Raw genomic sequence first — 141,740 nt, 5'->3', positions numbered from 1 at the left:
CTTTTTTTGTTTTGTTTTCTTTGCTTGTTTTCTTTTTTTTCCAGAAATCACTCTAGAGGTCTCAGGGGGAGACCACATGGGGTGCTGGGGCTCACACCTGGGTCAGCCACTGCTAGGCTAGTGCTCTACTCCCTGTGCTATTTCTCTGCTCCCTATTTTACATTCTGAAGGGAAGTCTGTCTTCCCAGGCTGGGCTCACCTCCAAAACCCAAGACCAGAAGAAGCAAATCCCACTATGCTCCCCCAATCCATTCAGGCTGGGGCAGGTGTGGGGGGGAGAGGAGGGGAAGAGGCAAAGGTTCTCCCCATTTTGTCCAAGAACAGAGAGGTGGAGCAAACATCCAGGGTAGCCCAGCCTCAGGGGGCAACCTCCCAGCCCCACTGTTCCTCCCAGCCCCACCATCCCGGAGTTTAAATCCTAGATGGTGGTGAATTGGGGTGAGTTTTGAACCTCGCTGTCCCCCAGCTTCTGAGAGGGTTAAATGGAGTGCAGGGTGGGAAAGTCTGAGAGACGCAGGCCTCCTGGGGGCAGGGTGGAGGGAACCAAGCAGAGAACCCCCCCCCCGCCCCTGACAACAGGTTGAAACCCCCTAACAGCTTCCCCATGGCCCTTAGGGTAAGGCCTTGGCAGAGCTCTGGGTACACAGAGCAAGGAGATCTAGTGAGCCGCTGGTGGCTGGGATGCTGGGCCTCCCCAAGAACTCAGCTGAACCTCTTTGAGCCTTCCTGTTCTCATCTGGTGGAAGCAGGATCAGACAGGCACCCCAGCATTCCAGGAACGGGAGGCTCTGAGCCCCGACAGACAGCAGCTGAGCCCACAGAAAAGAATTCTGCTTCTTCCCAAGGGACCCAGGACTCACAGCACCCCACCATCACACTCCCTCCCGCATACGAAGCGCCAGATGATGCCAGGTTTGGAGGGGGTTGGCAGCCCCCAGGAGGGGGGCCGTGAAGCAGCCCAGCCTGCTGTTTTTCTGATGCCAGGTGGCTCAGACTATTTGATCTTCCCAGGGCCCTTGGCCCTACTTCCCTGCCTGCCTGAAAACAGCCGCGTTTGTGGGCGCCCCCAGGGAGAGCATACTTACGGTGGTGGCTGGTTCTCTGTCCTGGGCTGGGCTGACCACTGAGGTTGCAGAGACAGAGCCCCGTCCACGTCCTGTATTTAAGCAGCGTGTCTGGAAGGGGGGCAGGAGAGGCTGCTGGTGAATATTAACCACGGTCACCCCAGTTATCAGAGGAGCAAACAGGGACTAAGTCCATTGGCCGGACCCCGAGCCTCCTGCCCACGCAGCCCGGATGTTGTCCGTGGGCACACGCAAGCCTGTCCCGTACCCACAGGGAGTCATTGTCAGGCTCATCCCGGTCTGCTTTGCCTCCAAGGTGGGGTGTCTGACTCATGCGACTTGGATGGCTCTGCTCCTCAGGGGAGCTCGCCAGGACGCCTGGCTGGCAGCAAGTGTGGCCAGACCCTGGGTTCCCTGGGAAGATGCGCTGTGGCTGGGGGTTGGGCCTAGGAGACACTGGACATTTGGGGAAACTGATGCTCATGATCATGCTCATAGGAAGTCTCACCCTAGTCAGCTGGCCAGCCTGAGCTAGAACCCCATGCCCCCCACTGCCCTTGACCTCCTGGAGGAGAAAAGAGATGCAGTCCAGTCTCCTGTAACCAATTTGGCTGGAATGGGTGGGCCTGGGCCAGGAGCAGGCAGGGGCCAGAGACAGGGAGAAAGTTTGCCTTCACCCAAATGAAGTTGGGAGTAGAGGGACCCTGCCAGGAAGAGCATCAGGACACTGCGGGATGTGGGCACGGTGCCCACACTGGGCCCTCTGAGGAGCCTGGCCAGTGTGGCCCGGCCGGCTCTGCAACCTGAGTGTCGGCAGCTCCTGGCCTGCCTGGCCGGTTTCTGTTTCCACTGGACTCCCTGTCAGGACGACGCCATACGCCCTGGCTAGGATTTTCCCAGGAATGCACTGGCATGGGGTTCTGACAGGACAGGGGCATTGTGTCAACTGGCAGTGGTGGAGTGGGTGGGAACCAGTAAAGTCCCACATGCCTATTGTCTTTCAATCTTTTTTATTGTGGTTATTTTGGGTTTAGTGCCACACCCAGAAGTGCTCAGGACTTACTCCCAGCTCTGCGCTCAGGGATTATTCCTAGCAGTGTTTAAAGGACCCTACACAGAGCCAGGAATCAACCCAGGTCAGCCATTTGCAAGGAAGAGCCCTCCCCACTGTACTGTCTCTGGCCCCTGTTATGTTAAGCCTTAAGGCTGGTCTCCTTCTCCTCTGATACACCCAGACTTCCTGGCTCTTGCTGGTATCTGGGTGAGGGCATTTTTGTTTTCCTGTTCCAAGAATGCTGCCAGCTGAGTGGCCTGTGGGTTCCCCTGAACATGGGTTTAGACCAAGTAACTCAGCCTCCCTTTCTGGGCAACATGGGTCTGGTGTGCAGAAAGCTGCAACAATTTGGGTCTGCTCAGAGCCCAAAACCAGCTGCCACCCTCCCCTAAGCCTTGGTGAGGGGGCAAGCTTTCCTCACACCATGACCCTAGTTATCCCGGGGTGGAGGCCACCCTTCCTAGTTTTTCCAGCTGCACCATTTCAGCCTCCTCCTCCTCCTTGTGCTTCCCCTCCTACCGTTCCCTCTGGGTTTGAAGCCAAGTTCTTCCCTCTCTGTGCGTGGGCTGGGGGATTGGTGGAAGGACAGCACCCGCCTTATGCAGTCCAGGACTGGCTACCATGCCTCCTCACCTCCTGCAGGGTCAGCGGAGGTTTCTATGCTGGTTTTTAGGGGTTCCCAGGCTTCAGCCTTGAGCCTCTGTCTTCCCAGCGAAAGGTTCCCCAGTAGTCAGCTGACTGGGGGAGGGGCAGGCCTCAGAACAGGAAGTGGCTTTGGCAGGAGTTACACTTAACAGGTAGACCAGATGGTCCTGTGGCTCTGTGCGTCTACTGCCATTCCTACTTGTTCCAATCTGTGTAATTTAGGATTAAAAACCCAGTTCTCTGCTCTGCAATTCCCCTGCTCCCTTGATACTCCAGCTCGACAGAAAGTTCCTCTGGAAAACCCTCTTTGAAAAGGAGGTGACCTGGGAAACCTAACAAGGAAAATGCCTGTGTCCCTTCTAGGTTCCAGGGATCACTAAGCATGAGGGGGAGTCTTGTCCATGCAGCTTGTTCTGGAATGAAATTAGGGGCTTTTCTGAGAGGTCCCCACATTCTACCCGGCCTTGTCTAGAGACTGAAGCCAGGGATGGGATGGAGGCTTGATCAGCACTGAAAGTCATGAAGGGAGGATATCCCTGAGCTATGAGGCACAGAGCAGTCAGGCCTCCACTGGCAGAGTGCCCAGAGTGGAAACCAGGCTAGTCTTACTGTCCTGTGCTCACACCCACGCTCTGTCTCAGGCCCCTGCTTTAGTGGCATTGTGAGTGGATTTGGGGACTGAACATTAAGCCTTCAATCTGCTGTGACCACCATGAACACCTCTGTGGCTCAGTTTCCTCACCTGTGGAGGAGGCCTGGGAGGAGGAAGGAAATGACATCTAAGAATTAAGACATCCTGGGGTACACTTGGGCCTCATGTCCTTGTGACTTTGTGGAAATGCCTGGGTCTGAGAAATCTTTCAGATGTGGGGAGCAGTGTTTTCTGTCTATAGATTCCTGTCCCATTCAAATCCCTCCCGGGGACCATGCTCATTCTGGGCATCTCTGGGAACACCTGTGAGCAGAGGGTGGGAGCAGAACCCAAGTGGATTCGGGATGGGATTGTGTTGTCTCTTCTTTGGACTCAGTTTTCTTACCTGTGTAATAGGGACAACAGGGTCTTCTCCTGTAGTTGTGAGAGTGGTTGTGTGGGGAAGGGGAACTGTGAGCACGGGGGACCCTGGTTCTTATGGCTCCATCACGTTGACTGGGGAGTCAGATGTTGCAGAATTTGTCTTCCAGAGCGGCTGAGTTTGCACCCCAAGTCCTCCTGATCTCACCTCCTGTGATCCTACCTATTGGGGGGGAATTTTTATAGCACTCCCAGGTTGCTTCCTGTGCAAGACTATCTTTACTTCTTTTATTTTTCTTAACTGTAATTTGATTTACATGGTTACAGTAGTATTTATTAACACTTGTGCTCTTGATGTACAAGTTTACTGCAACTTCACCACCACCAAAGTGCCCAGACCCTAAATCACTGTTCTTGTATTACTTCTAGTTCCTCCCTCCCCATTGCTTGGTATTCTCAGTTCTGTGATCCAACACCGGTGGTCTGACATTATATGATGCTGCCTACATCTTTGTTTTGTTGTCCTATGTACCATAGATGAGTGAGATAATCTGTTATTTGTTTTCCCTCCGACTTATTTATCTTAACCTAACATCTTCCAGCTCCATCCAAATTGCAGCAAACCACAAGCTTTCATCTTTTCTTATAGCTGTTATGCATTGTGTATAACACACCACAACTTCTCCATTCATTCATCTGTTGTTTGACATTTGGACTGTTTCCATATCCTAGCTATTGTATTGAGCACTGCAATGAACATAGGTGTGTATGTATCTTTTTGAGTTATTGTTTCAGTGCTCTTTAGTAAAGGCCTAGAAGTGGAATCACTGAGTCATCTGAGTCATATGGAAGTCCTATTCTTACTTTTTGAAGGTTCCCATATTGTTTTCCATAGAGGTTGAACGAGACAACAGTCCCACCAACAGTAAATTAAGGTTTCTTTTTCACCACATCTCCACCAGCACAGGTGGTTTCCAGTCTCTTTGATGCATGTCATTCTAACTGATATTAGATAATCTCTCGTCATTTTGATTTACAAGTTACGACAACTGATAACAGGTGATGATTAATGTTGTGGGGTTTTTCTTTTCATATGCCTACTGGGCATCTTTATATTCTTTTCAAGGAGGTATCTTTTCAACTTTCCCACATTTTTTGGATGGGGTTATTGGTTATTTTGCTCTTGAACTTTGTGATATATATTTTGGCTAATAGCCCTGGGTCGGATGTGTCATGTGTACATACCAGCTCCCATTCAGTAGGTGTTTTTAAAAGTTAACAGTTTTGTTTTCTATGCAAAAATTTTTTTAGCACGATGGACTTCTATTTGTTTATTTTTTAAATCTTTATCAATGTAGTCAAATGATTAATGACACCTCTAGGTCCATATCCTAAAGAGTTCTGTCTAGGTGTTTTCCTCAATGTACTCTATGAATCCTGGTATAATATTGAGGTTTTAATGAACTTTGAAAGAAATTTTGTGAATAGTGTGACATAACAGTTCTAGTTTCAATTTTTTTTTGCATGTGGCTATCCAGTTTCCCCAACACTATGTAATGAAGAAGTTTTCCTTGCTCCACTTCATGTCCCCAGATCCTTTGTCATAAATTACTTTTCCACATTTCTGAGAACTTATCTCTGGGCTCTCAATTCTGTTCCACTAGTCCATGAGCTTCTTCATTCTGTCTTTATTCCTGTACCACATAGTTTTGATTACTATAACTCTATAGTTATTATTTGAAATGGGGGAATGCATTTTCTTTTCTTTTCATCATAAGTGCTTTGTCTATTCAGGGAGTTTAATGATTCCGTGTAAATTTTAGCAGCTTTGTTAAGTCTTTAAAGAATGTCATTGGTATTTTGATGATGATTACAATAAATCTATAAGTTTTGAATGGGATTTGAATCAATAGAATTTGAATAGGATTTGAATTTGAATTAATACCATATTGATTCGTCTAACCAGTGAACAAGAAATATTTTTATTTCCTGTTTCTTCCATTTATTTAAATAGTTTTTGATGTATAAGTCTTTCACATCCTTTGTTGATTCCTATATACTTGACGTTTTAGGACATGCTTTTGTTGTATTTTATTTTATTTATTTATTAATTTTTTAATTGAATCACCATGAGATACAGTTACAAGTTTTCATGTTTGAGTTTCAATCATACAATGATCAAACACCCATCCCTCCACCAGTGCACATTCTCCACCACTAATGTCCCCAGTATACCCCCCTTTCCAATCCTCCCCCTGCCTCCATGGCAGACAATTTCCCCCATACTCTCTCTCTCCCTCTCTCTCTCTTTCTCTCTCTCTCTCTTTCTCTCTCTCTCTCTCTCTCTCTCTCTCTCTCTCTCTCTCTCTCTCCTTTTGGGTGTCGTGGTTTGCAATACAGATACTGAGAGGTTATCATGTGTGGTCCTTTATCTACTTTCAGCATATGTCTCTACCATCCTGAACAATTCCTCCAACCATCATGGTCTTAGTGATCCCTTCTCTATTCCAGTTGCCTTCTCTCCCAGCTCATGAGACAGACTTCCAACTATGGGACAATATTCCTGGCCCTGTATCTACTGTCCTTGGTTGTCAGTCTCATATTGTGTTATTTTATATTTGACAAATGAGTGCAGTCCTTCTATGTCTCTCCCCCTTTTTTCTGACTCATTTTCCTTTGCATGATACTCTCCATGTCCATCCACTTATAAGCAAATATCATGACATCATCTCTCCTAACAGCTGCATAGTATTCCATTGTGTATATGTACCAAAGTTTCTTTAACCAGTTGCCAATTCTCGGGCTCTCAGATTGTTTCCAGATTCTGGCTATTGAAGGATGCAATTTTAAATGAGATTGTCTATTTTATTTCTTTTTTTTTCCTAGTTCATTGTTTGCATATTCAGCAGATTTTAATGTATTGATTTTGTTGTCAGGAATACTTAGCTATTTTTATTGTTTGCAAAAGTTTAGTGGAATCGTTAGGATTTTCTATGTATATTACTATGATGTCTATGGATATAGTTTCACATCTTTTCCAACTTGTTTACCATTGATTTTTAGATTTTATTTATTTACTGCCTAATTTCTGTGGTGAAGCCTTCCAAAACTATCTTGAATAATAGTGGAGAAAGTGGTCATCTTTGCCTTTTTCATAATCTCAGAGGGAAAGCTGTCAGATTTTCACCATTGAGTGTGATGTTAGATGTGTGTTTGTTATACTTGACTTATTATGTTAAGTATGCTCCTTCTTGACCCTGATTTGTTGAGGGGTTATTTTTTTAATCACAAAATGCCCATTAATTTGGATTTTTTTAGAATAATTCAATATACAGTTTCTTGTTTTTCACTCTTTATTCTAACTCGGAAGCAAAAAATAATGCAAATCTGTGCTTTGAAAGAAACTGTTGAGTTAATATGTAGAATGAAGCCTCTTTGTTAAACTTAATGAAATTTCTTTTCCTTGAAAGTAGCCATTTCTATACTATTTCAACTTGACCTTTTGAGACTCCGGCTCATTGCAACCATTATGCAGCTTTTAGGTGATGCAAATTGACCTCTAAATCAAACTCTAATTTCTATTTTCTTTGATATGATTAGATTGTAGCATTTGGGCGCAATGGAGTCCCCTGGAGGTTAAGGGTTCAGAAACACTGCACCACGACCCTGGCACCCTTACTTTCTCCTACTCCTGTCCTGTGTCACCAGCAGGGGTGGCAAGGGTCCCTGGGGCCAAGAGGAGGGTCGATGTGCAGGACTCTCCCCTTAGGACTTTGGGACTTGGTGTTTAGAATCACTGTGTGGGTGGTTCAGCTAACAGAAAGCAAGAGACTCTTTGCACTTGCCTAATGGGGCTCGATGTTGAAATGGTTCCCTGCACCCCCACACCTTCTTTCCTGCTGACTGTTGGCATTTATATTGGATGTCTGTTCTGAGAATCCTTCAAGCTAGTTTTGCTCCAGCACGTGCTGACTGCCAGGCTGCTACAGTGGGCACAGTGCCATTTGTGGGTAGTACTGATAGCACCTTCGTCAGGTGAAGAACCAGAGACCCATTGCCAGAAGGCTGAAAATGCAGGGACAAGTTTCCCCCTTTTCTTCTCCCTCCCTCCTTCCTCCCCTCCTCCCACCCTTCTCCTTTTCTTCCACCCCTCTCCCCTTCCTTTCTTTTATCCTCCTATCCCTGTCCCCTCATTCCTTCCTTCCTTCCCTTCTTTTCTTCTCCCCTCACTCCTTCCTCCCCTCCTCCCATCCCTGTCCCCTTCTTCCTTTCGCCCCTTCATCCTTCTTTCCCCTCCTTCCTTCTTCCCCTCCTTCCATCCCTCTCCCCTTCTTCCTTCCTCCCCTCCTCCCATCCCTGTCACTTTCTTCCTTCCTCTCCTCCTCCCTTCCTCTCATCCTTCCTTCTTCCATATTCCTTCCTCTTCTCCTTCCTTCTTCTCTCTTTCTTAACTCTCCTCCTTCCCTCTTCCTCTAGCTTTAACCAGCTTGGGGAAGGGAGGGTCCTCTTCCCTAAGCTTCCCAGTCAATGTTTGAATATATCTGTTGTTTGTTCATTCTCTCACCAAACATCACATATTTGATCACTAGTAATGCAATTTGCAAATTGTAAAGGTTAGGGGTCAAGCCTTGATGCCACAGAGGCCCTTTCAGAGGCCCAGGAAAAGTGAGGCAGAGGGGTAGGGAGGAGGGCTCGTGGAAGAGCTGAGCAGACATGGTAGGGACAGGCGTGCCAGGAAGCCACAGGACCAAACCTGGCTCCCAGAAGTGGTACTAGACGCCTCCATCAGACCTGTTGCTCACTTCCATTCCCCTCCAGCTCTCCCAACAGAGACCCAAAGGCAGGCTTGTAGCCCTGAGATGCAGGGCACAATTCCCCAATTCTCACTCATCCACCCCTTCTTATCTCTGGGATTCAGGTCTCTACCCTTCTGCCAACTGCCCTCTTCTTCCTCTCTCATGAATCAGAAAGCTGAGGGCAACTTTCTCAGAGATCTTGCTTAAGACTTCTGCATGTGGGTGTGGGTGTGGGGAAGGGGGTACTGACACAATGTCACTAACTCTGGGACCAGGAGAATGTGGGGTTCTCCTGACCATACCACACACACACACACACACACACACACACACACACACACACTGCCTCCAGCCACTCCTCCAGCTAGTGTGCAGCCACCACCTCTCTGAACGGTTCCACCACCTTCTGCCTCCTGGCACCGAAGATCAGCAAGTGCAGGGAACATCTTGCGTCCAAGAAGAGCTATCTGTGGACTTGGTCCAGTTATCTGTGTCTCTCACATGCACGTGGGGCCACCTTCTGAGACCCTAACCCTCCCCTTCTACTCCTATCTGCCTCTTCTCCAGAAACAGTCTCCTTCGCCTTCCCCCACAGTGACCTTGCCTGTGCAGGAACATGATGTGAGGCCTGAGATTCTCTATAGTGGTCCTTCACCCCCCTTCTGTGCCTTGGTCCTCATGGTGCTGCCAGTATGGACAGAGGGAGATGGCATGGCCACTCTTCCTTTGTGGTCAGTGGCACAGTGCCTCCAGAATGTCCTTGGCTGGCCCAATCCCTGCTTCTTGGTAGGTCCCATGGATTCCTGAGATCCTTCTAAAGGGGCACAGAAAGATCAGGGTGAGAGAAAGGAATTGTAGGTTGGGGCATCAAGGGAGGGTCCATGGCTTAGGCATGTGGGGGTTCTAGTATTTGGGGAAAGCACAGGAGAAAACTCCTGAGAGTATTGGAAGACCTTATGACATTCACATCAACATCTGATGCTGTCTCTGTGTTCATCTGGCTGGCTGTCCATCTGTGCTGGAGGTGACTGAGTGTGGATGTATTTCTGCAGTAACAGCACCCACAGCCCCAAGATTTATCCCGTGCCCACTGACAACATCCTCTCTCAGTCAATCTCATCATGCTTTGCCCCCCACCTTCCCAGATAGCAAGGGAACCCTGCAGAAAACGTATGTGGGACCCCTCAGCAAAAAAAACAGACCTTCCCCCTTAGTTGACCCCCAAAGCTGGGAGAGCTGTGGCCACTCCTGCCAGTGCTGGTGTCCGTGCAAGCATTTACAAAGGTAGACACACAGTATACCCCACATGTGCTGCTTTGAGCCCCATCTAGGAAATTCACATGTCAGGGTCACATCATACTTCATTTGGATGGGGCCAGACTGAAAGAACAGAACTACATCTGCCTGACAAAATCTTATAATATGAATGATCTGTCCTTCCTAGAACAGATTTGTGGGTTTCCTGATCCCACCCAGAGCCATGGGCATATTTAAGCTCCTTTGATTCTCTGTGCCATGACTCTTTGCATAGCTGGATCCTGGTTCCAGGTCTGGACTCTCTCTCTCTCTCTCTCTCTCTCTCTCTCTCTCTCTCTCTCTCTCTGTCTCTGTCTCTCTCTCTCGTTCTGTCTCTTTCTCTGTTTCTCTGTCTCTCGTTGTCTCTGTCTCTCCACCCACCCCACCCCCCACCACACTCCCAGGCCAACAGAAGATGTCTCTCTCACCTCCAGGTTAGAGGCAATCCTTTGATAAGCCCTTCTGACCCGCTCATACCTCCCACCTATACCTCATTGGCCCTTCCTGACAATTACTGGGCTAACCCAGCAGTGCTCAAGCCTTACTCCTGGCTCTGTGCTCAGGATCACTCCTGGTGGTGCTCAGGAAGTCATATGCTATACTGGGAAGTGAACTGGCATCGGTCACATACAAGCCAAGTGACTTAACCTCTGGACCATCTCTCCATCCCCTTGAAGGTTGTGTTTTTGTCAGTCCCATCTCATCATGAGAAAACTGAGGCCCAGAGAAATACTTGCTAGTGTTGAGTTAGGGACTGGGGAATGGCACTCCAGTGCTGTGCCCATAAGGCCAGTCACATCACCCCAGCACACAGATCTGCTTCCTGACTCTAATTTCAGCTATAGGGCAGGGTCGAGTTTTCTTTCTCTCTGCTTCTGCTGAGCAAGGCTCCAAGGAAAGGAAAGAGGAGCAAAAGGGCATTTCTTTGATTTGGGGGTGGGGGGGGATGGTGTGGCTGGGTGAAAGTGTGCAAATGCAACTTGTGGGGTTAGAAAACACACCCTTGTTTTGTGATCTTGAGCTGGGATCGCCTCCCCAGTAGGGAAAAAGAAGAGGTGCGGGGTGCCTCTGTTAGCCAACCCCTCAATCCCCATTTTCTTGTTCTTTGGGGTTGCCTGCAACTGCTTCCTCTGTGGTCCCCACCAGAAAAGGGGAACTTGAAAGGAGAACTGTTGACATGCGGATGCAGAGCATAGTGCTGAGTTGTGGGAGGCTGCACCCCCTAACCCTTCCACACCTGGGGCTCTGCCTAGTCAGAGCAGGGTCTTATCTCCTCAGTCATCCTGCCCAGAACTGACTTGTGCCTCCCTGTCCTCAGAGCTACCCCTTGCATCTTCATGGCTTGCTACTGGGTGCCTGGCACCAGTGACATTGATGACTCCCAAATCTGCTTCCCAAAGTTGGGCTAATTCTGTTCAGCTGGCAGGTGAGGTAAAAGTGAGGCTCCAAATAAAGGGGACAGCCCTATGGACCCTGTCTGGGGCCCTCCTGATATCTCTGCAGCCAGCATCCGTGCATCACATCCGCTCATTGAGTGTCAGACGATTACAAAGCTGATGAAAGCCAGTCAGGTGATGACTGGCCAAAGTGACATTCTTTGAGGGAGGACCGGCTTTTCTGGCAGATATGGTTACTTAAAGTGCTGTTTCCAAGAACCCAGGGGCCCCTGACTTCCTGTCTGCCAGTACCTTTCTTCTTACATTTTTATTGCTCCCAGTTGCTACTTAAAGCAGTAAAACAGTAACTCCAACCTGCTCATGTGTATGTACATCCTCTAACCTCTGCTCTGAGTAGAGTTAATGCACCATTCTAGAAAGTTCCTTTCCAAAGTGAACCTCCCAGTGTCCCACCAAAGTAAAATTCTGCCTTGACTTTTTTTTAAATGTATTTGTAGATTTTGGGGCTTCCAGAGATGCTCAGCAGGGGAAACTCCTGATGATTTTTGACCAACTGAGGGTCTCTAGTTCTGTACCTGGTGATTTGGGGGCAACTACATGGTGCCAGGGATTGAATTAGGCTTGGTTGCATGCAAGGTATGCCTTAACACATGCACCCTTTCTTCAGGTCCATCCTGACTTCTGTCTCCATAGATTCCTGTTCCTCTTCTGGAAGGACAGGTATATAGCTCTTGTGAGCCTAGTTTCTTTGGCTTAGCATCATAAGATTCAGCTAAATCGTCATGACTATAGCAGCAATTTGCTCCTGCTTCTGGCCAAGCACATTCCCTCAACTGGAGATCTGCTGAGAGACGTTGTGCTTCTGTTTTGACTGCTACAAGGGAAGCTTCTTGGAATTCACCTACAAGTTTCTGCGTGAATGTGTTTTTGTTTCTCTTGGGTGGCCTAGTTCTTTAGGGGATAATACATGCCAACCTTCCTAAGAATGTGCCCTCTCTTTTCTCCTTCTCTTTCCTGATGGCTATGGAAGTTTCCAGAACTGGAGATGGGGTAGCAATTCAAGTACAGACATGTACCACTCAGTGATGAGGATCACTGAAGGTGACCACCTTGACATCTGGGGACTCCCAAAAGGGTCACAGAAGAGGCCTGTCAGGAAATGCCTTGCCTAGTGACTAACAGTTCCTCTTCTTTTCACGGGGGCTGGGGGATATTACTATTTTAACACTGGGCAGATGGAAATGAATTAATTCAGTGAAATGGCAGCAAACAACAAACATGCCCTCAGGACACTGGTGAAAAACCAATGATTCCCTTTCTCTCTACACAGGCCCATGGCCTGTTTTCAATTTTCCACCCTGTGGGGAATTGGGTAAGCCAGGTAAACACAACAAGGTCCATGGTGCCTTTTGGGAAAGTGTGCAGAGCAAACAGGAGGGCCTGTGGACGAACCCCTACCCCACCCCAACTTTCCTCTCCTGCTGGCCTCCAGTGGTCTAATTGATTGACAGCAGGGAGGGAAGGTTCTGGAAGGTGTGGGAATGATGTTTGAAGAGAAAAACCCTCCTCTGTGGGGCTGCTGCCCCTGGTTTCTCTGGGAAGGTGGGGCTAGCATTTTGCATGCACACGTGTTGCTTCCACACGTAGAGACCTGTGCTGAAAGACAGCTCATTAGCCTTGCGGCAGATCGTGGGGCTCTCCTTTCTTGTATGAAGTCCCTGGAACAGGGATAGGCCTGACATTGCCAAGCCATGTGAACTTTGGCCAGAACATGAGATGTGGGGGCAGTGGCCACTGACCTTCAGTCACTGTGGATGAGCTTTGAACTCTCCTGACGTCACTGTCATTTTCTATATATGGAGATGATAATGCTAGCAGCATGAGTTGTTGGGGAAGTTAAAGGGACACCGTCAGAACTCGTCTAGAGCTGACTGTCACTGTCTGTCACTGTCCTCCCATTGTTCATCTATTTGCTCGAGCTGGTCTAGTAACGTCTCCATCGTGAGACTTATTGTTACTGTGTTTGGTATATCGAATAAGTCATGGGTAGCTTGCCAGGCTTTGCCTTGCAGGCGAGATACTCTCGGTAGCTTGCCAAGCTCTCCGAGAGGGGTGGAGGAATTGAACTTGGGTCGGCCATGTTAGCTGCGTGCAAGGCAAACGCCCTACCCGCTGTGCTATCGCTCCAGCCCACTGAGTAAAAATTGATTTCCTGCCTCTCTCTTTCTCTCCTCTCTCCTAATCTTTTGGTTGGTAAGAGATGCCTTTCACAATCCGCTGTATAGGGTAGGAGTCTATGATTAGAAAATAAAAGGCAAACAGGATATCTGGAAGAGACAAAGAAGGGATCCTAGCTGGAGTGTTACCTTATTCTTGCTATGAAAAGCACATCTTTAACTTAACAGAGATTCAGGAAACTCCACATTCAGATGGGACCATTTGGTATGGTATTTTGAAAAGGCCACTTCCTGAATTTCTCCTTCCTTCCAGCATTCTACCTGGCTCTTAGCAATGACCCCCAAACAAAACATCCAGAATTTTCACCTCTAAAGTGCTGAGGGATACAATGTGTGGTCTGGACACATAGAAGTTTCAAGAAGTCGTCGTTCCTCCAGATCAAGATCTCCGTGAGTGTTTCTCTCTCGGGTCCCCTGAGCCTGCCAGGAACAATCTGAGCCCAGATCCAGGAGTAAACTCTGACCACTTCAGGGTGTGGCTCAAAAAAACAAAAACAAACTGTTCCTCCGATATATATTTTCTTCTCTTATTTATACCCTTATACTTTAAATATAGTGCCATTATCCTCATGCATTGGGCTGGAGCGATAGCACAGCAGTAGGGCGTTTGCCTTGTGCACAGCCAGCCCGGCTGAGCCGGGTTCGATTCCTCCGCACCTCTCCGAGAGCCCAGCAAGCTACCGAGAGTATCTCGCCCACAAAGCCTGGCAAGCCACCTGTGATGTATTCAATATGCCAAACACAATAACAAGTCTCAAAATGGAGACGTTACTGGGCCCGCTCGAGCAAATTGATGAACAACGGGAGGGCAGTGACAGTGACAGATCCTCATGCATTATTTGACTTAATAAAACAAAAATTGTTTTTTTTTAAAAAAATAGATGAAAATATTAGCCTAAATTTGTATCTTCCCATTGAAATACAGGGAAGATACACCCTTGATCATTCTGGCTACCTGGGATTGGACAGGGAAATCTATGTGAAAATGTGGGAGTCAAGACAATTACTGAACATTCATGCAGATATGAAGGTTGACAAGGAGAAAGGGAAGGTCAATAAGCTTGATTTTATGAAACATGGCTAGGCACAGCTCAGAATCATAGCATATCTTGGCCAAATCCAGAGGAGATTATTTTCCAGAAATACAAGTTTCCATCCCGATCAGAGCCCCAGCAGCTGAAGACCTCTGGAACCAGCCACAGCTATGCTTAATAACACTCTCCACATGTTCGGAGGAACCTCATGCATGAAGAAACTGGCAGAGGAACTCAGGCATGCAGGACCCTGGGCTGAGATCTCCAAGCCTGCTTGGGTTGGGACTGGGCCTCGTCCACCCAGATTCCCCATCTTCCAATAGGTACGTGTTACACCCACCAACTGCCCCCAGTGCTGTGTTATCCCATCAACAGCCAAGACTCAGGCTATAAAACCCAGCTCCCAGAAGCAAATGCAGCCACGTGACATCTTGTTATCTAATTCTTACTCTTGGAGAACCGAGAGTATCCAGTCCGCACAGCAGAGTCTGGCAAACTCCCCATGGTGTATTCGACATGCCAAAACCCAGTAACAATGACGGGTCTCATTCTCTGACTGTGAAAGAGCTTCGAATGTGGCACTTTCTAAAATCTCAGGGCTAGGATGAAGGAGACGTTACTGGTGCCTGCTCGAGGAAATCGATGAACAACAGGATGACAGTGATACAGTGATGAGTTTCCAGAAATATCCCATCCTCACTAGTTTCCTTACAAGGGTGTACCTAGCCATCTCCCAACGTTCAGGAACAGAGAACTTCTGGGGTCAGTATTTTCCTTTGGTACCTTTGGTACCCTGTGCCTGACTGTCTCCACCAGGGCCCAACAGCCGAAGACCTCTGGGCCCCAGCCAAGGCCATGCTGGGACCACGCTTCACACACTTGGATGAGCCTCACGCATAAAAAAACTGGCAGAGGAACCCAGGTGTGTGGGACCCGGGGCTGAGATCTCCAAGCCTGCACGGTTTGGGACTGGACCTGCCAGTAGCTAGACAGTTACACCCACCAACTGCTGTGTAACCCCAACAACGGCCAGGATCCAGAGATTATCACACTCAGCTCCTGGAAGCGTGCAGCCACACGGGGCCGCGCGACATCTTATCATCTCATTCCTACTTTGGACAAACTGGCAGGCTACCGAATGTAACCTGCCCACACAGCAGAGTCTGGCAAACTCCCCGTGGTATACCCAATATGCCAAATATCAGTAACAATGATGGGTCTCATTCTCCTAACCCTGAAAGAGCCTTGAATATGGCACTTAAAAAAAAATCTCAGGGCTAGGACGAAGGAGACGTTACTGGGGCCTGCTCGAGACAATCGACGAACAACAGGATGGTCGTGACCTTTGACAGGCCCCTTCTTCCTCTGTCCTCATGGTTGGTCCTCCATGACAATTGGGTGGAGTCCCGGTGGGCGTGGACATTCAGCTGAAATACCAGGGCACTGCAATTGCCTTGACCTGCCTTCTTTTCCTTCCTGCACAGCCAGACATTGTACTGCAGAGCTCTATTGATTGAATTATTTATTTTATTTTTAATATTTTGCTTTTTACTGAATCACTGTGAACTACAAAGTTATTTATGATTCAGTTTCAGGCATACATTGTTTCAAGACCAGCTCCCTCACCAGTGTCCATTTCCTTCCACCAATGCATTCCCACCCCAGGATCCCTTCCACACCTCCCATCCCAGATTGCCTCTATGGAAGGCAAGTATTTATTTAGACACTTCTCCTCCTTTTAGGAACCACATTTTACAATAGTATTATTGATAGTGTATCATGTGTATCACCTTACTTCTTTCCAACAAATAGTCCTGGTCCAGAGTGACCATGTCCCTCTCTCTTGTCATCATGGTCCCTTCCCTGACTTATCCTATCTCCCTCCACCCCAACTTCAAGTTTCCTACCAAGGACCAGTTTTCCTGCTCATTCATATTACCTTTAGGTACTAACTGATTAATTGTTTAATGTGTTATATTTGTATTTGTTTATATATGTATCTCCCTTCTAGGTCTCCCAAGAGCAGACGCATCAGTAGTGCCCACCACGGTGTCCTGGAATAATAACTGATACAGAGAATAGATTGAAACATATTTACTGGTGATCATGTGTGGCTCTGTGAGTTACAGGGCAATGGATGCTTTTCCGGAGAAAATCAGAGGCATATTACATTTGGGATTAGGTGGCTTTCATGAATCATGTAGGTGCTATTTGAACAACTTCCCAACTGGGTCTAGATGCAATGCACCCCAATTATGATGAGATATTTGGAGATAGTATAAGAATGTGAGTGAGAAAAGGGCTGACTAGAAAAAAAATCAAGGTACTGATTTCTGATTAACACCCAAGAGGAGTTGCTTTTCCATCCCCTCCTTGAGGACTATCTCTTTCTGTCTTCTTTGGACAATATCTTCTTTTGTCAAGGAAAGACAGTGTCACAATGATCCCAACAGTCATCTACTCACCCTTAAGTTCTTGTGATTCTTCCCCTAGTGAGTTGCTATCCAATTTGCTGTCTGACTAGCAGGGCTCCAGGAACTCTGGTCTTAGCCTGGTCCAGAAAACATATCACATATAGATCCCAGTTAACTGATGGGTAAGTAACCAATATTGGTTCCTCAATGATCATCATCAAATGATGTTTGAGGTGTGAGGAGTATTGTAAATTTTAATGTGCACCACCTGGGTGTTCCTTCCCGGAGTCCCTTGGAGGGGAGCGGGTTGAGCTTTCCTCCCCGCCCCGACCAGGGCTACGGCAGCCGAAGACCTCCAGGACCAGCCACCACCATGCTGAGACCACTCTCCGCACACATGAAGGTACTGGCAGAGGGACAAAGCCACACGGGTTCCGGGGCCGAGACCTCCAAGCCTACTCGAATTGGAGTCGAGCATCTTCCACCCAGATCCTCCAAATTCCAGTAGGCGGGGGTCACACCCACCACCTGGCCCCCTGGCGCCGTGTAATCCCATCAGTGGCCAAGACTCAGAGACTATAAAATCCAGATCCCGGAACTGCGCGGCCGCAAATGCGGCCACGTGACATCTTATCAAAACTTTTTTTTATGACATCTTATTGTCTCATTACTACTTTGGACAAACTTGCAGGCTATCGAATGTAGCCTGCCCACAGGGCAGAGTCTGGCAAACTCCCCGTGGCGTACCAAATATGCCAAACACCAGTAACAATGATGGGTCTCATTCTCCTAAAGAGCCGTGAATATAATCTCAGGGCTAGGATGAAAGAGACGTTACTGGGGCCTGCTCGAGGCAATCGACGATTAACAGGATGATGAAATGAAAAAAAAATGAAATGTGCACCACAGAGGACTCACACAATGACTCCAGGAAGCAATTACTATGGAAGTAAATGCAAGCAGTATTTAACTCTAAGACGCGCCCTGAGAAATGGATGGGTCACCCAGTCACTAAACGCCATAGCTGGCCTTTTCTGCCCATTCATGCCAAGCAGTGCTCCCAGAGGTAGGCATGTTGTCATGGGAACCATTTGTCCCCTCCATTCAATTCAGTGCCTCCCTCTATAGCCTCCAAACACAGAGATCATCCTTAAGACCCTCTCATGCCCAGGTCTAGTGCTAACTCCTCCACATGTCCTTGTACCAGTCTCTCAAATCTTAGCAATCCCTTTTCAGCCATGCTTATGAATCTGAGTTTAGAGAGAAGATAGGGCTTCAACCCCCTGGAAAATGATCTGCTTTAGCAGCCCCCTCTTCCAGTGGCTTGGGCCTGTGTGTGTGTGTGTTCACATTCAGTATTCTTAGATGCTCATGTCCCTCCCTATGGATGAGATTGGTGCCCCCTTTAGATAACGAGCGTCCTCTTCCTGTGAGAAGCTTCTCATTCCCAAGAGGACAGTTACCAGGAGATTGAAATTGCACAGGTTTTTTCTTCTCTGACTCAGTGTCTCTATACGTATTTTTGCGATATGTATCATTGTATCTACCTCCTGTCACCTCATAGAAAGAACAGGTATTTCCTTTGTCTCCTGTCTCCCATCTCATTTTCAGTGTGCTTGGGGGAGATGGAAACTTCTGCAAATAGCTGGTTCATCTTTGTGTGCTGAGAGCAGTTGACACATAGTTTGGTGGGAACATACTTGCTAGCAGAGGAAAATGATCTCAGGGAAAGGAAAACAATGGTTGTGCAGGAGGGAGAGGAGAGTATTGCGGTGCCTCATACTTGTGTGGGTGAAAGAGTTGATCTCAGCACAAGGGGAGGTGTTGGCCTTGGCTGGAAAAGTGGATATTTCTATCGTAATACAAAAGAGAAGGAAGAGGAAAACAGCAATATGTGTAGGAAAGTAAAAGAACATTTAGAGCATCTCGTACAAACTTCTTTTGATTGCTTCCATTTTCCTTTCAGAGCATCAAAAACTGTATTAATCAGCTAAGGATAAGAATTGGAAGATTTTGTGGATAGAGCAAGAGTACATCAGATAGGGAGCTTACCTTACAAGCAACCAACCTAGGGAGAAAAGGGCTGGCACCCCATATGGTCTCCAAAATACTTCCAGGAGTGATCACTGAGTGCATATTCAGGAGAAGACCCTGAGCACTGGGCCTTCTGGATGTGGCTCCAAAACCAAATAATAGGAAAAATTTTTAAAAATTTTTCCCAAAGATATTTATTTATTCTTAAATATTTTTTAATTTATTGAATCATCATGAGAATAGTTACAAAGCTTTCGAGTTTAAGTCTCGGTCAATGATCAAACACTCATCCCTTCACCAGTGCACCTTTTATACCACCAAGGACCCCAGTATAAGAACCCCAAATACCTCCCATCCCACCTCTCCCCTCGCCTGTGTGGCAGAAGATTTGCACTTTACTCTCTCTTCACTTTGATCATATTCAATATTACGACAAAAGACCTACCATTATTATTTGGAATTTTCCCCCCAAATCAGACCTGCCGAAAAGGAATCATTAGATAATTTGTTTTCTATTGCTGATTATGAAGAGCATAGGATGTCGCATGACTGCAATAGCGGCCACGTGATTTTGGATTTCTCATATTTTAGTCTGGAGGAATTTCTGTCAAAAGTCACTGGGTTCCGAGATTGGTTTGTGTGCTTCTGGGATCATGGCCGTTCAGGAGCCACAAAGATATTTATTCTTAATTTCTAAAACAAATAAAAAAATTCAGTCACTGTGATTTATAGTACTACTAACAATAGGGGTCCATGCATACAATCTTCTGATCCTACACCTTTCAGGGTGCCCACTTTCCCCCCAACATTATCAGGATATCCCCAGTGAAAGCCTCCTCTACCTGCTACCTCCATCACCTTCCTGTCATGGTGAGCTCAGTGCTGTAGAAAAGTTCTTAGGTTCTGTTGCCTCCAGCCCCCTTAACAAGCTTCTTCATATCCCATATATGAAAGAGGTTATCATGTATCTGTTCCTATCATTTAGACTGATATCGCTCAGTATGATACTCTCCAATCTCATCCACATAGTGACACATTGCATGATTTCAACTTCTCTTAAAGCCAAGTAGTATTCCATGATATTGGTGCCACAAATCCACATTTCCGTAGAGTGTAACTAATCAGATAGCAGAAACAGCTAAGGGGTGGGGACAGTGACACAGATAAGCTCAGGTATTATAGGGGGATGCTGTTGCTGCTGTTTCACTTAGACTGCAGAGGTGTCCTTATGTGCCCCATCAACCAAAGGCTGGTTTGGTGAAGACACCTGGTGCTCCATTTGCTAATCTCACTGGCTGTCCACAAGAATCTGAAGTTAAACCTGCTGCAATAATGTGTCTAATGTGGCATTTGGGTCAGTGGTAGGTCACATATGACAGTGGTCCCAAGGTTCCTATAAACTAGTGATGTAACATCTAGTGTTTACTACACCTCTGAATGTTCCATTTGTGTAATATGTTGTTTGTCTCAGTCTAGCCTTACAAAATCCACTGCTTATTCTGCACTTGTATGAGGAAGTTGCCCAATGCCATGCTCCTTACTATGTGTCCCTTCGGTGAAGACACAAGACAGGCAACCTTCACTTCAGCAGAACTGCAGCTGGGAAACCAGATGGCTTTGCCTTTTCCCTCCAAGTCAGTCTTCGTGGAAGGGCACCCTCTGCTGGAGAGGTTAGGGGAACAGGAAGTTAAAATTAAGCCCCTGCTGGGCCAGACTAAGGAGGGTTAATATTCAAAACATATATAGAAATAAATAACCCAAAAGAAAAAAATGTTAAAGAGTACATTCCAATGGTCATGGGCATAGGACAATGTGTTCATTAGTAAATAATATTCTAATGTTCAATAAAGTACAAATCAAAATCAAAATGAGATACTGCCACATGCCTCCGAGAATGACTATTATCTAAATGGGAAAAAAATAAGCAAATAAATCAGAGCAAGGATGTGGAAAGAATAAAACTTGTTTTGTTGGAAAGAATACAAAACACTGTACATTTCACTTTATGGAAAAGGTTGGAAGTGTTCTCAAAAACTTGATATAGAAAGGCATTGCTAATAGAATAAGAATTGGTGAGTATGTTCTTTTGCCATTATAAAACACACACACACACTCTCTCTCTCTCTTTCTCTCTCTCTCTATATATATATCACTGTATCACTGTATCACTGTCATCCCATTGTTCATCGATTTGCTAGAATGGTCACTAGTAACATCTCCATTCATCCCACCCTGAGATTTTAGCAGCTTCTCCTTATTCATCCTTCCCAGCGTTGCTGTATTGGAGGCTCTTTCAGGATCAGGGGAATGAGACCTGTTATTGCTACTGTTTGGGGCATATCGAATACACCACGGGGAGCTTGGGTCTGCCATTTGGGCAGGATACTCTCAGTAACCTGCCAGGCTCTCCGTATACATATATATATATATGTATATATATATATATATACATATATATAGTCTGGAAGAAAAGATATGAGAGGTGAAAGCACAAGATGGGAAGGTTCTGGAAAGATTAGAAACTGTACCAAGAATGGGGAGGGGTGTGCGGGCTAAGGCACATGTCATAGGTTATGGAGCAAGTTGAAGAGGGTGATGAGTCACCAGTCAGCATGAGGCCCGAGGAGAAACGTCACTCTGGGGCTCAGCCCTTTCTTCCACAGCCATTGCCACAACTGGCTGATGCCCTTGGCTCTTGGGATGGAAAGCTCCATTATGAGAACCACGGGCAAGGGCAGAGCCAAAGCAAACAGGTAGAGAGAAAGAACGGGGCCTCTCGTGGACAGTATGCCAGTACATCCACTGTAATGACCAGCCGGCTCTGGAGACACCCATGCCCCCCGCACTCCCTGCCCAGAGCGGCAAGGGTTCTGAGAGTAAAATAAATGTTTGGAAAGTTTCTGGGAATATGGGATGACTCCGAGTTGTATCTCCTCGCCTGGTCAGATTTAACACCTAGAACTTGATAATCTGAGATGCTGAGGTCTTTGGCAAGAAAACTCAGGGAGAGGCTCCTGAGTTTTGATGGCATGGGGTTGCCGTGGGTTATTCTAACTCTGACAGAAGAGTTAGATGTCAACTGTTTTGAAGTTTTCACTGCGTCCTATGCCACCAATATTTCACCTTCATTTTGTCTTTCCTGCTGTGGCAAACTCTTTGAGTTTTACTCATCTAAAACCATTGAGTTTCATGGGGCCACACCAATAGTATAGTGGGCAAGCATTTGTCTTGCATGCAGCCAACCCAGGTTCGAGCTCCAGAATCCCATGGTCCCCCGAGCAATGCTAGGAGTAATTTCTGAGTGCAGAGCCAAGACTTACCCTTAAGCATCTCTGGATATGACCCCAAAGGCAAAAAAAAAAAGATGAATAAATAAAATCAGTGGATTCCCTCTTCAGTATTTTTGCTGGTCATAGAGACCTCTATATGAGTTGTTTCACTTCTTTTTATTTTTCTGAGCTCAGTGCCTTCGACTTGGCACTGCTCTCCTAGAAAAATCAGAGGTCAGGGTCTTGCCCTTTCGGGATGCTCCTATCTTCACCACCTGGGCTGCTTGGAAAATGAAACTCAGTCCCTATATTCCCTGAAATTAGAACTAGACTATGCCTCTGTGCTTCTTTTCCAAAAGAGGTTTGTGAAGCGCTTTCATTTGGAAAGTGAAGCCTTTAATTATTTCTGGAAAATATTAGTCATTATTCAACAAGTCCCTGCTGTCCGCCTTTCCTGGGACCCCAGCTGTGCGTGTCTTTGACTTTCTTCCAATCCTGAGCACTCTTCGTGAGATTTGCTCCTTTCCATCTCACCATGTTTCTTCTGGCCTATTTCCAGTTATCCTTATTCTGTCTCTTCCCGCTCCCCGCACCAATGCCATAAAATATAATTTTTAGTATATCCCAATGCATAGCAAGATGGGAATAATGTATTACTGAGTTCTGGGAAGTATTCTTTTCCAGACTGTCCATTTCTGCCTAGTTCCTTGCTCAGCAGAAAGATGGAGAGAGCTCCCTGAGGTCCCCTTAATTAGGACACCAATCCCACTCTTGGGGGCTCCACCCTCATGACCTAGTCTGGTCCCAAAGACCCAACTTTGTATATTCTCTCTCTTGAGGGCTAGGATTTCCACATATAAATTTTGGGAGAACACAAACATTCCCCTAAAGATGGCAAAGGCTCCCAGTGACACAAAACCTTGGAATCCTGCCTGTAACAGTTTCAGGGACCATAAATGCTTTCATCGTGCAATTTCCTACTTCTCTTTCTCTTGCTATGTTGTAATTTGAGGCTGAAAGAAGCTTGATTTTGTTATCCACTGTGTGCCTGGAATGCATCAAGTGCCCAGAAAGGATTTCTCCTAGATAATAAAAGAAATATTGGGTGATTATGGGCCATGCTTCTGCTATTAAACGCATCCATTTACTTCTTCATTTAGTTTCAGTTCTAGAATCTGTTTCCCCCAAATTTGCAGTATCACCTATACATCTGCTAATCACTCAGTGAAGTTTGAAAGGATAATTCTATTGTAATAAATAAAATTGATCTATCGTTTTTTTGCTCATATCAGATCCACTTTTTTTTGTCCGTGATTAATATTACTTCTGACCCAGGAAATCCCAGGATAGTTCTCTTATTGTGTGCCAGACACTGTATATCGTGTGCCAGACACTGTATGATATTACTTCTGACCCAGGAAATCCTAGGAAATCCCGCATAGTTCTCTTTCATCGCGTGCCAGAGACTGTATTTGAAAAAACACTGTGTATAATATCTCCAAGGAGTGACCAGGGAGAGGCCCCGACAGTTTTTCCCCTATCTGCTCGCATTCGGGTGGGCCCCAAGCCACTCCCCCTGCTGGGATGGGCCCAATCATGGGGCACACGGAAGGAGGAAATGAGAGTTAAGATGGTTGGTTGATCAGATGCCGTTTATTTCATTCTCTCCACGCTCCTGCCCCAGTATCTCTGAGCTTCCCATTCTAGTCTCACACTGCCCCTCATTCCTGTCTCCTTCTGTCTATCCAGCTCATCTCTCCGTGCTCTATCGCACAGCCTGGGTTCTCTCTCTCTCCACATGCCTACTCCTGTATTCTTCTTCTATATCCTTCCCTCTCTGTTCTTCTTGCTAATCTCTTCGCACTCCATCTTGCTGCCCTGCAATCTCTCATTTCTTCAACTCTCTTGTCTCTCCTACTCTCTCCCTCCCCAGCACTGCTGGGCTGACACTGCATCCAATCAGGTAGCCAAATCAGTATAAGAAAGTCCTTCCTGACTGTTAGGCTCAAGAGCTGAAACATCACCTAGGGGTATTCCAAAGCCCTTCCTGACTGCCCAGGGGCAAAATACCTCTTAAGGTGTTTTTATTCTTTCCTCAGTCCAATAACTCAATCAAAATCTTAATACTAGTTATTTTTGTATGGACACAGTAAGAGATACATTGAGGCTTGTAGGGCAGCTCTCCTGGGAACATCTTGCCACAGACTCAGACTACAGTGCTCAGGCCAGATTAATCATTTCTAACCCTAGCAGAGTCCGAATCTAGTTATTGCTTTTTAGATCATGACAGCATTTGCCCATACCAAGCTCTTAACTTATAGTTAAGCATTAGACACTTTGGCCAGGCCCATGTCAATGCCAGGGTAGGACATAGCTTACCTCTTGCCCTGGTTCCATTCAGTCCCTGAATTAGTAAGGGCAGCTGAGGCTTAGGTTGAGAGAACAGATGCCCAGGAGGAAAATAACACTGAGAGTCACATTACAAAAGCATAGCATATTTTCTTCATGTCACTTTCTTCTCTTTCACTATTTGCGTATAGGAAAGCCATGGACTTTTGGGTATTGCCACTCAATGCCTCTTTTGCAAACCACAACACCCAAAAGGAGAGAGAACAAAAGGGAATGCCCTGCCACAGAGGCAGGGTGGGACAGGGGGGTTGGGGGGGTGGGAGGGATACTGGGATCCATGGTGGTGGGAAATGGGCACTGATGGAGGGATGGGTATTTGATCATTGTATAATTGAAACCCAAGCACAAAAATTTGTAAGTCTAAAAAAAATTATGCTTATACTTGCAAAAATAATAAAAATTTAAAAAATTAAAATAAATAAATAAATAACTCAAAAGCATAGCATATACTGTCTTGTGTCCAGGCGAAAAAGACATTGCTCTGAATAAACTATGCAAAGGACTTAGGGAGAAGAGAAAAACAATATTTACAAGTCAACAGAGCACAAAGAAGTTACAAGTAAACACAGAGGAATGGGAGCACTGTGATGGGAGCAACCCAATAAACCTAAACTACCTGAGGCTATGCAGGAAGGACAAAACAATGTTATCCTACAGCACTGGAAAGCATAGAGTCAGTTCTTGGTGAATGGAATCTTCCTCTAGATAGGATTTGTTTGTTCTACCAGGTGTCTGGGAAACCAGTACCCTAGTGTCATCTTAATGCAATTTAGGTCTTGACATTACATCTGGTTTACCCCACATCCCAGGTGGATCAGATCCCTCAGCAGTTTCACATCAGGTCCCCTGGTGTACCAGCTCTCCAATTTTAGCAGAGTCTGAGCTGAAACTTCCTCTATCACCATTATTCTATCCATGTGCTGAGGTTGTCCAGGCTGAGGTTGTCCAAACCGCCGCTCAGCCTTTCAACAACCTCTACTAAATCAGCATTCTCTGTTAGCTTAGCCAGTGACTCCCCCTAGTCTACCTCTGGTATTTTCATCTTTCCAGAAACTTAGCTCTCTCTCTCTCTCTCTCTCTCTCTCTCTCTCTCTCTCTCTCTATATATATATATATATATATATATATTTCCTTGTCAACAAAAGCTTGTTGACAAGAAATATTTTTCAAAAACAGCACCGTTGTAGGATGTTTGCCTTGCACGCAGCCGACTCAACCAACCGGGTTTGATTCCTCTGCCCCTCTTGGAGAGCCTGACAAGCTACCAAGAGTATCTCGTTGCACAGCAAAGCCTGGCAAGCTACCCATGATGTATTCAATATGCCAAATACAGTAACAATAAGTCTCACAATGGAGACGTTACTGGGCCCACTCGAGCAAATCAATGAACAACGAAGAACAGTGTGACAGTGTGACAGATTTAATCTAGTTCCTTTTCATTGTTTTTAGTGGAATGAGTCTTTCAAGTTATTTGTTCTGTCATGGGCTGGAGCGATAGCACAGTGGTAGGGCATTTGCCTTGCACGCAACCAGCCTGGCCGAGCCAGGTTCGATTCCTCCGCCCCTCTCAGAGAGCCTGACAAGCTACCGAGAGTATCTCGCCCGCACGGCAAAGCCTGGCAAGCTACCAGTGGCGTATTCAATATGCCAAACACAGTAACAACAAGTCTCAAAAAAATGGAGACGTTACTGGGCCTGCTTGAGCAAATCAATGAACAACGGGAGGACAGTGTTTGGTTTGGTAGTGTTAGTGTTCTGTCATGGTTAAAAGGAAAAAAAAAGTTTGTTTGGCTGGCTGGTTTGGGGCTTGATTCTTTTAATCAGTAACTATTAATACAGATTGTTCCTAGTAGGGTTGGAGCAATAGCACACCGGGTAAGGCATTTGCCTTGCACGCGGCCAACTTGGCTGACCTAGATTAGATTCCTCCACCCCTTTCGGAGAGCCCAGCAAGCTACCGAGAGTATCTAGCCTGCATGGCAAGGCCTGGCAAGCTACCCATGACATACTTGATATGCCAAACACAGTAACAAGTGTCACAATGGAGATGTTACTGGGCCCGCTCGAGCAAATCGATGAACAACGGGAGGACAGTGACAATGACAGCTCCTAGTAGGTGGCATTATAGGAGAAAGTATTTTTTATGCTATTTTCATAGTTACCGAGATATCTCACCAGCACAGCAGAGCCTGGCAAATTACCTGTGACATATTTGATATGCCAAACACAGTAATAACAAGTCTCACAATGGAGACGTTACTGGGCCCCCTCGAGCAACTCGATGAACAACGGGAGGACAGTACTACAGTTCTAATTAAAAAACTCTAATTCCAGAAAGGAGAGAGAAATAGTCGGAAAGCACAAAATTGTTCAAAATGTGATCTCTTCATTTGGTTTCCTTTTCTCCTGCACTCTCCACCATCACCACCAGGGCGGCGCCCTGCCTTCTTTATCTTGTTACTACAGCACACCCAACATCAAGTGTCCATACGTCATCACTTCCTATCCACTTCTATACACCTTCTCTAACCCGTTCTTCTCAGTGTCTAAGGATTTGCTTTATCCCTCACGGTTCCCTTGCTTTGCTTCTCACATACCTTACACAAATGAGATCACCTAGTATTTGTCTTTCTCCTAACTTACTTCTCTTAACCTTTTATCTTGCATTTTGTTGCTGTTGTTTTTATTGGGTGGGGAGGAGTTACTCGTGGCAGTATTGAGGGGACCCTATGTGGTCCTGGGAATCAAACTGGGGTTGACCACATGTAAAGCAAGTGCCTTACCTCCTGTACTATAACTCCAGCCCTGATTTCATCGTTTCTTATAGCTGAGTAGTGATTTATTGTTTATATATGCCACTATTTCTCTGTTTTTAATCGAGACCACATGTAGTAGTGTTCAGAGACCACCAATATCACATCCAGAGATTATGAAGACCACCAAGACTATCCCTAATGCTATTCAGTGGTTGGGGGGGAGTAGTAATGTCATGCCAGGAATAAAATTCTGGTCCTTTTGCGCATATTAGGCATGTGTTCTGCCACTTGAACTAGTTATTGACCTCTATATCACTGCATCACTGTCATCCCATTGTTTGTCGATTTACTCGAGCAGAGGCCAGTAACATCTCTATTCCTCCCAGCCCTGAGATTTTAGCAGCCTCTAAGGAGGCTCATCTTTCCCAATGATTGGAGGCTCTTTCAGGGTCAGGGGAATGAGACCTGTTATCATTACTGTTTTGGGCATATCGAATACACCACGGGGAGCTCGCCAGGCTCTGCCTGTGTGGGTGGGATACTCTGGTAGCTTGCCGGGATCTCCAAGATATATATATATATATATATATTTATATATATATATGATTTGTTGCCTACTGTAGGAAACTGACCTTTATATCATAACTTATTTATTGACTCTTCTGTTGTGGGACCTTGGAGAGTTTCCAGAGATTGGCTATTATAAATAACACTGCAATGAACACAGATGTGCTTGTCTGTTTCTGAACTGGTGTTTTTGTGTTCTTGGAATAGATATCTAGGGGTGGAGAGGCTGGATGATATGAAAGATTCCTTTTCAATTTGTGGGTACCACTTTATTTCTGAAAGAGTCAAAGGAACAAGATCTCAAGGGTAAACCTTTCCACCATCTGGAGAGATATATGTGGGATCTCTCAGTGTTTGAAATCACTTCTGGGGCACATGGTAGAACTGCTGTGTTCTCCTTAAATGCCTCACCAAGCAGCATCTGGAGTTTCCTCCTCAGATTTCCAACCAGTTTCAAGTTTCATTCTAGCTGATATTTATTTTCAGATTGAAAAAAGATACAAACCTAGTTTGGAGGCTGCAGTGAAAATAAACTAAGCGTCACAGAGAGGGAGTGAGGGTGCCGTCATGGGGGTGCTGTCACACCAGGGTGCTTGGCAGCTTCCCAGCCTTGGAGACGCCACAACGCCCCAGCACTGAGGAGACTCGGTTTTATTTAAACACTAACCAGACACTTAGTGCATGCCTGGCACTTTAGCTGCATGATTCATTCCTCCATGGGCTTACTGAGTCAGAGAGAGATTGGAGGGACCGTCCAGGGTAACAGGTCTCATTCCCCTGACCCTGAGAGAACCTCCAATCGTGGGGAAAGACGAGTAAGGAGATGTTACTAAAATCTCAGGGCTGGGAGAAATAGAGATGTTATTGGGGCCTGCTCGAGTAAATCGACAAACATCGGTATGACAGTGATACAGTGATAAAGAGGTCAGTAAAATATTTCAAGTGGCAGAGCACGTGCCTAAAAACAAATCCAGGCCAACTCCTCCAAAAGCAAAATGGAGCAGGTAGAAGATGTGTTGCCATTCACAGTACAGAGTTGAGTGCCAGGGCTGTGGAATGAGGCCAAAGTTCTGGTGTCAGCTATGGTGACAGTGAAGGACTTGCAGGACTAGGATAGAAACAACTTAGTAGGGAAACATCCTACTTACCGGTGGGGTTCTGGGCATGGACTGGCACTGTGGACACTAAGGACATTCAGGTCCAGCTCAAACACTCAATCATGGCAGCCAAGAGGCTTAGGATCAAGGCAGTATTAAAGGGAGAGGTAGGTGAGGGCTGGATGATAGCACAGTGGGTAGGTTGCTTTGCTTGCACATGGGTAGCCCAGGTTTGATTTCCATCACCCCTTATGGTTCCCTGACCCCACCAGGAGTGATCCCTGAGTGTGAAACCAGAAGTAATCCCTGAGTATCACCAAGTGTGGTACAAGAATAGGGAGAGGTGTAGAGGTAGGAGTTGAACCCCTCAGGAAAACGATTCTCAGACTTGGCTCAGTAGGACCCCAACTATTATTTGGGGTGCAAATGCTGCTGGTAATTTTTAGTATTCTATGAACCACACTGCATTTAGCCCCTGGGGGGCACTAATTTAGCAGAAGGCTAAATATCTTAGAATGAAACATTGAATGTAAAGAAAAATAACCTAGTGTCTGTCTATGCTGGGACAGGAAGTGTTGAGCCATCAGTGCTGACTGAGTGCTTGAGGTCCATTTCCCCTTCCTCCTGGGTTTGACAGGGGTCCTGCTGATTCCTTGGCAGCAGGAGGAAGAAAGCCAGGAGCAGCAACAACTCAGGCCTTGCTCTAATTTCCCAGGGAACTTAAAGCAATTACCGGGGCAATTCCGCCTGCCACCCAGACCAGGACCAGGCCCCTCTGACAACCTTGGCTTTTGCATTTTCCCTGACTCACTGGCTCCCTGGAGACTTCCCTTCTCTCACTGCCAATAAGCCTGTCTCCAGAAAGACAAGCCAGACAGGTTTTAATTTTATTTAATTTATTTTAAGGCACCATTCAATGGCTTCTCAGATTTCACTCCCAGGGAAAACAGGTAAGTTGGTAGGTGACCAGTAGCTGGAGGAGCAGCTATAAATCATGAAAACATGATAAGAGTGACCTCATTTTGCCTGATTGGCAGGTTTTGCTTTGACTTTAGTCATCGTTTGCACATGGAGAGTTTCATGCTCCTCCGTTGCACACAGAAGTTCATTATAATAAGTGAGTTTGCCCAGGTGTATTCACTGGCCTGGGCTGCCCACAATAAAACACCACAGTCTGGAGGTTTCATCAGCGGCCATTTACTCCTCACAACTCTGGAGGCTGCAAGTTCTAGGCCCAGGTGCCAGCGGAGCCAGAATGCCCCAGTATCTTCTCTTTGGTGTGCAGATAGCTGTCTTCCTGAGGCATCTTCATGGTTGCCCCTCTGTGCATGTTCCATGCTGGGGTCTCTGTGCATGTCTACATTTCCTCTTGCAAGCTGGGGAAAAATCCTATGTGCCTAGTCCTCATTTTCACTTAATTCCTGTCTTAAAGGCTACACTCAGGAAGCTCAGGGGTTACTCCTGGCTCTGCACTTAGGAATCACTTATCTTTTCCTATGAGATGCCAGGGATCAAACCACAATTGGCCACAAGCAAATCAAGCACCTATCCACTGTACCGTGACTCTGGCCTCTGCATTACTCTTCTTGCTTTTCCTCCGTGTAAGCTGTCATGGGACTTCTGTCACCCGATTGCACTCAGGCTGACATGGCTGTTCATGTTGGAGTCGCCCTTTCTAGATGGGTGAGGTTCCCAGACTTGCTCCCTTCACGCAAAGATGTGTGTGGGAACTGGAGAGCACCGTGAGCGTAGCAGGCAGGCAGCCGGGGCGGCAACTCCCAAGCTTTGTGCCATCCTTGATGGCACCAACAGGCAGCCCGGTGAGTCTCGGGTCCAGGAGACTGTGATCCCCAGATGTAGCCGCAACACTGAGCTGCCCACCCATTCTGCCAGCAGCAGGGTTGACCAGACTGTCCCAGACCTGCGTGGCTTTGAACATTGTTTTCTATAGAAGGAAGCGAGGAAGCGGCCAGACCCATGGTGGGGAGTAATCCACACGCTGGCCGGGGGAGGAGATAGGAGGACAGACCTGGGTGGGCCCTGCCTCGTTGGCCCCTCTAAGGGCTCCAGAGCTCTCTTGTGGCTGCCGTGATGGAGCGATTCTCCTGCTACTGGGACCTGCTTTTCTTGTCCTTCTCAGAGAGTGCTCCCAAGAGCACTCCACATGCAAACCTCTCCCGGTGTGTTTCTAGGAAACGGAATCCCAGCATTAAGTTACTTAACTGCTTTGCACTTCTGTCACCTATAAAAGTGACAAAAATTACTTCCATGTGTGGATTAAGTGAGATTATGCCGGCAGATTATAAGCCAAGTAAGTGCTTTGTGTGCACTGGGTATTCAGAGGCATTTGCTATTTAGACAATTCACAATCTGGAGACATTTCGATTTCTATGTACACTTTTCAAAGTCACATCAGAAAGAATGGAACTGGTATTGGAGCATCTATGCGCATCTAGACATAGACAGTACGGTCACACAGAGCAGACCATGTAGCATATATCCATGTGCTTTTTCTTCTGCTACTATTTTTATTGCCTCTCGATCATTGGAGCAAATGTGTCAGCTCTAACTAGTTTTTATTAGAACAGAAAGTTCATGGGGGAGGTTGGGAGGAGCAGGGAGAAGCTCATCTTCAGGGCTTGTGAAAAGCATGTGTAAATCCAGTCAGGGAATAGGTCTGTGGCAAAGACCCCTCTGGGAATCAAGCAAAATCAAGCTTTACTGACCTGAGAAAGCATTGGGATTTAAAAAATTCTGGTGGAGGGATGGGTGTCTGGTGGCAGGATGGGTGTTGGCATATTGTGCAACTGAAATCCAATCATGAACAGCTTTGTAATGGTCTATCTCACAGTGATTCAATTGGAAAATTTTTTTTTAAATGTTGGAGTACTGCTATTTATTCAGCCATTGATTAAGCTGAATGAATTGGGCATGAACTCCACATTACTTTAAAAAATTTTTTTTAAATTGGAAATCCATGAGATAATCCATTACAAAGCTGTTCATAACTGAATTTCAGTCATACAATGATCCAGCACCCGTCTCTCCACTTATGTACATTTCCCACCACCCATGTCCCCCATTTCCCTACCATTATCCCCCCACCCCCAGCCTCCCTCTATGGGAGGCACTTCTCTTTTTGCTCTCTCTCCCCTTTTCCTTTTGTGCATTATGGTTTGGAATACAGGTGCTAAGAGATCATGGTGTTTGTTCAGGTAAAGGTAAAGGTAAAGGCCCTCCCGTTGATCGTCGATTTGCTCGAGCGGGCCCAGTAACGTCTCCATTGGAGACTTGTTGTTACTGTGTCTGGCATATCGAATACTCTCGGTAGCTTGCCAGGCTCTCTGAGAGGGGCGGAGGAATCGAACTCAGGTCGGCCATGTTGGCCGCTTGTAAGGCGAACGCCCTACCTGCTGTGCTATCGCTCTACCCGTTTGTTCTGGGCATTCGGTATTTTTATCAGGACGGTAAGGCTGGAGTAGCTTTTCAATTGGGTGGCCACTTTAGGGTGTGGATGTCACTGGCGAAGCTTCTGGAAGTACAGGGATCAGGCAACTGATTTACTCACCCCGCAGGTACAGATTGACCTGCTAGGGGCACCATACCCCGAATAAAAAGGTTTAAAAAATTCCTGTGCCCCCCTCCACTCCCAGACATCGCTACACATATTCACCCACCAGGTGGCCTGGAAGAGTTAAAGCATCTTGTTTCCAGTAGAGCTCCCAGGGGTGGGGTGATTTTAACTATCTGTAGACTCTGAACAGGAGGGAGAAACCTTTGAGCGCATGCTCCCCCTCCACACACAGTCGACAGCCAGCTGGGTTTCCTCCTTTGCCCAATCCAGGTGAATGAGAACAGTGGTCCATGCCCATGTCTTAGGTAAACTGGGGATGCCCTGGAAGATGGGCCTTCACCTGTCAGCTTTCCTACTGCACCCTCTGAATCTTCCAGAATGCTGGACCCATGAATGATGTTAGATTTAAGAACTCCTCCTCAAACCTCTCTGAAGTCAGGGTCTCAGGAAAAACAGTCTGGTCATGCCCAGTTGATTGGTGGGACTGTCTTTAACTGCCTGAGAAGAGCTCTTACTCAATTCTTCCCTTTTAGCCCTAGGAAAGGATTGCAGAGCAGATTGTCTAGGATATGCATAAGCCTTCTGGGCCCCTTTATTGCTGCCAGGAATGGTGTCCACCGACCTATAGGTAGACAGGCAGGGTGGGAAGGGCCCCAGGGTCTGGCAGGGAACTTGTATGCTGGCGGTTGGTGGGGAGGGAGGTGGGGCGAGCCAGTACAAGACCTGTGCTTGGGGTGGAGTTAGAGAGTACATCACATAAAGCCTTTCGTGCCAGCCCTTCATCCTGGCTTCACCCCACCTGGTCTCATCAGCGTCCACTGTCAGTGATTTCCCTTCTCTCCATTTTGTCCACTTATACAACTACATACAGATTGTAGATCCTCCTGCTGCTGACAGGACAAATTTCACCCACCCACCTCTTGCTACCAGCAGCCTCCAGCTTTCCCTTTCTGTACCCCACACCCTCTCTTCCACCATGTTCCTCTGGCATCTTGATTCTGCTCTTGAATTGGTTTCATCTTGTTTCTTAGACATTCCTTTTCCTCCTTCTCTCCCATCTTTCCCTGTGACCCCAAGTTCCATACCCATAACCAGACATCCCCTGTCTTACACTCCAAGTTCTTAGTTCCCTTCCTTTAACTGAGGCTTACCTGCTTTTCCAGACCAAGTTCAACTCTTATCTGGGTGGGGTGGGGTGGGATGCTTTGGGGATTGCTTCTTCCTACACCTGCATGGTTTATTGTTACCCTCTGGGTGTCAGCATGGGTGTGGGATGGGTGTCCCACACATGCCCATACAGGGGATGGGACTTATTTATACATGGTACATTCAGTGAATGGGTGTTACACCCGTGGTACACAAAGCAGATGGTTGTTACACACGTGGTACACTCAGGGGATGATTGTTACACAGGCAGTACACTCAGAGAATGCTTGTTACACGTGTGCTACACTAAGAGGATGCTTGTTACATGAGTGGTACACTCAGGGGATGGTTTTTACAAGTGTGGTATTTGTGGTATGCTCAGGGGATGGGTGGTACACATGTTACATTTAGTTTTTGTTGTTCACGCAAAGTGCACTCAAGAATAAGGAATGTCCTTCCATGCCAGCATCTTCTGTGTCCCCATAGTTTTTGACAGGTGGCCCTTTAAAACTCTAGGGACACACTTCTGGGAGGGGGACTTCCAAGCTCTAAAGTGTATTCCTCTTCAAGTGTACACTGACCCCAAATCTCTCTCTGGCCCTGTTTCTGCTCTGGACCCAGTGTCCCACCTGGCCACATGGACCTTCTTATTTTCTTTCACTTTGAGTTACCCCTTGGGCATCTGACTCACCCGGCTGGAGTGAACCATTCTGTGCCCTGATCTTTTCATGGCGCTGCTCTGACTCCAAGGTGACCTAATCTCTGAGGCCTGGTCATGACATTTTGGGGTCACCTCATTTTGCTGCATGGATGGGATAGGCCTCTAAAGTGAAAGACTGCCTTTATCCTCCCAATTTCCTTGAGTCCTAGGAGGACACTTGAGAGAGGTTTTGGGGTGACAGGGAATAGTGGACATCACCTGGGAGACTATAGTATAAAACTCTCTTCGTGGTCCACATTAGAACCACCACTGACACCAGAATCAGGGTGAGTGTAGATAGAGTGAGCCTGCAGCTCCACTGTAGTTTTATTAGAACACTGACCCACCCACCCCAAGCTTCCAGCTGCCCATGCAGGACGGTGCAACCTTCTGTCTGGAGCAGGAATCAGCCCTGTGTCCTGCCACCATCCCCCTAGGCTGGGTCAACCACCTTCCCCATGAAGAGCAAGCTCTGGGTAGTGACCTCCCAGAGGAGCAGCAGGAAAGGCCTGTTGAAATGGGAATGGGGGGTCCATGTTGTGTTCTGAGACTGGGACTGGGAGAGGAGCCCCGAGGCTGCTCCTGCCTCAGTTCCCCGCTCATTCATGTCCACAGTCGCTTTGTGCAACACCTAAGAGGAGAGAAGGAGAGCAGAGGTTACATGAGTTCATGTGTCTTGAAGGGGATTGTTGCTTTGTGTGGCTCTGGGGATGTGAGGGCAGAGTACCCATTCAAGCCCCCTGGGTCCTGTCTTCTGAGGAACAGGAAATCTTGACTTACTTCCTGTTCTCCTCCATGCACTTCCCTCTATCCTATCCTGGGGACCTGCCCAGTGATCCACAGAACATAACTACGCTCATGTGCTTCAAGCCAGGACACATTTCCTCTTTCCTTTCCACCATGATCTAAGAATGACATGTTCCAAGAGGAGGCCTTCTTTACTGACATGCTGGAAGTAAGAGGGATGAGCTGTAGCCAGATGACAGACAGATCTCTGAGATGTCAAGGGAACCACAGGAACCTGACTTTAACTAAAATAAGGAACTGTATGGGGGCTGCTTGTTATGGCAGCAGAGCTGCCACACTCGCGTCCTGCTTCCACCTGCCCCAACTCTGACAGCTGCGGGGAAGACAGATGAAATTCACCTGGGATCAAGGATAAGGAATAAAAGCAAAGCTATTCTCAAGGCTGTGGGATTTTCCGCTGGGTGTCCTTGAATGCAAATCTCCTTAATTCAGGACTGTATTTCTGCCCCAAATGTAGCGGGAATGTAGTGTGTTGAAAGGGAGTTGCCCCACAGAACAAAGAAAGGGAAGCTTGACTTGAAAATTCACCACAGATCAAAGGAGGAAGACGCCCCCCTAAAAGCCCCAACTCCTCCCCTTACCCTGGAGATGGTTTTCTTGAGCTGCCCTGTGATTCCCGATAAGTCAGTTTCTGTGTTGAATACATTGGTGAAACCAATGTGGGGAAGTATCTCTTCCAGGTTATATGCTCCAGAGATGGCAAACCTTGGTAGGTGCAAGTCCAGAAGGCTGCAGAGACAAGCAGACAGGGGTGAGCGGTACCATCTGATCACATGGGGGAACTTTGGGAGGGATGGGTGTTCCACAGAGTGTGGGGGCCGATGTTTCCACAATACTACCCCACACATCAAAACATTCTATGATTCAGAACTTTTTAATCTTGAGACCCCCCAGATATGTGGGTCTGAGGAGACTCCTGGTGTGGTCATGCTTTGTCACAATTATAGAGACTTTCTAGCCTTCACTGAAAGACGCTATGCACTGGCTCAGTTGGCAAATGCCCAAATCTCCTGCCTTTGTATTTATTTTGTTGGAAAATTCTGCTAACTCAGCTTCTGATCTGCCCCCTGCAATTTCCTCCTGGCAGCCTCCAAAGCCAGCCACTGTCCCCTCCCAGTGGTCTGAGCTTTCAGACTGTGAGAACCCAGTGAAAGTTGGGGTGTATGAGGTGTGGGGTCAATAGGATACCTCTCCTCCTCCTCCTGGCCTCTGTGTCTGCCATCCAATCATCACACCTTCTGGGATAAGCCCCTCAGGCTTCTTTTTCCTTCCTGGGTTTCTCCTTGATGTTTGTTTCACCACTGTTAGACCATGGTTGTTTGACCATTACCAAGACATGGCTGGCATGGCTGACAAATGGGTGGCTGAGAAAGCCCTATCCCTGCTGATACTTTAGAGAACTAGGGTAGCTAGGGAAAGTAGGGGTTCTGGGGGAACTAGGGTGTAAGAGCATTACTAGTTTTGCTCTGGGTCTAATGTGAGATTCTGCCCCTCCCTGAGATGGCAGTTGGAAGTCAGAGATTGGACAATGAAAGGGAGACATAGGGTGTAGAGAAGAGAAATAAGCCACCTTGGTCTGCTTGGCAAGTTTCCACAAGCAGCACTTGGAGGGCAGGTCCCACCCACAGAGGGGTGTGGGTGGACAGTTCACTGCAGAATTCTACTCATCAATACAAATGAAGGATAATGACCAGGTAGAGCTCCCAGACAAGCCAACCCTTCCTCAGCTCAAGTATTCATGTTTGAAAACCCATTTATGTGCTGCTATGTTATATGGCAATTACACCTCAATAAGGGCATGAAATACTAAATGCAAGGAAAGTGCCTTACCTGCTCTATTTTGCTGGCCCCAAGCTTATTTTCCTTTAAAAAATATTTGACAGTGGTGGGGGTTTGCACTCACAACTAGTGGAGTTGGGGGTTATCTGATTCTGTGGTCATGGAGACACAGAGTACTGGGAATTATAGTGGGCTTGGTCATAGATAAGGCAAGTGCCTTAAGCACTGTATTATCTCTCTAGCTCCATAATTATTCTTAATCATTGTACTTGATCTGAATTTTTTGCCACATGTGACTGCCTACTGGAAATAAATGATGATCTGGAAGAAGAAGAAAGATTGAAGAAAGAAGTTTGAGGCATAGAGGCTACAGAGATAGTACAGAAGGTAAAGCACTTGCCTTGCATGCAGCTGACCCAGGTTTGATCCCAGCATCCCATATGATCTCCTGAGAACCCCCAGGAGTAATTCCTGAGTGCAGAGTCAGAAGCAAGCCCTGAGCACAGCTGATTGTGTCCTCTTCCCCCCACCCCACACACACAAAACAAAAGATGATGTTTGAGGCAGAAAGAGACTTGGAAAGGAGTAGAATGATTAACAACCAGTCAGCACTTACACTTAAAAAGCTGCAGGTATTAACCGATTGCCTGCTCTAATCAGCATAGGTGTCAATTACTATGGCCACGTTTGTATCTGAATCTCGAATTCTCAAGGTTCATAAGATAAGAAAATACGGGATAGTGAACATAACCAAGGGACAGGGCTCTTTTGGTTAATGTAGACCAAAACCTACTCAGGATTTTGAACAAAGTCTAGGAAAGTCCTCCTGTTGTAATATTTACCTGGGCAGGAGAAACTTGTTCCACTTTTTCAGGGTCTCTGGTTGCAAAGCTGCCTCCACTTGGCCCATCTTCCCAGGGTCAGGGAGGATGAGCAGGGCCAGTGCGTTGCCACTGTACTCTATCTGTAGAACTGTGCAAGCCAACTCTTGGTCATAGAGAAACCGGTGCATCACCTTTTGGTGCATCATGGGGGTATGGGTAGACATCTTCTCATCCATTGACAATCTGCCTTGTTTCTGGGTCTGGTAGGAATGGAAATGTTGCTTCCACTTGGCTGAGAATATGAGACCCACAAAACCATGAGAACATACTCTGAGAGTGCAACCCTGGGCATATGATCATGAAGCCAGAGTTTGGTGTCTTCTGCTTTGGTATTTATGTATTTATTGATTTATTTACAACTTACGTAGGACTCTGAGCTCTATGTGGAGGGATATTTGTGCATTTCCAAAGAGGCTAGCAATATCCCTGGCTTGTAATTACCACTTGATATGTATTTCAGAATAAATGAATTATTAAATAGCAATCATAGAGTAGTTTGACATTACCTACGTTTAACTTGAGATCATTGATTCAACAAATATTTAAAATATGCTTGACTTGGAAGGAATACTTGAGAGGGAACCTAGAGTCAGTGGAGAAATGCTGATATACTGATGATTGGTGTGGCATAGCAATGTTATTTGCTTTAAACATTTATATTAACAGAATTATAAACCAGGATACAAAAATAAAACAAAAAATTTAATTTTGTGTTCAACTCTGGAGAAGAGATGATAATTAAGATGTAGACAGTTAAGATTTCTACTGAGTCATAAGAGAAAAATATTATTTTTTCTGCTTAAACATTTCATTCAAATGGATAAAATAATGAGAAAGTTGCTGAACAAATAACTAACAACCAAGTTTCAAGACAAGAATCAAGTCTTCCAGAAAGAAACCAGAAATTCCTTTTTTCAAACTTGGAATTGATTTCATCAGGCACATGGGTTAGCAGAATCAGGTTCTGTTCCAAGAAGGTGGGATTTTATGTCTTCTCAGAAAAACAAATGACTCTCAGGCCAGTCCTGAAAACTGGACCTCTGCCCAGTGTCTAGAACCAGGAAACGTAATCCCATCCATGTCTTGGAAGTCTGATGGAAGATTTTTTCTCAGCAGCCAAGAGATGAAACAGGACATCTCACATCTCCAAGACCACTGGAAAGACTTCCCTCCACTACGTTCTTTGTGATTATTGCTCATTGGTTCAGAAACTCCCAACCTAGGAACTCCCTAATCAGGGAGATCCAGAGGACGAGCACACAGGTAAGTAGAAAACTGTTCCTTAGACACACTAGTCATGCCAGTCACTGGTACTTTTCACCCAGCATAATGAGAATGCACTTTGTCTCAGTGTGTGCAAACTTCAGAAGTTTCAGAAACCAAGTATCCCCCAGGGAGAGATCTCACACAAGCCCTAACAGTCTACAAATATATGGCCAGTACCCCGAAAATTACTGAGGACACTAAAAACAAATTAACACAATGACTACATGTAGGATGATGTTTTGGATAGAATAAAAAAAATAAATAGACAAAAATAAAATTGGAATGTACTTGAGGTGTGTATTTCTTTTTAATGATAGGGGAGCTTGTATTCTTAGTAGCAGAAGTGTGTGTGTGTGTGTGTGTGTGTGTGTGTGTGTGTGTGTGTAGTCTATAAATTTGAAATAACTGAAGTAAAAAGAAATGGATCCTAGAACTAGTCAATGTTAAGCAGGCAAAACGAGCCCGTTAGAGCAGTAAAGACATGGGGTGATAGTGAATCCCAATTGGAAAATAATATAGATAGCATGATCCTATTGATGCAAAAATGTAAAACACCTGAGCTATATTGCATATGACAACATTCATTAATGGTATGGGTCGGGCACAAGGACACATGCCAATCCTAGGATAGTAGCAGCCTCTGGGGAGGGCTGGAAGAAGGCAAGCAGGCCTAGGGAAGGGAAGAATTTCAAAGGAATTGAGCTGTATCTACAATATGACCATCTACATTTGTTTGGTTTTTGGTCCACCTTTGGCAGTGGTTAGGGCCCACACCCATATGTGGTGCTAGGATTTAAACCAAAATCATGGGTACAGTCACATGCTAGGCAAATGTCTTCACCTTTGTACTATCTCTCTGGCCCCTGAGATATTATTAGGTTAAAAAAAAGAAGCAAGTGGTAAAATGTTAATATGTTACCTCTTGGTCTATTAGTGTCTGGTACTTTTGACATTATTTTCTTATTTCATTATTTCTTAAAATAACATTATTTCCTTATTTTTTATGTTTAGGATAACATAAAGTACAATTTTTCTAAAAACAAATTTCTGAAAAGTGAACATAACTATCAACAAAAATATCAATGAATAAAAATACATAAGAAAACATGAAAATGAATATTTAAAGCAAAAATATCATCAAAAATTCAACAATATTGAACTCTGTGGTGGTAGCTACCAAGAGGAAGAATGTCACTTCTAGGCAGGTGATGTTAGAGACAGGGCTGGGGCTGCCCAAAGGAGAGATTAAAAAGCCTTGTTCTGATTTCTGTCTTATAACAACATAATAATGCTAATAAAATAGAAATAAGGGAAATGGGGAGGAGGAAATGAAGGAAGGAAATGAAGGAGGAAGGAAGGGAGGAAGGGATGAAAGAAGGAAAAAGGAAAGAAATAAAGGAAGGAAAAGGGGAAGGAGGAAGTAATGAAGAGAGAGGAGAAAGGAAAGGAAGGAAGGAAGGAGTGAAGGAAGGCAGGAAAGAAAATGAGAAGGAATAAAGAAACCCAAGCACTGGTCAAGAGTTGTAATCAACCACAAGCGTGTGTGGGATGGAGGGTGGGTAAGGTAGAAAAGGAACTAGGATGACAATAATAGCTGGGAATGATCATGCTGGACAATAACTGAGTGTTAAAAGTAGGTAAAAGGATATACCAGATAACCTTTCAGTATCTGTATTGCAAATTACTATGCCCAAAAGGAGAGAGAGAGAGAGAGAGAGAGAGAGAGAGAGAGAGAGAAAGAGAGAGAGAATGGAGAACAAGAAAGAAAGAGAGAAAGCAAGCAAGCAAGCAAGCTCCTACCACAGAGGCAGACAGGGGTTGGGGTTGATGGGAGGGAACCTGGGGACACTGGTGCTGGAAAATGCACACTGATGGAGGGATCAGTATTGGAACACTGCATGACTGAAACCTAGTCATGAACAGCTTTGTAAGTGTCTATCTCACAGTGATTCAATAATAAAATCTTTTAAAGTAATAAATAATATTATTTATTGTCATTAAAATAATTCACTGTCACTGTCATCCCATTGTTCATCATTTTACTCGAGTGATCACCAGAAACGTCTCCATTCATCCCAGCCCTGAGATTTCAGCAGTCTTACTTTATTCGTCTTTCCCTACGCTGCCATATTAGAGGCTCTTTCAGGGTCAGGGGAATGAGACCCATTATTGTTACTGTTTTTGGCATATCGAATGCGCCATGGGTAGCTTGCCAGGCTCTGCCGTGAGGGCAGGATACTCTCGGTAGCTTGTTGGGCATTTATATATATTTACCTCTATGGGCAAACAATAAACCAGGTAATGCGGAACTTTGTGACCTTGGACTCTGGGCCCAATGGGAACCTAGGTAATGCAGAACTTTGTGACCTCCAGAACTCATGGCTGCTTCTCCTTTAAGGGAGAATAAAATAAGGCTCCCATAATCATGACACCAGACTCCGTGCCAGGCTGTTTTCACTTGGGGCACCCCAGAGCAGGGCAGGTGAGAGCCCTCCCCGCCCCAAGGGACCCAGAACCGGCAGCTGAGCTCCACTACCCAATCGCCACCACACTCCAGGTCGCTTTCTGAACCACGTGGCCACTTTGCGGCCATGTGACACATCATAAGACACTTCCTACCAATTTTCCATAATTACCACACCATTTTTGATGGGGTTCAGACAGTAGGTGACAAATCATAGAGAGAAACATGTATATATAAATATATATATGCTATATATATAGATAGATATAGATATCGGGTTGGCCATGTTGGCTGCATGCAAGGCAAACACCCTACTGCTGTGCTATCGCTCCAGCGCCGCATGGCAGAGCCTGGCAAGCTCCCCGTGATGTATTTGATATGCCAGACACAGTAACAACAAAGTCTCACACTGGAGACGTTACTGGGCCCACTCGAGAAAACTGATGAACAATGGGAGGACTGATATATATATATATATATATATATATATATATATATATATATATATATCGGAGAGCCTGGCAACCTATCGAGAGTATCACACCTGAACGGGCAGAGCCTGGCAAGCTCCCTGTGGTGTTCAATATGACAAAAACAGTAACTATATCAGGTCTTATTCCCCTGACCCTGAAAAAGCCTCCAATCTTTGGGAAATACAAGTAAGGAGGGGCTGCTAAAATCTCAGGGCTGGAATATCATCCAACAAATGGTTGATATCAAGGATATACAAAGCACTGGTTGAATTCCACAAGAAGAAAACATCCAACCCTATCAAAAACTGGGGCGATGAAATGAACAGAAACTTTCTCAAAGAAGAAATCCGAATGGCAAAAAGGCACATGAGAAAATGCTCTACATCACTAATCGTCAGGGGGATGCAAATCAAACAACAATGAGATATCATCTTACACCACAGAGACTGGCCTACATCCAAAATAACAAAAGCAACTGGTGTTGGCATGGATGTGGCAAAAAAGGCACCGTCCTTCACTGCTGGTGGGAATGCTGACTGGTTCAGCCCTTTTGGAAAACAGTAAGGACGATTCTCAAAAAATTAGAAATTGAGATCCCATTTGACCCAGTAATACCACTCCCGGGAATATAACCCAGAGAGGCAAAAAAGTACGGTCGAAATGGCACTTCTGTGTTCATTGCTGCACTTTATGTTCATTGCTGCATTGTTCACAATAGGCAAAATTTGGAAAAACCCCGAGTGCCTGAGAACAGATGACTGGTTAAAGAAACTTTGGTATATCTACACAATGAAATACTATGCAGCTGTTAGAAAAGATGAAGTAATGAAATTTACATACAAGTGGTTCTACATGGAAAGTGCCATGATAAGTGAAATGGGCTGGAGCGATAGCACAGCGGGTAGGGCGTTCGCCTTACAAGCGGCCAACATGGCCGACCCGAGTTCGATTCCTCCGCCCCTCTTGGAGAGCCTGGCAAGCTACTGAGAGTATTCGATATGCCAGACACAGTAACAACAAAGTCTCCAATGGAGACGTTACTGGGCCCGCTCGAGCAAATCGACGATCAACGGGAGGGCCTTTACTTACTTTTACTTAAGTGAAATGAGTCAGAAAGAGAGGGACAGACATAGAAAGCCGGCACTCATCTGAGGAATATAAAGTAACAGAATGGGAGTCTAACAGCCAAGGTTAGTTGAGATAAGTACCAGGAGGTCTTCTCCACGTTTTGGAAGCCAGCAGCACATGCTGGGGGAAAACACAGCTCAGATAGAGAAGGGAACACCAAGTAAAGGATGTTTGGAGTATTTGCTTGGGGTGCGAGATGCATGCTTAAAGTAGACTATGGACTGAATATGATGGCCACTCAATACCTCTATGCAAACTACAGAACCCTAAAGGAAAGAGAGAGCAAAAGGGAATTCCATGCCACAGAGGCTGGATGGGGTGGGGGGGATGAGGGGGTGGGAGGGCTACTGGGATCATTGGTAGTGGAGAAAGGCAAATGGTGGAGGGATGGGTACTCGTTCATTGTATAATTGAAACCCAAGCACAAAAGTCTGTAAGCCTAAAACTGTACCCATGGTGTTTCACTAATAAAAAAAAGTAAACAAAAAATAAAATATCAGGGCTGTGATGAACAGAGACATTATTGACACCTGCTTGAGTAAATTGACACACAGCGGGATGACAGTGACAGTGATATTATTAAAATAATAATAAGTAAAAGAACCCAAACTCCTTTTGAACCAGGGTCAGGAGTGGATGGGCACGTTCACCTGCAGAGGTGGGTGTAGGAAGGTGGTCCTCACCTTTGAAGAAGACATAATTCAGGAGGAGCAGTCGGGTGTCTGGGCTGAGCTCCTGGAGGCAGTCCACCACCTGCCCATACGTCTGCTTCTTCACATAGTGGTTGATCTGCCTCCCGGTGGCAGCAGCGTCTGTGAAGTTGGCAGCAAAGGCGAGTGCCCCGTACAGCTCCCTGATGCGGTCCACAGCATGCTTCTGGGGCTGCAATTTCTTGTCCAGGAACAGAGAGGTGCCCACCTTGAGCTCCAGTTTGGGGCTGGGCAGGACAAGGGTGTGCAGGAGGCTCTGGAAGCCCCAGTGGATGTCCGCTTCCGGGATCTCTGTGAGGTTGAAGCCGAGGCCCTCCAGGATCTGAGTGGAGATGTTGGCCTGGGCGCCAAGAGCCATCAGGGCCAAGGTGCAGGAGATGCTCACGGGGGAGAAGACGATGTTTCCGGGGCTTTCTGAAGCCAGGTGCTTGTACAAGCGCAGGGCAAAGCTGGTGATGGTGGGTGTGATCTTGTGGTAGGCAGGGATGGCCTCTGACAGCTGATTGTTTGGGGCTGGAGCCACTTCCACAAGCTTGTCCACGAGTGCGGAATGGGGCTGGCCGTGGACAAAAGCCAGGACCCCTGCTCCCAGCAGCCACAGCCACACGGCTCCCATCTTCTGGAGACAAGATGTTGGATAGGCTACTCCTCTTCCTAAATAACCTTCAGGACCCTCTCTACCCCCAACTGGCAACCTTGGGTCCCAACTGCATCCATAAAAGTTTGTAGGGGGCTGCTGCAGAGGGCAGGTTGTAAGTGAGTAAGCAGTGTCCCCAGATACCCCCACTCTAGACTTTACTCAGAAATCAGTCCATATTGACCCACTTTTGTTTGGGCAGGTCTAAAAAGTTTGGTTGATGGGTATTTGATCATTGTATAATTGAAACCCAAGCACGAAAATTTGTAAGTCTACAACTGTACCTCATGGTGTCTCACTAATAAAAATTTTTTTTAAAGTTTGGTTGAGTAAAGAACTCTCATCTCTGCACTTCCTTTTCCTCCCTTCTTACCTCTTCTATCTCTTTTTCTTTCCTTTCCTTTCCTTCCCATTCTCTTTCCCTTTTCTCTTCTTCCTCCTTCCCTCCCTTCCTCCCTTCCTCACACCTCCATCTCTCCCTCCCTCCCTCCCTCCCTCCCTCCCTCCCTCCCTCTTTTCCTTCCTTCCTTCCTTCCTTCCTTCCTTCCTTCCTTCCTTCCTTCCTTCCCTCTCTCTCACTTTCCTCCCTCCTTACCTCTTTCCCTTCCTTCTTTCCAGCTTTCTTCATTCTTGTTTCTGACCAATCTTTCATTTAATACCTTTCAAAAATTAGGGTGACACTTATTGTGTGGATGACAAAGGCACCATATAGCTAGAGCCCGGTGGTGAATCCAAAAAGAGTGACCCATCTGTCATACCCTTGGCCCCTCAGGTTTCTCTCGTTACACCAGTACTGCCTCTCCATTATGGTCATTGTAGAGACTGGCAGGAAGTATCTTTAATGGACTGAGTTAGGTTCCGTCCACAATCCAGGAACTTAAGTCCTAGCCCTCTTTGTACTGCAGGATGTGATCTTACCTGGATATGGGGCACTGCTGATGTGAAGAATGAAACAATGTCACTAGATGGACCATAATTTGATAGTGTCCTTATAGAAAGGACTTGTTTGGACACAGACAAGCATACAGGGAGAACAAAACTGGAGGTGAAGACAGAGATGAGGGCAGGGGACTGCCAGTCTAGGGGAGCCCGAAACTACCTGCCACCTGGGGAAAAGGAGAGAGCAGGAGGTCCCCACTAGTTCTGAGCAGGACCCTCCATGTCTGCACCTTCGTCTTGAACTTCCTGCCTCGTGAGCATGAGATCAGGGCTCAACTGTCAATTAAGCAGCCCAGAATATGGTTTTGTATGGTGGTAGGCTAGGAAACAAACACAGTGTATCCTGTATTAAGTTCTAAATATGCTGATCATCTCTAGGGGGCTTGGGGTGTTTGGGGAGCAGGAAACCCCTTGCTGTGGGCAGGGAACATAGACATAGCTCCAGCCCCAGCCTGAGACACTGTGTAGACCATGCCCCCTGCACACTCCACCCAGCCTGGTGCCCTCATTTCCCTTCCAGATGCTATACACACATGCACACGTGCACACACACATACTCACATACATGCATGCTCACACACACACACACACACACACCAGCTGAACTCATAGAGCACACCCCCACATTGCCAGGAGGACACCTCTCCCATGCCTTAATGTCCTTGGCAGGGAGAGCAGCTCCATCTCCCTTCAAACCTGCTCCTTCCAGCCACCTGAACTCACCCTCCATCACCTATAGTGATACCATTGTCTTCCTCAGAAGCTGAAATGCTTAGGACACAACCAATTTCCTCTGGGTAAATGATGAATGTGGTCAGTGAGGGATATGGCCAATGGATGTGGTCAATGGATGAGTGTAGCCACTGAATGCAGTCAATGATGGATGTGGTCAATGATGAATGTGGCCAGTGGATGTGGTCAGCGATGGGTGTAGCCAATGAATGTGGTACATAATGCGTGTAGTCAATGGATGTGGGAAATGATGGATGTGGCGAAATCATATTTTAGCAGATGATCTATCACACAGTTTATCTCTAACCCCCTCTCTCCCACCAAACCCCACAGGACGGTTGTCCAGGGGAAAGAATGTAACTTGGTCTGGGCCATGTTGAAATTGTTTGCTGATCAAAGTACTGTGGACAGTTTCCCAAGGCTACCACCACCACCTCCTCCTCCTCCTCCTCCTCCTCCACACAGCTCCAAAGGGCTCACTTTTTGCCTTTTATACATGTTGGATTTTGTTTAAGGGGAGAATTGCAGATGCAAAATTTCAGATTTGGTATGACTCTGGGAGAGATAATAGATGCCAGGCAACAGACCGCTACCTCCAGTTTGCCTTTTTCATCCAGTGGAACTCATCACCTTGTCGTCTACCTTATTGCACTCCCAAAGGCCCCAGTTGTCCATAAGGGTCTGTTTATCTCAAGAGAACTGAGGGTCTGGGGTTGGCATAAAAATTCTAAAAGATCTCGCTGTGGGGTCTGTACTCCACTGTTCTCCTCCACAAAATCAATGAGCACATCTGAGTCCTAGTGGGTGGTTGAGTTTACAAGGATTACAAGGTATATAATGCATGAGACACTGCAAGGACAGAAAGAGGTAGGATTAGTAGTTCCACCTTCCCACTGAAACTGGGCGTCATAAGACCTAATGCACTTCTTCGCTCCTTTTCCAGAAAAGCTCCAGAAGGAAATTAAGAGCCCCCAAACTAGAAACTTCAGGGAGATTTTTCAATATTTGCCAGTGCAATGGGGGAAGAGAAACAAAGATAGATATTCTATATTCTATATTCTTTCAAAGAACTAGAGGCAAGGAGCACTGCTGAGTTCATAGGGTGAGGGTCTGGCATGGTGAAAACTTCAAATATGCCAGGACAGTGATGGGCAGTGAAGGTTGGTGGTGCCCAGCACCACCCAGGTTGAGGATAACTGTCATCTAACTGGATTCTTTTGGGAATCCTAAAACATCAGTATGAGTTATACATCCAGGGAAACTGAGGTTCAGGACCAGGACTCAGGGCTGTGAGGCAGTAGGAACAAGGTTCAAGTTCCAGGTCAAAAGTCATGTGCGTTTTGGGCTATATCCAACTGTGCTCAGGACTTACTCCTAGCTCTGTGCTCAGGAGTCATTTCTGGCAGTGTTTAGGGAGCCCCTCTGGTGTTAGGTATCAAATTCTAGGTCAAAATTTACCAGCTGCTGGTAAATTTTCGGACACCACATTGTCAGTTTTCTGGGAGAGAGTTTTACTCCCTGTTTTCTTCTCTATTTGCCAGGAACATGGGCGTTTTCTCTTCCAGTGGGTGGGGGAGGGGTCAGTTCTCCATAAGGGACTATTGAAAACCTGAAGTTTCAAGGTCAAGTCTTAGAAGCAGGATATTAGTGTATCTTTTTTTTTGAGGGCATTTCTGTCCCACCTCTACCATCAGAACTGGGGGTGGATGGTGGCCGGCTCCCAGCCTTCCTTCCCTCTGGGGCAAGCAGGTACTCACCACAGGTCCTGGGCTCAGGCTGCTGGTTTTCTGCCCACAGGAAAGTGGTGTTTACAGCTCTCAGCCTCCTAGTCAATATTTTTCAGTGCAGTAGCCGGAACCGGTATTTGGGCAGTGCACCAAAAGCAGGAAGGGACATTTTTGTTTATTTTTAAGTATCTGTCTAGGTTGTCTGAGCAAACAAATGAATTGAATCATGATCCATCTCCAGCTGAGTTGGGGAATGTTCTGATACTACAGGTGGCAGCCCTTGAGGTGGGTGCTGCCTGTCCATTGTCGGAGTTCTTGTGTGTTGCAGGAGATTTTCCCCTGGATCCTGCCCCCAGGAAGCATGGCAGAGGCATAGTCCGTCCTACTGAATGTGGGCTCAGACCTGTAGCTTTCTTAGCAGTTTCTGTGGTCAAATAAATGACTCTCTCTCCCCAGTCAGGTTGTCACTGCCTGCCACACTATTTCAGCATTTCATTGCCACATTATTTACTTTTATTTATTTTTCTTATTTTTAATATTTTTATTTTATCAATGTACCATGGTTTACAAAGCTGTTCATAGACACACAGTGTTCCAGCACCAACCCCACCACCAGTGTTCCCTTCCCTCCACAAGTGTCCTCAGGTTCCCTCCCCAAAAACTCCTCAACTTGCCTCTCTGATGGGCCCATTTGGCTGTTAAAATCTGCATCTCATGTTTCCAGTGTTGTTGACTCTTTGATTTGGATATGTATTATATATTTTATATAATAGCTACACCACTCCTTATTTTTATTTGTGTGTGCGTTTTGGGCTATATCCAACTGTGCTCAAGACTTACTCCTAGCTCTGTGCTCAGGGATCATTTCTGACAGTGTTTAGGGACCCCCTATCGTGTTAGGTATCAAACTGGGCTGGCCATACACAAGGCAAGCACCTTAACTCCTGTACTTTCTCTTCAGCCTCTTCACTGCTACTTTAAAGATATGTAGTACATGCAAAGAAAATAAATGATGAGAGGAAATTCAGTAAGGAGTGCATGATCCCTCCTGCCATAAGAAAGGTCCTTCCCAGATATCATTCCCTCCATTTCATACATGTTTTACCCAAGAATGAAGCATGGAGTTAAATGAACATTTATTTATGAGAAAATCTCTAGGGCACAGAGTTCAGATGGCTTGTAAATTCTACTCTGTGGGTGCTGCATTCTCCTATTTGGCTGCAAAGAGTGTGTGCCTCTGTATAAAAGCATCAACTAAGCAATGTTGGCAGAATTATTTAATCTCATGCATAAAATAGTCAAAACTTTCCTGGGGGTCTCTAAAACATTTTAAAGTCCCCACCCAAGGATTGGATCTGATTCACCAACAGAGTGAGACTAAGGTGCAGTCAGATAATACAAGATGGCTGGGGGGGGGGGTCTGTGAGGCTGGAGTAAACCTCTCTGTGGGGAACCTGGGGGAGATGCTTTCCTTGGGACTCAACCAGTGTGAACTGGAAAAGGCCAAGGTCAGGGACTTTGGTGTCAAGCTCTGCTGGGCTCTGAGTACCCATCAATCCTGGGGCTAGAATGGCTAGAACCTTTTGGGTGTTTACAAAGACACATAAGCAAGAGTATCGAAGTAGATGGCCAGATACTCTTTTTCACCTAAGAGCAATCCAGATCACTCTTGGCTTGTGCAAATCAAATGTTTCCCTCTTGCAATTGACATATTCCACACCTGGGAAAATGAACAACTCTCAAGACACACATTTTGGATTCTATTCAAAATCTGGCACACTGAGAGTCCACTTTATAGTGCTGCACGAGCTTCAGTGGGAGGTGTCTGAGCCCTAGTCTCTCTGACACACTGACATCATGCAAGATCTTGCTCCTGTCGCTTCTCTTTTCAGTCCTACTTCCGCTCACATTGGGGCAATCAAAACCCCCGCATAGAGATCTCTTCCCAGCTCCTTCTTTTCCCCTTAGAGCTGGGAGACACACAGGAGTCCAGAGCAGTGTTTGCAGGCATCAAAACTAGTTTGTCATACTCCTTTCTATGGAAGGGTCCTTGCCTCTATCCCAACTTCCTAATAGGGTGACCTGGGTAGTCAGGATGGTGGCTGTGATCTATGTCCAGTTAAGGGGACTGGCTGCTGGATGGACAGGAAGAAGGCCTGGGACCATCACAGACTGAAATGCCCTCTGTACCCTGTTGCACAGACATGCTCAGAATTGCCTCTCTGTGACTGTCAACCATGTCCCAGGTTAGAAAACATACCCACCCAAGTCCTTACCATTGCACCCCCAACCCTCTTCTTGATCACGCCCCCCTCCATTTCTGAATGAAAGACACAATTCTCATACTCCTCATGTTATGCTTCACTACATGGACTTTATTTTCTTCACTCAGGGCATGTTAAGGACCAACGGTAGGCCACCTGGCCAGGCCTCTACTCATCAGTGGGGTTGAAGACTCGGGCCACCATTATCTCTGTTTCGTTCTTACAATCCATCACAAACAGAAAGAAGGGCCTGTTGACTTTCACAACTGTAGCTTCAATTGAGTCTCTTTCCTGGATGTCTCGCTTCTTCCTGTCCCTGGCCAAGTCCCTGGGAGTCATCGTGTTATTTTGGTTCATTTCTATTGAAGCTGCATGTGTGCCCTGGGATGGAAGCAAGAATATGTCAGATTTGGTCAAGCACTTTGTGTTAGGCTCAACTGACCCCACGTGGCCAAGGTTGGAGAAGCAGACCCTTCCATGGCTGAGGGTAGGTGAAGGGGAAGTTGGTTCCCAACTCACAAAATCCTCTAGGACCACAGCAATGGTGCAGAGGGTGGGGAACTTGCCTTACATGTGGCCCACCTGGATTTAATCCCCAACATTCTATATGGTGCCTGAGTCCACCAGAAGTGATCCCTGAATGGAGAGCCAGGAGTAAGCCCTGAGCACTGCTGGGTGCAGCTTAGTCCCAGGCCCTCTAAAGAAGAAGGAGAATAAAAACCCTTCAGAGTCCCTACAGTGGCTGCCACTAAAGGCCACTCTCCAGGAAGGTGTGACTCGTGGTTGGATCAGACTCTCCCAGGGCTTGACCGGCTGGCAACTTCAGGAGTTTGGGCATTGACAAGAAAGGAAAGGTTCATAGCACACACAGAAGTGCAGGGTCTGCCAGCTCAGGAGTAGAAGGCTATACAATTACTGAGGAGGCCCTTTGAGACACTTTATCAGATGGATGTAGCGAAAAAATGATAAGGGAGAGGGGGTGCTCAGTCTTCTCCACAGACCACTTTCCCTCTAAATGCGCTGTTCCTGTCTGAGTCTGTATGTCCGTCCCTTGGATCAGCAGGAAGCAAATGCTGGGAAGCAAGAGGACATGTGGGGATGGGGCAGCTCCCACACTCAACGCGAATGCCCTGGCCCGAGGCCTCTGTTCAGCCTAAAGGAAGGAGAGTTTACATCCCCCAGGGTGGTGTCTGGTGTCTGGTTCCTACCTTGGGAATTCCATCCCTGCCCCTGAGCCAGCTCTTTCCCCCTCTCAGTCCCTTCTCCCCAGTTCCATGGCTGAGTTGGGGGAGAAACTCAGAAGTGGGGGTGAGGAAGGTGGTAAATGATGGCTATGCAGGCCCTGGGCTCGGGGTTTCAGAACAGCCCCAGGAGCTGCGAGAGGATTAATCAGCAGGCAGCCCCATATACCCTCTGGAGAGGAAACTTCATCTGTACCCCAGGGCAGCTGGAACTCTGAGTGAGCTCTCTGCACCCAGGCCCTCTTCCTCTGCCCTTCCTATCTCCCCCAACCTTCTCTCTCACACAGACACCTTCTGTCTCACACCTTCTTAGGCTTCCTCCAAAACCTCATGTTCTTTCCCACCTCATGATACACTTATGGCTCCCCTTGGCCTGAACATTCATTCCCCAGAGATGCTCTCTTGGAGTGTGTATCCCCAGAAACGCACTCACCAGCCCTTTCTTTCTCTTCACACAAACTCTGAGTAAGGTCATCCCACCCCAAGGCCTTGCCTGGCCTGAGACATCCCATACCATCGTAATCACTGTTCATGTTTCTCTGCTTTATTTTCTTTCCAGAACCTAAGCCAGGTTGATAAGAACTGTCTTTGTTGTCATGTTCTTTACCTTCCCCTGTCATATTTAAGGAATTTCTGAGAGGAAGATTTTGGCTTTCTCATAGACATCTTCCCAATGGGGCAATACTATAGTGGGTAGGGTGCTTGCCTTGCAGGTGGGCCTAATTTGATCTCCAGCATCCCATATGGTCCCCTGAGGGCACCAGGAATGATCCCTGAGCACAGAGCTAGGAGTAAACCCCGAGTAGGGCTGGATATAATCCCAAAACAACAATAACAACAAACCCATGTTTCAAGCACCTTCAAAAGAATCTGATGCAAATACATTAAAAGGAATGCATGACTAAAAAAACCCCAAAAGTCAATGGATTAGGACATATGGGAGTTATAAGTGCTGTTTTTTATAGTGACTTTCGATCAAGACTTCTGTAGGTTAGACACTCACCTCAAAATACACTGGGAAAACATCTTTTGTGATGTAGGAGAAGTTTGCTGTTGTAGAAAACATATCTTTGATGCCCAGTTTGGGAAGCAGATGTCTAAGATTGATCTTGTAGGAGACCTTGAACTTGGGAATCATTAAGCTCACCAGTCTGTGAAGAGTGAAAACCACAAGGAAGCTGTCAGACAGGCCCTTCTCCTTGGGCCGAGGACACCTTGCTCAGGACTAATGTTCTTTCTCCAAGAGAAAGACAAAGGGCAGGAATTGATATTAGAACTTGGTTGGGAAGGAAGGAAAGGCGGTAAAGTATGAGCTGCAATTTTTGAATTTCTAAACAAACCATTGGCTCACAATGCATTATATACTCACATAATTCTCTCCTTTTGGTCTTGTTACCCAAAGATAAGGATGAGAACTGGGAATCCATCCCTGAGTCCAACTGACCCACCTTTTACAAGAGGAAAGTTTATTTGGGCAAGACCCTAAACATGGTAAGGGAGACTGAGGTGTGAGGTCATCGGACTCGAGGAGATGTCAAAGGAGTTGACTGTCCTTTCCCTCTCTGGAGAGAGGAGTACCAGTCCAAAAGGGTGGGGAGAGGTGGGGCTGCAGGGACAGCTCCTCTTTCTGCTATCAACTCTCCTGGTGCCAGAGTGAAATGTAGTATGTCATGTAGTGTCAGAATGCATTGCTATTCATCCGGCCCACTAACCAATGCCTTTTCGCCTGCGACAGTGTGGGGTTGAGCTTCTGATTGGGCTGTGACCAGCTCACTTGGATTGATTCTTCATTGGTTCCTCCCCTCTGCCCAGGGAAGAACTTCTTGGGAGGTACTTTCACTCTGGGTCAGATTTCACTCTGCTGGGTGCCTCACACAAGGCAGAGACGGACTGGATCATGTTTCTGCTGCTATGAGATGTGGGAAGACACCTTTGGGATATTTCTTCCCTATTTAAACATTTATTCCCTGAAGACTCTTCCAACCCCTGCCCACTGCCAATATCAGAGAGCCACTGAAGACTATGTCTCTGCTATGTAATGTGTCTACATTTGATTGGATCTTCACGAAAACCACAGTGAAGCTGAACCAATCCATCACTTTCCTCCAGGAATCAGTGACCGGAACTGAAAGTTACTAAGTTAAGTCTGGCATGGAGCATTTGGTTGAGAGCAAGGAAGTCCTACCTGTCAATCCTGGTCTCAGCTACGGTCCACGTTGGTTTCCACTTGACATTTATTTTCCTTATTAGGATCCTTCCCTAACCATCATAACTCACTAAGATCTCTATAATTAAAATCCATAATTATTGCTCTATCACTGGATTCTCTATTTTATCACCTATTTATTTTCTCCATAATTTTTATTGTAATTTGGAATGAGATGTTCGTGATTTGGCCTTATGCTTCTCCCTCCATTGTGAAAATTCTATAATTTAAGAGGTGAGCTTGGCTAACCAAGTAGTTTCTGACCTAGGACACGTGTTCAGGAATTTGTGCAGGGGAGTGGTTCACGTGTAAAAGTGGTAGAATCTAATTTGATCCACTAGAAAAATAGAAGAAAGGATGAAGTTTTTTCTAATAGATTAGAAGGAAGGACAAATGATCATAAGAGAGTGGCATGAATCCCTGGGGTGGTGTTGGCCCTTTTCTGATTTCTCTTAGGACTCAACTGGGTTTATTTCCTTGGGGTTCATGGAGTACCACTCTCTGTTTCCAGCATATTCCTCTCTTTACTATCTGAAGTTTGCACTCAATAGCTTTTTGATCCCATACTTCTAACCTAAGAACCATCATTAGGAGAGGGTAAGGCACTTCTGGTTGGTGATCCATTGCAGGCCGCCATTATTGGCATGCCCTTTGCTTCCTATAAACATAATCGAAAATATACAGATGTTCAGGTAGGTCCCCCACAAATAAGACATACAGAAGTGATATCTGAGCAAAACTTCAGTGACTGTCCCTCTAGATACCATACCTTGTGTCCCTGTGGTGGGAAAGTCTATCTCGCTTAAAATCCATCCTACTTTGAGTAGCAGAGAATTCCCCTTCATCTGGGAGCACGAGAACTAGAGACAGATGCTCATTATAAGGCAACTCAACCGTTGTGGCCAACAGCTCATCCCATCTGCTGTAAATCATTCGATCTGTCTTCATCATCATCTCCACATGCACGCTCTTGAACTTGTTCACAAAGAAGGTCTCTTTCTGCGTGATGTCAGTGTGGAAATTTCCATTACAACTGCCTGGGGGAATCAGTAAGGAGAAAGTGCAAGTAGAATCTGAGAAAACATTCTCCTCATGCCTTTGTCTTGTTAACCTGGAGGTTCTCAACACCAGAAGAAAGTAAATACTATACAATAAGACCCCGACAGTCTTGCCTATCTAAAAATGCAAAATCCAGGAACTTTTCTGTTCCCTGGCTTTTCTCACAGCCCCCTAAGGAGTGATGTGAACAAAGTCCAAGGCAAATTCCCCTGGAGCATCAAAGAAGCCGTGCAGTAATGTCTGCTTTGGAACCCTGGTTCCAAAGAGCGATGAGAGACCTCCTATAGCCTCAGAAAGTGTCGGGAGCATTGCTTTCTGGAAATTTTTCCTACTTATCGTGCAAAGAACAGCCAACCTTTACATCCTGGCAGAACACTGGGTACGCCATGATCGGATGCCCTCCATTTATTCATCCCAAACCTAATGTCTCTCTAGTATCAGCAACATGCCAGCATTCTGAAGAAGCAAGCACTGATTTAACCTTAGAAAATGAACAGATTTGCTGAAGTGCATGCCTCTAACAAAAGATTTTCTTTTCCTTATTTTTTTCAACCTGTGAGTCACTTCATTTTACTTAAGTTAAAAGATTATCTTAAATGTAAAAAAAAAAGACATGATTTGGAAAACTTGGAAGGAGGAAAACAAGCTACACCTCAGAACATATCTAAAGAAAATGGCAAAGTCTAGGCTACATTGATCTATAGGTAATTACAAACGCATACCTTCTTTCTGAAACTCATTGAGGAAATGCGGAGATGAAGAAGATCCAAAATGGGAACTATTGCAAAAATTTCTGTGTCTGAAGAAAATGTAATTTACAAGCAACATGAATGTTTTAGGGTCCACAGGGGTGATTATGTCGTGGAATCTCTCCTTGATTTTTTCAGGCACAACCTCCTTCATGTCCACTGTGGCCTTTCCTGTGTCTTGGAAGTCAATTTTGTGGACCTTTGCATTATAGGTATACATGTCCTTCATAAATGCTGGCTCGATTGTCCTGTGGCTGTTGATAAAGAGGAAGTTTCTGTGTCTCAGAAATTTCTTTTTCTGCATCCCATTCAGCTTCTGGAGGACACCCAGGAGGAACTTCTCTACAATGTCAGGGTCTGCAACTTTGAGATCATAGCCGAGGGCATCCAACAGGTTGAAGAATGTGTTGGATCTGGTCCCCCTGGCAATCAAGATCAGAGCAGTGGAGATGCTTATGGGGGAGAAGACAAAATTACTTTCTGGGTTCTCTTCTAACATAATCCTCAACATTTCCTGAGAAAACACCTCGTGGAAATGGGTCAGGTCAGCACTCATGGGCAAGATTGAGGAGTTGCTGGAGTTGGGCCCTGCATGCTGTTCACAGGGCATGGGATGGAAGAGGCCAAGGAGGATGAAGGCCAGAGAGAGTGGCGCCATTTTCCTGGAAGACATTGCTGCAACACAGAGAGATATTATTGTGGGTAAGAGATGCATGGGTGAAAATGACAGAATCATGCTCTGGAAGCTGAACTTCTTTAAATAAAACCATTAAAGTATGGGTGCCACCACCTGCCAAGCGGGACACCTATGGGTCCTTCATGGGAGCTGGAGGATACAAAAAAAAGCCTGATGAACACAAGATCAACTTCAGACAGGGATCTGGAATGTGATGGAGGAGAGGACCAATTCATGTGGGGCAAGTGGGGTACTTATTCCTATGATTTTCTCAGACTTCAATGAGAAGTTCTACACTGAGGTTTATCTTCGATTCCTTTCACACCCTTTTTATATGGGGCTTATGAAAAAGTCCTGACAGGTATGGAAAGGGAAGAACCAAGAAGAAACATGGGGGTGATACAATAGCTCAGTGAAGGGTGTGAATCTCATGTGAGAGATTGGGGTTTGATATACAGCACCGCATGGTCTTCTGAGGACCACCTTGAGCACCGAGCTAAGAGTGGCCCCCAAGCAGTACCAGGTTTGATCACAAAACAAAACAAAGAGATCTGACTAGATCTCTATAGGGAGAGAGATCTATTGCAAAAATGGGAACTATTTTATCTCTCTATAGGGAGATCTGGTCAGAAACACCTGTGTACAGCTCTCGGAAGTAATCAATAGGGAACAGTGGTACTGAGGCCGTTGGAGGGGGTGCCTAGGCAGAAGGGAGAAAAGACCTTTCTTCGCATCCAAGGAATACCAGGTGTTGGGGAGCTGAGAAGACCTATCATTCCTGCTTCCTGCCAACTAGGGTCTTGGTCCTGAGAGGTCAGGCCTTCCTTACATTGACCACCACCTCCACCATGCTCACCTGAGCACTGAGCATCTTCAGGTACAATCCCTACTGCAATCCAGAATTGCAGAGTACAATCCCTACAGCCTCCTCCTGCTTCTCTGAAAGGTTCTTCTAGCCCCTTCTATACTGCCACATTTGTCTACCTCATCTGAGCTGGTGAAATGGGCAGAAAGAGGGTGGAAGAACATTGTGGTTGAGGAATCAGTGACTGGAAGTGAGCCAGTGCGGTAGGGTAGGGGAAGTGCCCATAGGAATAAGAAGAACCATGGGGTGGTGGATGGGAGGAGCATAGGGTGGAGGATGGGAGGGGTATGTGATGGTTGATGGGAGGGACATGGGAGTGTTGATGGAAGGAACATAGTGTAATGGATAGGAGGGGCATGTTAGGCAGGAAATGCGAGGGGAGCAGGGAGTAGGGATTGGAGGGGATTGGGCTCGGAATGGGAAGAGCATGGGATAGAAAGAGGGAGGGGCAATGGGGTAAGGTACGAGAGAGGGTCAGGGGCAGGGACTGGGAGGCCAGCATCTTCCCTACAACAGATATGGCTGAAAGCAGGTCGAAGAGCAGTGAGGTATGAGCTGGGGAACCAGCCCACCCAGTAGAGCACATGTACTGTGCAGGTAAGGCTGAGGTGGATCCCTGCTATAGCAGATACTACCTGCCCCCACTCCCTAGCAGTGCCAGGTGGGACCATAGAAGCCCCTGAGCACTGAGCATCTTCAGGTACAATCCCTACTGCAAGAAAAGCAAAAACACAGCAATTCAGAAGACCCCTAGTCTTCCCCAGAGGAGAAAGGTGACTTACCTTTCCAAGGAGCTGCTGCTGCCTTTGGTTCAGTGCCTCTGCTGGGGTCTTATTTATACTCCCACTAGACTCATGAGGCAGACAAATATGAGTTAATATTAACTTGGCCAATAGTCACATTCAAATATTGCCCCAAGCCAATAGCAGCCAAGTCATTCCTTACGTTATTTCCCCTATGCCTCCATCTCCAGCCAAACAACAAGCAACCCCCAACTGTGGCTGGTGGCTCACACTCAGCTTCATCTCACCACACATGCAGTTCCTCCTAAGAGCCATGCCTGGGCCATGTTTCCAGGAAACTGAATGTATGAGGCCTGTGCCCTACTCTATGGTTGCCCCATAACCTAAAGGTTCTTCATTGAGAGGGAAAGTTATGCTACAAAAAGGATGAGGTGGGTGTGGGGGTGCCATTAGGGCCAGCAGACTGGGAAAGTGAAGATTTAGGAATCTGAGACCACTGGGGGAGGTAAGCACCATTCCTCCAAATTGTGCACACCCATCAAGGAAGTCTGGACTGAAATTTGAGTGACCAGGGTGCTGTAAGGGGCTCTAGGGGAGGGTCAAGGCCATGCGAGTGCAGTTTTTCCAGGTCCATAAGGATTTGCTTCCAGCAGTATGGTGTAAAGTAATTGATTGATCTCCTGATACTAACTGATGTCCTAGACAAAAGTATACAACAAAACTATTTCAGCCTCTGAAAGCCACCCAAGGCTTAAGATGAAGACAGAACCATTCATTCCTGAAACAACTTGAACATGCTGATCATAGAATGAGACTGGGACATCTTTGCCAGGGCTGCTCTCACCCACTTCTGCTCTGCCCACAGCAGGTTGTGGCCACCAGAGCCAATTCACTGAATTTGGAGGATTGCTGTTGAGAATGAAGATTTAACAGGAAGTGAAGAGTGTGTGTGCATGTGTACATGTGCATTCTTGTATCTGGGGGCAGGGATTCTCCTCAGCTGAAGCTGTGTGCACGGAAGTAAAGGACCAGAGGGTACACAGGGATTAAACAGAAGATGTGGTTGTTAAGGGGTGAGATTGGGTCTTTTCTCATTCCCAGTTCAATGGAAGCCAAGACTAGAGAGGGTCTGAGCCTGCAGCCCAACTGGATGGCAGAGACACAAGAGGAAAGTGAGGAATAAAATGTAGGGAGCACTTGAGGGGTTTCATTGGGTACATCAGCAGAAAAGAAAAGCTTTATTAGTCAGAACAATTTCAAAACAATCTGTGGTTGAATAGTGGGAACACAGGCCACGTCCAGATTAAAAATAAAATGAAGAAAGAACATTTAAAAGGCATACAGCTTGCGAAATGAGAGATGTGACTCCAAATTCCCAAACAACCACTGTGAGCAGACAACATGTAGCACTTACAGGAAAGAGTCGTCAGGTTGTGCACAATAGCAAGGGCTGCCTGAAAGATGGCTTCAAAACACATGGCTAATGTTCAAGTCAACATCAAGTGAAAACTAAAATGATGGGAAAACACGTTCATGCCACCACAGCAGGCATTGCTCCGCTGAACTCAGACAAAACATAATAGACTTTAAACATGACCCTTATCAGAGGCAGATTTTTAAGTTTGATTATTATTAAAGTTTTGGTCTCACAATTTCAGTATTTTTTTTTAAAATTTTATTAGTGAAACATCATGATGTTAACACTGGTGGCAGGATCCGTGATGGAATATTTTATGTCTAAAACCCAACTATAAACAACTATATAAATCATGGTGCTTTAATAAAATAAAATTTGGGTAAATTGATGATTAAGTTCTGAGTTTATAATATCCAGCATGCTGACTATACCAATTAATACTGTATGGTATAGCAGAAACATTATGAGAGTAGATTTTTTTTCTCCAAGCACATAAAAATATCAAGTTTATGAAATGATAAATCTGTTAATACTTGATTGTGGTAATAATTTCATAATATGTATATATGTGCATGCATATATATATACATGGTACTGTATCTTTTAAAAATCACATTGAAAAACTTACATATATAAAATTCTTATTTGTCAATTATATCTAAATAAAACTGGGTGAAATTTAAAAAAAAACAGAGACAGAGGGGCTTCTCATGATAATAACAAGATCACCGTATCAGGAAGAGGAAATGTGTAAATGTCAGCCTCAGACTCCCACAATGAATGAAGCAAAAAGGCTCAGAATTGAAAGGAGAAAAAGAGGCTTCAATAAAAAAAATAGAAAAATAAATAAAGTGGGGGATGAAAAACTATTAGACTTTTAGAAGAAAACATAGGGGAGCTGGAAAGTGAGTACAGGAAGTCAGGCTCTTGCTTTGCAAGTGGTTACTTGGCCATGATTCTAATTCAATCCCCAGGATCACATGTGGAGACCTGAGCACCACCAGGAGTGACCCTTGAACACAGAACCAGGAATAAGTTCTGGGTACAGCTGGATGTGTCCCTCCGTCAAACAAACGAACAAATAAAAAAAACATAGAGGCCATCTTAATGAAGCTGGGTTAGGGAAATCGTAAATGTGATTTGTGTAAAGGAAAGGGGTACGGAGAGGATATGTTCAGGATGTGGAGGTGACAGAACAAATCACAGAGAATTTTTCTTATGCCTTAGGCCAGTCAAGGGCCTTGGCTGATTGAATTTGAGAATCACTGTGGACCCCACATCCTTGGTATCCCCTGCTTCCTTCCCTTCTTTGCCTGTGCACCATTGTACTTTTAGGGGACAATAGGAAAATCACTCCCTTCTTAATTTCACAGGACACAAGATCTCAGTTTCAGGAGCTAAACTTAAGAAATGGCACCTGAGAACCTCTCCTGGACCCAGCTTCAATGGCCAAGTCCTAGACATTAAGATGAAGATGGGATAAGATGAAAGAGACTCTCATGAATAAGCTGCCCTGTGTCTCCTTTAGGAAAGCAGAAGTTATTTGCCTTTGATATTTTTTACCAGAAGGTGGACTGTAGGATTTAAAGAAACCTACCTTGGAAGGTGACAGTGATGATGGGATTAGTGTTGGAATATTGAATGCCTCTAACAAATCATCACGAACAACTTTGTGAACCAGTGTTTAAATAAATTGTGTGTATGTTGGGGGGGGGGGGTGAAGGTGGAAGGTACCAATGCTTTCCTCTTACCAGATGATAGAACAAATCCTAAAATATATAGGGATGTAGAAGTCTTTTTTTGCTTTTCTGGTTCCCCAAATATTTTATGTCTTTATTCTGTAAGTTTTAGTTCTTCTATTTTTTAAAATTTTTATTAGTGAGACACCATGAGGTACAGTTGTAGACTTACAAATTTTTGTGCTTGGGTTTCAATTATACAATGATCAAATACCCATCCCTCCACCAGTGCCCATTTCCCACCACCACGGATCCCAGTATCCCTCCCACCCCCCATCCCCCCCGTCCTACCCTGCCTTTGTGGCAGGGCATTCCCTTTTGTTCTATCTCTCCTCTTGGGTGTTGTGGTTTGGGATGCAGAAGTCTTGAGCATCATCTTCCACATGCAGTCATGACATTTGCAGAAGACTCACATCTTTTAGGCAGAGCATACGTGTTTATCAGAAGCACATGCAAAATAGTATTCAGAGTAGATCATATGCTGCTCCATATAACAAGCCTAAAATCAATCTTTAAAGATGTAAGTGATCAGAATCATGTTGTCTCACTATGATACTTCTGCAACTGAAAAAATATCTGTAAGAGAGACAGCTGCAATTAAAATAACCCAGAGTTATTGTACAGAGTAAGAGAAATCTGTTGTTAGAATAATCCAGAGTTATTGTATGCCCTATAGTTTCACAGGACCTCACAGGGCAAACACAGAAATAAAATTCAGCCTATCAAAACTTGGGGCAGTCTCTAAAGCAACAGCTAAAGGAATTGTTTAAGATGTACACATCTCTGTCAGAAGGAAGGTACAAGATACTTGGCTAAGGATTTGTCTTCTTAACAAATGATGCTGAGATAGCCACACCCACCTCCCACAGATGCCACTATGCCATCTCACCCGCCGGGCCTGATCTTCAGATTCACCAACTAAATCTCTAAGAAGATGCAAGTCAAGCTGCTGAATTTCATGGACACGTGGGTCTCCCAGTTGAAAACTCTGGGGCCCCATAGGGAGGTGGGTGGATGAGTCCCTGCCCTGCCAAAGCCCCAGCAGCTGCTTCCACAACCCATAGCTTCCACTATGCCAGTAGTCTAATTCCTTGGCTTCACTAAGAATCTCTGCAGACTCATCCAGTCCTACAGATCTTGGACTGCGGGGCAACATATGCAGCCACACCACACTTCCAAATCCGAAGCACTGAAACTCAGTAAGAGCACTGCCAACCAGATCAGAAAGAAATACAGAAACCAACTACATGCAAACAAACACAATAACACAGACGGCTCAACCAGCTATGAAAGGTTTAGTAAATCCTCAAAGACTTAACAACCGTGAGGTGAGATATGACAATTTTCACAAATTTTCTTTTACAGAAGTATTTTTGATAATTTTTTCAGCCATTTGGTTGCAACGAGAAATATAAAATAAATTACTACATTCCTGCTAAGGGGACAGCTGGAGGGTGGTTGGGAAATTGGGGACAATGGTGGAGGGAAGATCACTCAGGTGATGGGTTTGGGGCTGAAACATCAAAAAACCATAGCAATTGTATTGTGAGCAATTTTGTAAGCCACGGTATTTAAATAAAGTAAAAAGAGGAAAGTCTTTTCAAAATAAAAATGTTTATTTTTATTTTGTTTCTTCAGTAAAGGAAAATGTTTAAAAATACCAAAACAAATGATGCTAAGAACATTAAATACCACTATTCAAAACTAAAATCAAATCAGTCATATTCTAACCTCTTTATAGATACCAAGTTCAATTCAAGAACTGTCCATTGAAAGTTAAGTATAAAAATTAAAGCACTTTCAAAGAGGAAAAATCCTCATGGTCTTCATTTCAGCAATCTTCTTAGACCTGACATCAAAAGCATGAATCATATGGAAAAAAAAGATAAACTGAATTTTATTAAAATTTAAAAATTTTAGGGGCCAGAGTAATAGTATAGTGGGTAGGGATTTTGCCTTGCATATGATTTAATCCGGGTTCAGTCCCTGGCACCCCATAGGGTTTCCTAAGCCTGCAAGAGTCATCTCTAAGTACAGAGCAAGAAGTAAGCCCTGAGCACCAAAGGATGTGGCCCAAACCCACCCCAAATGAAAACCTTAGTGGTCCAAAACATAATTAAGAAAATACAACACCAAACCACAAACTGAAAGAAAGTGCTTACATTCAGATATAAAAGCATGTATCTGGAAAGTCATTTATGATCTGAATGCAGAAATAACTCGTGATCCAATAATACAAAGGCAAACAACAGAATTTAATAATTGGAAACAGAAGAACTGAAGAGATAGTTCAGAGGGCTGGAACATTTTACCCTATGCCTGAGACGCTGGGTTTAATCCCCAACATCATCTGGTCCCATGATTTTGAATCCCTGAGCACTGAGCACTGCTCAGGGGAGACACCCTCCCCTAATCGAAAAAAAAAATTTGCTGGCGAGGTGGCTTGTAGAAAGAGCTCATAGCTTGCCTGTCTTAGACCCTGGGTTCAATCTTCAGCACCATAGAAAAGATTCTAGTAGACATGTCACCAAAACCAGGAAGATAGCTCACAGGGCTACAGGGTGTGGAGGTCAATCCCACGCACTTCATTGCCTGCCTTGAGCATGACTGAACTGGCCTTGGTTGGTCCTCAGCTCCACAGCACCCAAACAGCATCACCTCTCTGGGACTGAGCATTGACTGTCCAGCCTGGCTGGCTGACAGGTGCCTGGACCCCTGGACATTGTTCGGGAGAAACCCCCCACTCCCAAAAAGAAAAGTCGTGTGTAGCTGATAGATACACTGAAATGTGCTTAGCAGCATCAGCCATTGGGGTCGTCCTGAAACTGAGAAAACGCTCTGCATCCACCAGAATGGCTGTCAGGGTGGTGCAGAGCTGACACTTCCCCTCTTCAAAGTCCCTTTCCAGCCTCCGTGATGAGCGTCTGTCACCCCCACCACCCTGTCCTCCACTGCTCTGTTATCAGTCTCTCCAGTGTGCATGTGCCCCTTTGTGGGCACCATCTATGCCCACCCATGATGACCTCCCTGGTGGGCACACATTGGGAGTTCAAAGTTCCAGAAACAAATAAACAAGCACCCGGGATCCTTACAGGGACCTGCCCCCTTCTCCACACATCCTCCTTCCAGGAGGCTCTTTCCACTGGGCCAGCTCATCCACTAGGGCATTTCAGCTTTGCTTGGGGATTCAGGGTCAAATAGAGAAAGGAAGCAGGGTGGGGGGCAGTACTGTCCCGTCCCTCGTCTGCATGAACCACTCATGCACTTGCCCCTATGCTGAGTGCCCATATGCTGGCCCTGTGTGTGCATGCCCTTCTGCTCTTCTCTGAGCCCTCACTACAGTCACACATGGTAGGGAGACTCACAGCTGTCTCAGTTGCAGCTGTGTGAATCCAGGTCCATAGAGGGCTGAGGGCAGAACTGGGATTACCCCCATGGACCTGATGCCACGCTGAGCCCCTAACCCAGAGCTTTGGTGATCTGGTCCTGGCAACCTGGCGGAAGTGTTGAACCAGAAGAGCCTGTTTTCATGGATCAAAACTTCTCTAAACATCTGTTGTGGGCCGGGAGATAGCTCAGGGCTTGTGTGTTGTGTGCACAGGCCCCATGTTCCATCCCTGGCACTTCCTGGCCCCCTGCACACAATTAGGCATAGTCCCAAAGGCCTCCAGCAAGGCTGAACCTGAGAGCTCCCTTCCTGGAACCCAATCAGCCAGGTGGTCAATTATTCCCCCACAGTGGTCCCTGGGCCCACCTGAGCACTCAGTCCCCCAAATAAATAAATAAAATAAAAAATCTTCCATTTTTTTGTCTTGTTATGATGTCACACATGAATGTCCTCAGGGTTTACTTCTGGCTTTGTGCTTAGTTATAACTCTTGGCATCAAAGGGGGGCCACCTGGGGGACCATTAGGGGTGCTGAGATTGAGCCTGGGTCAGCTGCATGCAAAGCAAGACCCGCTATACAAATAGAAAACCCTTAAATGCCTCCTCTCGTCTTCAATGTTTCATCCTTAACTTATCTGTTCTACATTCTCTATCCTGGAAAGATGTGAGTTTTTATTTCAACGAACCAAGATGCATTGCAATGTTTTTTGTGTAAGTTGGGTTGGGTGAGTTGTCCAGGAGGGACCATGGGTGTCAGAGGTGGGTTGCCCACCGGTCTGGAGCAGGGAAGCTCCTTTAGAGAACAGAGCTATACTTTGGGTGGAGGCAGGAGGCTTGGGGGGCTGAGGATGAGCAGACCTGGCTTGAATGGCTGCCTGCCTTAGCTCACAGCTGGGAAATGAGCTAGAAGGAACCGCCTTTGTTTTCCAGCGTCTGATACAGATTCATAACAGTGCTGGGACCCAGCACCCACAACTTGCAGGGCATCGCCCTGGAAGCTGTGTGTACACGTTCCTGCCCAGCAGCCAGTGACGCAGAAGCTGGGAGGTTTGGAGGAGCGCCCAGCCCAGAAGCTCCTGGCCACGTTTCAGGATGGGGCAACTGAATTTCCGGGCACTGCCCGTTGTAGCCCCTGGGCCTCTGCTCAGCACCTCTCCCTGAGCCCTGTGTAATGACACCCATGCCATGTCCTCAGAAGAGCCAGTGTGGGTATCCTGGCACTCAAGTAGACAGGGTGCGGGTGGAGACTCTAGTTGGGAAGACTGTGCTCAGGGACTTTCCAAGGTTGTGCCCCGGGGAGGGTTTGCCTCCCTACCTACCGCTTCCCTTTCCTACCTAGATACTGAGTAGAGGTGTAAGTTGAGGGGACTTTCCTCTGCCCTTGGAAGTCCCCCTCGCCCTCAGTGATTAACATGGGACAAATGAGCTCTTTGTGGTACCCTGGTCTCGGCACATCTGAATCTCATTAGTGGCTCACAGCTCATGTGTCTCCACCGTATGACCCGTGAACAATGCTATAAATATCCTAATGGGTCTTGGCATTAAGAAACTAGGTCCCTACTCCTGGCATAGGATAATAATGATGGATTTATGCTGATGACTAAACAACAAATAATGGTATAATTTTCGGCAAGAGTATCATAACCAGGATTCAAAGAACAGCTATATAGCACCAAATTTCTCTAAACTACTGGCATTGTGTTAGAATGGATCTAGAGTGTTATATGCACAGAATTTGTCACAGCCCCTGTATCAGCCACTCAGGAAATAATTCTGAAAGTGTAGAAAAGAATGACAGGGAAATTAAAATGACACATGAGAAAAATATTCTTTCAATGCAAAGGATCCACATGGTAGAGAAACTCAAAAACAAAAAAAAGACACATGGAAAACAAATAGCAAAATGGTAGACATAAATTATACCTTTCATGTAAATAGATTAAACTCTAATTAAAAGGATAGATGGATGGGGCTGGAGAGATATTAGAGTGGGGCGGGCATTTGCCTTGCATGTAGCTGACTCAGATTTGACCCCCAGCATCACATATACTCCCCCAAGCCCCACCGGGAGTGTTCCCTGAGCACAGAATCAGGAATAAGCCTGAGCACTGCCAGATGTGACCACAAATCAGAAAGAAAGAAATAAAGACATGAAGGAAGGAAGGAAGGAAGGAAGGAAGGAAGGAAGGAAGGAAGGAAGGGATGGAGGGAGGGAGAAAGATAGGAAGGAATGGAGGAAGGAAGGGGGAAGGAAGGAAGGAAGGAAGGAAGGAAGGAAGGAAGGAAGGAAGGGAGGGAGGGAGGGAGGGAGGAGGGAGGAAGGGAGGGAGGGAGGAAGGAAGGAATAAGGAAAGAAAGAAAGAAAGAGAGAGAGAAAGAAAGAAAGAAAGAAAGAAAGAAAGAAAGAAAGAAAGAAAGAAGTTGGTAGCATAAATTTAAAAGTACACGATCCAATTACATACTGCCTATACAGCAAACAGCAGCAATATTAATAGGTCCCATCTCACTAGTCAATACAGCTCCCCTGGCCCTGAGGAACCACTGAGCCTGAAGTGGTTGGTGAGACTGGAGCTCCTTTCCTCAAGGCCTGCACTCACCCCACAGGGACCCAGTGGCACCCCAAGTCAGAGCCCTCTGACCTCCAGCTCAGAGCTCCTCTTCTCCCAAAGCTCAGGGACCCCTGAGAAGACAAGGCCTGTGTGTCCCCCTTTTTTATCAGATCCCAGGGACCACCAAGACACAGCCGTGTTGCAAGATGTTCCCACCAGTTCCAGGCTCCCCAACACCACCCCCCACCCATGACATCTCCAGATGCTTCTGTTCCCCTCTCTAGGTTCTCTCGCCTGCCTGCTTTTCTTCACTTCTGTCCCACTTCTGGGCCCTGAAGACCAATTGGGCTGCATCTTTCTCTTTTCCCCTGGACATTGGGACTTTTGATTTCACCTAACCTACTGTGATTGTGGGGCCTCAGGGCAGCAACATCAAGATACTCTAAACCACAACCACCTCACTAGTCAATACAGCTTCCCTGGCCCTGAGGAACCACGGACCTTAAGCACCCCCCAACAAGACACCCGAAGACATATGCTCCATGGGGTCAGTGCTCCCCATAGTGCCCCATGCTCTCTGCCCACAGTGTAGCTCACTACATGGTTGCCGAAGTGGGTCACTGGCCTGAGCATCAGAGTCAAGCTGAAGATGGTCACGGAACAGAATGTATCCAGATCCACCCAGCTCACTAGCCCTGAGGAGTCCCCAGTGGTCTTTGGGATCCAATTTTGCTAAGGGGCCATCATTTTAGTATTTCTCCAGAACGGATAGCCCCCTCCCCAACTTCTCACAAAGTACTCCATTCCCCAGCTGAGTCCCAGAATCTGTGATGGCTTTGTTAGCTTCCCACAGAGGCAAAGGCAATCCAAGAGGTTGACTGCATTGGAAGTACCAGCCCAAGAGATAGTATAGCGGGAAGAGTGTTCGTTTGCTTTGTACCCAGTTGATCCAGGTACAGTCCTTTGTACATCATATAGTCTCCTGGGCACTGTCAAGAGCAATTCCTGAATACAGAACGAGAAGTAAGCCCTGAGCATCACTGGGCACAGCACACACACACACACACACACACACACACACACACACACACACACGGAAGCATTAGTCTAGAAGGGTCCCTCTCCATCCGGTATAGGTTTGGAGGCATCTGGAGGGTGGTGGCCCAGCAGGGTCCTCACACCAGTGAATTTCTTCAATGACCCACTTCATGGGGAGGAAAAACTCAGATTCTGCAGGACGGAGTGCTCTCCCAGATGTTAAAGACTGGACATGCTGCAGAACTGTGTTGAACCATTTGACCCCAAGGACCCTCACTCACACCCCTCCCTCTAGCCCTTGACACCCACGTCCTCTGCCCTGACCAAATCCTTAAGACTAAAGACAATAAATGAAAGCTTCTTTCCTGGGTTGGAGTTAGGAAAAGGCAGGAACATTAGAAAGAAAAGCTATTGAAAGCAAAATAACATATGAGGACAGGAAACATGCTTGTATCAGTTCTTTCGCTGTGACCAGTGTCTCAGGAAATGGACAAGATGAACTCACCTGGGTCGAACAGAATTTATGTTCACAGAAATAAAGCTCTCAGAAGAGAGCAACACAGACTGTCCTAACCCCGTGCCAGGCTGTCTCCACTTGGAGGGAGGTGAGTTGAATTTCCCTACCTGCCCCAGCAGAACCCCGGCAGCCCAAAAACCTCCAGAACCCAACTACACAGCCATGCTCAAGGCCGCTCTCTACACACTTTGACGGGCCTCACCTATGGGGAAACGTGCAGAAAAACCCAGGTATGTGAGACCTGTGACTGAGATCTCCAAGTTCACTTGGAACAGGACTGGACCTCCTTCCCCCAGCTCCCCAGTTTTCGAGTATCTTGGCAATCACACCCACAAACTTCCTCGGGAGCCATATAATCTCATCAATGGCCAAGATCCAGAAACTATGAAATAAAGCTCCCAGAAGAGAGCAACACAGACATCCTGGAGCATGTGGTCACAAATGCAGCTGTGCAACCTCTTATACCGTAGCCCGCTGATGTACCAAATGTAGCACATATTTGTTTGGGTTTAACAAACATACTTGTAATCTCTTGTACAAGGGTTTAAATGAATCCAGAATGAAGCACAACAATCTTCACACACTTTCCACTTATGGTGGTGAAATGGTGCATGGTGGTGGGATTGGTGTTTGAATACTAACTGTAACGAACTATTGTGAACAACTTTATAAAAATAAAATAAAATTTAAAAAAGAAGAGGTACTCCCAGCCCCATACCGAGCCAATTTCACCGGGGCACCCCAGATGGAACAGGTGTGCTCTTCCCACCTATTCTAGATAGAATTCCGGTGACCAAGAGCTTCCACAAGCAAGGCCCAGGAATGCGGGTTCCAAGACTGAATCTCCAGGCTTCATGGTGGCAGGATGTCCCTCCCTGAGTCCCCACCCATCCAGCAGACTGGCTGTCACGCCCACAATTTGCCTCCAGGCACCTTCTTAGTGCATCAACAGCCCTGAGCATCAACAGAGACACAGCAGCAAGTCCCCTAAGACACCACAGCACCGAAGGTCTCTCCGGGCCCCATGCTGAGCCAATTTCACCAGGGAACCTCAGATGGAGCAGGTGCAATGTCCCCCACCTACTCCAAATGGAATCCTGGTGACCAAGAGCTTCCACAAGCAAGGCCCAAGTATGTGGGTTCCAGGACTAAATCTCCAGGCCACATGGCAGCAGAGGTCCTGGGCTGTTCCTCCCTGGGTCCCCGCCCACCCAATAAATTGGTTGTCATGCCCACAACTTGACTCTGGGTGCCATCTTAGAGCACTAACAGCCCTGACCCAGGGACTCCCAACTGAATCCCAAAATGGATTAGTGCCATACAGAGATGTCTCTGGAACCCAACCATTTACAATCTAGAAATTTACATTTACAATCGGAGCCTTGCAAGCTCTCATGATATTCAAAATGGGCAATGGAAAATAAATTATCTAGCGTCTGCTCCTAGCAGGTAGGCTTGAATGGTGGTGGGAAATTTCAAGCAAAACGTAATGCCCCAAATTAGAGAGAGAGTATTGGGGAAATTGTTTGCCATAGAGGCAGGGTGAGGACTGGGATGTGGGTGGTGGAAAATGTGCACTGGTGGAGGGATGGATGTTCCATCACTGAATGGCTGAATCTCAAATGTGAAAGCTTTGTAACTGTCTCACAGTGATACAATTAAAACAATAATGTGGAGTTCAGCTTAATCAATGGCTGAACAAATAGCAGTACTCCTACATTACTAAAAAAAAGAAGAGTTAATGTTCATCTCTGATCAATTTCCTTTTCTTTTCCTGGATAGCTTCCATATCAACATTTCTACTCTAAAGCAAATACTCCCCCTTACACCCCAATTGATGGACAGCTTCATCTTGAGTAAAAGTGAAAAAGAAGTGACAATTCAGCCACCCTCATATATATGATTCAGCAGAAGTTGGAAGTGGGGCATCTGCTCCTAAGTGGAGAGCTTGTTCTATCAATTTCAGTATGAGGTCAAAGTTGGGCCTGATATAGAAGGGCTTTGGCAAATCTCCAAGGTGGCCCCATGGTGGAAGGGGAACAGGAAGGAAAGAGGAACATGATCCAGCCACAAAAGCTGTGGCCGGAGCCAGCACACTGAACTCTGGTGAGCTTGCTAACACCCGAGTCTGTTGCCTCTGGTGTGTGTACACTTGAGTCTGTGGTCATCCCTGTGATTGGAGGGATTTTGTGGGATGAGGAAGTTCAGCCAGCTTGTGACAAAGGTCCCTTAGACTTGCAGTCCTGAGAGGGGTTATCCCTTTCCTATAACTAGCTAGAATCTTGTTTTAGGCCTCTAAGGACACAGGAGGCTACAGAGGCTAAGAGTGGGTCAAGGACCACAGGAAGTAGAAGTGCAACATTTGTTGTCTCAGGGCTGAGGGTGTCAGCGAGGCTGACCTGACCATACCTGCTTCCCGCACCTCCAGCCTCCCTTACCATCTTCCTCTCAAGCACCTTGTTTGTTCAGTGCTGAGATGAATGTTTGTTCATGGCTCTGTTGTTTGCCTCTGTCCACTAGCCTGGAACTGCCACATGAGAAGGGTATTGTTTTGTCTGGCACAGTGAGCACTCAGCAAGTATTTGTTGGTTAGTTGGACGGATGAATGGATGGGTGACCAATGTTTCAAGGAGTTCCAGCTCTGGGGTTTTCTATCTGTGGGCTTTGAGATAGCTTTGGGATCTTCTTGAGTTTGCCATCTATAAACTGGCATGGTTGCCCTAACCAGAAGAGATGAGCAGGTCGATGGCTGGTGAAAGCCTCTATGCAGTGCTTCGCTCAGGTTACCAGGCATCTAGTAAGTGTTAATTTCAACAGTGTCACAATTCATCCACCCATCCACCCATCCTTCCATCTATCCACCCATCTATCCTCCCACCCATTCGTCAATCTACTCAACCACCCTCCCAACCAGCCAGCCAACGATCAAGACCCACCTAATCCATCTGCCCACCTATCCATCCATCCACACATACATACATCCTTCCACCCATTCATCCCAGCCAGACATATCTCCAGCCAGCCCTCCACCCAATCATCCAACCGCCTGGTACTAAGTTCCTTTCTCCATGTCAGGTCCACATGGGAACTCCCAAATCAGGCATCCAGATAAATGGCAAAAACAGGGGTGGGGTTGTTCCCACATAAGGAGAACCTATGGGAGCAGCACTTAGCTTTCTGTGTCAAGTTAGGTTAATTCCAGAACACAAAAAGGAGAGACTGTGGGGTGGGCGGAGGGAAGTTAGGATATAGAAGGGACCACTATGACAATGATAGTTGAAAATGATCACTCTGGACAAGAACTGAGTGTTGAAAGTAGATATACATGATGGCCTTTCAGAATCTGTATTGCAAAGCATGACACCCAGGAGAGAGAGAGAAAGAGAGAGAGAGAGAGAGAGAGAGAGAGAGAGAGAGAGAGAGAGAGAGAGAGAAGAAAATTGCTGCCACAGAGGTAGGCGGGGGCGAGGTGAGGGGAAACTAGGGACACCGGTGGTGGGAAATGTGCACTGGTGAAGGGATGGGGGTTGGAACATTGTATGACTCAAACCCAGTCATGATCAACTTTGTAACTGTGTATCTCACTGTGATTCAATTAAAAAATTAAGAAAAATATGTATCAGAATAACAGCTCAGGATCAAAGCCAGGAGGAAAAGAGAAAAAGGAGAGGCAGGGGGTTGACCAGGTCCACGGGCTCAAGTGCAGATTGACCAACCAGATTTGGGCATCTGTCCCAGAAAATAGCGCCTGCAGCCGATTTCTATCACCACCAGGGGGCACTGTTGCGAGAAGAGCGACGCGCTGATTCTGAGCTCCAGGTCTCAGTTCCCACAGCTGGTGCTGAGGCGGAGGAGGAGACCCCAACTAATTTGGTGCTAAGAAACCCGAACTGGTTCCAGTTTTTTCCCCTGGGTGGAGTGGGGCGTGAAGACTAGAGTCTTGTATCCCATTGCACTTCCGAGCTCTGGTCCCAGCCACCCAGTGGGATGGACAACCTTATGACAGGTGGGGAAACAGGTCCAAGTGCCTGGAAGCACTTTTCTAAGCTTCGTGGTTGGCTGCAGACGGAAACTAGCTGTGTCTCCTGCAGTGGGTTGGGGAAGGAGGCAACGGTGCAATGGGAATCAACTAGTCACCACTCAGTTCTTCCCCAAGGGGAGACAGGGAAGGGACTGCCCACCCCATGCTGGGGAATCTCACTGCTATGGGAACAGTGCTCATCCAGGCAGCGGGTGAGGCAGTCTGCAGAGGCATCAGGTAGTTCCGGGCATACCCAAACTCCCCAGCCAGCTGGTCACTCTGGTGTGGGGTTTCAGCCTCTGCTCCATTCTGAACCCTTCTGGGAGATCTCTCCCACTTTGAACCCCAGTTGCTCCCCTAGATTATCCACCAGCAGTCAACAGACCCAAAGGAGGGAGTTTATTAAATCTCAGAGACCCTCTGCCTACGGGGAGAGGACTGCGATCACCAGTCAGAAGATAGATGGGAGTATGGGTGTCTGATCCAAAATCTGAAGTTTAGGGGTGAAGGGGAGGAAGTGGAGAGCTCCTATGGAGGTGGGTTCAGTAAGGAATTCCCCGTGCTCTCAACCCCGGGAGACGGAAGGTTCCAGCCTCCCCCCAGTGGGGTTGGCTGTTCTCCCTTATTTCCCAGAAGGGTTAGTAAGCTTGCCGAGGAAAAGCACGGCAGGCACGGTCTTCTCCTTGATGGCCAGCAGGAACGGTCTGTTCATCTTCATGCTGAAGGGCTTCTCCATGGGCAGCGTCTGTGCCCCGGAGCTCGCGGCTGCCTCTGCACCCTGCTCGTCCATCTTCAGCTTTGCCTTGTGCACCGCCTGTGGAAACCAGGAGCAAGGTCAGAGCTGGATCCAGCCACCCAGAATCCAGGGTGGGAGGTGGGGGACCCCGGAAAGGCAGCGCAAGGATGTGCAGTAGCCGCGGTCACTAGGCAGGGTGGGGAGCTGAAAGGGCAGAGCCCCACCCCCAGTGACCCCATAATTTGGCTGGCATGGCGGTCCTTGGCTCTTGGCCCTTCTGGTCTTGCTACTGATGGATATTTGACCAGCAGCTTGAAGGAAAATGAGGGAGCCAAGGAGGAGTGGGGGCAGAGAAGAACTGGCTGTCCTTTCTGGAATTTAGAGTTAAACCTCACTAAGGCCAACGACAAATGGGACCTTCTGAGTTTTAACTAGATGGGCAAGGGGGTCCCTGCGTGGAACAAACAGCCACCTGCATACTCCCTCCACAGTCTGAAGAGGCAGCCAGATTCCAAGATGGCTGCTGGGAGTGGTTCAGAGACCCCAGGTCCGCCTCTGTGACGAGGTGATGGAGATGGGAATTGATGGGGTCTGGGAGCTGCCGGTCCACCTCACTCCAGGCTCCAACCAGAGACATTTCCCCGCTGACCCACACCCAGTCACAGAGATCTGCAGCAGGGAGGAAGCGGACCGACTGGACTCAATAAAAGCCACAGCAGATAGGTGGGTAGGTGGTTAGATGAGTGTGGGAGCCCAGAAATCATAAAAAATGAGGGGAGAGTTCAATTTAACCGTATCCTGCATCTTGCAGACCACAGTAAATCTGAATCGTTGCCTCCCAAATTCACGCATCGTGGCTTACTAAAATTTGGCCCTTCTCGATGCCCTTTCAACCTCACAGTAAGGTTGCCAGATAAAGTGCAAAATGTCTAAACTTGGACAGAAGGTGGTATGACTCCTTTTGGTGTTAGCATATCCTGTGCAATTGGGGAATGTAATTCTACTTAGCATAAAATTCACTTTTTGATCTGAAAATTTTAATTAAGTGAGGGGCTGGTATTCTAGATGATAAATCTGTGCCTCTCTCTCTCTGGTCCCTCCTGCTTGTCCCACGTCAGGGCACTCAGTCTGGCAGGAAAGCACCAGGTGCTTTGCTTGCGTCTCTGCGTCATGTGGCACGTGCCTATTATTTAACCCTAACCAGCCTGCGATGCCTTTGAGAGAGGATCTGGGTCTGACCAATGTCTGGGACTGATCAATGTCACAGGCCTTGACCAATCGCATGGAGTAATTGCATTGAGCTGAGACTGATTTCCAAGAAAGCACCAGATTTATATTTCGTTTTCTTTTCTTTCTTATTTTTGGGTCACACCCTGTGGTGCTTGGGCTGGAGCGATAGCACAGCGGGTAAGGCATTTGCCTTGCATGCAGCCAACATGGCCGACCCGAGTTCGATTCCTCCGCCCCTCTCGGAGAGCCCGGCAAACTATTGAGAGCATCTCGCCCGCACGACAGAGCCTGGCAAGCTCCCCGTGACGTATTCCATATGCCAAACACAGTAACAACAAAGTCTCCAATGGAGACGTTACTGGGCCCGCTTGAGAAAATCGATGAACAACGGGAGGACAGTGACAGTGACCCTGCGGTGCTCAGGGGTCACTCCTGGCTCTGCACTCAGAAATCACTCTTGGCAGGCTTGGGGACCAGAGGGGATGCTGGGGACCAAATCTGGGTCAGCTGTGTGTATGGCAAGTGCCGTACTTGCTGTCCTATCGTTCCGGGCCCAGGAGATTGATATTTTCAATTGCCAAGATCGATTGCCTGTTCTTCCCAGGAGCCCATGATGGATTGGACCAGGATGACCTGTTGGGGGTCATCCTGGATCACACAAACAAAGTGACAATGGTTCCACCTGGAGTGTGCTGGCAGCCAGCCCCAGGCAGGCTCACTTACCTCACCAATTTTCAGGTTCTGATGAGGAGAGATCCTGGTGAGGTCACCATGCTCCTCAAAGATTTTGCGGATTCCCAGATAGGAGAGGGTCTTCTTTAGGTCATAGGTGCCAGAGATGGAGAACCGGGGCAAAGCCACGTTTGTGACCCTGGGGGGTGGAGAGAGACAATGCTGCTGGGACCCAAACCGCAACATGGCCAGAGCACTGCATGACCATATGCGGTTGGAGCACTGCATAACCATGAGTGGCCAGAGCACTGCATGACCATGCGAGACCATAGCAATGCAGGACTATGAGCGACCAGAGCACTGCACAACCATGAGCAGCTGGAGCACTGCGGGCCCATGAACGGTCAGAGCACTGCAGGACCATGAGTAGCCGGAGCACTGCACGACTATGCATGGCCAGAGCACTGCATGACCATGTATAGTCAGAACACTGCAGGAACATGAGCGGCTGGAGCATTGCAGGACCATGAGTGAAAAGCAAAGACACATGTAATGCTCAGGAGGGAGTGCTCAGCTTGACCTCTCTCACCCTTACATTGAGGCTTTGTATCCCCACAAAGGTCTCAGGTCAGAAGCACCCACAGACCCTGGGTTCCTTCCCAGCTAGCCTCAAGCCCCATCTCTCCCTGTCTCTCAAAGGACCTCATTGCTGCCTATACTTCTCCAGAACTGATGGGTCCTTTCCAAGAGCAAAGCAGAAGCTCAAATAATGCCCATACTGAAAGCAAAAGCAACCACGATGGGCTTATATTCTTCACTCTCCTTTAGCTTGCTTCTTCTCCTTCCATGGCAGAGGGGTTCCCCTGGCAGAGGGGTACCTAACCCCATCATGCCTTACTCCTCAGTGTTCCAGCAAAGTTGTTCTGCTGGGCCCAGAAACCAGAGCTCCAAACTGAGGGCAGTACTAGGTGGACAGTGAGCCCAGGGGCAGCCCCAGAGCACTCCAGCCCTCTACAGGGACAGCTGTGTCCCCTATACAGCTGTGCCTCCATCCAGGTCTCACCCTGGGGCTTGCTTCTCTTTTCTCCACCCCCCTCTTTAAAGAATCCATATTTAAAGTGCCATGGTTGTATCAGGCATAAGCCCCATGACAATCCCAAACTTCCCGCTCCTTCATTCAACAAACATGCCAAGCAGCATTCACTGTGTCGTGGGCTCTGTGTTCAGTGCTTAGAGGCAAAGCCGTGTATGGCACAGTGACAATCTTACACCCAGGAAGATGGGTGTATCAGAGGCAGAATCACTCATGGGACTTGGCGTGCTGGCATGAAGGGGGGTTGGAGCAGACTCTGAACGAGGCAGATGAATTAGGTGAGGTGGGCTGTCATTTATTCTAAGGGAAATGGAGACCTAGTACAGGGTTATGCCAAAAGATATATTGTGGGATTGTTTAGGGTTTGAGAGGATGATTTTGTTTGATTTGTGAAGAATATATTACTGGAGGAAAGAGCAGCAAAGAGACAGTACAGGGGGTAATCTCTCCAACACACACACACACACATACAAACACACCATACACATATACACATATATACTGCATATGGCGCTTTGGGTACCACTAGTGGTCATCCCTGAGCACAGAGCCAGGAATGAGCCCTGACTACTACTGGGTGTAGCCAAAACACCCCAAAAAGAGTATATTCTTGGAGTAGGGGAAAGGGCAATCATTCGGAAGCTAGTGTGGCAATCAGATGCTGGGAATGAGACCCGAGTGGTTGGGAGGAGGCTAGATACCAGACAGGCGGTAAGACAGGGCAGATGGATCCCCTAGCAGCCAGCGTGAAGGGCTGGAGAAGACCAAGTGATCAAGAGCACAGAAGCTTTTCTCCATGCGCTGGTCAGGGATGGAGTCACCACTGCATGAGAATCCCCACCAGAGGGCGCCTGCACTTGCTGAGATGAAGAGGCAGCAGACATAGAGGGGGTCCTACAGGCTGAGAAAGAGGAGACCTGACATGGGAGACAGCTCCTGGTCCGGGGATGGTGGTGACAAGGATGCTGGAGGGAGCTGAGCCTGGTGGGAAGGGATGGGGGGACCTGGCGCTTGTGCTTGGGAGCCATGTCTGGGACCTGCAGAGGAAGGTGCAGCTAAGGAGAGATGTGGGGACCCAGGAAAGCTTGGGGGTCTGGAGGTCAAGTAAACTCTTAAGAAGCTAGAGTGGGCCGGGGAGATAGCACAGCGGGTAGAGCGTGCCGCCTTGCTTGCAGCCAACCCTGTATGGCCCCCAGAGCACTCCCAGGAGTGATCCCTGAGCTCAGAGTCAGGAGTCAGTCCTGAGCACCGCCAGGTGTGGCCCAGAAGTTGGGGTGTCCTTCTGGTCAGTGCTTCTGGCAGAGAGAGCTGAAACTGAGCCCAACTCAGTCTCTGAGGGGATTTCGGGGCAGTGGCCATACGGTATCCTAGCCAGGATGGCTCAAAAGATTGAGTGCAGAGGGGTGACAAGAAGAAAGGAGAGGAGGGGCACAGACAGTGGAGCCAGTCGGGGAGGGGTCCTGGGTAGATGCTCTGGGATGGAAGAAATGCCAGCACCTTCACCTGAAGCACAAGGAGGTCACCAGGAAGCAAAATTCCTGCGGGAGGAGACCTCCAGGGCATGTTCCCAGGGTGCATTCCCTGGGGCCAGGGGCGAGGGGTGGGGAGGCAGAGTCACTGAACAGGGGGTACTAATTCTGATCCGTTCCAAATTGGGAAAGAAGAAAATGGGGGTGGGGGGCTGGTGCTGGCAGTTGGATACGTATCACCAGGGATCTCTGAAAGGATGAGGTGTCAAGGCAGGGGTGCACCCTAGACGTTGTCACTAAAATGGGGGGTTTCTAAGACACTGACCCCCTGGGCCTTCTAGGGGGTCCTCAAAGGATGCTTGGAAATCCACCGCAGAGCCTCTACTGGGCCAATGATCTTGCACATCAGAGACTGCCAGACTCAAGGGGATCAGATGGGAGGATTCTGGGGTCTGTGGACCAATGAAATGCAATTTCAACTCTGCTTAGAAGGAGGATGGGGGTTCCTCTAAACATTCCTGGTCTCGGTCCCCTTCTGCTTGGAACTCCAATATTTGCTACCCCGTACCCCCAGACCTCTATCCCCCTAGAAGACTGAGCTCAAATACCACCTCCTCCAGGAAGCTCTCTCTGCCCACCACCGCCCAATGTGGTTCTCAGTCCACCACATTCAATTCCCAGAGAAACCAGGTTCCACACCCTTCCTCTGGGCTGTTTCCCTGGTTAGGTCCTTCCTCACTGTGAGCTCATCACAGAGCTGGGAATAAGGCCTGACTGCAGAGAAAATGCAAAGAATTCCAGACTGGAAGAAGGAGTGAGAGTGGGAGGGATGGGTAGAGGGGCCGTGAACTGCCGTGTGGGGCATGGGCTTTACCTGCGGCTCAGGAGGCTTCTCCACCGGTCAAAGGTGTTGGCGCTCAGGGCCTCCTCCACCTCCTTCATCTTGCCCTCGTCAGGCAGGATGAAGATGGCCGAGATGTTGTCCTGGAAGGGCATCTCCAGGATGGAGCAGGGCAGCTGGTCGTCACGGCCCGCCTCATACATGCCGCCGTGGTGCATCATGGACACCGTCACCGTCTGGTCCCCATCCAGGAGAAAATCCTCCTCCTTTGTGGCTTTGGGATCGAATTCCTGTTGCCACCTGCCTGAAGAGCCAAGGACAAAGGGACATGCTTTTCCCGAGGGAGAAAGGATCTGGGCCCCACAAAGTCCAGGTCTCTGCACGGATTCAGAGACCAAGGTGTAGGGTTCTGTTCCAGGACCACTTGCTCTCTGGCTGTGCCGGGAAAACATCTGGTGAGGTGGGCATGGACCAAGATGGGCCTCACGGAACCAGCTCAGGGCTACTGGGCAGGGAAACAAACTGTAGATCCCGAGGTGTCTCATGACAGAGAGGACCCCTGGAATTTGTCCCAGCAGAAGGACTGGGCTGGACGAAGGGGTGAGCATTGGAGTCTGACATGGGGACAAAGGCAGCTGTCACCTGTCACTCCCCTCTGTTGCATGAGAACCCTCTGCTCAGACCTGATACTGCTTAGGCCCCGTTCCTGAATCTCAGCTTCTCTGGACTTTGGTCTTTACTGGTCAAACGGGATGCGTCTCAGGGATGGTACACAGAGAATTCTGGGCAGATGTCACTCATCATCTGTCACTGCAGCCACTTGTCTCCCCGGGGACTTAGAGCTCTGCTTCTTAACCTGTGGGTGGTCAAAACCCATGTGGGGTCATGACACTGAATGGGAAAGGGATGTTGTCAAAAGACTTTAAAATTCATAATAAAACAGCCTATGGGGTCAGAAGGACAGTACAGCGAGCAAAGCATTTGCCTTGCACACAGCTGACTCAGGTTTGACCCCTGGCATCCCATATAGTCCTCCAAGCACTGCTAGAACAATTCCTGAGTACAGAGTCAGGAGTAAGCTCTGAGCGTCCCTGGGTGTGGCATATATGTGTATGTGTGTGTGTGTGTGTGTGTGTGCGTGCGTGCACACACACATGCACACGTATGCAAGGATGGCCCCCAAATCTGTGCAGGGTTCCACATTTCTCTGCACATTTGTCACTTCATTGTATGTGTACAACAGCTCATGATTATAAAAGCAAACCCAGTCTAGGTTCAGGTGCTAGAATTAAAATAGAACTGCTATTAGTGTTTCTGGAAAAAAAAATAGAACTGTTATCAAAAAAATAAATTTCTTTATGATTATCATCAGTAATTGTTTGATTTGAATACCTCTATATCTGGGGTGATATAAACATTTCTCTAATGGGGCCAGAGCGATAGTACAGTGAGTAGGGTACCTGCCTTTCATGCTGAAGACTCAGGTTCTAATCTGGGCACCACAGACAGTCCCCTAAGCCCCGCCAGGAGTGATCCTGCGCACAGAACCAGGGGTAAGCCCGGAGTGTCTCTGAACTGGCCCTGAAACCAATAAAGTAATTAATTAATTTCTAACAAAAAGGGGTCGTGAGTGGGAAAAGTTTATGAAGTCCTTCTGTGGAGGACGTAGGAACTCAGGAAAGTTACCGATTCTTCTTTCTCTCTCTGCACAGGTCAGGCCCATTTCCCACCATAACCCCTTTATCCCATGTGGCTTTCAAAGAACTCTACTCCCATGCCCAAGGGCCGCAGTGGATGACATAGTGGGGCTATCAATGGCTTGAGGCCTTTGCCCTGTGCTTCTCAACTCTGTTGGTGATATGTATGTGTGATATTGAGTGTGTGCTTTTGATATTGTGTGTGAGTGTGATATGGTGTTGTGGTATTGGGTGAATGTGTTATATTCTGTGTGTGTGTGTAATATTGTGTGTCTGTGTGTATGACACTGAGTTTGTGTGACACCGTGAGTGTATGATAAAGTGTTTGTGATATTCTTTGTGTATGATATTGTGTGTGAGTGTGTTTACTATTGAGTGTTTTTGTGTGTGTGTGAATTTTTGATATTGAGTGGGTTCGTGATATTTTCTGGGTAAGTGTGTGTGCCATTGTGTGTGTGTGCTGGAGGATGGACTTGTGTGAAGCTTGAATTTGGAAACACACTTTCATGTCCATCTCCACTTTGTCACTCTTGTATTCGGAGGCCCTACAAAGTGGAATCAGGAAACCGCTGTGTCCCCATCCCCATTTGCACCCAAGCCCGCTGTGGGCCTGCTGGAGCTGGGGTGGGCACAGACCTCGGCCAGGAGAAGCAGGTGGAGGTGAAGTCCTTCCTGCTTTGTGTCCTCTGAAGCACTAAGCTTCCCTGTCCACATCCGGCAAATGGGGGAGGAGGGTCAGCCCAGCCTTCACTGCCAAGGTGAGGTGGGTTAGAGGCACAGCAACGCAGAAGAGGATCATGGACGGTCTCAGGATTTTCACTAAATTCTGTGGCAGCTCTGACTAGGACAGAAGATTTGGTTTGCTTGCTTGCTTGTTCTGCTGAATGGTAGGTTGGTTGGCTTGAGGGATGCATGAACAGTGCTCAAAGCTTCCCTCCTGGCTCTGCTCAGGGCTCACTCACTTCTGGTGGTGCTTGGGGGCATGTAAGTGGTACTGGAGGTCAAACGGGGACTGACTACAATCAAGGCAAGTGCCCTCCCTGCTGTATACTAACCCTATGGCCCCCAACCAAGGACTCATTTTGCAGGTCAGAGAAGTGGAATCCTGGGACATGCATTAAGTGTGAATTCAAGGTCACAGTGCAAGAAAATGACCAGCCTATGTGTCCAGGTAATTCTCTGGTTGTGGGGAGGGGCTTCTCAAGCATTGTGCTGTTGCCCTGGGGGGAACCACTCTGGGGCAATACCCAGCCAAGTTTGGGTAGTTCGAGGGATATGGGCCTGGGGATAGAGTGATGGTTGGTGCCAGAGGTGCTGGGGACTGCCTAGGACATATCTGGTACTTGGCCCACAAAACCCTGCCCCCTCTACTGCCACTCCATCCTTGGCAGGCCAACACGTGTCCCTGTCTTACCTCGAAAGAAGAGGCAGTTAGTCAAGAGCATCAGGGTGCCGGGCATGATGTGGCGGATGAGCTCGTTGATATTGCCCCGCGTTTTCTGACGGACAAAGTCATTGATCTCCCTGCGGGCCGCTTTTAGGTCCTGGAAGTTGGTGGTAATGGTCTCGGCACTGTACAGGTTCTTGGCATTATCCAGAAACTTCTGCTGGGGCTGCAGCTTCCGGTCTATGAACAAAGCATTCTCCAGGTCCAGATTGTGGCTGTGGTGGGTCTGATCGAGCCTGCGGATGAGGTCTCGGAAGCCCTCATGCAGGGTCCGATCGGGCAGGTTTTGGAGGTTGAAGCCCTCCTTGATCTCGGCCAGCGTCGAGTCCTGCGCCCCCAGGCACAGCATGGAGAAGGCCGTGGAGATGCTGAGCGGGGAGATGAAGATGTTGTTGGTCGGGTTGCGGGAGGTCAGCTTCTTAAAAAGCTTGAAGCCGAAGTCTGTGTTGCGCCTGGACAACTCCTGGGTGGCCGCCCTTCCTTTCCACGCACCCAGAACCTTCGGAGAAAAGCCAGCCTGCACCAGGCCTTCCCCAGTCAGGAGGCCAGCCATCAGCAGGCCCAGGCCCAGTGTGGGGTTCATTGTCCTTGGAGAATGTCCTGGGGAAGGGGGAAAGGCAGATTAGCAGGAAAGAGAAAAGCCCCGGAATCCCCTGGCTCCTAGAGGGTCCCTGAGAAAAACCAGGTACAGAATGTGGGCCAGTGCATGGGTGGTGAGGCCTTGAAGCCCCGGGCTACCAGCACCTTCTCACCTTTAAAACTGTGCAGTGAGCATGGCACCCAGGCCATAAGCAGAAGCTGAGTTGACCCTCCCCAGTTTTGGGGGGGGCCTGCTCCCACCCCTACCCTAAGCTTCCTACTTCACCAGCTGCCAGATTCCAGGGTGCTTTCTGGGGGGAGGGGGGCATTCTCTGAGAGCAGGGACAGGGGATTCGGGCCGGGTATCCCTAGGGTCCACTGCAGGACAAATCCCTGGTATCCCATTGGTTCTTTGAGACTGACTGGAGAAGAGAGGGGGTGAGCACCAGCACAGAGGTTGCACCTATGAGCACCCCAAATTTCCCAGTTGTACCCTCAAACCATCCCTGTCAGAGGCCGAAGCAGCTGCCATTCTCAGCGACCAGGTGGCCAAGGAACTTGGGGTTTGGTGCTGACATCCATGGGCACTGTCCCTCATACCCCTCCATCCTCCTAACACTGTGTCTCTCTGTTGAGGTGACTCCCTCCAGCTCTAAGGGAGCTCTGGATCAGGCAGGGTGACCCCACCCTTGATCATGGTGGGTCCAAAGCCAATTTTCCCGGTCCCCCACCATGCACAGTTGGTGGGGCTTGACCCTGAGGCTTGTCTGGGGAAGGGTACACATAAGTGAGCCAGGGAATTGGGGGTCTTTGGGTTGGCATGTGAGGTGTGGTCCTCTTTCTCCCACTGGAGGCCTGGGCAGGAAGGTGTAGGATTCACTTCAGATATCACCCCATTTCTCTGCAGGACTCTGGGGACAAAGCCAGAATGCAAAGAAAAGACTGGCCAAGAGGGGTCCCAACAGCAGCCCCTGGCCTGCTGCTGTGCAAGTATGTCAGTGACTTCAGACAAAAGCACCCCACAAACAATACAGACCCACAAGTCTTGAGCTGAGAGCACTGAGCAGTCAGAAGTTGGCTCAGTCTTCGTAACTCAGAGCTCTGTGGAGGCTCGAAGTATTGGCTGAGAAGCAAGGGTTCCGGGGCTGCCCGGGAATAGAGCCGAAACTTGGGAGATCAATCAAATCCCCAAGGGACTGTGAGATTTGCCCATGGATTGGGGCATCCACTCTGCACACAGGAGCCCCAGGTTCCAGTCCCCATGTTACACTGAGCACCACCAGGTGTGTCCCCGACAGCAAATGAATACATAACTAAAACCCCCAAATGCGTTTTTGATCCAGGAAAGGAAAAAAAGGTCAAGACATAGCTCCGTGGTGGAGGGTTTGACTCGCATGTGAGAGGCCCGAAGTTTGACCTCCACCACTGAATGCCCACCAGGAGTGACCCCACGATAATAAAGATAAATGGTGTCTGGGAAGAAGGTGGCATTGGGCCAGTGGATATTGAGAAGTGCTCCTGGAGTGAAGATAGAGATGCGTCTGCCTGAGCCCAGGGCTGGCAATGCAGCCTTTCTCAAAGCTGGGAAGTAGGAAGTGGTGGACGTACCAGCCCAGGATCCCAGGCGACATTCCCAGCAGCTGCTGTGCCAGCCCGGTGAGAGACAAGACAAAGCTGGTGAACAAGGTGCAGGAAATGCGGGTGAGTCAGCGCAGAAGGAGCTGCGGCCAAGAGCCAGGGTGGGGTGCTTTAAGTAGCATCCAGAAGTTTTTGCTTTGTTTTGGGTTCACACCCAGTGGTACTCAGGACTCACTACCAGCTTTGTGCCCAGGGATCACTCTTAACAGTGCTCACGAGATGCTCTGGGGTGCTGGGAATCGCCCAGTAAGGCAAGTACCTCAACTGCAATATTTTCTCTTCAAGCCGGAAATGTTTTCCAACACAGGCTTCCAACCCCCCACCCCCACCCCTTGACTTCACAAGGGTGTTCAGCTGGACCCCAAAACCTTTTCTCTACTTTTCCAGTTTCAGCAACAGGAGCGAACTGTGGCATGAGAATCAGCCTGTTGTGGATTCAGGGATGTGTCCGGAGGCTGGGAACAGCTTCTGAAGCAACCTCTGCTCTCCAGCTGGCTAACAGACTGCAAGATTATTTCTCCTCCTCCCTTCATGCCTCTCAGCGCCTTAGTGTCCCAATCAGGCCTGGTCCCAGCCTTCCTCCACCTCCAGGTGGGGCACCTGTGTCACGTGGACCCCGCAGGCCTCCTGCCCTGCCCCCCTGTGCTCAGACCATCTGCCCCTGACTGGCCCCACTAACCTCACTTCTGGGCTTTTCCATCTGTCATCGCCCAAACTTGTTCGATGGGTACCAGTCCCAGATGCCTGAGCCGGCTAATGTTTTATTCCATCAATTAAAATAGCTGAGCAACTGGCATGTCTCAATAAAAATGATAGTCTGACCATGTTAGGCAATTCCTGGTGTGTATATGTGTGTATATGAGTGTGTGTTTCATTGTAAAGAAAGAAGAACAAAATGGATGGAGGCACGTGGGCAGATGAAGTGCTGAGTATTATCACAGTTCTCTGACAAGCCCACCCACTGCTTTCTTCTCCACCTTTGCTCTTTGTTGGTTGTATTCTTTGGGGGTCACACTGCAAGACCCCAGCATGTAAGCATGTGTTCGGTCCTTTGAACTATCTCCTCTGTCCCTTTTATTCCATTGCATGCTGCTTTTCCTTCTTCGTTTTGAGAAAATCAATTTCTTCTCTTGTGAATGAGCATAGCCAAGAGTCCTCAGTCACCAATTCTCAGGACAGCCAGGCTAGGTATACCCCAGGTGTCCAAGTGGGCAGCATATGGGAGGTGCCTGAAATCTACATGGAAGGGTGCCCCCTTTCACTTCCTCTGACATCCAGGTGAGCTCAGCCATCAAGCTCAGCCCATCAAAGACATCAGGAGAATGTGAGTTGTGGTGGCTCTTTGAATGATGATATTTGTGATCTCACAAAATGCTCCTGCTCCTGAGCCCCAGAGTCTGGGGAACACATGCCCAGTAGTGAAGCACACAGACACCACAGAAGGGCACTCCAGGCAGCACGGGTTCCACCAGTAACCTCAAAAGATGAGGCTCCACTTCAACTCCTGCTGGGTCACCTCTGGAGACTACTTACCACCCAATCTCTCGTCTGCAGCAAAACCAGTGAGTAAGGAAGCACTTCCGTGTCTGACCTCTGGTCAAGGAGAGCAGGAGTGTCTGGATACTCTGGCCAACCCCCAACACCCAGCAACTGGAGACATGATGTGTAAGTGTCTATTCTGCTGAGGGGCTGTGTCCTGCCCACACATGACCCAGGTGTGCTGGTCCCATGACTCCAGGCCTGGAGACCCCCATTTTCCTCTGTTCAATTGCAGAATTCCTCAGGAGCTACACATGGCATGGACAAAGCCTGACCCTCCTCTGTGTGTAGGGATATGAAGACCTTTCAAGGACATGCTTGGGGTTCCAAAACCAGCACCTGGGCCCTTGGACTTTGGGAAGACATCCCAGACATGTTTTGGGATCCCTCTACTAAATAATTGACATTGATATTTTTTATTAAAAATAGTTCATTTTCAGGACCAGAGCAATAGTACAGTGTAGGGCACTTGCCTTGCACACAACTGACCTTGGTTCTAGCCCTCGCACTACATAAGATCCTCTGAGCCCCACCAGGAGGGACCCTTGAGCACAGAGCCAGGAGTAAGCCCTGAGCATTGCTCTCCATGACCCAACCACCCTCCTTCAAAAAAAATATTTTCATCAACTCATTATTTCATTTATAGAACTCATTTAAGAACATGCAAGAATCCAGTTTGCTCCTCGAGCCTATGTCCTCCCCGGAATAGGTATCTTGCTTTGATAGGCATTGCCTTAAAGAAGCAATCACTCTAGACTATCGGAAGCTACGTCCTGATTTGCTAAGGTAGATTGAGAACAAAGGGGGTAAAATACCCTTTACCCTCTGTAGAGAACCTCTGGCCTCCATGGGAGTTCCAAATCAAGCACAGTAAGCTGCCTTTCCCTCCTGAGAAACAGAGATGCCCACCAGCCCACCGCATGGCTCTTGTATCACCCTACCAGATTTCGGTCTCATGCTGAGAAGTATTCGAGTCCTGCCTATGTGCCAGCTTCTGGGCTCAGGATCAATGCCCATAGAATGGCCAACATGGGCTGCTGGTGCACCCTGGCACAGACTCCCCTCTTTCCTGAGAGCTGCTACACAATCCACCCAGAGACTCCCCAGATCTGCAAGAACTTCTCATCTCTGACTTTGGTCACTTCTTGCTGCTTCAGTGATCTCATTCTGGATTGAGGGGCCGATTGGCTTGGCCACTAGAGCTATAAAGTAACACAATGAGCACTGTGGATGGAGCTGCTCTCCAATATCACAACATGCTGATGGGTTTGAGAGGGGTTCTGTTCTTGGGGGGTTTGAGTCACTCTTAGTGGTGCTCATGTGCTACTCCCAACTTTGTGGCAATGCACCACAAGAGACTGGGTGGTGTCAGGGATGGAAGCAGGGTCAGCTGCATGCAAAGCAAGTACCGAAGCCCCTGTGCTATCTCTCCGGTTCCAAGAGTGGAACTCTTCTCCTTTAATGTGCTTCTGCCAAAATGCAGGAAAGGGGCAGTGTGGGTTCCCCACTCCGCTCCTCTCTTCTGCAACATTAGCATGTGCAAGGGGAGAGAGCAGCTGCCAGCCAGCCCACAGCTCCTGCCTGCCGAGAGAAGCTCCCCAAGCTGCCTGCGCTGCCCCAACTTCCCCTTAACCCACCCTCTGTGCCCACCTCCACCATCATCTCCACAGGAAGAGTTACTCACAGCGCATCCAGGGTCCAGCCACTGAGCTGCCAGACGCTCTCCCAGTGCTTTTATCTATAGCTCCATGGCCTCCTGAGACAGAGACAGCAGGCCAGTCCCTCCAGCTGACCCGAGCAGACAGAAAATCGGCAGGGAAATGTTTGGGGAGCAGTGACCACACACTTTCCTTCAGTCAGCTCTCTGCCGAAGCAGCGGTGTGTATGGGTGTCGCCTGCTGCCTCGGTGAACTTCATTCCCCACTTGTGCAACAGCCTTTTGCCCAATCACAGAGCATCCTGGTGGCGTCTGCTGCAGACGGCAAAGTGTCCAGCCCCAACGTCATCCTGTCCAGCCTTGCTACTGCCATGCTGACACAGTTTCAGGGGGAATCTCCTTTCTGTTTCTGTTTCTTTTCCTATTTTTCATGTTCTCTGCACCAGTCATTTCTCTCCCCTGAAGTATTCCCAACCCTGCTTGAGTCCTTCTAGGGAAGAGGCCCAAAGAGATATAAATGGATGATGGAGATCCCGTTCATGCCCCGAAGAGTAGGGAGCAGAGACTCATGTCAGCACTCGGGACAACGCAGGAAGTTACCCACGACTGTCACACAAGGAAAGCGTTGGGTTTCTTCCTCTCCTACCCCTTATTTTCTAGTAATTTCCAGGAATCACTACTGCTTGAGGACCCATGGTCTCAGGTTAAAAGCATAGCAAGACTCTACCCTGTGGGTCCATCAGAGAGAAACAGGGTCAAAATGTTATATTCTGGGGAACCCAGGGTGCTAATGATCTGTTTCGCTTGGAAGGTGTTCCAAGGTGCGACAGAATAGGGTCCCTCCACTCAGAAGGACATTTCCCGTGCTGACTGTGATCTGAGGCCCCATGGGTAGGGGTGGACGGGGGTCCTTCCTTCCTTTGGGATGCTGCTTTCAGCAGAGATGAGGCCCTACACAGCAGATAACCTAGCTCAACCTTCTAGAACTGGTTCCCTGGCTCCCTGACCAGGATGCAGAGCCAGGGAAGAACAGCTGCAACTGTTTGGGCCAGTTTACTAGGTATCACTTTCCTGACTTGGGGAACTGAGGGGTCAGGCTTGTGGCGGGGTCCAACACACCATGGGAGCAGTGGACGATGGGGCCTCCCATCAGCCTGAAGATGCCCTCTCTGAGATCAGGCCAGTGAGACAGGCGATCCAGCCAAGGATGGTGGTGGGTGCGTGGCACCCAGACTGTGTGGCACCCTGGTTTGTAAGGGAGAGCCCCGCTGTATAATGACAGGGCGAGGCCATGTGAGCTGTAGGCCACACCCGCTGGCTGTTCCAGACATACTCTCCTGCAGGGAACATCAGGTGGGGAGAGAGCAGAAGTGAGTGGGATGGGGCCCTTGCTGAAGGACATCAGGAGCCCGGTCTCAGGCAGCACCACAGACCCCCCAAACCTCCACTGAGCACAGCCGCGGTGGATGGGTGGGAACAGGCTAGGTGCTGAGTCTTGGTGCTGTCCCAGTATCGGGGTCATCGGGGTGGGGGCAGGGCCGCTGGTGCACACAGGTAGAGGTGAATGGAAGGATCAGCCTCAAGAAGCCAAGCCAGGACAGGGAGAGGGCACAACAGCTGGAGCTCATGCCTTGAATGTGCGATGCCATGGGTTCAATTCCCAACACTCATGTCTCCTGCAAGCTCTGTGAAGTGTGGTCCTGCTGATGCATTCACCATACCACCAGGCCCGAGCCCAAAACTGTCCAGGCCAGTTAACTAGGTATTACCAAGAGTGGCCCCAGGTTCCCCCCATGGGACATACTACCCAAGAAAGGAAATGAGGTCACACCTAGACTTGAAGTTGTCCTGGTCACCATCAATAGGGAGATGCGGGCCTTCTGGCTAGATCCTACTGCCCACTGAGGCCTGGAAGGGAAGGTGGTCAGAAACCAGGGGCTTTGCACAAAGTGAGCCATGGACCAGAGAGTGGCCACTGGCCAAACAGGCCAGGATCTGCTTTTATAGCATAGCCTTGTGGGGCCCAGAAGAGCAAAGATTCTCTATTTTATCTCTCCCTCTCTCTTCTTTTTTCCTCTCCCCTCTCTCTCCCTCTCTCTGTTTCTCTTTCTGTCTCTCTCTTTCCCTCTACCCCCCTCTCTCTTTCTGTGTCTATCTCTGCTTCTGTTTCTCTCCATGTCTCTGTGTGTCTCTGTCTCTCTCTGTCTCTCTCTCCCTCTCTCTCTGTCTCCTCTCCCCCTCTTTGTCTCTTTCTGTCTCTCACTTCTTCTCTCTCTCTCTGTCTCTCTCTCTCTTCAGTTCTCCCAGATACCAAGCCAAGCAGGTGAGAGATCCAAACAACTTGATGACATGGTCTGTGTGGGCACACAGGAGAGACAGAGAGAGCCAAGCTTTCAGAGGACTGTTTGCGAGGGTCTCTGGCTGTGAGCCCAAGGAGGCCCCTGACTTCACCTAGGGTGCTGGCAGCAGCTTCAAAGATTGGTCCCTCTTGGGCTGGGTGCTGAGGGATGAGCAGCAGTTCTCGGGTTGAAACTGAGGGCATGAGGGAAACAATGAAGGTCTGGAGAAAGTGTGGGGATGATATAATTCCTCTAGAAATCTTTAAATGTGACTGTGGGTGTCTGAGCAGTTAAACAATGAGACTAGTGTAGCCAGCCCAGAGTCATCTAGAGCTGCAAAAATGTTTCCTCCTGTAATAGGGCATCTGTAGTGCCCAACATAGGTTTGATACCAGCACCACATGGTCTTCAAACATCACTGGGTGGAGACTGGAAGCCCCCGAGAGCTGCCTGGTGGTCCCAGCAAAATGTCCTCAGGCTCTTGCCTTGAACTCTGTGTTCAGCTGACCGGAGATTACTGGGAGTGGCCTTCTGCTCCCACCACCACTTGGGAGGGTCCCCAGCCCTCATGAAAGCCCCTTTCCTGAACATTGCTCTGGAGTTGAGTTGGTCTGAAATAAGCAAGGTGAAGGTTCTTCCTCTGAGATGCTCTTGCAGGGGTAGGCAGACACTCTATCTGACTGATCCTTCTGGTGCTGAGGAGAGGATCTGGGAGATCCCTGCCACCACCAAGCATTGCTATAAAATGATAGCAATTAAGATGTGAGAGACTGGCACAGGGGAAGGTAGATTGCCTGATAGGATGTACTAAAAATTCAGGGCAGGCCCACAAAGGGTCACCTGAGACATTCCTGCAATCCAGAGGAAGGAGTGAGCCTCTCAGAAAACATGCAGACGTACTGGCCCACATTTGGGGAGAAGCGAAACTGCACTCAGGTACAAACGACCTAGGAAGCCATAAATCCATGCACATGAGTTTCCTGGCATGTGGTTGACATTCCATCCCAAACACCATGTTATGGGACTCAAGCACCACCAGGAGTGACCCCTGAGCACATGACAAGAGTAAAGTCTGAGACCCATTACTGTGATAAAGAGAGAGAAAGAGAGAGAGAAAGATATAAAGAGAGAAATAAAGAGGGAGAGAAAGAAAATGAAGGAAGGAAGGAAGGAAGGAAGGAAGGAAGGAAGGAAGGAAGGGAGAAAAGCAAGGGAGGAAGGAGTTAGGGAGAAGAGAGCAAGAGAAATAAATAGAGGACGGAAGAAGAGAAGGAAGAGAGGGGGGAAGGAAGGGAGAAAAGAAGAGAGGAAGGAAGAAGAGAAGGAAGAGAGGGAGGAAGGAGGGAGGGATGGTGAGAGGGAGGAAGATGAAGGAATGAGGGAGGGAGGGAGGGAGAAAAGAAGAGAAGAAGGAAGAAGAGAAGGAAGAGAGGGAGGAAGGAGGGAGGGATGGTGGGAGGGAGGAAGATGAAGGAAGAGAGGGAGGGGAGAAGGGAGGGAGGGAAAGGAAGGAGGGAGGGAGGGAGGAAAATAAGGAAGATGGGAGGGAGGGAGAAAGGAAGAACAAGTCTAAATTCAGAACCTGAAGACAGCACAGAGTTTGTTACATGCTAGCACTCACCCAACTTGGGTTTGATCCCTACCACCATGTGTCCCTTAAGCATCACTAGGGTGCATCTCAGGAGACCCCAGAACATCACCAAGGTAGCCTAGGTATTCCCACACTGCAGCCTCATGCCCTCGAGACCTTGTACTGAACAATGGTCTGGCCATCCAATAATCACCTCTAGGAATTGACCTCCGCACACCTCAAAAAAGAGACTATATACCCAATTATTAAATATCCATCGGTCACGGTCCTCCAGTTGTTCATCGATTTTCTCGAGCGGTCCCGGTAACGTCTCCATCATGAGACTTGTTACTGTGTTTGGCATATCGAATACATCACGGGTAGCTTGCCAGGCTCTGCCGTGAGGGTGAGATACTCTCAGTAGCTTGCCGGGACCTCCGAGAGGGGCGGAGGAATCGAACTCAGGTCGGCCATGTTGGCTGCGTGCAAGGCAAACACCCTACCCGCTGTGCTATTGCTCCAGCCCATTAAACATATTAGAAAGAACAATCTGGAAACTCTGACTTGGATAGTCTCTATCCTCAAATTCACACTTTGTTAGTATTTTCTTGGTATTAGTATCCACAATTCTTTAAAAGTGCAGCTACTCAAAAGAACTATACTAGACCATATAGTCAGACCCTTGATAGAGGGAAAGACCTCTGAAGAAGAATACACAAAGGTCCAGCTATTAGAAAAATGGTAAAGGACCAGAGAGAGCACAGTGAGTAAGGTGTTTGCCTTGCACTCAAAGGACCCGAGTTCAATCCCCAGCATCCTATAAGGTCCCCCAAGATCCATCAGGAATAATTTCTGAGTTCAGTCAGGAGTGAGCCCTGAGAACAGTCAGGTGTGGCCCCCAAACAAAAAAAATACATAGGCTATTCTATTACATTAAGGGTAAGAATTTCACTTATCAAGTCGCCTGAGCAAGAACAAAGGCAAAACTCAGGCTGGAAGATAGTACTTGTCACTGCGTATTTGTGAAGGGACTTAGATCAAATTTCTAAGGTGCCCACACACCAGCTCAGAAACAGAGACTGGAACTGAGTGATACTACAATGGATGAGGTGCTTTCTTTGCACACCACCAACTTGGGTTCGATCCCCAGCATCCCATAAGCCTCTCGAGCACCTCCAGGAATAATTCCTGAGTACAGAACCAGGGGATAAGCCTCGAATAACACCAGATGTGACCTTCAAAACACAATACCAAAAATTCAGGAGTAAACCCTGAGCACTATAATGTGGCCTTAAAACAAAACAAAAAAGAAATGAATGAAGACTTGGGTTTGAGCAACAATTTCTCCACGAAGTTCAAAAGGTTTGCAAACACCTAGTGCCCAGCTTAAGCCATCTTCAGAGACACACTAGGTCGGAGTGATGACTGGCCACACTCACTCCAGCTCCACAGCCACTAGACAGGCCTGGCCAACCCGGCATTGCACCTTCTTGCACTGTGGGTATGAAATCAGGGTGGGGGGCATGATTGGGGTAACAGCTTTGCAGATGCGTGCAAGATTCCCTTAGGCCCATCAACTCTACCTGAGGCTATTTACCCAACAGAAGGGGGTACTCATGGGTGCACAAAAGTCATGGCTGTGACTATCCCTGACTACTACAGCTAACAGCTTAATGTGGAAATCTCAAACATCCATTGATAGTACAAATGGAAAATGGCAAGAGATTTCTCCTCACTGTCCCTTGTCGTGATTTCTGTGATGGGCCCCACGATGCTGTGATTTGCAGCACAGGATCGACATCTGGCACTCAGAATAGAAGCTACAGGAGACAAAACCCAAGATCCCTTGCAACAAGGCAAAGGAGCCCCAGTGAGAAGTGAGATCACAAAAACGTGCCGTCACCCATTAGAGCGAACTTCAAAACAAGCCTTACACATGATTTGTCTGTGAAGAGAACAAACACTGTAAAGAAAATACTAACGAGGTGTTTACTAGGTCCAAAGAGGTTCCAGTACAAAGGCAAAACTCAGGCTGGAAGATAGTACTTGCCACTGCGTGTTTGTGAAGGGACTTAGATCAAACTTCTTACAAAAAAAGAAATTTCTTTTCACACACACACACAAAAAAATCAAACAAGTAGGAAAAAAAAAAGAGAGGCTTAAATATCTAGAAATGTAAGAAGCACTATCAACATAGGGGGGGAAAAGGAGATGGGGGGGGAAGTGCCTCTTAGATGGGATTTCAAAGTAATAGAGACAAAGAAAATAATTCTATAGATCTTGGGAGACCAAAAAAAAAACATTTAAAAATCACTTGATCACTTGACATCCTGTTACTCATTGATTTGCTCGAGCAGGAGCAAGTAACATCTCCATTCATCCCTGTCACGTGCTAGTGTAGCCCAATGGTGTCTGCTTGTTCTAGGAACATGAACAGCCTCAAACTGATGTTCAGGGTCTTGACGAAGAAGTCTGACCATCTCTTAGGTGGTCGACCACGCGATCTTTTGACGTCCTGTGGAATCCAGTCGGTAACGGCTCTAGTCAAGCGGTCATCTCCAAATCTCTTTATGTGTCCAGCCCATCTGAGTTTCGATGCCTTGAAAAATGAGACAGCGTCCCTGATTTTTGACCATCGATGGAGGTCGGAACTCTGGATTCTTTCTCTCATTTGAGTCAAACATGATACTCCAAGCATAGCTCTTTCGATTCCTCTTTGGGAAACCCAAATAGCGTTCTCATCCTGTTTTCTTAGGGCTCAGGTCTCTGAGGCATATGTTAATGCAGAAAGAACAGTGGAATCGAAGAGATGTGCCCGGTTCTTTGTCCTCTTAGCTATTTCTTCGATGCTCTTGAAGGCATTCCAAGCCGCTCTCTTCCTCCTGCACAACTCAGGTGCCAGGTCATTTGTCATGTTGACTTCTCGACCTAGGTACACATAACTGTTGCATTTGAAGATGGTCGTTCCATTGAGAGTGAATGGAATGTCAGGAACAAGACTGTTTCTCATAAACATTGTCTTCAGCTGAGCTCTGACCTTTACACATTCACGGTTGAAGTCGGCCAGCATTTGTGCCACTTGGCTAATATTTGGTGTTATTAGAACAATGTCATCAGCAAAGCAGAGGTGGTGTAGTTGCCGACGTCTATCTTCACTCCCATTCTTTCCCATTCCAGTCATTGCATGATGTTCTCGAGGGTGGCACTGAAGAGTTTCGGTGAAATGGTATCACTCTGCCAAACCCCTCTCTGACATTGATGATCACTTCTTTATAGAATGGTGAGATCCTGGTAGTGAATCCATAATACAGCTCATGGAGGATCCTGATGTATTGAGTATGAATGCCCTGATTGGCTAGGGCTTCAGAGACTGCTTCCATCTCAACAGAATCAAAGGCCTTCTTTAAATCAATGAACGTTAGACAGAGTGGCATCTTGAACTCCCGAGAAACCTCAATGAACTTGGTTACTGCGTGGATATGGTCGATTGTGCTGAATCCTTTGCAGAACCCGGCTTGCTCACATGGTTGTCCTTCATCTAGTGTCCTGCCAATCCTATTCAGGATGACTTGAGTGAACAACTTGTAGATGACAGACAATAGGCAGATGGGGCGATAGTTGTCAATGTCGTGGATGTCTCCCTTCTTGTACAGTAGTACAGTCCTGCTGGTTTTCCATTGGGACGGAACCTTGCATTCAGACAGGTAGCATGTGAAGAGCAGAGCCAGTGTATTGATGAGTACTGATGGCAGTTTCTTCGGGTGTTCAGGTCTGACCTTGTCTGGGCCAGGTGCTCTTCATTTCTTTACCGACAAAATGGCATGTCGGATTTCGGAAGGGAGAACATTGGAAACAACATATCCATCCTGCAGAATTTGGTATGTGGGCAGGTGGACATGGCACTCAAAGAGATCTGAGTAGAAGTCATGGATAATCTTCTCCATTGCCCTTCTGAAAAATGTGATAGATCCATCAGGACGTCAGAGGGCAGTCATCTTGGCCTTGAAATTGACCACATCATATTCAATCGACGGTTTTGCCTGACCGATGTCGCTGTTGTCCCAAAATTCCAAACAGGATCAGACCACCATCTCCTTCGTGCAAAATTCTACTTCACAGAGTGGGGAGACAGGGTTGCAAGTTTAAGAAGAGAACTCCCCGAACGACCACCAACTGGGAGCTCTTTGGCACTATTGCTGCAACATGGGAAGATGCCGTCAGAAATTGGAGCCTGAGCACGGGAGAGAAACAGGGAGGTCTGACCACCAGTACTGCAAGCTCGGCTTCCAAACTCAGGAGGAGACAGTGGGAAAGAGGCCTCTGGCTGCCTTCTCTTCTTTATCTCCTTCTCTTTATCTTATTTTCTTCTTCATCCGCATCCGCAGGAGAAAGCACTTCCCCACACCCTATTGCTGGATCCATTTGCTGAGTGGATTGCAGAGTTTTAATGTGAACTGGGGAAGTTTGGTGCTGATAGAGCCAATTTCCACAGGAGAATACAAGTTTCTCTAACCAGAAAGTAGCCCTGGACTCAAACCCCAGATCTTTTGGTTCCAAATGCCTTGTTTGGTCAACAGTTCTGGGAGACCATAAACGGTCTGGGTAGGCACAGTGCGGGGACAATCACGCTGACCGCTGGCCCCTGCCCAGACTGGGTCCCCGCCTACAACCAGACTGGGGAGGGGGCACCCAGGATGCCTATTGATTTGGGTACTCACCTAGGCTCTTGATTTTTCCCCTAAGCACACACACACACACACACACACGCACACCCCCAAATAACACACCCAATTGTATGCATATACAAATACATGCCAACAAGAGCACACACCACACATGTGTACACATGTGCTTACACACATATTATAATACATCCATTCACACATCTGTACATTCAAACACCCCCCAACCACAGTCCACACACATGCACCCACATATCTATTCCACATGAGCATGTATGCGCAAATACATGCACATGTCACATAGCCTATGCGCGCGCGCGCACACACACACACACACACACACCCCTTGTGGGCTGGCCCCCACCCCCCCACCCCCACCCCAGTCCTTTGATCTATCTCCTCTGGCCTTTCTTCTGTGCTCCGGCCTCCTGGCACCGTGAGAACCCACACCCATGCAGAAAATTTTGGGTGTTTCCATGTTCAGCACCTGGGAAAGCCCCAGCATGCTCTTCCTGCAAGTCCTAAAGATCACCCCAGCTTGGGAGGGAGCCCTGAAGATCCACCCAGCGGACGGGCTTGCCAGAACACATGTGCCTGCACCAGGAAAGCCTCAGAGAGATGAGAGTGCCAAGAAACCAGGCTCTGTGCTGGCCCAGGTCCCATAGTCTGGCTTCGTGCTGGCATGGAGTAGATTCAGCCAGCCCAGATTCCATCCCCAGGGTCGGGACAGGGTGTGGGTGTCCTGGCAGAGCATGCAGCCACATAGCGCACGTGTCTGCATGTCTCCTGCCCCTTTCCCAGGCACACATTGGAAGCAGACTGCTCCCATGCGTTCTGCCAAGCTCATGGTGCCTGGGGCATGGGCTTTCAGATGCCGGTGACCTACTCTGCACCATGGGGCATGGGGGATACCAGTCTTCCCTAGGGTTCTCAGTTTACCTCCCTACAATTGGCTCTAGAGATTATTTGAGGGGAGGGGTGAGGGATCTCTTGGAAGTCATGCTGTAGATCCATTTCAGTGAAAATAATACAGTCAGGGCAGAGTCCATGTAGAATTCTAGCAGGACATCATGTCTGGGATGATGACAGCCAAGTCACAGAAGATGCCTAGTGAAATTTTTCCAAAATGTTATAATGGGAGGGAAAAAAGGGCAATATGATGATTTTTTATGATTTGATGTTTCCTTTATTTTGGGGTGAGCTGCCTCTTACTCACAGACTAGCAACCCTGGGTAGAAGCAGATGAGGGCTTCCTGGATGAAGTGGCACCTGACTTTCTAAAATGGAGGCTGGAGCTTTTCTGCTCTGTCTAGCAGCCTGGAGAAAGCTGACCCACACAGAGCCACAGCAAGTTTCAGGAGAGTCCCAGGGCAGGTTCACGTTCCTATGTAACCCACATCCAGAAAACCCCACTCCCAGCCTTAGCCAGAAGGAATGCCAGCACCTGAACACTCAGCTGATTTCTCTCGAACTTCCGAGGCACAGTCTGTTAAGTCCATCACCATCTCCGTCTGGGAAGTCTTCCAGGAAACTGAGAATGGGAAGGTGAGGACAGTCGAGATGCAGGGCTGCCTCATTCTGAAGCTTTATTTTTTTCTCCACTAGATTTCTTATAATGGCCCTATACTGTGCATGTTTAAGATGGACAGCATGGTGATTTGAAACAGGTGTTTGTTTACACGTTTGCAAAAGAGATGATCACCCTCATGTAATTCCTATTTTCTTTGGTGGTAAGAACACACCATGCACCTCTCAGGAACTACTCCAAGCCCACTCTCAGCTCCTCTCAAGTGGACCTTGTCTGATTGCCAAGCTATGCATTAGCTCTCCAGAACTTGCCTTGGAACTGGAAGATTAGTCTCTCTGAGCAACATCTCCCCATTTGAAGTATAATTCTTCTATTTTGTTGATTTGATTTTATTTTTTTTGGCTTTTGGGGTCATAACCAGTGATGCGCAGAGGGCACTCCTAGCTCTGCATTCAGAAATTTCTCCTGACAGAGACCCTATAGGATGCCAGGAATCACATTCCTATAAAGTCTCAGGATTATGTCCCGGTGGAGTGAAGCTCTGTGTCACTCTATGCCTCACTGATCCCATCTGTCCAATGGGCTCACATAGGGGTGTGCTTTGTTCACTTCTCCACGTTGCCTCAACAAACACAACAATCTCCGTGAAGATGGTGAATGAATCCTAATCAGTAACATCAGCGGCCACTAAGTATGGTTGTCATAACAGTGCTAACGGGCATTGACTTGGCTCAGCCATTCTGCACATCGCTCCATACCCCTGCATTGATGAGGCCAGCAGGACGGACTCTCCAGTCATGGGATGAATGTGTGAGGACCTGGCCGAAGACCTGCCCAGGACTTCGTTAGGGACAAAGACTCCAACAGGTACATGCTTGGAAGGGCACAGAGAGCAGATTCCCGGGTATTTAGAAATCTGAGGGGGTCACCCAGAAATTAAACTGCTGAAAATTCAGGCATGAGGGTCTCTGTGACTGAAATCTCCAGGCTTTCTCGGAGTGGGGATGGGCTACTCTCTCCCCTCACCTCCCTGTACTTCCAAAAGCTCCGGTAGTCACACACACACCCCAAAGCTGCCACCCAGTTAAACATTTAACTCTAGCTGTATCACCCAGTTATAAATTTGGAATTCCTGAATTATAAAATCTCCAAGCTCTACAATACTGAAAAACCAGTCGTAGTACTCCAGATGGAATGGGATGTAATATAGAAGGCAACCAATCTCGGCTAACCAGACAGTAATACAGAAGGCTTATAGCACAGCAGTAGGGTGTTTGCCTTGCACGCAGCCAACATGGCCGACCCGAGTTCGATTCCTCTGCCCCTCTCGGAGAGCCCGGCAAGCTACCGAGAGTACTCGATATGCCAGACACAGTAACAACAAAGTCTCCAATGGAGACGTTACTGGGCCCGCTCGAGCAAACCCATAACAACATTTTAGTAATCCCTCATACAAGGACTTGATGTTCCCATGGTGAGATACAATTTACACTAAAGTTCTCCTAAGGAAATATTTTTTGGTTATGCTGTTAGCAATTTATTGATAACAAGCACTTGTACCACTTGTATCACTTGTCGTCCTGTTGTTCATTGATTTGCTCTAGCGGGCACCAGTAACGTCTCCATTCGTCCCTGTCGCATGCTAGTATAATCCAATGGAGTATTGGGGCTCTTTCAGGATCAGGGGAATGAGATCCACTATGGTTACTATTTTTGGCATATCGACTACGTCATGGGTAGCTTGCCAGGCTCTGCCGTCAGGCGGGATACTCTTGGCAGCTTGCCGGGCTCGCGAGAGGGAGAAATTGCATCACTCTCTTCTGGGAGCAAGCAATATAAAATAAATTATTGTGGGCCTGCCATGGGGGCAGGCTTGATGAGTGGTTGGTAAAGTTAGAAACAATGGCGGAGGGAGGGTTATAACGGTGGTGGGATATTGAATGCCTATAATTTGTGTTGGAATATTGAATGCCTATAACAGATCATCATGAACAATGTTGTGAATCACGGTGTTTATATAAAGTGTACAGGGGGTGGGAATTTACCATAGTACACCTTACCTATTTCCTGTAAATTCCAAAATAAATTAGCACAGAATTTCTTTAAACGTTTTGTTAATGACAGGTAAGTCATAATTATTATCATAATGAGATCCAAATATAAAATTAAATTTAATGTAATATACTTTCGATTCCAGAGTTGAAAACTTGTTTATGTAAATGAGAATTCACATTTTATTATATTGCATTGGGGTTTATTTTTCTTATTTACATAGGTTAAGATCATATAGCAATAATAAATTGGCTCTTATTGATGTATTTTCTTAACATTCAATTTGCTATTTCTTTTTGAAAATTGTTTTTTATTAAAAACACTGATTTACTGGGCTGGAGAGATAGCACAGCGGTAGGGCGTTTGCCTTGCACGCAGCCCGCCTGGCTGAGCCGGGTTCAATTCCCCCACCTCTCTCAGAGAGCCCAGCAAGCTACCGAGAGTATCTCGCCTGCATGGCAAAGCCTGGCAAGCTAACTGTGACGTATTCAACATGCCAAACACAGTAACAACAAGTGTCACGATGGAGACTATACTGGACCCACTCGAGCAAATCAATGAACAACGGGAGGACCATGACTGTGACCATGATTTACAAAGTTGTTCACTATACAGTTATTTCAAGCAGTTAGTGTTCCAACACCATCCGTGTAACCTTCCCTCCACAACTATTCCCAGTTTCCCTCCAAAACCCAGCCTGCCTCCTTAGGCGCATAACAAATATACTGTGGAAGAGGCAAAAAAAAGTAAATTTGTTATGTGCCTAAAGGGGCATATTGGGGATGGGAGGGAAAATGGGGACATTGATGGAAGGAAAGTCACACTGGTGGGGTTGGAACACCGAATGCCTGAAACAGCTGTATAATGAACAACTTTGTAAATCATCTTGTTTTTAATAAAAACAAAAATTTAAAAATTAAAAAAATAGAAATCTGAGGAGCCAGAGCAAGAGCCAGAGTCAGTGGGGATGATGGTTGCCTTGTGGGCAACCAACAGGGTTCGATCCTGGGTACTCCATATATTCTTCCAAGCACTGTCAGGAGTATTTCGTGAATGCAGAGCCAGGAGTAAGTCCTGAATATTGGTGAGTGTGGATCCCTCCCCCCCCAAAAAAACAAAAGAAATAGAAATCTGGGAAAAACAGCATGACTGTCCACTGATGACCAAAGTGAGGGCCACAGCCCATCCCAGGGAAGCCACTTCAGGCATGGGGACGTGAGGAGGACACTCAAGTCTACACCTCCCTTGTCCTCTGGGAACAGAGGGGGCTAATCAGCAAGACTGAAGGACAAGGAAGCGCCTGGGAGGTGCCACCCAGCCAGGTCAGCCCTCGGAGGCCCTTGTCCGAGGGAGGAGGCACAGACACTCCAGGAATGTGGGTGGGGAGAGCCCCTCCTCCCATTCCTCTGGTCTCCGGGCTTCTTTCAGCTGGGAACCAGGTGTAGGCAGCACCCCTTGGCTGGAAGGCCATCGTCTGAGCTGGTACTTCCTGCATTCTCACTCCATCGGACCTTCTCAGAGGACTGTCTCTGTGGTTGGCACACAGGGAAGGGCAGTTTCTCTCAGTGGGACAGCCGTGATGCCACTTATTCATACAAGGCTGTGAGTGGTGGACAGTGAGTGTCTTGTAGGGGGCGTCAATGAAAGAGAGAGTAAACCCAGACCTCTGAAGCAAGAGCGAGGGGACATGGGGAAAGATGGGTAGGCAGGGAGAAAAAGAGGGGGTGGTGGGGCTAGGGCGGGGGTTCAGAGAATCACAAATTTGGGGGCCGGCTACCAGCAGCCATTTCCTCATTGCGCAATGTTCCCCGAGTGACTCCACGCCTCAGAATCCCGAATCTTGGCTTCCTCACACACGAGACTGGTAGGGAACCTTGAGACATTCACAGTGGCCAGGAAGGAGGGGGGTGGCGGGTCGGAGGGTCAATTAAACCAGAACTGGTTTAATTAAACCAGAACTGGCAGAAAACAAACAGACCTCCAGGGTCTAGGGGTTTGGTAGGGGCTCCCTAAAAAATTACACAGTGTGTACAGTTCCGAGTCTCCCTTTCAGAGGTGATCTTAAATATATTTATATATGTATATATATATATCTTACATATATATAAATATCACAGTCCTCCCGTTGTTCATCGATTTGCTTGAGTGGGCCCAGTAATGTCTCCATAGTGAGACTTCTTGTTACTGTGTTTGGCATATCAAATACTTCATGGGTAGCTTGCCAGGCTCTGCTGCGTGGGCAAGATACTCTTGGTAGCTTGCTGGGCTCTCCGAGAGGGGCAGAGGAATCGAACTCAGGTCGGCCATGTTGGCTGCATGCAAGGCAAATGCCCTACCGCTGTGCTATCGCTCTAGCCCATATATATATATATATATATATATATATATATATATATATATATATATATACTCAGCTGAAAATCTAAAACAAATGGCCAATAGACCGTGAGCAGCTTTGCGGACTAAATAAGCCAGTAACCAGGGAGTCGGCCCCCAGGGTGCTATGGGGAGGAGGTGGAGGGTGGGCGGAGAAACTCAGCCCACAGGCCCCCTGCTGATCAGAAACCATCTCTGCTGGGGTGAGCTGTGCTCCCTGGGAACCTCCAGCCTGAGACCTGGAGTGGGTGTGAGAAGGTCAGACACCCCGTGCTCACACCCCCCTGTCTTGTCTCAATCCTCCTGTAGAAGGGACATTGCTGCGCTCCAGTCAGTGCCCAGCCCTGATGCTGGGCTGTACAGAAGCCCTGCACCGCCCATAGGCTGGTCATCATTATGATGTAAATTTCCATTGTTGTTCTGTGCTGAGCACATTCCCTGGCACTGGAGCCCAGCAGGGCATCCTGGCCTCTGTCTCCTGGCAGGTGCCACATCTAGTGACTCAGCTGGCCTCAGTGCTGGTTGGGGGTGGAGGAATGTTCCCGGTTCCATGGGGGTGGGTGTGGAGACACGTGTGAGCGGGGTGGGGTGGGGGGAGGCAGGGCGGGGCCTGGGTGGGTCCTGAGAGGTGGGCATTGGCATGAAGTTCCAGAGTGAGAGGGAGTTTGGGTGCATGTGAGTCCCCAGGGTACACTGTGTCCCAGGCTCAGGCTGGACTGGAAGCTCCCAGGGCCAGTAGAAATGCCAGCAGGAGACAGGCTGGCGGGAACTCAGAGTCCATGGCCAACTGATCTGCACTTCAGCAGCCACTGGACGCAGGATGAGGGACACTCAGGTTTGGGGGTGGGTGAAGCTGGTCGAAATTTAAGCTGGTGAGCCTGGGGCAACTGTGCAATGAGCATGGTGCTTGCCTTGTACACCACTGACTGGGGTTCAATCCTCAGCATCCCATATGGTCCCCTGAGCCCCACGAGGAGTAATTCCTAAGTGAAGAGCCAGGAGCAACCTCTGACCATCGCCAGGTGTGGCCCCCACACAAACAAACAAACAAAAGAAACATTTGCGTGGGTGTCAGTGCAGAAGAAGTCTCCATAAACCAGGCCCTGGGAAGCTTCTCCAATTCCCCCGCATGCAGCTCTGCCCTCTCCCAGCAATCCTGCTTCTCTGGGCAGAGCCATAGTACAGCGGCTGGTGTGCCTTGCTCAAGACGGACCCAGCTTCAATTACTGGCACCCCATCAGGTCCCTGATCCCTCCAGGAGTTATCCCTGAGTGCAGAGCCAGGAATAAGACTTGAGCCCCGCCAGGGAGGCCCTATAAACCAAAACAAACAAAGTAAAATGTGAAAGGACACAGATGCACAGTTTTTTTTTAATGTAAAGCATATTTATTTGAAATAAATGAATTGTCATTTCATGCACACTAATTCAGGTAGATAATATACACTGTGCATCGAGGAAAGACAGCCATCAAAGTTTAGTCAGACATATTAGAAAATAATATATTAATTGTAGGGTGAATTTTTTTTCCAAAGACAAATATATCTGTCACTTTATTTTTTGTTTGTTTTGTTTTATTAGTGAAACACCATGAGGTAGAGCTGTAGACTTACAAGTTGTTGTGCTTGGGTTTCAGTTATACAATGATCGAGTACCCATCCCACCACCAGTTCCCATTCTCCACCACCAATGATCCCAGTATCCCTCCCACCCCCATCCCCCATCCCACCCTGCCTCTGTGGCAGGGCACTCCCTTTTGTTCTATCTCTACTTTTGGGTGCTGTGGTCTTCAGAAGAGACATTGGGTGGCAATCATGTTTGGTCTATAGACTACTTTCAGCATGCATCTCCCATCCTGGGCGGATCTTCCCTGCACCCTTTATTTGGTGCTCCCTTCTCTATCTGAGCTGCCTTTACCCCTAGAATGTGCGGCTGACCTCTAAGCTATGGAGTGAACAACCTGGTATTTATCACAGCTGTTCTTAGGTGTTAGTCTCTTACTTTGTTACTTTATGTTACCCAGATGAATGCAATCTTTCTATGTCTGTCCGTCTCTTTCTGACTCATTTCGCTTAGCATGATATTTTCCATGTAGTACCACTTGTATGTAAATTTCATGACTTCATTTTTTCTAACTGCTACATAGTACTCCATTGTGTAGATGTACCAAAGTTTCTTTAACCAGTCATCTGTTCTCGGGCACTCAGGTTTTTTCCATATTCTAGCTATTGTAAACAGTGCTGCAATGAACAAACAAGTGCAGATGTCACTTCGACTATACTTTTTTGCCTCTCTGGGGTATATTCCCAGGAGTGGTATTTCTGGGTCAAATGGGAGCTCAATTTCTAATTTTGCAAGAAATGTGAAGTGGAGTAAGGAAACCCTTTTTAACAAATGGTGCTGGCAAAACTGGACGACTACATGCAAAAAACTAGGCTTAGATCTCTGTCTAACAGCATCTACAAAAATAAGATAAAAATGGATCAAAGACCTCAACATCAGACCTGAATCCATAAGGTACATCGAAGACAAAGTTGGCAAAACCCTCCATGACATTGAAGCTAATGGTATCTTCAAAGATGTCACGCCACTGGCCAAGCAAGTGAAAACAGAGATAGACAAATGGGACTATCTTAAACTAAGAAGCTTCTGCACCTCAAAAGAAACAGTGATCAAAATACAAAGACAGTCCACAGAATGGGAAAGGATATTCTCCAAATACACATCTGACAAGGGGTTGATATCAAGGATATACAAAGTACTGGCTGAACTCCACAAGAAGAAAAAATCCAACCCCATCAAAAAGTGGGGCAACGAAATGAACAGAGACTTTCTCAAAGAAGAAATCCGAATGGCTAAAAGGCACATGAGAAAATGCTCTACATCATTAATCATCAGAGAGATGCAGATCAAAACAATGAGATATCATTTCACACCACAGAGACTGGCCCACATTCAAAAGAACAAAAGCAACTTGTGTTGGCGAGGATGTGGCGAGAAAGGGACCCTCCTTCACTGCTGGTGGGAAAGCCGACTGGTTCAACCCTTTTGGAAAACAGTATGGATGATTCTCAGACGCACAGTTTTATGACTCAGATCTTGAAAACCTAATTGCAAAACTCATGGGTTTGCAAGGAGCATTTATTCAAAAGAGACTTCAGGGCAGGAGCGATAGTACAATGAGTAGGGCATTTGCCTTGCACACAGACGATGCGGGTTTTGTCCCTGGCATCCCATATGGTCCCCCGAGCACCACCAGGAGTGATTCCTGAGTTCAGAACCAGGAGTAACCCCTTAGCATCTCTGGGTGTGACCCAAACCCCCCAAAAGAAAGGCCCCAAAGTCTTATAATTATATCCATAAAAAAGAATGGAATCCATGAAGTAACCCAACTCACGGATTCCCTGAGCAGCCTGTCACAGATACCCTGGGTCCTCTACTCGTCATAACACTCCCTCCCAAAAGCTCCCCAATATCAATCTTGGATGGGGCAGGTGAGCCCCGAGAGACAGACAGGGAGTCAACCTGAAACCACCCCACCTGAGATGGGGTTCCCACTGTCCAAACAGCACCCAAGGGAAAGGTTCTTATCTCAATGGGGATCCACAAACAGCTGTGGCCACACTACAGATATGGTCACTGTCCACACAGTGTGGGCATTTGTCCAGGGTGCAGATCTCAATGCCTTCCCCAAGACCGTGTGTATGTGCGTGTGCGTGTGTGTGTGTGTGTGCGTGTGTATGTGTGTGCGTGTGTGTGTGTGTTGCCCTCTGCGTGGAACCTTCTAGTGGCAATGGAATGCAATGGCATGGTGGCTCTTCATCAGCATCCTGACTGGTTGGAGTTCACAGTGCACCTTGGGCATCCCATGGGCCACAACATGTCCTTGTAAATAATGAGATGAGGGTGGGAGCATAGAACCCATCGGGCCTTTTGGACAGGCCAGCTTTATTGCATGTACACCGCACACACAGGGTGCACCCCTGGGCTTGCATTCAAGGGTGAGGGCGGGGAGGAAGGCTGCATGGGGGACCCCCAGAAAGGCGCAGGATATGCCTAAGCTACTGGAGCAATAACAGAAGAGATACGCTATCCACCAAAGCTCCAGATTTTAGTGTGAAAGTGGTAAACACCATTGAAACAGACCGTGGCTCCACCCAGAAGTCTGCCCAGTAAAAGCTCTCAGTAACAATTGAATAAATTAACTTCCACACGTGTGCAACTTTCTTATCTGACTCCCTGGTTGTGAAAGAGAATTCTTTCTCATTTGTGCTTTAGGGGTGCCTCTGAAGCAGCTCTCAGGGTGGGGGTGGGGGGTGGGCAGGGCCAACCTTGGTACTTCATGGTCTAGCCATGAAGACCTGAAGGTTGGGAACTGGGACAGCAGATGCAGTGCTGGCCACCCTGTGGTTACTTCGAGACACCAGGACACACCCAATGGTGCTCAGGACCATGTGGTGCCAGGGGTCAAATCTGGGGCCTTCACCCGCAAGGCATGAACTCCAACCTTCGGAGTCATCTCCACAGCCTAAGAAAATCTATTCTTAAAGTAGAATTGGTTTAAAATGTGATTGCAGTTTCAACATTCACCACCCATTTCCTTGCTCCACCAACAGCTCTGCCTCATCCACCTTAATACTTTCTTCTTTCTGTGTGTGTGTCTCTGTGTATGTTTGTGTGTCTGTGTGTGTATTTTATCTGTGTGTGTGTCTGTGTCTTTGTGTATATGTGTGTTTTGGGAAATTGTTGCCTGTGCTGAGGACTTACCCCTGGCACTGTGCTCATAAATCACTCCTGATGGTGTTCGGGGGACCCTATTGGATGCCAGAGATCAAACCCAGGTCAGCTGCAAGCAAAGAAAGCACCATACCCACTGTCCTATGACTCCGGCCCCTCCATCTTAATACTTTAAGAGTCCAAGTGTTTTTGCTTTCTCCATCCTCAAAGATACTTCCTGTCTATGTATACTCTGCACTGAGAATGGCATTAACTGCTACTATTTTTGTTTTGTTTTTATTTGGGGGCCACACATAGTGGTGCTTGGGGTTTTTCCTGGCTCTGTGTTCAGGGATTACTCCTGGCAGTGCTTGAGGGACCAAACGTGCTGCCAGGAATTGTCGCAGGGTGAACCATGTGCAAGGCAGCACCCTACCCTCCGCACTGTCTTTCTGACCTCAGCAATACCTGTTCCTTCTCCTCTTAGGACATTCATTGCCAACTTCAAGTTTCACTTTAGACATCACTTCCTCCAGGAAGCCTTTTCTGAATTCTCTTCCCCAGACTGGGCTGATCCCTCTCAACTCTGTTTGCCAGCACAGGGCCTCCCTAGAGCCTCTTCGAGAATTCTTGATCTCCACCCATATCCTGGGGTGACCACACCCCCAAGCCAACAAGATGTCGACACTTTAGTGCAGGCAGGCCACTGGCACCTGTCATCAGCTGTTGTAATACTCACCCGACAGGTCACACACTTCACCTGTCAGCATCCCCTGAGCACCAAGAGGCGACTCTGATGTCCCTTTCTGAGGGACATCATAACAGGATGATAAAAATATATTTCCTTAGAAATGTTCCACCAGCCTTACCCCCCCCAAAGGAAGAAACACTCCCAGCTTGATCTCCTGAGCTGTCTGGTGAGTTCACTTGCTGGGGCTGATTTAGCTGAGCATGGCAAATTGAGAGGCAGTGAAGCTCTCCCAGTTATGGATGCTGAAAGTGGGGGCCAGATCCTGTGGTGTTTTGCTGTCAGAACCCATTTTCCCCACCAGGTTCTGCCCCTCATCAAGTCCCTCTAAAATCTAACCCCAAAACAGCATGGACTCTAGTGCATCTGAGCAAATATTTCTATATCTATATGTGTATGTGTGTGTGTGTGTGTGTGTGTGTGTGTGTGTGTGTGTATTCATACTAGAGGTACCAAGAAACCCAAGCTACTCAGGTTTTCACTGCTCCATAACTCACCATAACCATACAAAGACGTCCTAACTGTATGTTCACAACAACACACAAGAAGCAACTCCAAACCACAAAGGTCCCAAAGGTAAAGCAATGCAACGGTAAAGCACCAGGTCCAGATGACCCAACCAGTAATATGAGCTCAATAACCTCTCTGAGAAGGAATTTAGAACGGAGCTGCTCGGGATACATAAGGAGCTCAAAGAAACAATGGAACACGCTGGAAACTGAGTGAGATGCAGGAGGTCCTTGGGATTCTGGAGAGAATCGGCCTCACTTCCTCTGCTAGTCGGGTAGCCAGAATCCTTGGCTTGCAGACACATTGTCCTGTCTCTGGCCCTGCCGTTAGATCATGCTCTTCTAAACCTCTCTACTTCATCTCCCCTCCACGCAGGTCTGTGCCTGGGTTTAAAGCTCCCTGATGGGGAAGACACTCATTCTGCTAAGGGATCACTCCAATGGCAGCATTTTAACCTTGGGGCCTCTGCTGCTAAGATCTTATGTCCAGATGAGATCTTGTCTGGAGGTCCAGGGGGCTTGGACTTTACACAACTTCTAAAGCCATGACAATGGCCACATTTCTAAGTATTTTTTAGTTTCTCCACTTTATTTAAACACTGTGGTTTACAAAGTTGTTCATGATGATATGTTATAGATGTTCAATATTCCAGCACCAATCCCACCACCTCTTTCACCTTCCCTCCACCATTGTCTCTATTTCCCAACCACCCCTCAAGCCTGTCCCCTTAGCAGGCCCACAATAATTTATTTTATATTGCTTATTAGCACTAAATGGATAACAGGATGATAAAAATATATTTCCTTAGAATAGGATTTGTGAAAATTGTTGCATGTCACCATAGGTACATTAAGTCCTTGTCTGAGGGTTTACTAAGCTGTTGTTGCAAGTTAAGCCTTCTGAGTTAATGTTTTTACATTCCATTCAATCTGGTGCACTACTGCTGAGATATCAGTGTTGCAGAGTTTGGACATATCGCTCCAGAGAATCCAGAATCTTCCACTGGTCTGTCTGTGAGGCTCAGTCCTAAGGTGCTAGAGTCTAGCCATAATGATAGTGGCAGTGTCCTAACACTGTGGGAGTGGCTACTGGGGTTTTGGAAATGTAGGCATTAGCCCACCTCCTCTTGAGATTACTCTGGAGGTCTAGCCAGGAAGGGATGTCCAAGAAATTTTAGTGGCTAGTTGATCTCTTTTGAGATCTACCTTAGTCTAAATCACACCAAATCTCTGCATCTTTTATGGTGATCTCCCAGTAATACTGTGGGGCTTCAAGGTCACCTTGGAAATATTCAGAAGACCATATAGTGCTGGGCATCAAACCCTTGTGTATGCAAGGCATATGATCTAGCCATTTGAGCCCCCTGACAGACCCCATGTATGCACCTTTTGATCTATTTTAATGAGTCTTCTGGGTGACCTCTGAGACACCCCCAATAGCTCACATGCAATTGTCTTCAGAAAATACACTTAGTCTCAACAGAATTTGGCTGTTCAAAATAAACTATTTGAGAAAAAACCCAAGATAGATGAATGTGTAAATGTCTCAGAGGAAGCAATCATGACCTGTGAGCAAAGGGAACCCCTCTTAACAGAACACATTCTACAGGCCAGACCTAAAGAGTGTGTGTATATATAATTCACTCTCCACAATGAGGTGATGGTTCCACCCGTTTTGTAGTGAGGAACATGGAGGAATCTCAGACAAGAAGCCACTTGTCAGCAGAGGAAGCAACACCAAATTGAGAAATTAGCTCACACCTCTCATACTCAACCACCTCTGCAGAGGTGCCATGGCAGGGACAGAGAAGAAAGAGCTGGGCCAGAGGAGGTCAACTGCATGACCAGACCCTTCCCAGATGGAGGCTCAGCCACTGCAGACAATACAGAGTTCCTTGTCCAGAGTCAATTCATCCTCCACCCCAGGGTGAGGCCCAGGCTCGAGGGGCACATACAAAACTGTCAATGTTCCCTCCAAACTCATATAGATTTATGGGGGAGGAGGAAGAGGAGGAGGAGGAAGGGGAGGAGAATGAGAAGGAGAAGGGGGAAGAGAGGATGAAGAGAATGAGGAGAAGAAGGAGAAGAAGAGAGGAAGAGAGGAGGAAGAGGAGGAAGAGGAAGAAAAGGAAAAAGAGGAGGAGGAAGATGGAAAGATGAGAAGGAAAAGGAGAAAAGGAGAAATATTTGGAAATTTTTATGCCAAGTGTGTTCAAAATGACACACTTACCAGGATTTAATCAACAAGTTTCAGCAACAAGGAGAATATTTTCATGCATCTGTTATCTAAAGAATTTCAAAGTCTGAGACAGACTCAGGTTGGTATGTCTTTTTGAATGTTACCACACTCACACTTAAAAAGAATTTCATAGTAAAATCTCTATCTGGTGGAAGTAAACCCCTTTGGGTTTATGAAACCCACGAATGGGGGAAAATGCTCAACACATTTGAGAACAACATATAGACCCCCCCTTGAGATCACACGGACCAGTATGAGGCAGAGGGGGAGAATGGTATCAAGGCAAGTCCATTTGAGATGATCTTCTTATAAAACTCATTCTACCAATAATATCTTTTCTTATGTCAAGACATAAATTGCTTACAGTGATATCCCCCTGTCTCCAGCAACTCAGCAGTCATGACCATAAACCACCTCTGGTTAGTGCCAGATAATCTCGTCATCAGCCACCATCCAGATTGCATGTCCTTTTCTCCCGGAAGGGAGCATAACATGACTCTCATTATAACAATGCTGTCTAACCCTGTACCAGGCTGTTTCACTCGGGGCATCCCAGAGTGGGGTGGGTGAGAGCCCTCCCCGCCCCAAGGGATCCATCCCTGGCAGCCAAAAACCTATAGAACTCAAAAACAGCCATGCTCATGGCCACTCTCCACAGCTCGGGCCAAGCCTCACCCACGAATTAATCTTCCTGGACCATGCGGCCACAAGTGTGGCCGCATGACACTTCATACCACTCACCCTACCCATACCCCAAGAGTACCACACCATATTTGATAGGATTCAATGTAGTAGGTAACCAATCTTAGAGGATAATACATATATGTATAATATTTACATATATATATATATAAAAGCATACAAGGCTCAACCTTTAACAACATGCTAGTGATCTCTTATAGAAGGTCTTAATGACCTCTGTTGAAATAGAACAATCCTTACACTCTTTCCTCTAGGGATACTTTTTGTAGCATTTCAGCGGTTTTTCATAACAAACAATACAAAATATATTATGTTGGTTCTGCTTTGGGACAGGGATTGGGGTTTGGGATGGATACATCAGAAATATGGTGGCGGGAAGGTGTAATGGTGGTGGGGTTGGTGCTTGAATATCAAATATAATCAAATATTGTAAACTACCTTGTAAAATAATATACTAAAAATAAAGTAATATACCTCTTTAAAAATAAAAAACAAATTCCTTACAGCTGGCACCAAGAGTTTTAAAAATGGGATTGCTTCTCTCAACAGAGCCCAGCAATATTTAGTTAGTCTCAACAAAGAGCAAATATTTGTACCCACTCTCTTATCCCATAAAACTATTGTTTTGATGTAAGAAATAGTAGACTGCTAAAAATATATTCTCATTTGTATCTTTCCTTTAGTTTCCCTCCAAAATAAAAGAAATTGGAATGGGGGGAACATCCAGCGGTGCTCAGGGCTTACTCTTGGGTACCTTCAGGGGTAACACACCATCAGAGCTTGGGGGACCATATATGGCACTAGAGACGGAACCTGACTCAGCTGTGTGCCAGGAAAACGCCCGATCTGCTGTACTATCACTCCAGACCCCCTAAATGGAAGTGTTTAAGGTAAACTCCATTGCTAAAGTGATTCCAAGCACTTATCAAGCGTCCTGAGGGGAGGCACGGTTAGTGCTGTCATCCCCACTGTAGAGTAAAGTAACCCACCCACCACAGGGAAGATGTTCTGCTCAAATCTCTGCTTTGGGTCTTTAGCAATGTTCTATCTGCTTCACCCAATCATGTTTGCTAACACTTGAGTTTATCTTACAATGAGCCACACCATCAGAGCTAACATTTCTGGGCACGTTTGCTAAGGGGAACTGCAGTCACTAGAATTGATCACCAGCAAGGAATGCAAGCAGATTCTGAGCTCGCACTAGCTGAAACAAATGAGAAGTAGCTTGTTCTCAGGTAACCCAAAGACAAGAGTTGTAGGCGTGGGGCAGGAGTGCAAAGAGATCGATCAGGGCAAGTCTTTCCCACTGTCTTGCTCTTTCTTTCAAAATCACAATGTGGCCGTCACACTGCCAGTCATCACATCTGCGTTCCAGAAGGGAAGAAGGAGGAAACCAGGAGGAAGAGGGCTAGTTCTATGTTGGGAAAAGGAAGTTGGGCCAGAGAGATAGTAAAAGAGTTAGGGTGGTTACCAAGCATGCAGCTGGTCTAATATTCCCACCACTATTGGCAGTGGCCGCCAAGAAAAAGAAACGCTTCAAAATTGCTTAGGGGACATTCCGTTATTTTCTGTTAGCAAGATTCCTATTCAGTAATTGTCCTTAGGAGCAAAAAAGACAAGGTAGAGGTTTGTTTAATCCGATTTGTTTGCATGTTTTTGTTGGACTCTTATTACTGATTCCGGTGCTTCCAGCCCTTTGATGAGGAGTCAGAAGGGAGTGGAGGAGGCACCACAGCAAACCCGTGCCCCATGTCCCCTCCAGGCCCACGTCTTTTCCCAGACCAGCATGCGAGGCACAGAGACCAGGAAAGTTGTTGTGTGATCTGCCATGCAGAGTTCCCAGCCAGCCTCAGAACCATGCACACTACCAAGTGGTCGAAAGCTGCCATCCAGTGATCCACCCTTCCGTGCCTCAGTTTACCCCCTCTATGAAATACCAGGGGAACTAGACCTAAGCGCCACCAGTGGTCTTTGGGGATGTCTTTCTGTGCAAGATAAGTGTCCAACTTCCCTGGTCCATAGTCCCCAGTAGCACCCACACATCCACAAAGACAACCCCCAAATCTCCAGACATTGGGACCAGGGCCACGCAGAATAATCAGCTTCTGCAGAAACTGGGAAGCACGTTAGCGCCACCTGCTGGCCACAAGGGGAACCTGCGTCTGGCCTCATGAAAACACAGATCTGGCAGGAAGGGGCTGGGGGTTTCTCCCAGCGACAGCACAGACACTGGGCACAAGAGCCTGACCTGGGTTCAATCCCCTGGTCCCTCTAAAGCACTGCTAGGCATGTCTCCGAGGTCACGAGGGCCACGTCCTCAGAGCTGGGCAGTGAACTTCTGGCCCAGTTGACAGAATCACTGGTGGGGCCCCAGACCCAACAGAGCATTATTTGAGAGGCCCCTTGAAAAGAGCCGCTTGCAGGGAAAAGGGCCTGCATGTGCTGTGTAGACTAGTCAGCCCCTACCGTGGGGCACAGGGGCGTCTCTCCTCTCTGTCCCCCGGTTCCCGGGACTAATGACAGCATCGGCATCACATGGCGGCGGCAAGCACAGTGGGTCACTGCTCACAGAGGAAGATTGCGGTCGACTTCCTTCAGGAGGAGCTGGCGGTCAGCCTGCCACAGCACCTTGTGGCCAGGTGACACCCGTGCTGGTGGCCGGGTAGAATGAGGCCCGGAAAGAGGCCTTGGGCACCTCCTGAGGTGCCCCCCCTCCTCTCTGTGACTGGTCAGGGGTCTCTGTCCAGGAAGGAGGGACAGCCTGAGGCGCCTAGGGGTTCCAGCTGGCACCTGGTGGGAATGACTCTCCACATACTGGGGTGCTGGAGCCGGTATAACGGAAGTAGCTGGGGTCCCAGCACAGCTGGCTGCACATGCAGTCTGACTTGGGCATCCCGGGGGCCAGACAGCCACATCCGGGCCCCTGGGCAGAGTGGAACCCATTTGAGGATTAAGATTCCAGAGAGGATAGAAGCAGCCGGATGCCAGGGTTCCCCCTGCCTGGGCTTCTAGGCCACTGACCCAGATTCTGGGTGAAGAAGCCTCAGAAGGTGGAGGGTGCAGAGCTGTGGGGCAGGGCCAGACCCAGGGCTGGGTCTGGGGAAAGGCAGGACAGACACATCTGGGTCATGGTCCAGCTGGGTGTTCCGAGGAAGACATTTATTGCTCTTACACATGCATGGACACTGCCACCAGCAAGATGGCCCAGGTGGGACTTGTGGGCACCTGGGGCAGGGCCGACTCCTCAGGCCAGGTCCTGTTCCAGCGGGAGCTCAGGCCTGCTGGGGGTCTGCCACTTTGCCCAGGAAGAGGACGCTCTGTGTGTCCTCAGAGAGAAGGGCCACCAGGAAGGGCCTGTCGAAGTTCACAATTGTATCATACCAACTTGCGGAGAGAGGAATGATTTTGACTCCTGTGGCTGCTGCTGCTTCAGTGCCTTCCTCAGCCACGTCCAGCACAGCCTTGTGGACCACCTGGGGGACACAGAGCTGTCACCACTGGGCAGGACAAGCAGCAGGCTCCCCGGGAGAGTGGTCCTAGTTGGGGAGGTCCCAGTCCCACCTGGAAAGTGCCCTGAGTCTGGACCAACCTTCTCCTGCCCAGGGGTCACCCGGACCCTCCAGCCTTTGCTGGCCCACCATACAGCGGGGACTCGGTACTGGTCACGGCCCAGCAGGGTCCAGCAGCTCAAGGGGTAAAGGAGCCCGTAGGCTGTGCTAAGATGGCCCTTAGCCAGGGGGAATCCCACACCTGTCCCAACTCCCCAAAGCATGAAAGTTCATTCCTGGTTGGGCTCATCTGGCCTGGGAGCTGGTGGCCAGGGGACAGGCAGAGACAGTGGGCACAGCCCAGCTGGGAGGCAGGGTCCTGCAGGGAGCAGGAGGCTAGGGCTGTCTACTCTGCTCCAGGCGCTGTGACAGCAGCTGCCCCACCCACAAGGTCTCCATCTAGGAGCTAAGGAAAAGCACTGGAGTTGCCCCTTCCTGCTCCTAGAGTGTGTGTTAGGGACCTCGGACACTTTGCTGGGCAGAGCAGGACACCAAGGCCCCTCTCCCATCCCCATGCCTGAGCTCACTCCTGTCCATGGTCAACAATCTGTGCTCTGGACTGTGCTGGCCAGGCCCTGTGTTGTGGAGAGGCCATGACTGGGGACCCCAGGTTCAAGACAGCTACGTGGGCCGAGGGGCAGACACAGCTATGACAGACTTGGGGGCTCTCGGTGCTCTCGGGGGGCTGGAGTGCGTCCCCCTCGGAGGCGCAGGTCCGCAGGTCCCCCTCACCTGGGAGACGTGCAGGTTCTCAGCCTGGGTGAGGCCTGAGAGATCTGCCTGCTGGGAGAAGACGCTGCTGAAGCCCAGCTCCGTCAGAACTTGCTTCAGGTCGTAGTCCCCGGAGATGGAGAACTTGGGCAGGTTCAGGGTGATGATTCTGTGAGCAGAAGGAAAGCATGAGTGACGCGGCTCCCAGCCCCCTGCCCAGCTGCTCTATGGGTCCTCTGAACTGAGGCCCCGAACTGATCCCCCAGGCTCCTGCAGAGCAGAGAGAGACACTGACCCCTTGGGTGCATGGCCCTGCCCCCATGCTCAAACCCAGCCCTCCATTGAGCTCCCCTCCGCCCGTGACTCTCTCACTCACTCGCTCACTCATTCAGCCTGGGTGCTGCCACTGAGCACTATTAGGACCCAGGCATGAATTCAGACAAGAGGGTTTGACTCGCTGGCTGCCACCTGCCTGTGACTGCTGCACGCTGATCCTCTGCCCAGGTGCTCTTCCCTGGATAGTCCCCCCGGCTCCTCGCCTGAGCTCCCACCTCCAGCACCCCTTCTTACAAACACCCCTCCAGGGCCCCCAATTGCCCATCCAGTCCTCAACCCTGAGCCACCAAACCACTCACGTGTTGAGAGGGTCACTCTCCCCCAGACAGAGGGCAGCAGAGGACCAGGTTTCAGCAGCAGGATACCCTCTTCTCTGAACTCATGCCTGAGTCTGAGTAGTGCTCAGTTATCAATATCTCAGGCTGGATGAGTGAATGAATGAGTGAGTGAGAGAATAAAAGAAAGTGAATGAGCCAGTGATTAACGAGTGAATGAGATGAGTAAATGAATGACTGAGTAAATGAGTGAATGAGTGAGTGAATGAAGTCTTCCTGTCACACCCAGTGGTCCTCAGGGCTTACCCCTAGCTCTGGCTCAGAGATCACTCCGAGGGGTCCGGGGTGCCAGAGGTGGAGCCTGAATCAGCCACTGCAGGGAAGTCCCTCCCCTCCGTATTATCTCAGCCCAGAATGGTTCCACCCTGAACCAGGGCACAGCTGCCTCAGTCCCATCTCTCCCAGCCCTCAGGGGTCCTGTCCTCTGTCCTGGCCTCATGACATGGAGACAGGTGATGGGGTGTAAGCATGTGAGTCCTGGGGATTCAGAGTCCTCATCCTGTCCCCCGAGCCTGTGCTTGTCAGAAGCAGCTGACCCTCTGCTACCTTGGTACCTCAGGGTTGGGCAGATACCCAGAGCCTGGAGCCCCCGACCATACTGCACCCAACCAGGGATCCCATTGTTGATGCTGAGGGCGGGGGAGGGGGGAGTCCCGCTGGTGAGGACAGGAAGGTGAGGGTGAGGAAGAGGGGCTGCAGAGACAGGGTGGGGTACCTCATCTCCAGCGAGTCCCTCCAGCTTTGGAGCGTGCCCGGGAGCAGTGCGGCCTCCACTTTGGTCATGTGACCCTCATCAGGGAGGACGAGGAGGGCACAGGCGCTGCTATCCCTGTACGGGAGCTGCACCACGGTACAGCCAAGCACCTCGTCCCGGAAGTAGGGCACCCGGATGTCCTCAGCGCTCATCATGGGCACCTTCACCTTCCTGCTCTCGCTCACATGGAAATTTGACGGGTAGGTGTCGTGGGGGTCGAAGGGCGTCTTCCACTGGGCTGTAGGCAGAGAGAATGCTGAGCATCTGACAGGGAATGGCCACCTCGTATGCTGTCTAGGTACTTCCTGGACCCGGGGTCATCTGGGCGGGCTGGAAACTGGCTCCACAGGAGCTGGTTGTGCTGAGCTGAGGGAACAGCCTCCAGAGCACTGTGGGCCATGGGTGAGTGAGTCTCTGCCCATATTACAGGGAGCCTGGTCCTTGCTCACCCCATGGCACAGAGTGGGGGATGGGGACTGTCCTAGTCTCTGCACCTAGGACCCTCAGGTGGTCACATGGGGCTCAGGCCAGCAGAGTGGCTGTGACACAGCTCTGGGCGCTGACTGAGACCCACAGACCCCTCCACAGGCCCGTCCTCCTGCTCCTGCCCACAGCCTCCCAGCCTGCACCCCGCACCCCCGTCCTTTGCCCTCCTCAGTCTCCTCCTCAGCAAGGCCAGCCTGCTGTCTTCTCTTGGACCCTGACCTGCCACCCGGGTCAGTCAGCTCTGGGTGCTCAAAGACCCATCCTCAGGCCCCAGCCCCAGGCCAGGACCCTACAGCTCCTTCCAGGCCCACGCTGAGCTCCTGCTAAGCCCCTGGTCTCCACGTGGGTGGCCGAGCCTTGGCATTGGCTCCTGGGGTCACAGCAAGCTGCGCAGGGCAGATGCACCCTGAAGGCTCAGAGTTCATGCCCATTTTCTTCCCTCACACGTGGCTTCACCTTTAAGGAAGAGACAGTTCACCAAGACCATCCTGATCTCTGTGTCCAGGTCCTTGACCAACTCCTTGATCTTCCCCTGGGTTTTCTGCTCCACATAGTTGTTGATGAGCTTCTCTGCCGCAGCGGCATCCTTGAAGTTTGTGGAGAAAGCATCAGCGGCATACAATGCCTGGGCTTCCTGCCGGAAGTTCTCCTGCAGGTCCAACTGCTGGTCCAGGAACATGGCCGTGTTCACGTTCAGCTGCAGGGGCATCCCGGGCCGGCTCAGGTGTCTCAGTAGCTGCTGGAAGCCCCGGTGGATGTCGGCCTCGGGGGTCTCGGTGAGGTTGAACTTGAGGCCCTCTAGGATCTCGGTCTGGGTGGAACCGCGGGCCCCCAGTGCCAGGAAGGCCAAGGCCATGGAGACGCTGAATGGGGAGAAGATCACGTTGGACCCCGGACTCTGGGCAGCCAAGAGTTTGTAGAGGCTGAAGGCAAAGTCGGTGTTGCTGCGGGCTAGACTGAGGACACCCACCAGGGTGCTGTTGTTCCTGTCATCCTGGGTCACCGTCTCCGGCTCGGTGGTGCCCTTTGGGAGGCTGAGGACATGGGGGCAGAGTGCAGCCCCCAGGAGCAGGGCAAGCAGGACTGACATGCCTCCGCCCTCTGTCTGGAAGGCTGAGCAGCTCTCAGGATCTGTCCCTCAGCTTCTGCCACCTCCCCTCTGCCACAGTGTCCCCTCAGGCACCTGCACCCGTGATTCTGGGCTCTCTCCCGCTGAGTCTGGCGCTGTGAACCCTGAAGAGCTGCCTGAGGTGACACAGACCTTCGCCCTCACCTCCTCCCTGGGCTCACTGGTTTATTTATTCTCAGGCTGATGCAACCGTTTCTTTGCAGTTACGCGTTTCCCGTCAGATCGTTGTTTCTCATCTCTTTCCCGTCACATAAGTGCCAAGAGAAAGGGCTCATCTGTTTGACCGTTGGTAGGCTGGTATCTGTGTCACTTTGGTCACCTCTGCAGCCTGTCAGTGCTGAGACACTCAGGGTGTCTGCCTCTCCACTCAGGGGAAATCGCAAATAGTCTGCACTGCTGAGATTTCAGTGCTCGGCCTGCAGGGCCCCTCCTGACTTTGAAGTTCTGAACCTGAAGTTTCTGGCAGCTGTGTGGGGGTGTCAGCAGCATGGGGGTGCCCACATATGGGTGCCCAGCTGCTGGGGTGCTCAGTTATGTCATACTGAGGCAGACATGAGCCACACCCCTTTGGACAGAAACTCCCCCTTCAGGGACATTCACCCAGACCGAGCACCCTGCAGAGGCTCGTCTCAGAGTCCCCGGTGTGCCCCCGGGCTCTGGCACCCCAGTCAAGCCCCCTCCTGAGCACACTCCTAGACCCAATATGAGGCCCCAGAAGAGGGTTGGATGAGTTCCCAGCATGGGAGCAGCCAGTCTCAAGATTATTAGTCAAAGATCTGGAAAGAGACCCTGGAACCCAGAGAGAGAGAGAGAGAGAGAGAGAGAGAGAGAGAGAGAGAGAGAGAGAGAGAGAGAGAAAGCCACACACACACACACACACACACACACACACACACACACACTCCTTACAGAGCCAGGTGCTCCTTCTACACTAAGGCTCCCTATAAGCTCCCACTCCGCCCCCTGCTGGTCACACGTGCCCAGAGCTCTGTGCCCAGCCTGGCCTGGCCCTCTTGGTCTCTTCTGAAGCCAGGAATAATCCAGTCTCTGGGTCCATCTTTAAGGAGCAGCCCAGCTCATTCTTTCTCCACAGGAACCTTCCCGTCACTCCCAAATCAAATTTCCAAGTTTCCTCAATGCCTCTTTTGCAAACCACAGCACCCAAAAGGAGAGAGAGAACAAGGCAGGGTGGGATGGGGGGGGGATGGGGGGGAGGGATACTGGGATCCGTGGTGGTGGAAAATGGGCACTGGTGGAGGGATTGGTACTTGATCATTGTATAATTGAAACCCAAGCCCAAAAATTTGTGTCTACAACTGTACCTCATGGTGTTTCACTAATAAAAATTTATTTAAAAAATGTCCCAAGTTTCCCTGTTCGCTTCTATTTGGTTTATGGACAACCCACAGACCTTGTGATACCAGAAAATAAACAAGGCATTGGAACTCATTCCCTGGAATTCCATCACCACGAAAAGTTCTGGCCAGCAACTTCCCATATCTTTTGTCAATGACTAATTTTTTTTACAGTGTGTGTGTGTGTGTGTGTGTGTGTGTGTGTGTGTGTGTGTGAATCAAATCTTCATCCAAGAATCAGATTTTCCGAATACCTCAGACTTGTATTTCTGTTCTTGAAGGATTTTTTTTGGGGGGGGGGGGTGATCAGGGATCATTTTTTTCTGGGGCTTGGGGACCCATATCTGGTACAGAATCACCCACAGGCCCCAAGGGTTTGGGTGGGGCCTGGTGCTAGGCACCCAGTTTCTGGGCTGCCTCTAGGTGCCTTTACCTGCCTTTTCTCTCCCATGTCACCCCCAAGGGTTGCTCCAGTCTCTACCTGGGGCTCTCTCACTGTGCTGTCACCACCAATCCCGGCCTTTTTAAGTCCCTGCACCCTAGGCCCTCATACTCCCAATGTCCCATTGCCCAGCACACAGGGGAACCCGGGGCTGCAGTGATGACATGTTTGTGCTCTGCAGTTGACCTGCAGGGTCATCACTCACCCACTCCCCACAGTGTGGAGACCCCCTGGCCCTCCCCACACTTCTGAGATTTCCTCCTTCCCACATGTTGGGACCCCTGCCTCCTCCCCATACTACGGGACCCCTGCCTCTCCCCCACCTCTGGGGTCACCACCCACTTCCCCACAGGCTTTCCTGGGGTGTGGTCTCTCCTCTGGCCTGCACAGGGCTTCCAGCCACTGTGTGCAGGGCCCTGAGATTGTCTGAAGGCAGAGCGAGGGCCCCAGAATGAGCGGGTGCAGCCAGTGACTGCTTCAGGCCTGAGTCTTCCTCTGCTGCCCAGGAGAGGGTTTGAGTTCTCTCTGGCTTCCCATTCATTTGACTCTGGGCTCTGTTCATCGCCTTCACTGGTGGGGTACAGCGGCGTTTCCTCTCCCCCTGTTGGTCTGGCTGTGTTTCCTCACCTTTCTGTTGATCTGGCTGCGGTTGTGTTTCTTCTCCTTTCTGTTGGTCAGGTTGTGTTTCCGCTCCGCCCAGTCTTCTCCTGGTGTATACAGGCTCCATCTTATACAGGCTCCATCTCACCGTCTTCCCAGCAGTTCTCTAAATTCACTGTGTACTAGCTTCCCCATTTCTGTGTCATCCAATGAATCTAGGGAGTTTTCTTTCTCACTCACTCGTTTTAAATTTTATTTTAGGCATCTTGTTTTACAAACTATTCTTATTTTTTAATAACAAACTCAGATAAAATCAGACCCAAGTCACAGGGTGGTGGTTCGGCCCTAGGCCCACCCCGTCCCTGTCCCTTGGCCTTTCCCTCCACGGGGTGACCTCATAGTTAACTATGAGGTAACTAACAGGGGCTGGGGCAGCCCTTGGAGAAGAAGCCTTCTGGAACATTCCTGGAAGGGCCAAAAGGGCTTGGTGCTTCTCTCAGCCACTCGTGAACCTGCATGAAGGTGGGGGCCCAGTGGCCAAAGCTGCACAGGGCAGGGGAGAACGGGCCCTGATGGCCCCTGTCCTGACCATGAGGATAAGGACATGTCTCAGGACATGGCACGTCACCGGCAGCCAGGCCCAAGCCCAGCCACCCCAGTGCAGAAGCCCACGTGGCCGGGCAGGTGCAGGTGCAGGGTGGACCACCTTGCCCAGAACAGGAGGCTCCCAGAGGGACCATGAGGAGCAGCAGGAAGGGCAAGTCCTGCACCAGGTGCACTGGTGACCATCACCCCCTGGCTGCCGACACCTGGTTCCCACCGCATCCAGCTCCAGTGCTGCTCTGGGCACCATCTGTGGGGACAGAGCCATCAGCAGGACATCACAGGACAAGCACCTGCAGGAAACAGCCCCGTGTCTGCTCTGAGTCTGCAGACACCCCCAGGGGTGGGAATCCGAAACATCAAAGGGGCATGAAGGCCCTGAGATGTGAAGAATCTATGGAAGGCCCACACACTTAAGGGAGCAGCATATGATTCTTCATTATGATTCTTAACACAGGAACTCTGCCTCCCACCAAACACACATACATAGAGTCATACACACATGCACTGGCTGACAGTGGTTTCTCGTGCACAAGACAGATGCCTAAGCTTCAGGCAGAGGGAGAATGGTGGCAGGGTTAGAATGCTCATAGGATAGAGTAGGGCAGAATAGGGCAAATGGAATGGAGCAGCAGACTACGCAGAACAGAGAAAATGAGACTAGAAAAGTCCAGCCAGAAAAGACAGAACGAAATTGAATAGAGTTTAATAAACTCAACTCGTACATTACACAATAGAATGAAAAGAAAGCAGGCAGGGAGGGGTGATAGGAGGAGGGATGGGAGTGAGGCGAGAAGGGAAGGGAAGAAAAGGGAAGAAAAGGGAAGGGAAGGATGGAGGAGAGGAGAGGAGAGGAGAGGAGAGGAGAGGAGAGGAGAGGAGAGGGGAGGGGGAGGGGATGGAGGAGGGGGAGGGGGGAGGGGAGGAGAGGAGGAGACGAGAGGAGAGGAGGAGGGAGGGGAGGGGAAAGGGGAGGGGAGGGGAGAGGAAGGAGGAGGGGAGGGGAGGGGAGGGGAGAGGAGGGGAGGAATGAGGGAGGACTTGTAGGATTCACCTCAGTGACAGAGATGTTGGAGCGGTTGATGGTGGTGGACAGGTGGACCCCGGAGATAAAGAGGTCATGGATGTTCAGTGCAGGTCTGACATTCCTATCTGGGAGGGCCCCTCGATGGAGAACTGGGCAGGATGGGCTCAAGGTCTCTGGAGACACAAGGACCTTCTCACCACTTCAGGAGCCTCAGCTAGGAGGCGCCTCCCTTCTCGGGGGACACAAGCCATCATGCAGGGTCTGGGGCCCTACCTGGCCACTCTCCTGTACGCGTAGGACACCCACCTTTCAGCCCAGCCTTCCAGGTGCCTGTCAAGGTGGCCATGGGCATGTCTTAGCCATGGACAGTAGCTCTGATGGTGGCATGCACAGGCACCTCTTCCTCAGCCTCCTGGGACAGTGCAGGATGAGGGTTGTAAGCAGTCCATGTGCAGGCGCCTCTTCCTCAGCATCCTGGGACAGTGTGTGTGGGGGGACAGACCGTATGCAGGTGTCTCTCTTCAACAGCTTGAGCCCCTTGTGCAATGTTTCCAGGCTGAGCCGTCCCTCCAGCTGTTGTAGGTGCCCTATTGGGGCGGGACCGGGAGGGCACATCTGTCCCTGTGGTCAGGCACCGCCATCGCCCTGAAGGACAGCGCCTGGTCTCCAACCACGTGGAACTGGCCCCGAGGCTGCATCATGGGCATCACATGGAAGATGCTGTGTTGGGCTCACATGGAAGGCCCATTTTCAGGGCTGCTGGTCGGAAGTGCTCTCCTGGGGCTGCAGTGCAGGGCAGGGGCATGGGGTTTGGCACAGGGATGCTGGGAGCACTCAGCGGATGGTGACTCTCCCCCCTCAGGGTCTCCCGGGCTGTGACCTGCACCGTGGGAGGAGGATACGGCCCCTTGGGGGGTAGTCTCATTGGCGGGGACAACCTTGACCGCGTTTGTCAAGGACGGGCTGTTCCTAGTATTCCCAGGGCCCAGTGCTGAGAGTTGAATCCGGGTGTCCCTGAGGCCCAGTGTCCCAGTTCGGGGTGACACAGTTGCCACTGACCAAGCCCCAATGTGGGGGTCTGACTCTTGGATTCTGTCAGGCGGGGTCAGCCTTGAGATCTCTAGGGCAGGCTCGTGCTGCCCCCCTCGACAGTGCTCCCTGCCCACGTGGCCCTCGTTTCCTGTCTGTGTGTGCTTGGGTCTGGGCACGGTTGTGAGAGTCCTGGGATGACTGTTCCCATTCTTTTCTTCTCAGTCTCTGGGGATGTCTGGGTGACCCTTACACAGGTGACTATTTAAATGTGGTTTATTGGTCCCATGTAGACCTGCCCGGGCCCCGTGAACGTCTTAGGCACAGAGTGTCTGCAGCCTGGGGATGGGTCCTGGGTAGGGACCCTGACACCATGACAACAGCAGGTACAGCTGGACGTAGGGCTGGAGCGAGACAGGAGAGGGTTTCCTGCTCTCCCCTACTTACCTTCCTCTCTGAGCCCCTCCAGCCTGCCAGGGTGTCCTAATTGTCTCCTCTCTGCCAGCTTCTGGTAGAGGTTCCCTGAGCCATATGGGTTTCAGGGTCTTGGAGTATATTCCAGCAGTGTCCAGAGTTCAGGAAGTAATGGGGTCATTCATGTGGCTGGAGGGTCCCGGTACCTCTGTATCCAGTTGCTAATGAAGTTTGAAATGTCCTGAGCATCTTTGGGTGACTCCCTCTCAGTAAGGACTGTGGCCTCAGGCGTGCACCCCTAGTGCCCATGTCTCTGTGGGAGACCCAGCTGACTCTCTTGGGGTAGCACAGGGTCTCAGGAGGGCATCCTCTCCCTACAGATACTCCTGCTTCTCCCCACCCAGGGCCCCGGGATGTTCTTCTGCCCAAGACTCTTCTGCCATTGGCATCTCTGACCAAAGAGCTGAAAGCAGGGCGAGGCTAGGGGCACCCCTAGGCCTCCTCTGTGAGGAAGATATAGCTGGCCAACACCGTGAAGCTACAGTGCTTTACTGCCCACACCAGCTCCATGACCCTGCCCTGCGCTTTCCCAGTCAAGTGAGAGTGGATCTGCTTCCTGGCTGCCTCGGGGTGCCCAAAATCCATGAACTCTGTCTGCCAAGTAGAAGGTTCTCATGGCACCCAGGAAGCTGGCCTGCACATGCATGCAACTGGGCACGGATGAACAAAATGCTGTCCAGTTTCAGCTGTTGGCCATCTCTGGCTTGGTTCAGGTGCTGCAGAAGCTTCTGGAAGTCACTGGGAACTGCTGCTCAGATCGCATCTGGGTGTCCAGACGAAGGGCCTGCAGGAGCTGTGCTTTGATGCTACCCTCAACACCCAGGGCGAGCATGACCAGGCTCATGGTCATAATCAGAGGGAGAAGAAGACATTGGAGTAAAGTGGACAGAGGCCAAAGAAACAGTCCAGAGCCTGGACAAGGGGACACTTGCAGGGACAGGCTGGGTCTTGGCCAGCTTCTCTCTATGGGAGAGGGTGTGCTGAGCACAGAAGCGCCAGGCCCAGGAGGAACGAGAGTCCCATGGTGCTGGGGTCAGAGGGAACCTGAGGGCAGAGCAACCTTCCCAGGGTCACTCCCACGGCAGCACCATGTCGTGGGCACCATCTGGGACTGGGAAAGATTCCGGGTGTAAGGGGTTCAGGACACATTCCAGAAGGGGTAAATACAACAGGGAGAGAAGGAGGTACAGACAGGAAGTGGGAGCAATTCTCCAGGGAAGACCCCCTCGGCATCCTGTCCTGGAGTGGGAGTGGCCCCTCCTTGTTCTCTGTCATCGTGGCCATGGTTATAGGACTAGAGCCCTTTCCCTGTTTAGCCTCTGTGTCACTTTGACCCGGAAGTGCTTGCAGGCCTCTTGGCTCCCAGGAACTTTAACTCAGATACAGGTTGAACTCTGGGTCCCCCTCGCCTGCAGCAGACATTTAGGGGCGCCTGCGGGTAGGTGGTTGGCGCCCCCAATTCGCAGCACACACAGCCCATCATGCCTGGTGCCTCCAGGCTGCTCCAGGCCTTCCACCCAGGTTTCTCCCTCAGCCCTCTGGAGGCAGAGCACTGTGCCCGAAGCCCCCATCCCCCTCTTCCCTGAGACAGTCTGATGGAACCAAAGGTGCAGTGACATGAAGCCCCAAACCTCAGGACTGGCTCAGGACCCTCAGGCCTTGGTGTCTCTCAGGCAAACTGAGGGTACAAGAGGCCCTTCCCAGTGGTGGGGACCTAGAGGGAGAGCAGATGAGGCAGACAGGGATGGAAAGATCCTGGACCAGGAAGAGGTCGTCTCAAGCCAGAGTCTGGGGAACCCTGAGCCTGTTCTCACAGAGCAGCAGAATCTGTTTCCACCCAGTCACATCAGTGCTGCCTCTGTCCTCCTTCCACTAGTGGGCGCTCGCCTCCTTCTCTTTCCCCAGCAGTGGCTACTTCCTTTTGCTTTCCCCCTGCAGGGGCGCTTCCCCCCTACAGGGGCACTCTCCTCCTGCTTCCCTTTCCCCAGCAGAGGGCTCTCTCCTCCCGCTTCCCCCCAGCAGGGATCCTGTCTCCCCACTGCAGAATTGTGGGCTCCTTCTCCCCGAAGCCCCTCCTCTCCTTAGGCCTAGCTCTTCCATTCTAGCCTTCGCCCCAGACCCTCCTCTCCACCTCTCTCCACCATGCACCCCTGGACCCCAAAGTCTTCTGCGTACCCTGACTTGTACCCAGTGTGACTTGTTCCAGGCTCAGTCCTGCCTCCTACTTCCTGTGGTGATTTGGGATGGGTTGGGTACATACATGCCCCTGTCCTACCCAAGTCCCTTGTCAGGGTCTCACCCAGTGGCTGGTGCCCTTAGTCTGGGGGTGTCTGGTCATGGAAGCCCAGACGGAACACCTGTGACCTGTGGGTGCCACTCTGCCACCCAGACCCCGTCCCCACGTTGCTGCCCACACTTAGGGCAGCTCCTCCTGGCCGAGGATTGCTAGGTGCCCTGGAGCATGTTTTCAAGAACGCTTTCCTGGAAGCCCCACTGGGTCTCTGTAGGATGACATTGCTTTGTCCTTCCTCCACAAGGAGCTTAGGTTTATCTGGTTACACCCATCACAGTGCTCTTGAGGTACTTCCATTCCATTGTGTTTATCTGTAAGCATTCTTCCCTACTCGGATTGGAGTCGAGCATCTTCCACCCAGATCCTTCAAATTCCAGTAGGCGGGGGTCACACCCACCACCTGGCCCCCTGGCGCCGTGTAATCCCATCAGCGGCCAAGACTCAGAGACTATAAAATCCAAATCCCGGAACCGTGCGGCCGCATTTGCGGCCGCGCGACATCTTATCAGAACTTTTTTTTATGACATCTTATTGTCTCATTCCTACTTTGGACAAACTTGCAGGCTATTGAATGTAGCCTGCCCACAGGGCAGAGTCTGGCAAACTCCCCAGGGCGTACCAAATATGCCAAATACCAGTAACAATGATGGGTCTCATTCTCCTAAAGAGCCTTGAATATAATCTCAGGGCTAGGATGAAAGAGACGTTACTGGGGCCTGCTCAAGGCAATCGACGAATAACAGGATGATGAAATGAAGGTAAAGGTAAAGGTAAAGGCCCTCCCGTTGATCGTCGATTTGCTCGAGCGGGCCCAGTAACGTCTCCATTGGAGACTTTGTTGTTACTGTGTCTGGCATATCGAATACTCTCGGTAGCTTGCCGGGCTCTCCGAGAGGGGCGGAGGAATCGAACTCGGGTCGGCCATGTTGGCCGCGTGTAAGGCGAACGCCCTACCCGCTGTGCTATCGCTCCAGCCCGATGAAATGAAATGAAATGAAATTCTTCCCTATGCTCTCCTCCCCAACCAGTTAATCGGCTTTCCCCCTAATCAGACTCTGTTAATTTGTAAGCTTAGATTCCTCAGAAATCTATGATTTTATATGTATGAGTGAATTATTGCCTTTCTCCTCTCCTTATGCCTTATGAACAGTTTACTTTAAAGCAATGCCCTTTTTGTATAGATACAGGAAGACCGTTAACATTATGCTTTGTAATTTAGGATTTAATTGGCTTTGAATATTATTCACTCCCAGGCATCTGCTTTCTCGACTTAAGCCTCAGTTGCCCTTAGTTCCTAACACCCCAAAAGCAGGGTCCCGACGAGGGACTGAATGGACCCAGGGCAAGCGGTGAGCTACCCTGGCATCGAAATGGGCTAGGCCAAAGTGCCACGATTATTAACTATAAGTTAAGAGTTTGATCATAGACAAATGCTGTCATGATCCAAAAGTAATGACGAGACTAGAATCCTACTAGGGGTGGGAAAGACTATCTGGCCTGAGCACTGTAGTCTGAGATCGAGCTGGTCCTAGGAGAGCAATTCTATAAGTTTAAGATGTTTCTTACTGTATCCATACAAAATGATTTATATTATATATGCTTATATGCTTGTTGGACAAGGAGAGGAGAAACACACCCATGGGATTCTGCTCTAGGGTGGATCGTCCTGCTGAGAGAGGATGGGTCCTAAGTGAGCTTTCCCTGAGGGAAAGAATTCTACCCCTACTGATTGTGACCACACCTATGTGTAATTATTACCCCAACCCCTCTTGCTTTGGGATTTAACTGTGCTGTAAGAGTGGGCTGGGGTATCAGAAGGAGGAGAAAGGAGATCAGGATCAAAATCCAGACTCCAGAGAAGGAGGATGAAGGGGGATGGAGGAGAATGAAGTAGCATGGGGGAGGAAGAGGCAGAGGCAGAGGCAGAAAAGGGAGAAGGGTGTGATTGGAATAAACTGCAACTAAGACCAACCAGCCTGGCCCTCGTTCCTTCCCTTGCCTGCCCATCGGCATCGACCTCCCCGGAGTGGGGGAAGCGGCATGAGACTACCGAACGTGGGTGGCGGGAGAGATAGAGCCACCACTGCTGTGTGCTGTGCCCCCTTTTTTGAGTTTACACAGGTCTCCCAAGTCACTGTGCTGTCCAGGATCTGTTCTGCCTATGATGTCACAAACCCAGCAGCACAGGAGGCCCCACAATGCTGACCCTGTCCAGTGCCCCAGAGTCCTCGGTCCAGTTGCTTCCTGTCTCAGTCAGTGAGGGAACCTGAGGGAAACCAGCCCCAGATTCCAGATTCCAGAGGCTTCTGAGCACAGGAATGAGGCATCTGCAGAAGGTGCTGCCTGTACACTCTTCACTCCTGCACCCTCACTGGAGCCCCCACGACCCCCACTACTCTACATCCACATACCAGAGTCACTCAGCTCCCACCACACTGGCTCACACTCACGTCCACTCCCACAATACTCACCCCACACTTTACCCAAACTCCACCCAATACGCACCCTACTCACCCCCACTCATCCCCACTCAACCCCACTCACACCACCCATCCCAACTCACTCCACACTCACCCACTCTCATCACACTCAACCAAACTCATGCCCACACTCACCACACTCACCCATACTCACCCACTCTCACACACTTCACTCCCAAACTCACTCCCATTCACCAGTCACCCCCGCTCCCACCTCACTCACCCAACACTCACAAACACTCACACACACTACCTCCCACTCACCCCACATTCACACATCCTCACACGACACTCATTCCACACTCACCCACACTCTCCCGGCTCTTCCTTATTGGAGCATCAGGCTCTGAGAGTCCAAGATACTTGTTCACTGATGGGATCAGGGCCTCTAACATCCTCACACGGGTTCTGTTTGACTCACCTGCACCCGAGAGTCCCTGGGCCCTCTCCCGTGTCTCAGGTACCATCTCTCCTGCCTCCAGCACCACCACCCCAGGCATGATTGGAAACAGGCTCTGGACATCCCACAATGAACCTCTGAGCTCCCCTAGAGCTGCCTCCTGGACACATTAATGCCATTCAGGGCCTCATCTGCGTCCCCCCACTGACTCCTTCCTACATTGATGCCTCCACCTTTTTGGGCAGGCCATCATGCAGCAGGCTTGAGGCTAAAGAATCCATGGTGCTACAGCCCATATCAGTTGCAGCTACTCCCCCAGAAAGGCTCTCAGACAAGAGCACAGGGAGTCTTGTGAGCTGGAGCTGGACCTGGAAGCAGCGAACTTCCCCCCTTGGCCTGGGCTGCCATCCAGCCCTTGGCTGCCAACCACCTTACTCCCCTATCTGGCCTCAGTCTTCCTTGCCCATCACTGCCCTTATCCTCTTGAAATAAACAAAAAAAATATTCCCTTGTAAGTAAATCCTGCAACCGTCTTCACCACAGGATGGATGGATGCATACATGCATGGCTACATGGATGCATATATGCATAGATGGATGGAGGCATGCATAGATGGATGGATGGAGGCATGCATAGATGGATGGATGGAGGCATGCATGCATGCATGCATGCATGTGGGGTGGATGGATGGGTAGATGGATAGGTGGTTGGATGGATTAAGGAGTGATGACTATGGATAATGGTTGGGTAGGAAGGTGAATAATGGTGGACAGTAATAAAATGAAGGTGTGTATAGATGGATAGACAATAGTGGCTTGTTGAGGGATGGATGATGAAATTTTTTAATAAATTGAAGATGCATAGATAGGAATTGGGTGGATGGATGATGGATGGATCAATGGTTGGACCATTATCAGTTGGATGGCAGATGGTGCTTATTGAGTTGGTGTGGGAAGGAAGATTAAAGATGGATGGATAGAGAAAAACATATGTAGAACGGATGGATGATGGAAAGATGGATTAGGGATTTATGGTTGTTGGGTGGATGGATGGAACATGAGGTATGGATACACACTTGGGTGCATAGACAGTTTATTGGAAGGTAGATGGGTGGCTGATGGGTGAATAGTAGAAGGATGGGGAGTACGTACATTCTAGATGAATGGACGTTTGGATGGATGAATAGGAGAGGGATGGTGCATGGGTAGATGACATATTGCTGAGTGCTAAGTAGATCACTTGATCACTTGACATCCCATTACTCATCTATTTGCTCGAACAGGCACCAATAACGTCTTCATTCATCCCTGTCGAATGCTAGTGTAGCCCAATGGAATCTGCTCATTCTAGGAAAACGGAGAGACTCAAACCGATCATTCAGGATCTTGATGCAGAAGTCTGACCATCTCGTAGGTGGGTGGCCACGCGATTTTTGACGTCCAGTGGAATCCAGTCAGTAATGACTCTAGTCCAGTAGTCGTCTCCAAATCTCATTACATGTCCATCCCACCTGATCTTTGATGCCTTGACAAATGAGACAGCGTCCCTGATCCTTGATCATCAGCAGTGGTCGGAACTCTGGATTCTTTCTCTCATTTGAGTGAAGCATGATACTCCAAGCACAGCTCTTTAGATTCCTCTTTGGGAGACCCGAATAGCATTCTCATCTTGTTTTCATAGGGCCCAGGTCTCTGAGGCGTATGTTAATGCAGGAAGAACAGTGGAGTCGAAGAGTTGTGCCCGAAGATGGAGGTTCTTCGTCCTCTTAGCTATTTCTTTGATGCTCTTGAAGGTGTTCCAAGCCGCTCTCTTCCTCCTGAGCAACTCAGGTGCCAGTTCATTTGTCATGTTGACTTCTCGACCTAGGTACACATAACTGTGGCATTCAGAGAAGTTCGTTCTGTTGAGAGTGAAAGGAACATCAGGAACAAGACCGTTTTGCATAAACATTGTCTTCGTGAGATTCAGCTGTAGTTCGACCTTTCCACACTCACGGTGAAAGTCGGCCAGCATTTGTGCCGCTTGGCTAATGTTTGGTGTTATTAGAATGATGTCAGTGAAGCTGAGGTGGTGTAGTTGCCGACCATCTATCTTCACTCTCATTTCTTCCCATTCCAGTCATCGCATGAAGTTCTCGAGGGTGGCACTGAAGAGTTTCAGTGAAATTGTATCACCCTGATGAACCCCTCTCTTGATATGGATGATCCTTTCTTTATAGAATGCTTAGATCCTGGTAGTGAATTCGTAATACAGCGCATGGAGGATACTGATGTATTGAGTTTGAACGCCCTGTTTGGCTAGGGCTTCGATGACTGCTTCAGTCTCAACAGAATCAAAGGCCTTCTTTAAATCAATGAATGTTAGAAGAGGGTGGCATCTTGAACTCCTGAGAAACCTCAGTGAGCTTAGTTATCATGTGGATGTGGATATGGTCTTGAACTCCCGAGAAACCTCAATGAGCTTGGTTATCATGTGGATATGGTCAATCATGCTGAATCCTTTTCAGAATCTGGCTTGCTTGCATGGTTGTCCTTTATCTAGTGTTCTGCCAGTCCTATTCAGGATGTCTGAGTGAACAGCTTGTAGACAACAGACAACAGGAAGATTGGGCGATAGTTGCCAATGTCATGAATGTCTCCCTCCTTGGACAGTAGTATAGTCCTGCTGGTTTTCCATTGGGACTGAACCTTCCATTTAGACAGGTAGCATGTGAAGAGCTGAGCCAGTGTATTGAGTACTGACGGCAGTTTCTTCAGGTGTTCGGGTCTGACCTTGTTTGGGCCGGGTTCTTTTGCTTCTTTACCAATGAAATGGCATGTCAGATTTCGGAAGGGAGAACATTGGGAACAACATATCCATCCTGCGGAATTTAGTATGTGGGCAGGTGGATGTGTCTATCGAAGAGATCCGAGTCAAAGTCATGAATAATCTTCTCCATTGCCCTTTTGGAAGATGTGATAGATCCAACAGGATGTCGGAGGGCAGTCATCTTGTCTTGTAGTTGGCGAAGGACAGGTGGGTGTTGCGAATGCTTTTCCTGGCTTCTGCCACATCTGCCAGCACTGCACTCCTCTCTTTGAGGTCTTCCTTTATGGCTTCTCTGCACTGCTTTGCAAGCTTGGACGTTTGCTTTCGGTTGCCTGAGGTTTGTGCCAAGCCACGTTGGAAAATGATCTCTAGAGTTTTTGAAGACAGGCATCTTTTTGTGGCTATCTCTCTCTTGTCACTCCTCACACAATCATGGAGATGCTGAACCAGTTGATCATATTCCTCATCAATGTTTTCAACGACGGCATCTTCCCATGTTCCCGCAATAGTGCAGTGCCAAAGAACTCCCAGTTGGTGGTCGTTCTGGGAGTTCTCTTCTTAAACTTCTCAGCCCTTTCTCCCCACTCCATTAAGTAGAATTTTGCACGAAGGAGACGGTGATCTGATCCCGTTTGGAATTTTGGGACAACAGCAACATCGGTGGGTAGATATAGATATATAACTCCATGTTCTCTTCCACCTACTCTGTCGTGGGCAGAAAAGCCACCAGCATCACATTCTCAGGTTCAAATCTGGTGCCAAGAACACCCAGAAAATTCTTGGAGACACTGATGGCTTGAAGGAAGATTCTAGATACCTTTCTAGCTCCTGATCTCAGCAATAGGAGCTCAGCCATAGCCCGTTCCTGTCTGCAAATCCTCCTTCCTACCCAGACCTGCCTGATTCCTTCAACCTCTTGCCAATGTCTCCATCACTCTTTGGTGCCAGAACGTTCTCTTCTCTAGTCCTGCAGTCACCCTCACCACCATCCTCCCTGTACTTCCTCTGACAGCACCTCCTTAGGGAAGTCTCCCCTGACTTCACACTCAATTTTACTTTGCTTAATTTTTTAGAGCCTGCTCTCATCCTTTACTATTTTTGCCCCTTCATTACCTACTTCAAAAACATAAAACATTATTTTTGTTCCCTCTATTTTGTCCATCAGGTAGCCCATGGACCATCCATGTGAGACTCTTTAGGTGAGTCACCGTGGTCAGCAGGTAGAAACAGATCGCCTGTGGCCATTACTGGGGTCAAGCTGGAATGTGTCAGGAATGTGGACTTTATCTTGCAGATGACCAATCCGCCTTGCTCATGCACCCTCAGTTTTAACCCACAGTGCCCATGTCATCACACACAGGAGTCCTGAATATCCTAAGCACTGAGAGGGCGGGAGGGGCTGGTGTGTGTGCAGGGTCAAAGGGCAGCAGGAATGGTGGGCTGATTGCCAGAGGACCACCATATGTTTTCAGGGGTCTAATGGGAAGAAGATGGCGATGCCCCTCCCACACCCCAGGGATATCCCCATAACACTGGTAAAAAAAAAAACCCACACAAATCCCAGAGATCTGCAATCGCTCCCCGGCTAGGGGATAGACGGGGATTTTCAGCAGGGTTTTACCTAGAAGAGGGACACTCTGGGCTCCTTGCCCAGCCGCCCTTCCTACCTTCTGATCTTGGTGAGGCCCTTGGGGTCCTAGGAGGACTTGATCCTGAGTCCCCTGAGCTGCTCTGGCACATTAATGGAGCGGGAGCGTGGTCATAGAGCACCAGTTCCTAGACACTCGGTCAGAGGCACAGTAACATCGGGGTCACACCAACATCTGGGCGCTGGGTGGTGCTGCGAGATACCTCTAACCTGTGCACTCTGGGGCCCTCTGCAGGTGAGTAGGACAGCCCAGAGCTAAATTATAGGACTCCCCAGTGCTGGTGGAAATTCTTGGTGGCCTGGCGGGGCTTCCCTGTTCTCACCCACATGGCAATTTGTGACACGCAATTCAGTGGCCTTGAGGGGAAATCACTGAACCTCCCAGTCTCCCATTTTCTGGTGCTAATCACAGCACGAAATCACTTGGTGATGGCCAAGTGGAATGGGTCACAGCACATGAAGATCTCAGCTGCCTGCCCACAGGAGGTGTTGGGATTCAGCCTGTCATCACACCTCAGGTGCTGCCAACACCATCCCTGGTGCCCAGGTAGCATGCAGGTGCATGCATGAGACTCAGGCAACTCTTCTGCTCTCGAGATGCCCCCGCCTTCCCTGGTCCATGGGTCTTTGACTAGGAAGGAGGGGACACTCAGGCAGCTGGCACCTGGTTGAAATGATTCTCTGCAGATGGGGAAGTGGGGTGGAAGGCAGTGGCCAAGAAGTGGTCACCAGTTTAGCTGCAGCCTGAGAGTGACCTTTGCACATATGGCACTGACTCAGGGGTCCTGAGTGGTTTCAGTGTGCACATCTGAACCCTGGGCTAAGTGGATCCTAATTGAGAACAAAGAGCCTAGAATGGTCGGACACAGCCAGGACCCAGATTCCCACTTCCTGGGCATATGGGCCACCATCTTAGAGCCCAGAAGAAGCTTCTGAGCATCGAGGGCCCAGAGCTCAGGAACAGGGCTGAGATCCAGGGTTAGGGGCACATGGAGGTAGATAAAGGGGCTCCCAGGGAACTCTGGGTGAAGGTCCATCCTGGGTGTTGTGTGGAAGATGTTTATTGATCTCATGCAGTCCCCCATACTGGACATAGACACCAGGAAGGTGACCCAGGTAGGCCGGAGCGTGCAGAGTCCTGGGCAGGGCCAGCTTCTTGGGATAATCCCCATTATTTCAGCGGGAGCTCAAGCCTGCTTGGGGTTTAGCACCTTTCCCAGGAAGAGGATGTTATGTGTTTCTTCAGAGATGATGGCCAGCATGAATGGCCTGCAGAAGTTCAAACTGTAATATGCATCTAGCATAATAAATTTGGACTGTGGCCGGAAGATATCTTCTTCAGTGCCATTCTCAGCCATATTGAATGCGACTTCATGGATCACCTGGAGGACACAGAGCAGTCACCACTGGACAGGATGAGCAGGAGGCAGCCATCCTACCTGAGCCAGTAGAGAGGTAGCTATCCTAGACCTAGGAGGGGAGGTCCCCTGTCATGACCCCTCCACAACACAGGGCCCAGTCAGCACAGTTCAGAGCACAGATGGTCAAACTGGCCATGGGTAGGAGTGATTTCAGGTATGGAGGCAGGAGAGGAGCCTTGGTGTCCTGCTCTGCCCAGGGCAGTGTCCAAGATCCCCAAAACGCACTCTGGGAAAAGGAAGAGGCAACTTGGCGCTTTTCTTCAGTTCCTAGACGGAGCCCCTGTGGTTGGGGCAGCTGCTGACACAGCACCTGGAGCAGAGTGGACAGCCCTGGCCTCGTGCTTCCTGCAGGGCCCTGGCTGCCAGCTGGGCTATGCTTATGACCTCTGTCTGTCCCCCAGCCACAAGCGCCCAGGCGAGATCAGCGCGACCACATTTGTAGAAATGAACTTTCATGTTTTGGGAAGGTGCGAGGTCCCCCAGGCTAAGGGCCATCTCGGCACAGCCTATGGCATTCCTTTACCCCTCAAGCTACTCCCTGCTGGACCCTGCTGGGCCATGACCATAACCGATCCCCCACTCTCTGGTATGCCAGCAGAAGTTGGAGAGCCTGGGTGACCCCTGGGCAGGACAATGTGGGTCCCTACTCACTTTGCACAGCAGACTGGGACCACAAATCACACAACACAACACTCCCAGGAGTCTGGGGGCACAAAGATGCCAGGGGGGACACAACTATGACTGACTCAGGGTCCCTTCCGGGCAACTGGCTGCCCGCACCGTGTCTTCCTCAGAGATGGCAGGTCCACAGCTTCAGCTCACCTGGGAAAGTCTCAGGTTCCTGTCAGTGGTGAGGCCTGAGAAATCCGCCTTCTGGGAGAAGATCTTCGTGATGCCCAGCATGGGCAGGAGTTTCTCCAGGTTGTAGCTCCTGGAGATGGAGAGCTTGGGCACGCACAGGGTCATCCTCCTAGGAGCAAAAGCAGACTGAGCTGTGCAGGCTCCGCTCAAGTAGCGGTTGGAGGCTGGGACCCGGCGGTGCTCAGTTATCATCCCCCATGCTGCTGAGTGCACGAGTGACTGATCCTGTGAGTCATTAAATGAGGCAGGCAGCAAAAAACAAAGGCATGAATGAGTGATTAGATGAGTGGTAGAATGAGTTAGTAAGTGAATGAGTGAGCCAGTGAATGGTCATGTGAGTGAAAAAAAGAGTAAATGAATCATTGAATGAATGAATGAGTTGGTGGATGAGTCAATGAATGAGTGAAGAGTGGATGAATGAATGAATGAATGAGTGATTCATCGTGAGCCAGGGCAAAGCTGTTGCAGGCCTGTCTATATCCAGTTGTCTCTGTTCATCACCTCTGTGGGGTCCCTTGCCTGGCATTGCGCTGCAGGTGTGGGGTTTTGGGGTTTGTGGAGAGAGGAAAGTTAGTGCTAGCTTGATGGCCAATCATCTCCCCACATTCTGTATGTGCTCCTCTCAGAGGCAGCTGGTCCTTGGTCCCCTTGGCACCCCAGAATGATAAAGACCCCAGTGCCAGGGAGCCCCAAGCCTAGTTGATCCCCCCAGTTATCTGTTGCTGCTCCGGAGTTGGGGGTCCTTGGGGATGAGAATGGGAGATGAGGACTGTGTAAATGGGCCCGGCAAAGATGGGGTGCAATACCTTGGCTTCACCGATTTTCTCCAGAAATAGATCATTTCTGCGTTCAGTTCAGCCTCCAGTATGGGCATGCGGCCAACGTTAGGGAGGATGAGCAACATGCTGGCGCGGCCATCCATGTATGGGAGCTTCACAACATTGATATAGTGCTTATTATCCCAGAAGTAGAGTGTCAACTTGTTCTCAATTCTCATACCGGGTACATTCACCCAGATGCCCGGGATCCAGAAGAAAGTTGAAGTGAAGTCGAAACCAGAGGGAAAGGGCGTCTCCCACTTGGCTAGAGGCAGAGGGAATGGTGGAGAGGTTGGTCTAGGTGGCCGGTCCTTCGTGCTCTGCCCAGGATCTCTGAGTCCCGAGACACCCTCAGCCCATTCCAGAATGGGGGTGTCCAGGTTGGTTTGTAAAGCATCTTAAGAATGGGGAGACCCCACAAATGTAGAAGGGTAGACAAGGTCGCCAAGAGATGACTGATATGCTGAATGAGAACCAATGGAACTTTGGAAAACAAGGAGATAGGGGTCAGAGAAAGGGAGGAACCTTGTTGCTGGGAGCAGTCACAGCCAGGGAGAATGGGACCCTGTGAGCCCTAGACTGAACAATGGGCTGTCACGTCATGATAGAATGGGGACACAGGAATAACCCTCTGGAAACCCAAGTCTTCTGTCCACCTAAATGACTTGAGTAGGGACTGGTGTAGGAGGAGGAAGGGGATGAGCTCAACAGAACTGGCAGATAGGAAATCACACGTGGGCAAGGGAGAAGAGACATGAGTGGGCAGAGGCAGAGCTCAGGGACACATGACAGGGCACAGGGGACCTGTGCAGGCAGGCAGGCTGGGAACTGGGCCTGGAGAAGCTGACTACTGACCAGGTGGAACTGACTTCTGCCCTTGGGCCCTGTGAGGCAACACCCAGCTTTGTAAGGGAGTCTGGTCCCAAATACCCCTATGCACAGGGTCGGGTATGAGGACCGTCTGTGGCCCAGCACCCAAAGCTGATATTTCTGGACCCCAGGCCAGCATAACTACCCCTAACACAGAACTGAGAGCTGACTGAGACCCGCGGGCCACAGCGTTCGAGCCCGTCCACCTGTTTCTGTCCCTCGGTTGCCCAGTCCCTGGTTAGGAACCCTGTTCTCTGTCCTCTTCTGTCCTTTTCTCTGCATGACCACTCTGCTGTCCTTACTCAGACCCTGCCCTGCCTCCGGGCTCCATCAGCTGTGGGTGCTCCGAGACCCACCTCCAGTCCCCACCCCAAGGTGGGGACCCTTCCGGGTCCACGCTGGCCTCTTGCTCAGTCCCTGGTCTCCAAGTGGGGGCCGAACCTCGGCACAGGCTCCTGGGGCCACAGCAGGCTGCGCAGGGCAGAAGCAGCCTGAAGACTCACCGTTCACACCCATTTCCCTCCCACACGCATGACCTCACCTTTGAAGAGGAAGGAGTCCACCAAGACCATCTTGGTATCTGTTTTCAGGTCCTTGACCACCGGTTTGATTTTCCCATGGGTTTTCTCCTTCACATAGTCACTGATGCGCTTCCCAGCGGCAGCGGGATCATGGAAGTTGGTGGAGACAATGTCAGCGGAGTGCAACAACTGGGCCTCCTTCTTGAAGTTCTCTTTCAGGTTCACCTTCTGGTCCAGCAATATGGCCATGTTCACGTCCAACTGCAACGGCATCCCGGGATTGCTTAGATTTGTCAGTAACTTCTGGAAGACCCAGTGGATATCGGCCTCAGGGGTTTTGGTCACGTTGAACTTGAGGCCCTGTAGGATCTCTGTACGGGTGGGGCCGTGGGCCCCCCGTGCCAGGAAGTCCAAGGCCATGGTCACGCTGAATGGGGAGAAGATGATATTGGTTCCGGGATACTGATTACCCAAGAGCTTGAAGAGTCTGACAGCAAAGTCCGCGTTGCTGCGGACCAGACTGAAGGTGTCCAGAGGGCGGCTTCTTTTCTTCCTCAGGCTCTTCACTCTTAGCTCTGTGGAGTCTGAAATGCTGAAGAAGGCATGGAGAGAGAGCACAGCCCCCAGGAGCAGAGCCAGCCGGACAGACATGCCTCTTCCCTCAGCCTGGAAGGCAAAGCATCTCTCAGGGTTTCCTGATGGTCAGAGGCACAGGGCACAGCTGAGTTGGGGTTCCCGAGCTCTAAAGTTCCCAGAATCTGTCTGCTCCCATATTCAAACTCCCTGGGCTGACCCGTATATAGATCTGGAGTGTCCTGTTGAGGGTGCCTGATGCCGAGCCCCACATCAGCAGTGTTGGTTGCCCCACTGGCGCCAAAGAGCTGCTCCCCAAGGGCGCAGCAGACAGAGGGTATCATCACAACGACCAGCAGGGCCCGCACTGAGGGTCTGGCCCAGGCACGGAGAGGGGCTCACCTCAGCAGCTTGTGCAGGGGCCTCTCCTCCCGCTGAAGAGTTTTCCTGCTTGGCCGGTCCACACCTAAAGCTTCATGTCTCTGCAAATCCCAGAACACTGGCCCATCCCTGGACCCTCCCAGGACCTCAAGCCCAGGACCTTCATCCTCTGTTTGGCCTTCTCTGTCCCTCCCGCATGCCCACTGCCCAAACCTGTCCAGTCCCTGCACTTACTGTCCCCGAGCAGAGCAGAGACAAGGAACTTCCGGCTGTACAGGTCGGAGACTGCTGAAGTGCTCCGGCAGTGCTGTTTATCCCAGAGGGACCCGTCTCCACCCTCCTGCTCTGACCCACCCCTATCAACCCTCTCCTATCCTGTCCTGTCCTGTCTGGTCCTGCCTTGTCCTGTCCTGTGCCTCCCAGCACTCAGCCAGGCCCTCAGCCAAATCTCGGAGCTCAGCTGAGAAACTTCCATCTTCTCCCTGCCTATGCCCCAGCCCCTACCCTGACCATTCTGTCTCAGACACAGGAGACCAGCACCCCCAGACCACCGGAAGGGACACCATCTTACACACCTCATCCATCCCCAGGCCTCAACATTGCACACCAGCCACAGGTGCTTAGCAGCAGCCTCTCCACAGCGCCCCCTCCAGCCAGCCACTCTGGTGACAGCTCATGCTTGGGGAAGGGCTCCTGAGTAGCCCCGACCAACCCTCTGCCCTGGGCCTTTCCCAGTCCCTCTTCCTCCAGACCTTGACTTGCCCAGTTCCTCCCACAGGTGTGCAATGTCTAACTCCGGTTCTCGTTCCTTCGTGAACACTCACGGAGACTCTGTTCCATGATGCAACCTGATGGATCACCAGGACAAACCTGTCCCAGTACTGAGCTTGGATTCAGTCGTGCTCTCACAGGAAAGTGCTCACAAAACTAGAAGGCCTCAGGTTCCAATCTGAACATGGGGAAATAGAACACCAGAAATATAATATAGAATTATTTCAGGTGAACCTGTCTCTGGGCTGAGAACTTTGAATCTCAGTATCAGTTAGGGTTCATTCCTTTCACCCCTATCCCAACTGGAAGTCCCAGCTCCTTCCCACATCCAACATTCTCTGGCATAAAAACAGCCCGGATCTATAACTGATCTTCATCAAGTCAGCAAACCACTAACACTAGCAGCTCCACAGCTCCTGGAGTTCATCGCCTCCAAATTTCATAGTTCTGTATCAACTATCTTCAGATCGTGATGCACTGAAAATAGAAGTTAATTGCACACAGAAACAGAGAATCAAATAAAAAACCTGAAAATTAAACACTTCACTATGATCAATCAGTGGGTTCAAGAGGAAATCAGATTTCTAGAAATAAACAAGAATGAGGTCATGAGTTACCAGAACATATGGGACACAGCTAAAGCGGTATTAAGGGGAAAGTTTACAGTTCCTCAAGCTTTCATTAGGAAGGAAGAAATGGCCCACATGAACAACTTGACTACACAGCTTAAGATCTTAGAAAAAGACCAACAAAAGGAGCCCAAACCAGGCAGAAGGAATGAAATCACAAAACTTAGAGCAGAAATTAATGAACTAGAATCCTAGAAAATTATCCAAAAGATCAATGAAACAACGAGCTGGTTCTTTGGGGGAAATAAAGAATATTGATAAATCACTAGCAAGAGTCACAAAAAAAGAGCAAGAAAGAACCCTAATAAACCTGATTATAAATATAAGGAGGGACATCACAACAGAAACCACAGAAATTCAAAAGTTCATCAGAGATTACTTTGTGAATCTGAATGCTCTGAAACAAGGGAACGTAGAAGAAATGGATAATATAATGGATCCTCATAATTTTCCAAGACTGAAGAAGAAAATTTGGAATGCCTGAACATATCTATTACTATCAAAAAAATTGATAATCAAAAGTATTCCCCAAAACAAAATCAAAGATGAAATCAGATTTCTAGAAAAAAACAAAAATGAGGTCATGAGTTACCAGAACTTGTGGGACATGGCTAAAGCAGTGTTAAGGGGAAAGTTTACAGTTCTGCAAGCTTTCATCAGGAAGAAAGAAAAGGGCTACATAAACAACTTGACTTCACAGCTTAACATCTTAGAAAAAGACCAACACAGGAAGCCCAAACTGAACATGAAGATTTGAAATACCTTAACAGATCTATCAATATCAAGTAAATAGAAAAACAAAGGCCCAGACCCAGATGGATTCAGTAGTTAATTCTTCCAAACCTTTAAAGAGGAACTATTCCCAATATTTTCAGACTTTTCCAGCAAATTAAAGAAACAGAAACACTTCCAAACTATTTCTAGGAACAAATATCATCCTGATATCAAAAGCAGACAGAGGCACCACAACAAAAAGAATTACAGGCTGATATCCCGATGAACACAAATGCAAAGATACTCAACAAAATGCTAGCAAATAGAATCCAGTGATTCATCAAAAAGATCATACACCATGAACAACTAGCATTCATTTGTGGTATATAAAAAATATTATGGGGGCTGGAGAGATAGCACAGCGGATAGGGCGTTTGCCTTGCACGCAGTCTACCCGGGTTTGATTCCCAGCATCCCATATGGTCCCCTGAGCACCGCCAGGAGTAACTCCTCAGTGCAGAGCCAGGAGTAACCCCTGTGCATCGCTGGGTGTGACCCCCCCCCGCCAAAAAAAGCAAAAAAAATTATGGGACTAATATCCAAGGTCGGGGAAAATAGGAGCCAAGAGGACTTGTCAATGGTTGGAAGTTTGCTCCAAGTATTAGGATAGAGAAGGGACCAATATGATGATAATAGTTGGAAATTATCACTATGGACAAGAACTGAGGTTTGACAGTAGGTAAAGAGATAGACATGATGGCCTTTCATTATCTGTATTGCAAACTATAGTGCCCAAAATGAGGGGGTGGTGGAGGAAGAGAGAGATACAGAGACGGAGAGACAAAGACACTGAGAGAGAGAGAAAGAAAGAGAGAGAGAGAGAGAGAGAGAGAGAGAGAGAGAGAGGAAGAGGAGGAGAAGGAGGAGTAGGACGAGGAGGAAACGTGCCTGCCATAAAGGAAGACAGTATGGGGTCAGGGCGGTGGGGACATTGGTAGTGAAAAATGGTACACTGGTGAAGGGACAGGTGTTGAAACATTGTATGACTGAACCCCAATCGAATTTCATAGTACTGACAGCCCAGTAAGGGCACAGCAAATTTGATGGGAAATTTGCAAAGAAGCCCACTAATGTCAATCAATGAAAAT

The 141,740-nt window shown here is 48.7% G+C and overlaps 6 protein-coding genes across 9 annotated transcripts in view; all 6 read right to left on the bottom strand.

Moving 5' to 3' along the window:
• SERPINA1 (serpin family A member 1) overlaps positions 1 to 1,175 on the bottom strand; it is a 10,730-nt gene extending 9,555 nt beyond the window's left edge. The window contains exon 1 of the mRNA XM_056133130.1: positions 1,086 to 1,175. The gene's annotated coding sequence lies outside the window, so the exon portion shown is untranslated. The remainder of the gene's footprint in view (positions 1 to 1,085) is intronic.
• Positions 1,176 to 34,815: 33,640 nt separating this feature from the next.
• SERPINA11 (serpin family A member 11) lies at positions 34,816 to 48,154 on the bottom strand. 4 transcript variants are annotated; one of them, XM_056134182.1, is made up of 6 exons: positions 48,078 to 48,133; positions 45,245 to 45,308; positions 43,986 to 44,631; positions 37,930 to 38,203; positions 35,890 to 36,037; positions 34,816 to 35,132 (listed from the first exon to the last, which is right to left on the bottom strand). In XM_056134182.1, the coding sequence occupies exons 2-6, from the start codon at positions 45,299 to 45,301 to the stop codon at positions 34,935 to 34,937; spliced, it is 1,323 nt and encodes a 440-aa protein (XP_055990157.1). In that variant the 5' UTR covers positions 45,302 to 45,308; positions 48,078 to 48,133; the 3' UTR covers positions 34,816 to 34,934. The 4 variants fall into 4 exon arrangements, with proteins under 4 accessions (XP_055990157.1, XP_055990158.1, XP_055990159.1 ...); XM_056134183.1 differs by having other exon boundaries at positions 43,986 to 44,628; positions 48,078 to 48,095; XM_056134184.1 differs by lacking the exon at positions 45,245 to 45,308 and having other exon boundaries at positions 48,078 to 48,154.
• Positions 48,155 to 50,410: 2,256 nt separating this feature from the next.
• Positions 50,411 to 57,903, bottom strand: LOC130041945 (uteroferrin-associated basic protein 2-like). The gene is made up of 5 exons (XM_056134242.1): positions 57,890 to 57,903; positions 55,540 to 56,241; positions 54,528 to 54,795; positions 52,556 to 52,703; positions 50,411 to 50,692 (listed from the first exon to the last, which is right to left on the bottom strand). Exons 2-5 carry the CDS (start codon positions 56,237 to 56,239, stop codon positions 50,480 to 50,482), a joined length of 1,329 nt encoding a protein of 442 aa, XP_055990217.1. The 5' UTR covers positions 56,240 to 56,241; positions 57,890 to 57,903; the 3' UTR covers positions 50,411 to 50,479.
• A 15,055-nt stretch (positions 57,904 to 72,958) lies between these two features.
• LOC130041999 (serpin A12-like) lies at positions 72,959 to 87,304 on the bottom strand. Its single transcript, XM_056134338.1, has 5 exons — positions 87,144 to 87,304; positions 81,671 to 82,303; positions 78,593 to 78,863; positions 75,208 to 75,355; positions 72,959 to 73,332 (listed from the first exon to the last, which is right to left on the bottom strand). Exons 2-5 carry the CDS (start codon positions 82,284 to 82,286, stop codon positions 73,141 to 73,143), a joined length of 1,227 nt encoding a protein of 408 aa, XP_055990313.1. The 5' UTR covers positions 82,287 to 82,303; positions 87,144 to 87,304; the 3' UTR covers positions 72,959 to 73,140.
• Positions 87,305 to 113,707: 26,403 nt separating this feature from the next.
• LOC130042055 (serpin A3-8-like) lies at positions 113,708 to 118,032 on the bottom strand. Its single transcript, XM_056134410.1, has 4 exons — positions 117,202 to 118,032; positions 116,221 to 116,497; positions 114,856 to 115,003; positions 113,708 to 114,048 (listed from the first exon to the last, which is right to left on the bottom strand). The coding sequence occupies exons 1-4, from the start codon at positions 117,833 to 117,835 to the stop codon at positions 113,848 to 113,850; spliced, it is 1,260 nt and encodes a 419-aa protein (XP_055990385.1). The 5' UTR covers positions 117,836 to 118,032; the 3' UTR covers positions 113,708 to 113,847.
• Positions 118,033 to 134,220: 16,188 nt separating this feature from the next.
• Positions 134,221 to 138,175, bottom strand: LOC130041189 (serpin A3-8-like). Its single transcript, XM_056133240.1, has 4 exons — positions 137,545 to 138,175; positions 136,122 to 136,398; positions 135,277 to 135,424; positions 134,221 to 134,415 (listed from the first exon to the last, which is right to left on the bottom strand). Exons 1-4 carry the CDS (start codon positions 138,173 to 138,175, stop codon positions 134,221 to 134,223), a joined length of 1,251 nt encoding a protein of 416 aa, XP_055989215.1.
• Positions 138,176 to 141,740: the final 3,565 nt, after the last annotated feature.

This window comes from Sorex fumeus, unplaced genomic scaffold, assembly GCF_029834395.1.
Source record: "Sorex fumeus unplaced genomic scaffold, SorFum_2.1 ptg000098l, whole genome shotgun sequence".
Classification (NCBI taxonomy): domain Eukaryota; kingdom Metazoa; phylum Chordata; class Mammalia; order Eulipotyphla; family Soricidae; genus Sorex; species Sorex fumeus.
Note: the sequence above shows the minus strand (reverse complement) of the source record. Positions and strands in the feature narration are given on the sequence as shown.

Bases quoted from the DNA above. Each gene is read 5' to 3' on its own strand.
- SERPINA11 (XM_056134182.1), bottom strand. From the start codon at position 45,301: ATGAAAGATTGGTCAGAAACAAGAATGAAGAAAGCTGGAAAGAAGGAA. The intron at 38,204-43,985 runs GTGAGGACCACC...TCATATTCTCAG, and splicing joins GAATTATGTCTTCTTCAAAG to CCAAGTGGAAGCAACATTTC. The intron at 36,038-37,929 runs GTAAATATTACA...TTGTCTCTGCAG, and splicing joins AACAAGTTTCTCCTGCCCAG to CCTTCTGGACTTGCACCTAC.
- LOC130041189 (XM_056133240.1), bottom strand. From the start codon at position 138,175: ATGTCTGTCCGGCTGGCTCTGCTCCTGGGGGCTGTGCTCTCTCTCCAT. The intron at 136,399-137,544 runs GTGAGGTCATGC...CTCTGCCTCTAG, and splicing joins GGACTCCTTCCTCTTCAAAG to CCAAGTGGGAGACGCCCTTT. The intron at 135,425-136,121 runs GTATTGCACCCC...TTTTGCTCCTAG, and splicing joins AGAAAATCGGTGAAGCCAAG to GAGGATGACCCTGTGCGTGC.
- LOC130042055 (XM_056134410.1), bottom strand. From the start codon at position 117,835: ATGTCAGTCCTGCTTGCCCTGCTCCTGGGGGCTGCACTCTGCCCCCAT. The intron at 116,498-117,201 runs GTGAAGCCACGT...CTCTGCCTACAG, and splicing joins GAACTGTCTCTTCCTTAAAG to CCCAGTGGAAGACGCCCTTC. The intron at 115,004-116,220 runs GTACCCCACCCT...TTCTGCTCACAG, and splicing joins AGGGACTCGCTGGAGATGAG to AATCATCACCCTGAACCTGC.
- LOC130041999 (XM_056134338.1), bottom strand. From the start codon at position 82,286: ATGAACCCCACACTGGGCCTGGGCCTGCTGATGGCTGGCCTCCTGACT. The intron at 75,356-78,592 runs GTAAAGCCCATG...TCCACCCCCCAG, and splicing joins AGAAGCCTCCTGAGCCGCAG to GGTCACAAACGTGGCTTTGC. The intron at 73,333-75,207 runs GTAAGTGAGCCT...TGGTTTCCACAG, and splicing joins AGAACCTGAAAATTGGTGAG to GCGGTGCACAAGGCAAAGCT.
- LOC130041945 (XM_056134242.1), bottom strand. From the start codon at position 56,239: ATGTCTTCCAGGAAAATGGCGCCACTCTCTCTGGCCTTCATCCTCCTT. The intron at 54,796-55,539 runs GTATGCGTTTGT...TGATTCCCCCAG, and splicing joins CAATGAGTTTCAGAAAGAAG to GCAGTTGTAATGGAAATTTC. The intron at 50,693-52,555 runs GTGAGTGTCTAA...CTTCCATCCCAG, and splicing joins TTTTCCCAGTGTATTTTGAG to GGCACACATGCAGCTTCAAT.